Raw genomic sequence first — 133,718 nt, 5'->3', positions numbered from 1 at the left:
AGGATAACGAGGATAACAGCTGTCAGCGCAGGTAGCTCAACAATTCACCCTTAAGCCATAAATCTACGTTAATATTTAATTATTATTAAATTAATCAATTCGCAATCACTAAGCTGACGACAGCCAATTCATTTAAAGCAATTTATCGACATATGCAACAAATAATTCAAATATATATACATTGCAGTGTTGTTCAGCTGAAAAGATATATATACAGCTACTTCACTTCAGGACAACAATAACAATGCAATCTTGAAATGGTCACACCCACAAGAGACATACAATTAGACAGAAAATAAAAAGACCCAACATCTACAAATTCCCTAGGGGAAAATAGTTGAGCAACTCACTTGGAGCTTACATACTTATTATAGTGTGTACCTATTTAATATGGAGAGCAGACCTGCTTGCAAAGGCTCGCTGTGTTTACATACTTTTTTTTATATTTATCTGTATCTAGCTCCTAGTTGCCTTGATCCAAGCTGCTTGCTACTTAAAGCTAACAGTATTAGAACTAACAAATAACAGTTTGTGACCTTGGATCAGGAAAAGAGTTAGCCTTACTTCATCGGAAGGTTATTTATGAACTTTGACACACAGAGCTTCTGAAATAAACTTTAGTTTGAGTTGCAAAGAAGTTAAGTTATTTGAAAATCCCTGAAGAATAAGTTTGTGTTTTAAAAGACAGTCAGTTTAAATAGCAGCCGTTGGCATTTTGTGTTGAAAACCCAACAAAAGATGTGAATTCCAATGAGCTTAAGGACTTTACTTTCGTTTAAATATCGATAGATCAAAGGAAGGACATATCCTGTTTTTAATTTCAATTTGCGTTCCCTTGACTGAATTTCTCTTATCGCTGGATGCAGACTGTCAAAGACGGCGAAGAAAAAGCACTCCATATGTTTATGTCTATGTACACAGAGTGACTTGAGTACTTTGGTTGTCCTGGCAAGGCTTGGGTGATTAAAACGCAAAATTGATTAAATATAACACAAGCTCTATTTGTTGATAAGCAAACAAATTAAACACTTAAGCAAACATATTTTGTATGGGTCGCGAGTCGTACGTTCGCAATGCGAATATGCTAATCAGTACGTGAATGTGACTGTGAATGTGACTGTGACTGTGAATGTGAATGTGAATAAAAAACACTCAGTCGTGCGTTTTGCCTTTTCCTTTTTCTTCGTTTTTTTTTTTTTTTGATATTGTTGTTGTTGTTTGTTTTTTGTGTGCTCATCAAATTTGAATGAAATCATTTGAAGCCTGGCAAAAGTCAATACGCAAGGCTAAAGCCAACGGTACTTTCGTTGAATGTATGCGCATTCCGCACGCCTCATTTGGAATATAAAGAGGCACGGGGCACGGGGCACGATGAGGGAAAGGGGTGCGAGGGGTGCGAGTCGCGAAGAGCTTTCCCACTGCATAAGAGCAGCAGGCGCACAAAGCGAGTGACTGATTGACTGACTGACTGACTGATTGAGGCGCTGGCTGCCTGGCATAATTATTTAGCATTTCACATCAATCATCAAGTGTGTGCACGTGCGTGCGTGTGTGTGTGTTTGTGTGTGCGAGTGTAAAGTGTTGGCTAATTAGCTGAAATATTTAATTGAGGCAAATAAAATCTGACAGCGACGCCTGAAAGTATGCAGCCCAGCATTTGTCTACACAAGCTGCGGCTACTTCAACTGTGTCACGCAACATGTGTGTGTGTGTGTGTGCGTATTCCATTCATACCCTCCATCCATTAAAGTGTGGGCATCATGAAGTTGTGCCAAAGTTTGGTATATATATATATTTATATATATTCTGTCTGTCTGCCCGAAGAAAGACTATAAAATTTAAAGAAATTTGGAAGTAAAGCTATCGCATACCAAGCAAATATCGATAATCGATCATTTATATTACCTGATAAATATCGCTAAGAATCGATTTTAAATATTGATATATTTTCTTATCGATTATCGACAATCACTTAATATTAAGCGAATATTATAAACAAATTAAATGTTTTCCATTTGTTAGTCCTAAAACTTAGATTAAGCTTGAATTGTTTTCAGTTGAACTTAAGAGACACGTTCAAACTTCAATCAACTATTCCATTTTACTACATAAATAAAAAATAAAAATATTTATATGATATCAAATACATAATATTAATTAAAAAATAAATCCAACACGACCGTGGCAATCGGCTCATAAAATTTGAAGTAGCATAATACTTGCCACACAGTGAGGCAATATCTTTTATTTTCGTGCTGCAAAGCTGTCATCTATCTGTCTGTCTGTCTGTCCGTCAGAGTATTCGACGTGCTGCTTTTTCTTTTTTGTGAGCCGCACATTTACGGGCAATTTGTGTGGCAAGCATATAATTGGCAGCAGCATCACCGTGCGGCAGTTGCTTAACTGCTCAATATGTCAGCGGGCTCAATGCCTCAATGCCTCATGTTGCAAGTGCCAACAGTCAGTCAGACGCTGCCTGTCAATTCCCATTCAAACAGCTCAGCGTGCACAGTTGCTGCTGCTGCTGCTGCTGCTTCTGCTGCTGCTGCACGCTGGGCGAGCCGGCGGGAGGGCAAGGTCCCCGCACACTCAAGCACCCTTAACATACCTCTACACACTCCCCGCTCTACCTCCCCCCGCCGTCTCCTCCCCCCGCCGTCTCCTCATCCCCAGTGCTGCCCCTGCCCCTATTCGCGTGTGCATCAAATTACTTCCGCTGGATTTGAATTTGTTGTTAAGGCTGCCGACACAAAATGGTAACGCGCTTCACAATCTGAGCTGCTTGAAATGCCACACACACACACACACACACACACGCACAGACACACGCACACTCATACAATTACGCGAATGACAGGAAAAGCGCTCACAATGCGCATGAAAGCATAAAAAGTGGCAAAGAAAATGGAAATGGAAATGTATGCAATGCGAGGCGCAAAGAAATGGCAAAATTATAAAAATATATATACAAGTTCACACACACACACACAACCATATATACATCTATATATATATACACTCGCAAAAATAATGAGTGCACAACTTGGTCCTTAAGTTCATGCTGTTATTTGTTAAAATAAAATATAATAATAATATATAAAATCTAAAAATTCTTGAAATGAGTATTGCGAACATGTTTCATGCACTTTTGTTCTTGTTACATTAAAAATATGACTGTATTTAAAAAATTAATTATAAAAAATAACAAAAACAACCACTGAAATGTGATTTTATGCAGATGTGTTGTAAAAATGTTAATATTGTGTTTATTCAGATTCAAACTTCACAGCTGACTGAACGGACACTGCGAATATTTCCGTGAAGATGAGTTCGATATATTCATCTGATGACGGCAAAAAAATAATATTTTAAAAAGTTAAAGAGCAGCATTTCCTTTTGGCCACAATAAGCTTTAAAGTGACATCGTCTCTGATATGCTTTTGGGCTTGTTATCTTGTTGAAATAGCCACAATATAGACATTTCATTAAATATAAATATATATCTACTCTAGGGGATAGACTCTCCCTCCCACCCAGCCATCCAGGTTTCTTAAAAAGAAGCTTCATCATTTAAAATTGAAACAAAGTATATTTTTCAATAGCGATAGAGTCGAATGCCTTTGTAGCTACTAATCTGGCTCTTAAGTATTGTATTGTAATAAATAAAAAAATGCTGATCTCTAACTGCTTAGTGAATTATTGTATATGGTTTTATTTAATACTACAAAATTAAGCTTTCTCTTTGTCTTTGTCTTTGTCTTGGTTAGCTACTTGGGCTGGCTGCCAGTTAGAGGCTTGGCTTGAAGTTGCATTACGAACAAGGAACATTCTCAGAGTGTACAAACATACACACACACACACACACACACTAGCTGAATGCCAATTAAGCCTATGCTTGAACTTATGCGGCATGTGTGTGCATGCTGAGAACGCCAAGGACGACAGGGACGAGAGGGAGCCCAACGCCTGCCTGGCAATCAACAAAAGACGCGCAACCAAATAATAAATTTAAAAAAAAAAAAAACTAAGGAGACCAAGAAACAAGCAGATGGCATACAACATTTTTAAAAAAGAAGGTGTGGTGGGGGCAGGGAGGCGAAGGGGGAAAAGTGGGGACAAGGAGGGGATGGGAAATGGGTGGTGCTGCCTGAATGTGCGTTGGGCGTGACTGTAAAAAGACGCCCCGACGGCACACAAAGAGGAAAATTGTAATAAAAATAATTGACAACTATTTGACATGCCTCATGTCCGACAGAGACACGCAAAAGGCCATGCAACATACAAGACACAGCGATTGAGAGAGATAGAGAGAGTGAGAGAGAGGGAGACAAAGAGGGACACAGACTGCGAGAGAAAGAGAGAGAGAGAGAAAGAGAAAAGAAGAGGGAGCTGTGTGCCGCTGTAGAGTCCCCAGCGTGCATTTACCAACAATTTAATAGCCCCAGCTGTGTGTGCGTGTGTGTGTGTATAGACAAGTCTACAATTTGACGCTTTTATGCCTTTCATTTTGGGTCCACATGATAACCGGTTAGCGAGCCCATGCCCCAAATATAAAAATACACATATATATATATATATATATATATATATATAGTGTATTGAATATATATATATACATATATGTGTTGCCGTTGCCGCCTCCACCAACCCCCCTCAACTGGGCCGAAAAATCAACGTGATTGATTGTAGAGAAGCGAACACGAACACACATACACACATACACACACACGCACACACACACACACACACACACACACACACACACACACACACACATACACACACACACACACACACACACACACACACACACACACACACACACACACACACACACACATACACACACACACACACACACACAAAACACAACAACCAAATATAGTCTACTACATATAATCAATTTGCTGTTGCAACAAGGCTCAATGCTCATAATTAAATGAAAATTCAACGAAAATTGTTGCCCAGCAAGAAATAAAATAAAAATAAAAAAAAAAAATGAAAAGGGGCAACAAAATTGAATTGATTGATTCCTTGCAACCCATTTGATTCACTTCGGCACAAAATAATAGTAATAAAAAAAGGACTTCAAATTGAATTGCAAAATTTGAAGAAAGAAAGCAACACAAAATTAGACTTCAGCAACAAGAACAACAAAGAGACAAACCGAGTGAATGACTTCAACAATATATATATTGAATAGACATTAGTCAGATCATTTATTATCGTTGTACCCAAGTCAATCTTTATTCTTAGCCCATAGCTGTACAAAAGCAATTTTATTAAACTTTAGTTGTCAAAAGAGACAAAGTTCAACTTCAACAAATTTGGGCAAAATAAAAATATTAAAATTGTAGTTAAATTAAATTAATATAAATTAAGATTAAGTTGCCAAATTGTGGCTTAAGATTTCACTACGAAGCTTAAATTATCAGTTTTTAATGCAAATTACAAATTTAGTTACATTTTGTGAACAGTCAAATTACCAGTTTGAAATTGCAGCTTTTATTGCTATCGGAAATAAATTTTTATCGAGATGCCCATTTATCGATCAAAGTAAGTTAACTTGATATATGCATTTCATGCGACATTTAGATCATGCCCGAGAGTATAAAAAGTTATATATTCCTAATCATAGTTCACATAGCAGGAAATTCATTCAGGCATATGAATATACTTTTGAGCTGACAATACTGGCTTCGAAAATACAAATTTGGAAAAAAAATCGTTTTACAAAATAAATATAACTTCGAAAACAAAGATGCAACTGCGATCAGGACGCATTGTTTATTATGTGGAAACAAGAAAAAAACGCGCATATCGAAAGCAACCAAAGATGCAATTGCGCTCAGGGAGCTTCCTTAACCAAATTCAAAGGTATTTAAAGATTTACTGTTTAACTTATCAGTCAGAGCTTAACAACATTCTATTTCCAGGAAGGCTTGGTTCACGATCGGGCTAATAATATTTTTCATTATATTTACTATACTATATATTTATTTTGGAGAGTGATGTCTCTCTTTAGACATCGCTTTCAGTTGGTTGGATTGTTAGAATAGGTGTATGTAGCTTTCAATTTCTGATAATTATAATTGTTCCACAAATAAACCACTCCGAACCAGCCGAAATTGTAAACGGTCATAGCTTATTATTATCTACATATGTACAAACATGTAACCCAGATACAAATATACAGACATATGTGCAGTCAAACTTAGAAATGTTTTGCTTACATTGCAACTAACATTTTTCTTCGTCCAGGTTGCATCGTGATTCCTTGTGGTTTCATCACACTAACGCCTACTCCTTGGCTTCTGTTACTATCTCTTTCTTTTCCTTCTACTCTTCATCGGGCACTTTTACTGTCCTCTTCCACTGCATTTTTGCATGTGTCATCTTTATCGGCCAATGCTGAATTGACATCAAAAGAGATTTGATCATCTAATGATGGATCAGTAATATATATATATATAGATATACTAAGCTTCTAATTTTGCCATATGTAATTAAGTATGTATGTTTTGTCATCGAAAAATGCTCGTGTTGATTAAAATGTATTTGAGCCAGGTGTGTAATCTGTATCAGGTGGAGAATTACAAACCCATTTGGGGCATACTCAGCATTGCCTGCAGACAGTTGGCAAGTCAAATGAAGTACAGCACGTATCGGCTAATAGGCACGTACAAACTCCAACGATGTCAGGAATGAGGATTGGGTATGAAGCTGGGAACGATGACAGCCCCAAATAAAGATGGCAATAAAGCAACGTGGCAAATGAGCAAATGCAGATACAACAACAAGAGTAATACAAATAGAAACAACATCAAGCAGCAGGAAACGGGCCGAACGTGCAAATAACCCTCGCACTTGGACAAGGAGCCAGCCACGCGGTGGCAAGCAGCCAAGAGGCAAGCAGCGCGCAACTCATCCACACGATATAATGGATTAGACATTATAGCCCGCCTGGATGATGTTGATGAGCATGATGCTCTCTCACAATCGCTGTATAACAAATACAACACAACAAGTGCTGTCCCACTATCCACTACACTCAGTCGGAAAAACACGGTAGAGTGCTCAATGTACCATTCAAGGTATAAAGGCTTGCACTCTCAATGTAGGCTTTTTATGGAAATATCCATCAATAAGAGTGGTTTATACGTTTCGAAATCCAACTTGGTTGTTTGGAAATCGATTATCGATTAAAGGGAAAAGAAAAAATACTTAATCTGTGCGGAGTACACGAAAACTTATATTCAAAATTTGAAGTTTCTGCTCCTCTAATCTCAGATTCACAAATTTATATCGACTCGGCTTTTGATACGAGTCAGGAATATATATATATATATACCTTATGGGATCGGTGTTACTTAGTGTAGCCATTTTCAATTTGGTAATGACAAACAATTGTTACTTTTGATTGATTTGATATGTGTATTGAAAGAAATGAACTAAAAATGAATGGATACCGCAAAAGGGAAAAATATGAGCTTATTAAGATTTGTAATAGTTAACACGCAAAGCTTTTCAGTTTTTAATTTAACTTGTGCACAAATTGTTAATGAAGGTAGTTTTCCACTTGAGGAAATAAAACGGTAAATGGCATGTTGCATGTGCTATTTGTGTGTAATTTAGCTTGTAGTCTCTGAAGGATTTGTGAAAAGGACGAAGCACCAAGTAATTCCTAATGTGCGTCTGTGTGTGTGTATGGGTGTGTGTGTGTGTGTCTGTGGGTGAAAGAAACCACCAACTGGGTCAAATTGCGCACAAAACTAACTCCACGATTGCATTACAAAATACTCTCGTCTTACTTAGTATACTTGTCTGAGGCTGTGTGTGTGTATTACAATGTGTGTAGCTGTGTGTGTGTGTGTGTGTGTGTGTGTGTGTGTGTGTGTGTGTGTATATAGCCTTGGCATCGCAGCTCACTGGCACAGCCATCAAATGAAATCAAATCAACTAAAAGTGTCAAAAAACTTGAAAGCAATTTATGAAAATGCACCCGACAAAAATCCAAGGAAATCGAGTGAATATCATGAAAATACTTCCAATGTACAATGTACGAGTGCAAGTACAAGTACAAGTACAGTGATAACTCCATAAGTGCGATATGAATTCTAACTTGCCAATTATTCAACATTTCTTTCATTCAAATCGATGGCATGACTGAGTGTCAATCAATCAGTCAGTCAATCAACTAACAGAAACATCATGAGATTTCCAAATGCGAGAACAATTTTTGGAAAACTTTTGATGTGGCACTCAGTAGCTAAAACCTTTATGAAACTAGCAAATTGAAAAGACAGAAAAATTAAAACAGAAAATATCTATTGTGTGTTACGTATTCATTCAAAGATCTATATAAAAATTCATGGAGAAATAGGGGAGTTAATTGCTAGTTGTCTGTATTTTATTCAGAATTGGAATCGCATTTTGCAAGATTAAAATTCAGATCGGAATCGGAATATATATATACATATATTTTTATTTTTTTTCCTATGCGGTTGGAGATGCTTCCTTCTGCCCTTTACTAACTTCTGCACCACCTCAATATATCCTTTTTTAGAAATATCCTTTTTATATCATAGCGATTTTTGTCTGAGTGTATCACCGGCTGGTTGTAGAATATTTGTTCAATTGCATAATTCACTCAAATGATCTAAAGACAGAGTTTTCAAGAGCTTCAAGCAAAAATATGTTTTTGAAAAACTCACGAAAGCGACGAACACTGTACTGCATATAAGTACACATATGCATATATGTGTGTGTGTGTGTGCGTGTGGTTGTGGTTGTGTTGACAAAACTACAATAAAGTGCGATGTTCTTCTGCACATGATGTCCCCGCCACACACACACACACACACCCCAAATACTATAATACATATATGTAAATATGTATGTGTGTGGAGTGGCTGTGTGCCACAGCATAAACTACTATAGAGTGGTGCATTTTGTGTGCGCTTTGGTAACCGTTGTGTCGCGCATATAATTTCATTAGGGCAATAGGACAAACACACACACATAAACATACACACACACAGGCCGACATGTGGGAGCATCAAAACTGCATTTGAGTTAACTCTCTCTCACACACACACTCTCACTCTCTCTCTCTCTCTTCTCTTTCTCTCACACACACACACAGAACGCTTTGAGGGCCTTTCACTTTCGCAGCTGCCGGCTGCTTTAATCAATATGAAAGAAGAAGAAATATAATAAGAAGAAAAAAAGAAATTGAGAAACAAGTAAGAAAAGTCGCTAGCTAAATGCCCTGTACACAGCTTATATATACTTATCTACACTATATAGATATATAAATATAAATAGCGAATCTGAGCTGCTGTCTGATATCGACTCGACTTTAAATGCTGATCAATATATATATACAATATATATGCACAACATTAAATTGGCAGGCAGCTTGGAAAGTAACAACACTATATATATTTATACATATTGTTTTTACTCCCCATGGTGCCTGCCAATTTAATGTTACAGGGTATAAGCGCAGAGCAAAATAGACAAAAATTTGCTGTGTTGATTTGTTCAAAAAAAAAAAAAAACTTAAACAATTCTCTTTGCGTCTTAAGCTATGCGCCGCGCATATTATGTAATTGTAGGGCACACATATGTACACACATATATATATATATATATATGTGTGTGTGTGTGTCAGCAGCAGCAAGAAGGCAGGCAAAGGCAAAAAGGACGACACACACACACAAACAGAAACAGAAACAGAGCGCCAGAGAGACACTTTATTTCTTGGCATTTTCTTTTGATTGGACTATGCAAACGTACACACACACACACACACACACACACGCACGCACACACACACAGGCTGAAAGCACACAAACATACTTATGCATGAGCATGTATTTTGCCTGCTGCTGCTGCTGACGCTGCTATGTTTTTATTATTATAGCGCGCACACACACACACACTAACACGAAGGCAGCGCAGAAGAGAGTGCCACAGCAGCCGCAATCACACACACACACACACACACACAAAGAGCAAACATGTCGCCGCCTTTGTCCTACTCATCGCTGCTGCTTGCTGGCGTCTTCAGCTGCTGCTGCTGCTGCTGCTGCTACGTTTTCATCGCCAGCGTCGACGCCTTTGCCGTCGCCTTCGTCGTCGTCGTCGTCGTCGCCTGTTTTGCCATTTTTCTTTTACGCCTGTGTCTGCGCCTGTGTGCGTGTCTAATTTTTGCCGCTTGTGCTTTGGCCAGTGTTGGCAATTTAGCTTTTTCTGCGACAATTACTTGGTATTTATTTCAAATTGCATATGTATATGATGTATCTTTAATTCTATATAGCATATATATGTATTTCGCATCATATGAAATGAAGAAGAAGCTCGAATTTAAGCATTTTCATATTGTGACTAGACTCTTTTTTTCCGTTCGGTGTTTGTGATTTTGTGCACAATTCTCAATCAGACCTAATACTAATATGCCTTGTTATTTATTATATTTTTACAATCAAAACTGGCAGAATATGAACAATAGCTTCAACATAAACACATTGCAAATCTTTGCATTTATGCAGCTGGAAAGTTAACAGCACTGGCGGCGTTTATTGTTTGTTTTGTCGTCATTTCGGATGTGACTGCGAGTGTCATTTTGGTTTTTTTGTTGTGTCATACACACATCGATAAATGTACGTACATATATATAGCTGTGTGTGTGTGTGTGTGTGTCATTGGCATTAATTAAGCAAATTTATGGAGTGGATTGACCAAAGCAGCCACAGCCACAGCAGCAGCCGCTGCTAAAAGAGATGGCCAGCCATTTGGCCACATTTTCAGCATTCAATTATCGATTATGACATTCATTCACAGCTCTCTTGGCTACGACGAAGGACGAAAATAGCTGAGCGAATCTTTCTTTCTTTCTTTCGCGTTCGTCCCTTTTGGCCAGCGTCCATGCCAGCAAACAAATAAACAAACGGAAATGGGGATGGGGGAAACGGTACGGTGCGTCAAGCATTAACTGTGCCACCCGAGCACACGGGGCGTATGTGCAACATTTCTGTGACTGGTGTCACTTGTCACTCAGCCAGCCAACAGCCAACCAGTCAATTGACTCTCTCTCTCTCTCTCTCTCTCTCTCCATTCCTCCTCCTTACCTATCCCTCTCTTTCTCTCTCTGTCTCTTTGTGTGTGTTGGTGCTGCTTCAAATCATCGAGAATGGCGAGCGCTTCCTCAATTTATTTATCATTGATTTTCGATTTATATTGCCTATCGATCAGTTGCAGCTTGCGATAATTATCGCTTATCGATCAGCGACGATCTGTGTTGATAATTGATATTCTTTAATATTACTTTATTTATTTATTACTATACTTTTAATGTGGACCACAGTAAACAGTAAAAAGTATTTGAAGAGGTAAAATTAAAGTAACGAATGAAATTAATACGGAGAAATTCAATTAGAAATTTAATATTAAAAGAAAATAAATAAATAAAAAAGTAGGTAGTAAATAAATTGTGAGCTGAAAACTCAGAAATTTGCACTATGACGGAACCGAATAACGAAAAAAAAAGAGTGGAATCAATTCATAATTTTACACTTTCGTTGTCTTTGTTAATTTAATAAATATATTAATAATATTAATATTATTAAATTATATATGCATTGATATAAAAGATAAAAAGTGGTTGTAAATTTGTAAATATTTTTACCACTTTTAATGACGTTTTCTCCTGAAGAACAGTTCTGTTCCATATATCCCTAAATATTTCTAGTAATTCGATTACCGATCGTACGCAAACCAATAATAATGAATATGATAATAAAAAAGAAAGTGATTCAAAAAGTGACCAATCAGCTGCTTAAGAGTGATTTCAACTTTATGCAAAAGTAAAGCCAGTTTTAAGGCGCAACGACGATTCACATCGATATGCTTTGCCTATCGGTAAATCGATAACAGCCAACTATAATAATACCAATCAAATAGGCGCTAAATACATATTTCTCTGTCTCTGTCGAGATTTATTCGGCATCTTCGTCTTCTTCAAGAACAACAAATTGAAATTCAGTGATGCAACGCAAGAAATCAAAATGCGAAAAGCCAATCAAATACATGCCGATAATCGTATTCTGGTCAGCAACAAAAAAATAAATAAATAAATAAAATTCGAAAAAAAAAGAACGAATAAAAGCAACGAAAAGTAGGGAAACACCGCTAGCTATCTATTGCCGCTCCCCCTTCTCAAATAGCGAACTTATGGCGTGCCCGCAAGGCTACCGCAGCACAAAAAAAATAACAAGGCGCAGACGAGAGGCGGCCACACTAACAACAACAACAACAACAATCAAAAGAAGACATAGAAGAAGAGGTGGAAGAAGAAGACGAAGCAGCAGCAGCAGCATTCACAGCTCCAAAGGCCTAGCCCGAGGGTGGCGCACACTAACACACACACACTCACACACGCACACATAGCCAAAAATGATTGAGTAATTTTTTTTTGTTTGTGTGTGTAAAAGTTGTGCTGGTGCTGCTGCTTCTTCTTCTTCTTTGGCTGCTGCTGCTTTGGCCACACACAACTTCATTAAAAGCGAGAATAGGTTTTGGGTTCCTTTTCTTTTTTGTGACAATTTGTTGTTACTGCTTTGTGTTACATAAATACATATACACACATCCTCATATATAGAACCCAAAAAAAAACCATAAAAAATGAAATTTAACTGTTAAAATGCGGTATTTGTTTTGTCTTGTTTTTGTTTGGCATTAGTTTTGCGCAATTTGACAACTAATTGGTCACACTTACACACACACAGACGAGCCTTGACTTGATTTGTATTCATATATATATATATATATATATGCATTCATGTGTGTGTGTGTGTCTGTGTCACATACAAATTGGATTAACGGTACAAAATACAAAGGCAGCTTTAGAACGAGCACGTTGACATTTCAGCAAAACCCCTCAAAACTCGCTTCCCCTTCTCCCCACTCTCCACCCCCCCCCCTCACCACTCCTTAAAGCCAGCTAGCTAGAAGCTTTGCATAATTCGCGCAATTTCATCTTTGTTTTGCACCTTTCACACACACACATACACACGCAAAATAAACACATATATTCAAAAAGTATATAATATAATTTTAATTTGACAACAGTTTTTCTTCTGTATATATTTTTTTTGCTCACACATTTGACACGCACATTTTGCGGCAGTTCAACATCATCATCATCAGCAGCTTCCTTTGGCAAGGGATCCTTGTGTGCTCGTTCGCTCCCTTTCTTGCTTTCTCTCTCTCTCTCTCTCTTTCTCTCTCTCGCTCTCTCTGGTATTTGGCTCACTTGGTTTTTCAAAACAACAACAAACAACAAAAAAAAAAGAAATTAAGCAACACTTTCCACATGAACAATTAACAAAACACAGACACAGAAGCACTCACAATTCGATTGGAATTCAAAAAAACACAACTGTTCATTTCTGTTACATTTTCTTCTTTTTTTATTTACCTATTTATTTATTTATTTTTATAACTATTTTTATTTATTTTTTTCTATTTTTTGTGAGTGAGTTGGGATTTGAGTTCAGCTCGAGTTTCGCTAGTTGTTTTTGTTTTGTTGCAAGCACACAAACAAAAAATAATAGTTGGACTTTTGTTTCTGCTACGATTCGCCGTCTTCTTCTTCTTCGGCTGCTGCGCTGCTGGTGCTGCTGCTGCTGCTGCGGCTGCTGATTTCAACTTTTAAGAAACTACTACTCAAAAAAAAAAACAATGGGAGAGGCGCACGAGAAGCGCTCCACATGACCGCTCTACACGATTGACAGTTTGGCACTGAAGGAGCTTCGCGAGCTTATCACTCAGCGGCGACCAAAATTGAACGAAGCATGCAGCCTCGTGTTGTAGCCGAAAGGAGACGAGAGCCAGCCCAACTCAACGATGCTGACTATTACTGTGTGTCTGTACACATGTGTGTGCTTGTCTGTGTGTGTATGTGTATGTGTGTGTCAGACGAAAGATGTGCTCGACTGTTACAAAAGTTGTAGCCAAACGGTCCAAGTAAAGCAGCAGGCACTATAGACATGTTTCTCATGTTCATTGAAGAAAGTACAAGAAGTAGCCACCGACAACCCATTGGGAAATGGCGCGCATGTGTTGATAGCCAAAGTAACGGCAGAGAAACACAGAGAGAGAGAGATTAAGAAAGAGATAGCGAGAGCGAGAGCGAGAGGGAGAGAGCGAGCGCATCGTTGCAATTCGAGATTTGTAGTGCGCTCAGATGCAATATTTAACGATTGCATTTAGTTGAAAGCTTTCGACGGCTGAAGTCCTTGAGTTCTGATCGTTGCAGCTTTTAACTATATAAAATATCATCTAATCTTTAAATAAAAAAATGCATATATATATAATGATTGTAACGCATTAAATACATAAATGAAAAATATTACTATTTAATTCATCATGGGAAGAAAATATTTGAAAAAAAATGGTAGCATACAAAAGTGCGAGGTTTGCTCGTACAAAATATGAATAGAAATTTATTTAAATTAAATAAAAATAAATATACTTGCTTTTAAATTTAAGGACTTCTGGAAAGATTAAATCTTGATTGAAAATTGCGATTGGAATTTCCAAGCACTCACTTTCACTAATTTACATTTTAAAACATTTATTATGGATATGCAATATTTTAGCAAATGGCATACATACATACATATTCATAATGTATACACTTACACACAAACATACACCTGGCTATAAATCAAACAAAATCACCAAGTTTGCCGAACAAAAACTCTCGAGAAATTGCAAAAGACAACAGAAATTAAATATTATTTGCCAACTGCGGGCGCTGCGCATTTCCCACTGGGGACCAAAAGCGGCAAAAGCAAGAAGCACAAAAAATATAGAAAAGAAAAGAAGCAGAGACAGCAGCCAATGCCCCAAAGGAAACGCCAAGTGCCATGTGCGCCGTTTTAATCTGAAGCTCAATCTGACTGCGAGTGTAATTGTATAGAGTGTGAGTTCGAGAATTGAGTGTATGTGTGTTTGTGTTTGTGTGTGTGTGTGTTTGTGTCCAGCATTGTGCGGCCTTGCGGCCACGCTGTCTGTCGGTCTCTCTCGCTCAAGCTCTCTCAGTTGTGTGTGAGCTTTGGAAAGCTGCGAGTGCGATGCTGTGCTGAGCAGAGCAAACAGCAGTAAGCAGCATTAAACAACACAAACACAAATAGAAACAGAAACAGAGCAGAAGCAGAAAAAAACAACAAAGGGAGAATAGTTATCTTAGGCCCACCGAATATTCGATACCCTTGCCGGCCGAAGAGTTAGCTTTTATACTTCTGACAGTCCTTTCGATTTATATGTCTGTGAACTGAATATTCCATATTTTCCAAGTTACATATTATCATAATATATGAAGCCATAACTATTACATCGATTGTTGACATGTTACAATGATGATTATTATGCTGCTGCCGATCAAAACTATATATGCATATCTGTAGCTTGTGCGTTCTTCAATGAGTTACAAACGTGATGACACAATTACAATACCCTCTACAAGGCTAAAAAATACACACACACAAACACAACTAAAAAATTGAAGAAGAAGAAGAAATCCAAACTGAGACAGAAACGCCACAAAACGGTAAATGCGATGCGCGCATGTGTTTTATCTTCAATCTCAGTTAAAATCATCTGGCCGCTGACGAAATGAACGAAACATTTCTTCATTTCCCCTCTCCCGCTCCCGCTTTCACCACCCCCATCCCCCCGTCTCGCTCCTTAATCCCTCTGGAGCACCTCAACTCAACTACTCAGCTACCTTGGCATTATGAAGGGCAATAGGTTGTGCGGTCGTGTGGCGCCAGTGTTGCCCCAAAAGCTTAATAAAATTGAACAAAAAAAGCTACATTTGAATTGAATACTCGTTGGAACGTCGGAAAGGTTTACTTTTAACAATTAGGCGTGATCTAGTGGAGAGTGCTCGTCTAGGAGATACCCTAAACCCAAATCTTTTCCCATCAATTAAATTAACTAAGCTTGATTTGCGTTTTTTTAATAACTTCACTCGAAATTCATGTACTAAGCCAATCAATTTTTGTAGGGACGGGTCAAAACTTTGCCAAAATGTACTGCTACTTTCTGAATTTTATTTATTACTTCTTAAAATAAGTGTTTTCAATTCTACTCTTGGGAAATTTATTTTTCAATCATAGAAAGAATATTTTGATTTAGAAATTATTTGTAAAATAAAACCATTTTCTAGATAATATGGATATTTCCTTTTAAGGCCGGTATTCTAAATTACAGGACTATTTTCTCTCCAACACATCACTTTCCAAGAAAATAGAAAGACTATTAAAAATATAAAAGACTAGAAAAAAATACTTTTCTATTGCAAAGAATTATTTTTTTTTTGGAAATTTTTAGATATTTAAAAAAAACATTTGAAAAAGCTTTTCTGATATAAACAAGTTTTGTTTTCTTTTTGAATATTTAGAAATTATTTACAAATAAAATAAACAACATATTTTCTAGTTTTGGGTCAGTTTTCTAAACATTTTCAGAGCAGAAAAGAAGCCGATTTGGCACCACTGATTAACTTGCGCTCTCGACTGCGCCTTGGCAACACTTAAAGTCACTAAGTCGGGCACTGTGTGCGTTTGTGTGTGTGAGAGACAGAGAGAGTGGGAGAGGAAGAGGGAGAGGGAGTGTAGTAGAGGGGCACTGAGTAGGGTATTTCTGTGAGTTTTGTAACTGCTGGAAATTTGTACTTCCGCCCGAGGACGTTGGCCGAAGAAGATTTTAATTAAAATCAGCAGGAAATGTGACCCAAATAATACTTCCGTATAGTGTGAAAAATTGGACCGACTTGACGCCACGCCCCCTTTTGCTCATTTGCCCACTTGCTCAGTTGGTGCCTAATTGGAAGCGCAACGAGACAAGGCAGCAGCAGCAGCAGCAGCAACAGGATCTGCAGAGCTCCTGCATCGACAGCTTACAGAGTCAAGGGAATGTGGTGGGGGAAACGAAGGGCTTTAGTATTGGTATTAATCAATGTACATCAATCAAACTTGATTACAATTAAACTCTGCACTTGAATTGAGTTCATTTAAGTATTGCGAAGCACTTCAAATTGCAATAAAGGTTTTTAACAGGTTGTCGAACCGGTATCGAAATTGGAATTGAAACTGAATTGAAACTCAAAATCAGAATCGAAATCGAAATCAGAACATAAATTCAAAATACCGTAAAAGAGTGTGGATATATACCGAAATCGCAAAAATAAACTCTTTTGTTTTCAATTTGCTTTCGAATTTGAAACTGATTGAAAAAACATTCAAAAACTGACTGCAGCTTTCATCAATCTTTTCTCCTACTATCCCTAAACATTCTGCAAATCGCCATATATACTTTTGGCACCCGAATAACCTAACATATTGTTCAGAAAGTATATATCCAAAAAACTCAAATTTGTTTTAAGGATTTTTCTTTTCTTTATTCCTTTCTGAACTGTACGAATTCTGTTCTTGCATATCTACAAATGAATATATATTTATTTATATGTGTAAATATATATTTAGAAATTTCTGCAAAAACCATCTAGATTCCAGTTGGCCATATTTTTTCTGAGTGTACGGTGGCACTCTCATTCAGCTCAGTTGAGTTGAATTTGTCTTGGGTCAGGTCAGCTATTCTTGGCATTTGGGGCGGTATTCGAAGGGGGCAGGAACATTAAATCGATATGTTGTGTATTGGAGGGGGCGGGGCAGGGGGTGACTTGATGGACACACACTCGTTAAGTGACGGTTGATTTAAAGGCTCTGTTCGATTGTCTGTCTGTCGGTCCGTCTGTCGGTCCGTCTGTCTGTCTGTCCATCTGTCTGTCGTCCTTCTGCGGCGCAATGCAATCAACCGCAATTTGTTGTCAAGCAGCAATTAGCGACGCCAAGCAACCAAACTAACGCTTAAATGCCAAGCTGCCACTTTGCCACCTGCTTGCAATACGTCAGCTTCTCTTCTTCCTCTGCTGCTGCTGCTGCTGCTTCTTCTCCTTGCCAAGCGTGTGCCAAAAAAGGATTTTCCGCCAGCGAAAGAGAGGGGGCGGGGGGTACAAGCCACACTTGAGCATATTTGGTCAAGAATTATAACGCGTATAAATATTTAAGTTCAAATTAAATGAAAGCTCTTCAAAGTGGTATAATGAAATATATATGAGCAGCGAGAAGCATCTAAACGGAAATTATCAAGTGCATATATACTTCTGTATATGACATTATCCGACTGCAACAAAGGATAAGCGCCAAAGAGACCAATGTACCATTGTACAGCATTTGATACTAGCTTTATTTACGATTATAATATGTACTAAAATATATTTTGAAAGAACAATTTTCACGCTTTATATTTGACTTTTAATGTTCCTTGTCGATCCAGGATAGAAAATGTAATCTGTATAGAAAGAATTTCGGCCTAACTGGAATACTAATATTAACTTACCTACTAAGACATCCATCTTCCTACTCTTGCTGGTCGTAGAACGATGCTTGGCTTAAGCTTAGTACACTGATTCTTCCCAATTAAACAGTCAAGTTAGTTTTGCAGTTCCGATCAGGACGAAAGAGGAAGCTGCCAGAAAGAATCAGAATCAGAATCAGAATACGAATCCCAAAATCAAGGCGAGAGGCACAATCCAAAGACTCTATCAATATGCATATTGGAGTTATATTCTTGAACGCTTGTACTTGTACAATATGAACAGCTTTTTTCTCTAAGTGTAGGAATGCGGCAGCCTCTCAACCAACAAACAACCCTCATATCCCACTTTTTGCGCAAAATTTGCCCGCATAAAAAGCTGATGCTGATGCTGTCTCCACTGCTGCAGTCGTGACAAGTGCAGGCATTTAGAGGATTCCTCTAAAAATAAACACACACACACACACAAACACACACACACACACACACACACACACACACAAAAATGTTTTTGGCAATATTTCAAAAAATGATGTGAAGCTTGTTTTTATACAGTTTTTATACCCATTAACAATAGGGTAGAGAGGATATTCTATGATTGTGGGAATCTATCTTGGAAACGAAAGGAGCTTTCTTCAATCTTGAAAAGTTGTATATATATATATTATAATGTTGCCTAAAACAAAGTTACCAATAACAATATATAATATCAAGTTAAAATAAATAAATTAAATGATGATATTTCAAATAAAATGATTGAAAATGAATTCAAATCAAATCAAGTCTTTTTAATGCTTATTTTTAGAGTATAGAGAAATTAGCAACATCGTCCGTGTATTAGGGCTGGGTACTGGGTATCTGCTAGTCGGCCACTATTGACTCGAGCACTTTAAATTGCTTTTCTTTTCTTTATTACAATTGCGGGAATCCACATCTCTCATCCCATAAAGTACAACTCTTATTTTGAAGAACAAAACCCTATAAATAGTAAACTATTGAAATTAAATATAAAACAAATAATGTAGCATTGAATATATACATATATAATATATACAAAATGTATAAAATCATATTCATTTTAAACATTTAAAAAAAACTCTTAAATATAAAATTGTTACGTCTGAGGCGCTAGGAAATCGATAACAACGATAATTGCAATCGATAAAACCACACAAATATAGATCTATAGATCTATGGGTCTATTGGTTTATGGGTCTACTGGCAATGAATTTATTCGTTGTGAAAGAATCACTAATATTGTTGAGTAACATATACAATTGCTGTATATAGCTTGAGTCACTGAAGTGGAATCGATCTGGTTCATGTTCATTTTAATAATAAAATTTGCTGATTATCCTCTGAATATAGTTATACAATAATTATATATCAGCCCAATCCAAACCAGCCTGAGAACAGATTGTTGTTAAGCTCACATTGACCGATAAGTTGACCATTAAATCTTGACATACCTTTGGCTTTGATGATTGATTGATTACGATCCTCTATATAAAATTTGGAATATTTAGTTCGTCCAGAAACAGAGAACAAATATATAAATAAAAGAATAACTTAAATCATGATATCTGGTAATCCGGACCAACATCGGCGAGTTAACTTGCCATTAAAAAGGGTAAGTAATCTTTGGATACAAAGCCGATCATTCCTGTTTGAGCCATATCCACCAAATTGAAAGGTATCTGCCTACTGGTAACAACTTGACTGCCTTCACGAGAATTTTTTGGGTATAACAGAGTGTTCGAAACAGTCGGTTATGCTCTCTTTGAATGTAAATCAAAAAGTATTCTTTTTGCCAGTTGCCATTCATAAAAAAAGAGAATAATCCATACCAAATGCCAAAAATTTGAACAAAATTACGTCTATAAATATTATTTTTTATTTGAATTTGTTGTAATGCGTTTTTTTTGCGTTTTTTTGTTTTTTTGTTGTCTTTTTTCGATTTGTTTTCTAGGCAGAAGCAAATAATCAATGTGCACAACAAAAAGGTAGGTTTAAAAAAACACACACACCATTTACTCGTTAATATTTATATGCTGTATTCATATATATATAAATATATATATATATGTTTAACAATTACAATTACAAAATACGCGACAGGAAGAGGAGGAGTTGGGGAAACAACAGCAATAATTATAATTATAATAATCATAATAATAATAATAATAATAATAACTCATTGTTGCAAGAGGAGATACAATGCGCAATTTTTCAGCTAGATAAAGATCAAAAACTTGTTTTGTATAATTTATGCCTTGTGTTTAAACTTTAAATACATTTATATGTAGAGATGGTATGTATTTATGTATGTATGTATATATGTATGTGGTACGCTAAGTATGTATGATGTCTGATGCACATATGTGTGTGTATAGAGATATATATACCGGACTTAAACAACTAGAAAACATAATTATTATCAGCAGAACTTTTTTTTTCATAATCCTTATCGCATCATCATCATCATTATCGTTATCGTTATACATACACATAGCGCTCGAGCAGTTATCGAAATGGTTATCGATTTTGGCTGTGCAAGCATTTTGATGTTGTTGTTATTGTTGTTGTTGTTTTATAACTTAGTAATTTCATTAGGACACTTTTTGTTGGTGTTAAATCTTTAAGCATTCCCATCTCAATGCGTACTACTAAAGTAAGTACCTATTATATTTATATATTAGATATAGTAGATATATATATGTATATGTATATATATATATCTGTTTTTCTTTGTTGTTGTTGTTTGTTGTGTAGGTGCTTTCGCTTTCCTTTTTTACGCCAGAATGTTCACGAAGGCAACGTGCGCCATTTGAAGATTTGGTTAACTCTTCTTCCTCTTATCCAGATACACTTAGAAATCGTCTATAGGTATATATATATATATATATATTGTGTGTGTGTGTGTGAGTGTGTATTTAGATTATTACAGTGGCTAAATTGTAATAAGGACGACGGCATTTTAGGAATTGTGTGTTTTATGCACAAAGCAATTAGTTATTAGTTATGCTTTCAAGCCTTTTTCTATATATATATATAGATATATATATATATATATAAGTTAAGATTATTATCGATTTATCGCTTGACTGTGTGTGTGTGAGTGTGTGTGGATTCACTGTGCTTTTGCTTGCGTTTGGTTCATTGATTGATTGATTGATTGTTGGTTTGTTTGAATGTGTGGATGATTGATCGCATTCGATCCCCGTTTAGTATCTGCTATTGTTGAACTGTGAATTAACCGCCGAGCTAACAGCCGATGTGGCCGCCTCCTGCACATGCTGATTACGCAAAAATTCCGTGGTGAACTCCGCCTTGGCCTTATCCATGCTGGCCCCAGTGCTGCGATAGATGCTATGGATCTTCATTATCATCAGCACATTGGCGCCGGCGGTGGTCGCAAAACAGAACGCAACGATCAACAGCAACAGGCCAACAACGATGCCAGCGGCGGTGTTATCAAACTGAACGATCGCCGTTATAAAGCCACAATAGCCCAATTGCTGGAATCCGACGGCCTGGACAATCGTGTACACCGTTTGGAAGAAGTACACGAAAAAGAAGACCATAAAATTGAAACTCGAATCGTTGCGGAATGCCTTGTAAGCGGGCCGGAACCTAAACACATCAAACAGACAAAGACAGAGACAGTGAATGAGTAAGAGAGAGAGAGAGAGAGAGAGAGAGAGAGATAGTTGTTACTCACCAACAGACGTAGGAGGCGGGCGTGAAGAGGATCATATAGAAAATGGCTAGAAAAAAATTGGCCACGTGGCCCTCGTGAAACAGCAAAATCAAACACCCAATTATATTGGCGGCCAGCGTCAGAGTGTAAACTGCAATTACAAAGGACAGCGATCAAGATTAGCAAAACAGGATGTCAAATTAAATTCTACAGCTTTCTGTCTGTAACAGAGCAATAGCAATCTGCCTAGCTCCGTCAGAAGCAAGAGCAACAAGTTGCCTAATGTGCTCTCTTCTGCAGTTGTAGCAATAAGCAGAGCGAGAGCAGTGTGTGCAGCTTATGCCAACTGCTAAAGCAATCCCATATTTTACTCTGCGTAGCTGCTATTGCTACTGCTACTACTATTGCTACTACTATTGCTACTACTATTGCTACTACTATTGCTACTACTATTGCTATTGCTACTACTATTGCTATTGCTACTATTGCTACTAAAATTGGTACAAATATTGCTACTATTATTGCTACTACTATTGCTATTGCTACTCCAATTTCTACTACTATTGCTACTGCTATTCCTACTACTACTACTGCTACTACTACTGCTACTACTATTGCTACTACTATTGCTACTGCTATTGCTACATCTATTGCTACTACTATTGCTACTGCACTTGCAATTGCTTCTGCTCTGGCAAATAACGGAGTAGAGCAAAAAAGCATTGATTGATATCACTTTTCTGCTATTTGCTCTGTTCAAATTGGTGGCTGCAGCAATAGCAATACAATATTTCAATATTGCTCTTGCTGTTACAGAATATAAAATTCCAAGAAGAAAAACTAAACTCTCACACAAATATAAACTAAAAAATATGAGTAATCTTTTATCAAGTCTCAATTGTAAATTCACATTTCGATTGCTTGGCTAAGCTAAAGTTAAATCGTATGGTGGCTGCTCTATCTACAACTACCCACCCACACACACACACACACACACACTCACACACACACACACACTCACACACACACACTCACACACACACACTCACACACACCCACATAATCGAGTCATTATGACTAATACCAAATGTGCTGTTTGCTTATCAGCCTTTTGGGGCGTCTCAATATAACCATAATCATAATCATAATAATAATGTGTTTATATTGACACACACACACACACACACACACACACACGCACACACACACACACGCACACACACACACACCGGCAGGCAGGCGATAATACAAATTGAAAATGAATAGAAAAGAAAGAAAGAAAGCTGCTTACACATCCAGATGTAGTACAAGTGCTTGACAAGCTTTTGAAACTCGGGCGGAATCTCGACCTCGAAGTCCTGATAGAAGCACGACTTCACACAGAAGTTATCCGGCAGCGGTGGCCAGTTATTTAACTGGGGCACATTGCCACCCTGCAGCTGCTGCTCGCGTCTATCCAGTTCGGCGGCCTTGCGATCCAACTCCTCCTGGCGGCGCTGTAATATGACACAAAACCAAACAAAAACAGAAAAAAGACAATGATAAATCAATCACTCAACTATGACAAAGTTAGTAATATATATTTGTATCTATGGGAGTATCTATTTTGTAACTGCAACTGCAGCCGCAGCAGTGCAACCGCAACAATGCACAACATCAAGCAAGAATAGTCGAACAATAGCTACCCTAACTTCTCAACTGGTTGATCATCTTCAAATACAACTCAATTGTGATATAAACTATGAATAAGTAATTATCATAAAATCAATAAGTTAATAAGATTATCATTACTTATGAGTTGAATGAACTTAACATCCAAAAATAAATCATTGATTGCTTATATTAAGCTGTAGTTAACTTAAGATATACTTAATCGATATACACTCCGAAGCGAAGCGAATCGAATCGAATTTTGAATGTTGATTATTTGTTAACTGGAGCAGTTGCAATTTGAGTTCGATATCATTCATATAAGAATATATATATATATATATATATATATGTATCCAACTCAAAATACTATATGTGGCATGTATAGAAACAATGGGCTAAAACAGAACAGGCATTCAACATAATCAAATTAGTATATCAAGGGAAGGGAAGGATGGTTATAATTTTAAGTAGTCCTTCTTTGGTTTGCATTTTCGTTGATGTTGATTGTTGGGTGTTGTTACCTGAAGCTCCTCCGAGGTGATTTGTATGCTGGTGCTGGGCCCCTCAGCGAATAGTGCACCCCTCTGTGGCTGTGGTGTGGCAACGTTCTGTGATAGGGGCTGGACGACGGCAGCGGTGTTCGTTGAGTTAATTTGCAGTTGGGGCTTTGACTGCTCCTCGAATGGATTGTAGTCCTCCAACGAGACATTTGTCGACATTCGTGTCGCCTGCTGTATGGCGGGATCCTGAACACCAAGCGACAAGCGACAGGCGACAAACGACACAAATGAAAAACAATACAGAAAAAAATAAAGGGAAAATGTTGTAAAGCACACGTTAATCAAATCGTAGGCGGCACACATACACAAACACACAACACACACACACAGAGACACACGCACACATATGTGCATACGTGATGTCGTCGTTGCACCTACGCACACACACTCACACAAATGCATATATATATATGACTGGTAGTGTGTGTGTGTGTGTGTGTGCGTGTGTGTGGGGTTTTCATCAGCAGCAGCAGAAATTTTTTGTTGTCAGCCTTACCGCAAATGGATTATCCAGATTGGGCTCGCCAAATGGATTTTCATCGAAACCGTTGCTGGACATTTTATATTATTGTTGTTGTTGTCGCTGTTGTTGTTGCTGTTGCTGCTGTTGTTGTTGCGCTTTTGTGCGAAAAAATTTGCACTTCTTTTATCTGCTTGTGGCTCTTTTTTTCTCGCTTTTGCTTTTGAGTGACGATTTTTTTGGAATTCAATGTGACCAGTTGCGCGACTTACGGTGTGACCGCATTCGCCAACTGTTGAAATGTAAATGCAGTATTCTTTCATTAAAATAAAATACCAAATGCCAATTGTTTATATCGATATGGTATCGATACGTATGTGCAAAGTTGTGCAAAAGCACTCGGCTAAAATTTGTTATCGATACCGGCGCAATTGAAAATCGAAATTCAAATACATATTTGTATAACGTAAGAAACTTTTATTAATTTAAAAATACAGCTTAACACATGCACACGCACTTTTCAGTTTTATATATATATGCATATATATATATATATACTTGGAAGACAAAATGACGCTTAATGCGCATTTGTAAAGTTATACGCATTACGTATTCATATACATATACAAAAAAATTATACTTAGATAGATACATACATTATTATTATAAGATTCATTAAAATTATAATATTATAAGCTACATGTGTACGTTACATGCTACAATAAATTATATCTTTATTGTTCTGTCTGCTGTAAGTACATACATATATATTTATTTTTTTAAACATTTTTCGTTTTTTTTTGTTTGTTTTTGTTTTTCCTCTTAATTTTTGCAACATTTGCGCACCAAATAATTCTTAGACGCATTTTGACTCAACACCCACGATTTCTATACATCAAAATATGTATGTGTATAGGATGCTACAAACTAAATTCTTTTAAAAAAAAATTGATATATATATATATATATAAATATACATATGTATATATATATATAAATATTTGTCTGTTTTTGTATGTATATTATATTATGTGTGTATGCATGTATGTTTTCATGTTTAGCAAAATTGCAAACAACTTTTCGCCATTTGCAGTTAAGGTTTAGACAGGTTGAGAAACTGGGAGACTTTCGACCCAACCCGATATTTTTCGAAAATAGCTCTTTACACATTTTGTGATCTCATCAAACGATTTCAAAATGCTATTTGTTCATTATTTGTTCTTCGCCTTCTTTGCTCATTCATTCGTTGTTGATGTTGTTGTTGTTGTTGCTGTTGTTGTTGCTGTTGTTGTTGCATATTCGTTGTTATTAATAATTATAGGGTCCGTATTGCGAGCCATGATAGTAGGGACCCGGATAGATCTGCGGCTGTGCGTAGTTGGCATAGGGCGGATACGGTGGCTGCTTCTGCGAGTACACTGTAAATCGATGAAGAAATAGGTGTATTAGTGCATGCATTGAATGTAACTTGGTAACAATTCAAGCATTCATACCGGGCATCAGATATTGCAGATTGAGTTGCTCCTCCTTTTCGCGCTCGTTGCGCAGACAGACGGCGGCGCCGGACAATAGAATGGCAGCCAGGAGGCAGGTGCCGATGCCTGTCCAGGCCACAATATACGACCAATCATACACAATCTTTGTATTATCTCGCAGCACCTGTGTGTGTGTGTGTGTGTGTGTGTGTGAGAGAGAGAGAGGGAGATTAGTTAGAAATGTTATTGAAGAGTTTAAGCCACTATTGGAGTCACTCTCATTTGGAGTCACGCACCGTATTCCATTGCTGGAAGTAATCCTCGCCGACAACTTTCTCCTTCTCGAAGAACTCAACGGTATGCCAGAGTCCCATGGCGCCGGCGGCAAGCAGACAGGTCACTAGCAGCAGTATCGATGTGGCAGTTATGGCGCCCGACGATCGCTTCCAGCAGCCAGATAGACCCGTCCAGAACGCGCAGAAGATTGTCACAAAGCTGATGATGAACAGCGCAATGCAGGAGCGTGCCAAATGCAGGCGCGATGTGGCATCCTCATTCGATATCTTGTCGTCATCCACCTGGGGGAAGTAGTCAATGTTCGAGCAGTGTGTCTCAATCGGTGACAAATACGTCGGCACTAGAACGCAAACCAAAAAATAAGCATAGTTCATAGTTTGGGCAGAGGCGGGAGGGGACTTACCTGCTGTTACCGGCGGTCGCTCCTTGGGATAGCATATCCTGAACAGTCCACGGGTTCTCGTATAATAATAATACTTGGCATTCAAATTATGCAGCAGCGACTCCGCATCCGAGTGCTTGGCGGCAAAGGCCTACAATGATGGAGAATACAGGGATTAGCAGGAGTTCATTTAAAAACCAATACTTTAAAATTAACTAATTAACTCACAATTAATATTAAAAAACAAATTCCATAAAGGATCAATACACGTTTCAAAATTAAATCAGATGTTCATTTAAATAATATAATATAATCAAGTTAAATACGAGTATAAAACAAATCTATGAAAAATCAATACTTGTTTAAGATTCAAATTTAAAATATGGTTTTATGGGTATTACTATATTATTATACTTGATGAAGTGTACCAATAAATATATATATATATATGTATATAATTCAGTAATACAAATTTCTGAAATGTCCCTTGAATTATTGAATAACTTTTCATCTAATATATGTTTAGCATTTTATTATATTCAACTCAGTTTATTTTTCAATCAAACACATAAATAGCAGTCTAAGTGACACTTTAGGCACGTTGTTGGTCTTACTCAACTCTCTAGGATCGAAATCTATTAGCACTTACAAAATAAAAAACAGAAGAAAAAACACCATTCTTATTAAATTTTATTCAAAATATGTTTTTTTTTTTTTAAATTATACATTGTAAGAAATTGTGAACTTTGAGCAAACTATTTTGATATTTTTGAAACCATCAGCAGCATTTATTCAGTTTCGTTTTTTTTTGTCGATTTTTAGGTGTTTTTCGCAGTGCATTTTGTTTGTTGCTTTACGCAACGTTTTTATTGACAACGGTCGACCTTCAATTGTAAGACTTGAAATTGCTCAATCCGCAATGTATCTGAAGCTCTCATGTAATGACGTATGCCAATTGCGAACTGCGAACGGCGAACGGCGAACGAGGGAACGTGATCAACGGCAACACTTAATCTGATAAGTACACTATATATATACATATATCTTAAATGTATACAACACAAGCAGACAGCCAGACAGACACCTACGATAATGGCACATGACGCCCATTGTCAGATCTATATTTATGTGCATCCGCGTCTCATTGAGATTCAGATACATATACAACAATAGTAAAACGAAAGATGACCGGATGGTGATCGAGAAGCAACAAACAACAACAACTGGAATAATTGTGATTGAACTACACTTAGACAAAAATTCAAAAGCGAACCAGCGCATTTGTTCCAAAAGGAAAGGCGTCTTTTCCATCATTTTCTATTTGATATTTGCAATTATTTTTTAAGTTTCTAAAAAATTTTGTTACTTGTCAAGAATATATATATACTCTATGGAATTCAGAGTTGCTTCCTTCTGCCTGGTACATACTCATATTCATGCTGAATAAAATTGTTGGCGATTTTATGTAAATTTAAGGGCGTTTCTTTTTTCTCTAAGTGTAGTTGAAATCATAGGCCGAATCATTTTTGTTAAAAGACGCCCACATGAAAAACTTGTTCTCAGTATTGGTTTGTTGTCGTTAAGGTTTTTGTTTGTTGTTGCTTGAGCCAATATACATATATTGATATATATATATATATATATATATATATATATATACATATATAATCCATAATCTGTCGAGAAGGTTATGTTTTGGCTTAATTCAATCAATTGTTATTAAATTTGTGAAGCACTATGGGATTTATAAGCATTTTAAATGCTACAAAAATAAGAACAACTCTATAAAGAGACATCAATTGATGCTGATCAAGAATATATATATATAAATAATTTGATGTTTCGAACGGGATTAGAAATTAATCAACAACAATCAACCTTCGACTTGGACGCTTTTCACGCCGCTCTTTACTCCTCTATTCGACTTGCCCATTTGGGCGTAACTGAGCAATTAGCTCGGCTAGTTATACCCTGTACCAATTAAAAATGTCCAAGTTGATGTCTGTCCTGTTTGGTACTGTATAATAACTCAGAGACTATAAGAGCTACAAAAAAAACACATAAAATCGTCAAATCAAATTTGTTTCATTTGATCGATAACTGCATGCGATGTGTGAATATCGATACAAATCGATATACTCTATTGTCTTGAGCAGCTGGGCTTCAAGGGTATCTTCGCAACGAGCTCTCTCGAGTCGAGCATTCTAACTTGTTATAGTTATAGCCATGGCTATGACCAATTGATGCTCTCATTTATAACAGGAGCTCTCTGCGGCCTGGTGCACACGACTGATTTCTCGAGCCGCTTTATAGCTGAATGGTTTCTCAAGCCAACGGACAACATACAACGGGCAACACACAACGAACAACAAACAACAAACAAAGAAAACACCGCCCCACCTTAGCAAAAGCAGCAAACTTAGAGCCCTTAATTGCCCCCGAAACACCCAAGACACTTTCATAAGAAAGTTACAAAATTAATCCGTTAGGCGGAGAAAGAGACAGGTACACAGAAAGCGAGAGAGAGAGAGAGTTGGGCTAGGGTGGGGTGGGGTTGCGGCTGGGGCAGTGTGTAATGCGCTAATACATTAAACCTAACCAAAAAAAAAAGAAAGAAAAATAAACCCAAATAACGAGGAGGTCCGAGCGCAAGCCAAGCGAAAACCAACCTATTTCATAAGCGATATCACTGGGGGCGGACTGATGGAGGGGAAGGTGTGGTAGAGAGAGATAGATAGAAAGAGAAAGAGAGAGGGAGAGAGAGAGAGATCGGAGGTAAGGGCCAATAACTTCCCACTTCCCAGTTTACATTTGTTGATGCCCTAACCAAAAGCAAAGAGTTTTGTGGTATTGCGTAAGCAATGAAAATAACAACAACAACAACAACACACACATGGACACACATACATTTAACACAAACATCCCGAAATTTACATAATAAGTCCAGTTCTGCAGTTTCAATATGCGCCAAAAGAGAGATACACTCTTTCCCTTCCCTCACCTCGCTAACCACCCTCCAATCCCTACAGACCACCTCTTAGCCCAAGCTCAACGTTTATCGACTTCTCCTCGTCTTTTTCTTGTTCACTTTGTTAGCTTTTTGAGTTTTCTTTTGGGCTATCACATTGTTATTTAAGTACCGGACATCGAGTTAAACACGTTTCGTGTTTTTTTTTGTATTTTTTTTTTTATTTTTTTTGGTGACTGACAGCAAAAAAAGCTTTTCTCTTTTTACAGCGAGTACCCATTAAAAATGCTTAAAAAGGGGGTATGATGATGAAACTGTGCAACAAAGACAGAGAATGTTGTCTTCACTTCATTGATAACTTGGCCACAGGGTAGCATCGAGTCGTGCAAGCTATCTCTCTCTCCCTATCATTCCCTGTCCATCGACTAGAGCTGCTGGGAAAGAGGCAACTTCACCTCTGAATTGTGGTCATATTTTTTTTTAGCTGATTAACAATTTCCCCATAAAGAAATAGAATTTCACGGGGCGAACGTGTGAAACGTGAGGCCATTTCAAAATTTCGGATACAAAACAGACTACGTGTTCCCAAATGCCCAGCTCGAGATTAGCATGAGAGAGCTAATATTGACAATGTATAGAGACAGAGATAGAAAGACAGACACATATAGATAGAAAGAGATATATATAGAGATAAATATAAATATAGATACTGAGATAGATGTAGATATAGTTAGAGATATACAAATCGATGTAGATATAGATATATAGAAAAATATATAAAGAGATACATAGAAAGACAGATAAACCGATCTTTTGTCATCAACAAAACCTGAGCAAAGCATAAACTTGATAACTTTTGGTACGAGTGTATTTTACTATCCTTCTAGAGGGTATTTTAAATTAGTACTGATCGATCAGCAGAACACTAATCGAGTCGTTATAGTCGTATCCGCCTGTCTGTCTGTCTGATTTTCGTAGACTTCCTCATATTGTTCTTGGTATTTGGTAGGTTGGTAGGTAAAACCCTAACCAGCTCGACTACCGTTTTTTCCAGTTTCTCCAGAGTCTAGACTCTAGAGCGTAGTCTGGCGCCATATGCAGCTGCGACTGTTTGTCCACAGATATGTATTAATAAGGCGCAACTATTTTTATGACAGAGACCACAAACGGGTTTCGCTCGAGCATGTGCTGTGACCCCCCCCAACCAATCCACCTACCAACCACCGAGTACATCTACCTACCCCACTAAACATCAACTACATAAGTACACACATATATATATATATATATATATCCAACTCAAGAACTGGCTAAAAAAAACTACATCGATGCAGGATGCCAGCGAGCTTAAAGTTGTACAACTTTACAGACCCAAGGCCGCCGTCGTGTTTTCAACGCTTTTATAAATATATATATATATATATTACATATACAGACGTTATATATATATATATATATCTGCAATATCTGTATCTGTAACATTAATCAACGTAAACTAAACTCAACTGTAAATCAAAAATGCAAAACAAGAAAATAGGATAAATAAAACAAAGAAGCGGAATAACGCAACGAGAAGCTGTCAAAAAATGCAGGTGATGGAAACATACACACGTGTGTGTGTGTGTGTGTGTGTGCGTACATACGAATATGTGTATATGTATACATATGTACACATCTGTGTATATATACATTTGTACATTTGTCAATGTGTATTTTGTTAGGTGCGGCAAATTTAGAAATCTTAAAAAAATAACAAAACTGGAATGCTGTAATCGAAAGTGCTCGACTTGGGGATACCCTGTAAACAGCTACGTAAGTCGAGCGCCTCCTTGGCTGGAACAGCCAAGAGTGCATTTAGTGAAGAGAGCTGGACAAGGAGAATCTCTGAACTTATGTGTGTTGATCAATTTGAAGTGAATATCTTTATAATTGTGGCTTTTATTGCTATTAGTAATCGAGTTGTTATCGATCATTTATCGAAACAACTAAATACAATTGAATTGCGCATGACATACGATAACAAATATGCCAAATTTGAGGTCACTAGTCACCTAGTTTAGCTAGATCGATTCGACTCTATGTTGCTGATCAAGAATATATATATATATATTTGCTTCATTCTGTCCGTTACAAAATTTGGCTCAATGGCAATATACCCCGACATCTTTTAAGCTATAGCATAAATCTCAACAAGCAATATTTGATCAAGTTGTCTTAATAAATTTTTAAAGTGTATGCAAAAAAAAAATAGATGTAGACAAACAAATAACTTGTGATAATTGGCATTTGTTATTTGTTGTACATAAGTATTTCAGCTGGTTTCTGGTTCGACCGTATTTTATTTCGTATTTTTGCACTTTTCATTATTTCGAATGTTATTTCCCAAATAAATGAGCGTGGGAGCACGACATTGACAACAGATCTTCAGGTCTTCAATCTTTGGCGCCAAGTTCAACATTCAACTTAAATCAAAATAGTAATAGCTATAATTATGACAAGTTAAGAAGCACATGCGTAAATGCACTGGAAAAAAAGTACGCGGAAGCCAACTCTACAAAACAAATACAAGCGTGGAGCACAAAAAATTCAACCAACGCGAGTCCAACGTAAATGATTCAAATTTCAACAATTTGTTGATTCAACGAAGAAGCAAAAAAAAAAATGCTTATCGAGTTCGTTAGGAAGCGAAAGCGTTCAAAATCGCACGCTCAAGTGGCCAAAATAATTGAGATTTAAGTAGACTACAACAGAGTCGTGTGAGAAACATTTAGAAAGAGACTCATATCTCGAGAACATCATCACTGCACATCATCTCTTAATAATCAGTGTGGCGAAAGCGCACAAATCATATCCAAGAAAACAAAAAAAAAATTAATTTTTTTTGATTAAGGATGCATTAAATTAAACAAATTACTAAGAAAATCTCTGACTAGAATCATACTTTCTGAGCTGTTACGTAAGAGATCGATAAAAACAGCTCTTGATATTAATTTCATGGGAACCAGAAACAAGTAGAAGGCACAGTTGTTTTGGGCACTTCGACAATTAAATGCCCTTTCCCCTCATAAATCTGCGTTGCTTAATCAATCTTATTGAAGTTCTCACAGTTATCGGATATCAATTTATATCGATATGGGCGAATCGAACAAAGTTATCGATATGAAATGAAACAAACTTGATCTCGCGATGGTGTTCGAGAACTTATATACCAAATTGAGAATACCTCTCTCTCTCTCTGTTCCCTTTTAAAGACGGACAAACGAATATGGGCAAATGGACTCGGCTGATCAAGAATATTAATATACATTATGGGTACGCAGTTGCTGCCTTCTGTTCCTGAACAACTCTATTATACCCTGTTGCTAATTGGGTTCAGGGTTATAACAAGTGTTGAATTATTAATTAGTGTTGTTTAAATGATTTGAATCACTCAGCTGTTTTTAGTAAACAGTTACGACATGCTGAAGGAACTCAAGACGTATTTCCCGCTTCCCCTATGCTATGCTGATGAAGACAGTTGACGCACACAGACACACACACACACACACATTTGTATGAAACCCAACGCCAAATGCAATTCACTTTATGCAAATTGATTTTTTTTATTCTTGACTGGGATATTTTGAAGCAACAACAATAACAAGAAGAAGACGAAAAAGAAGAAGACGACGAAGAAGAGAACGGTTGTTTTGGATAGGTGAGACAACAGTTCGGAATTTCACATGATGTCAGCAAATAAAATACAACATTAGCCAAACTAATGATGGCTAAAAGACAAAGAGACAAACAGACAGTCAGACAGACAGTCTGCCACTCGCAATTTTCAAAGATGATTTACGATTTAATAATAAGCAAACAGTTGTTCAGGTTACATTTGTCCACATATAATAAGTAATACAGTAATACAGTGAACACTCGATATATCGATTATATTCAGTTTGCACCAATGAGCCAAGAAACTTTAGAAACTATAGCTAGAAAATCCACATGTTATATGTTCTATATATACTCCAGAGCTTCGTTCTGCATTTGAAACTTGGGTTGCTATCGATAACAAATCGATAATAAAATATATTTTCAACAATTTTGCAACTAGAGTCAACAAATTCGGAGGGAAGATTGCTGGTGACGACCTTTAGAGATTAATTGTGTTGCTCTCGATACCAGCGATAAATGCAAATCGATAATAAAACATATCTTAAGATTCGCTATCACACAATAAAAACGTTCTTGGTATCAGTATTATATCCAGGCTCTTGTCCCAGAATTGCTGATCGACAACGTTTCAACTTGTTTGAAAATATGAAAATTTCTCTAATTATTTTTCAAGTGTGTGCAAAGAAAAAGAGAAGAAAATAAATATACGTAATGCTGCTTGAAAGAAATCTGATGCGTTCGCTGCTTGGCCGCACATGGCGTATGAGTAATTTGGCAAAAGCTTAATTAATTTTTATATATTTGTTACTTCGTCTCTCAAATTAACATGTGTGTTTGTTTTTGATTTGTATGACAAATCAAAGCGCTTACTAAGCGTAAAAAAACAACATGAAATTCATTCATTGAACACAAAAAAAAAAAAAAAACAAATCCAAAACTTTAAAAACCTCAAGTGGTAAATGGGCAACAGAAAAGCAACAACAGCAAGTTTTCAGCTTTTCCATTTATTGTTGCTTTTCATCTCTTTTTTTCGAAAAGTTGACGTCTACCATTGCATTTGGAGGTAAAAAGTAACGCCAGACGGCTACCAAATGCAGCAAAACAAAACGCAGAAAAGAAAACATGAAAGCAAGTCAACAAAAAAAAAATCAACAACAACAACAACGGCAGACAAATGCAATATGCCTGATAAGGGTTTCTCTTTTTCTGTATGTGTATACCCATTGAAAATGACAAAAAAATGTCAGGGTATATTGCAGTTATGTAAAGGTATGACTCAATTTTGTTTCTCCATTTACACTATATCGATAACAAAAATCGATTATCGATACTATGTAACACTCTGAGGGCAGGAGTATATACATGTATATACTCTATGATCAGTTGAGTCGATCTTGTCGACTAGACCTGAGACTTAAAGAGCTGGAGATTAAAGTTAGTCGTCATCAAGATTATTTCACAACGTCAACTTTCGCCATTTCCACAATATCGATAAGAATCGATTATCTTCTAGTCGGGCACTAACTTTTGACCACGGCCTGTTGGCCCAGTTGGCAAAAAAAAAAGTGCAACAGTTTAATCAATTGAATTTGCAATATGTTTCGCATCTGGCAACATGGCTTTGACAATAATGAATACACAACAATGGCGACTTAGGGCTTTCGGCGATCTGGCAACCAGAATGTGTACGGCATAGGGGAATGGGAGGGTAGCGCGGCCTGGGCTTCAAGCGGGTATCTCGCATACCAATTTTTGAGCGAGCTGAAAACGTGAAACGAGAGAAAACTCAAAACAGGTTTGCCACACACTCAAACAGCAAAATAAAACAATTTTTTGCTTTGGCACGCAGACAGGTACTGGAAACCAGAAGAAGAAGAAGACGAAACCGAGGCAGAGTTGCCATCTAGAAAGAGAGGCACTGTAGTTAAAATAGAAGTAGAAGGAAACGAAACAGAAACAGCAGCAGAAGCAGAATGGGCAAACAGCAAGCACAAAATAGTAGCAGCAATTGTTGTTCTTGTTCTTGTTGTTGTTGTAGTTCTTGTTTTCCTATAAAGCGCTTGAACTTTGTTTAGCCTGAACTGAACAAAGAATTGAGAAAGAGCGCAGAGAGAGAGAACTATTGTACGCATAATTGTATTGTGCTGATAACAGTAATCCGCCCAGAGCGAGTTCTACGAAAGCATCGAAGCCAAGCACAATGGATACAATGCAGCCAGTGCTGCAAATGGCCCTTCTAAAATTCGAGTTTTAAATACTATTACTACTGTAGAAGTCGCTTGGTAATTGGAGGCAAGCTCACTATTTCAAATATTAGTCGTAGAACAAACCACAGAATGCCGCAAGTCGAAAATGCCTGACTAGTGCATACCCAGTTCAACCCAGTTAAAAGCAAGATTTATATATATATTTATATATATATATATGTATTAAACGGTTTAGTAACAATTGGTAAAATATCAATTATGGCGTGAAGGCTGTGTGCTTTTGCTTGTTAAATATGTATATATGAATATACCTCATCTATCCATTAAGATGAGCAAGAGGGTATAGAAGAAAAGTAGCTTGTATTTCGTCCATTTATAGCCCTATAAACTCGGGGCGTATCAATTGATTTGCCATGGGTTAAGCTGAGACGAAAGTGCGCAGCGAACATTTGAATTACGTTTATTCTACATATTGTACCTGCTGAGCGCAGATCAACAAAATTCACCACTCTTGCTATCTCCCTCTCGCCCACAGCGCTGCCAAGATTAACCTTTAGGCGAGCGCAAAGCAAGGCGATCGTTAAGCGACGATGCCAAAAACGTGTAAATATTTTCAGCATTTTGGTGTCGCTGTTAGTTTGTTTTGGTATGCGAGCTATGCGCGCACACACACATGTTTTTATATGATACTCACTCTCTCTCTCTCTCTCTCACTGCCTTGGGCTGCACCCACAAAAACCCCCACTTGTTGTTATTGTTGTTTTGTGTATATTACATGCAAAATGAGAAATTGTTACTTCTTCTTCTTCGCCGTCTCCTTTGTCGTTTTCTTCAGCTGCGTTCGCTTGGCCTGGCTAAGCACTCGCGTAGAAAGTTTTAGCGTTAACGGCCCGCCCAGCCGCCTGCCCGCCCAAGCGCCTCCCTCCCTCCCTCTTTGATCGTCAACTCGCTGTTTGCTTTCGACCTTTCTTCTTTTCGTATGCCTCACACTCTGCACCGCCATGCCCTTATTTAATCTTCTTCTTCTTCAACATTTGTATGTCTGTATGTATGTATGTGTGTGTGTGTATGTAGCTCGCTAGGCAGCAACACGCGCGTCTGTTACTGTTACTCTGTTAATGCTGTCGCTCTGCCCGCTGCCGCTGCCGACGCTGACCGTTGCAGCCAAGCAGCATGCATGCACAGGCACAGTGGGACAAATTTTCTATTTTAATAAAGTTCTACAAGACTTAAGATTTATTTTAAATCATTGTGATGTACACATTTAGTATATTTGAAGCTGCTCAAAATATTCTGCAATTATAAAAGTTGCCAAAAAAAAGAATAATATAGATTGCCATTTTGAATCTTTCACTATACAATTATAATTTTCCGAAATTTTTCCCCATTGGTTTCTAGATTTTCCGTCATCTGGTGCACACTGTGCACATGTGTGTGTTGGTTTTTCTCAAGTGTGTACTCAGTGTGCCTTAGTTTCATTTCGACATCCATTTCGACTTTGGCTCTTAACATCGTCTTCGGCTGCTGTTTTCATTCTTGCCTGCTGCAGTTTGTCTTGTTTTTTTTTTCTATGTGACAAGGCCTTGGCTTGATTTGAACCCATTGTTTATGTGTTGGTTTGACAAGGGTGTCAGATAAATGCACCCACACACACAAGCGGATAATGTGTGTATCTGAGCTGGCATAATTTTTGTTGACACTTAAATATTAAATACTAAATACCAACCTGTATCTGATTGCGTCTGACGTCATAGTGCAGCCAATTGTCTGTGGAGAAGGCGATCGCGAGCAGCGCTGTCGCGATTATCGCACAGATTGTCGCTATTGACAGAGTTACGGCCGAGCAGGGCATAGTTGTTGTTGTTCTTGTGTTTTTTTGTTATCCTTTTCTGTGTGTTTCTTGCAATTGAATTCGAATTGACCGAAAATTGTTGCATGCACTGGCAACAGCTACTGTAATTGCTCTGTTAATGCTACTGGTGCTGTTACTGTTTAGTGTGCTCCTTTTGCTGCTGCTACCGCTAAACGGTTTTTTTTGTGGTTGCGACGATTTTCCAAACAAAAAATAAATACGGTTGTTGTTGCTGTTATTATTATTATTATTATTGTTATTGTTTTTCACAGATAGCTGCTTTTGCTAACTTCTGCTGCTACGGCTGCTTCTGATGCCAGCAACCAGTTTGCTGTTGCTGCGGCAACACAGGAAAAAAAACTAAAAAAAAACGACGACAACGACGACGACGTGTATAATTTAGCAAGCGCAAGGCGAACGGGCGAACGGGAACGGGACCAGTCAAGAAGTAAGACAGGCACAGTAACCGACACACCAATACCAATGCACATACACAGACACACACACACGCACACACAGACACGCGCGCGCAACACGTTGCTGCTGCTGTTGTTATTAATGCGTGTTACGACAACGACAAACTGTGCTCAAGACAACGTTCGCCAACGGACTGAACGCCAAAACTCTTGAGCTAAGTTTCAACAGCTTAGCTCAGCTCAGACAACGAAACGGGCGACGACGACGCTGGCTGAAGCAGCGACATCGCTGCGCAGTGCAATGAAACCCGGCTCGTCTACCTGCTGGATAACAACAACATCAACTGGCAAACAAGAAGAAAATCACTTGAAACTATCGTTGTTCTCTTTGTTGTAGCAGCCTGTTGATATTTTTGCTTTGGTATGTTAAAGAAGCTGGCAGGAGCAAGACGCGGACAGCAGGGCAACCAACGGAAAAAAGACAATACACTGACAAAAAATAACACACACGCACAAAACCACCAAGATAAACAACAAAAATCAATTTTGCAGACGATTTATTAGTATGGCAAAGAGTGTAGTCAGTTTTTGTCAAAGTTATATTGACTTTGCTAAAAAAGTTACGTACTTTTTGTTTGCAGTGTACTGCCAAATAATGCAATAGCATTGTAGCTGTGTGTAGTAAAAGATGCTGCGGCTGCGCTGTCAACGTGAACGTCTGCGTCGGCGCAGGTAAGCAGCAACACATAAGCCCAGCAAGTGGTAGTGTGTGTGTGTGTGTTTGGCATTGGCATGCCATTTGGTTGTTGTTGTATTCATCAGTTTTTATAGTTGTCTTCTATTTTGGGTTTTCGTTATTGCGTGGGTTTTTTTTCTTCATTTTTTCTCCTCTCGATTGCATTTTTGGGCGCGCTCAAAAATGCAACCGTGTGCGTGTGTGTGTGTGTGAGTGGTTTGGTGTGTATGCATGGCAAAATACCAGAGTTGCCTAGATAGATAAGCAACAATAAAAGCAGACACATGCAGGATAGGCAATTGTCAATGGTTGTTGTCGTTGTTGTTGTTGGCTGGTAAAAAACAAGTCTGCGCCTGCCTGTCATTCACTCAGTCAGTCACTCAGTCAATTTGTCCAATACTTTATTTTCTATTCGCATACCGTTTGCATTCCACAGCGTCGAGTTTTGCGTTGCTGTTGTTGTTGTCGCCAGTATTATTATTATTATTATGTATGCGAATGGGGGGCACTTAATTCACAAATTTAGCACAAATCGTTAAATATTTGGCGGTAGTTGATATGCATGTACATATGTACGTACATACACACACATCCATGTATGTATGTATGTGTGTGTGTGTGTGTGCATGTGCGTGTGTGTATGAGTAACAGCGACAACGAAAGTGAGAGCGGCAAGTGAAAAGACTTCCGTTTGGCTGTTGCACAAAGAATCGCTAATTTATGCATATATTTCTTCAAATTGTTAAGGCCATCCACTCCAAAAAAAAAGATATGAGTGCAGCAGGATGACCGATTAGCAAATGCCCTGTACGCATACATAGACAAAAAACACAAACACATACATACATACATGTATGTACATATTATGTATTTATTTATTAATTATTTATTTTATTATTATTATGTATTTATTTAGCTTTGAAAATTATTCAACTTCCACCTTGGCAACAATAAAACTTAACGAAGGAAGTTCCTATGAATGTACACACATACACGCAAATATAAATACATACATATGTACATATATATGTACTTCAAATATACAAACATATGATTTCATTGTTTTTTTATGAAGACGACTTTATTTTTGGAAAGTTTTTATTTATGTTAAGCATTTTTTATAAATATCTATGATATTTGCATTTCACAAGCTGACAACAATACTTAAAACTTAACGAAGGAACCAAGTTTCTATGTATGTATGTATGTATACACACACACACACACATACATGCATACATTGTACGTAAATGATTCGCTTATTTTTATTTAATTTCAGATTAATTCTGTTGGAGACAGAGAGCAGATTAAAACAGCACTTTTACACATTTGCAAATTAGTGCAGGGTATAAAATAAATAAAATGTTGCCGGCGGCTGCCCCTGTCGCCGAAGACACGTTTTTGTAATTTTGATAACTTTGCATTGTTTGGCCAAATGGGCAAATGGACAAAACGGACAAAACGTGTTCGCTGTTCGGTGTTCACCGTTGCGCTGCTGCCGCAGTGAAAGTAACAGGTGACCAGGTGGCAACGGTCAATTCCAAAAACGTCGCGTCGCTGTCAACGCCTCCAACAGCAACGCATCCATCGTGTGTGTGTATATGTGTACATTAAGTATGTGTATGTGTGTGTGTGTGTGCGTGTTGTTTGACCCACAGTAGGAGACCCTTGCGTATGAAAGTCGCTAAGAAGTCGTGTGAAAGAGAGAATGTCTACAAGTCAATTTCTACATGCTTCTTCCAAATACATGCGTATATATGCTTGCACACACATACATACAGACTTAATGGCATGATATGAAGTCGAAAACCTACATTCCAAGTGCTCTCGTCATCCACATTGCCCATTGATTGCATTTTATATAACAGATAATAATAAACGTAAATGTTTCGTTATTATTGCAATCAAACAGGACATCGGTTATCTTGGTGTAAAATTCAAATTGAAATGCAAAAATATGCGCGGGTTGTGCAGTGCTGCATAGCGGACAAATGTTTCAATCGCTTGTGGAAGCCAACTATCGGTTACCAAAACGAAAATATTAAAACAAATAATACTATTATTCATGCCACTCAATTACAAACATTTTCAATAAACAATGCGCATTTCAAAATAAGCAACTGAATCTGACTATGGCAAAGAATCAATTGCCAGTTTGGCTAAAAAGAAACAGCCGCAAAATAGGCAGCATAATTTTGTACAGCAAAACATCGATAAGTGCTTTGCGCTACAGCTATCGATATCGAATTGAATGGCCAGATTCGCCTGTTGCTTTAATTTTGTGTTTTTTTTTAAGTAAAAATACAAGATAATTCAGAGATGACGTCTGCACACTTGTGTGGCGAGGAGGCAATGCCAACTGCAGCTGCAGCGATTGCAGACTTACAACAACTGGCAAAGGATGAAGTGTGAGCAGCAACGCCGAAATCTCCAAAATTGCTGGTGGCAGAAAGCTGTTCAGCTTCTCCGGGAGAGTGCCATCTCCAGTGTGCGACACAAGCTGAAAAGCGAGAAGTATAAGATGTGATCCAGTCGGAGCACTAGCACTAAATTTGTGCGGAGAGATGCGCTCATCCAGTTGGTCAAATGATTTCTCTGCCTGCTCAGAAAACCAAAGCCGACAACAATCAGTGAACTCAACTCGGAACTCATTTCGATTAAGTGCAGCAGGTAATCACTTTGAGTTCTGTCTTCAACTTCAATGGGTTCAATTCACTCAACTCAATCCTTTCATTATATATTTGTTTCTAATTAATTGCAGCTCGAAACCGGATGGAAGACGACTCCAAACATTCTACACACACAAAAAAAAAAAACAAAAACAAAAACATCAGGTAAGCGAAACGAAATGGATTTGGTAACTTCAAATCTAAATCTGTGACCCAAAGACTTGGCAGTTATTTGGAAACCCAAATCACATCACTGTATCATACAGTAGTCACCATAAGAAATATTGGGCTAAACTTCATTTTTATTTTGTTATTATGCACTTTGTGCGACTTTTTAGATCTCTTGTGTACCCTTCTGAGCCCATACCTCTTCCAAATTGTTGGAGATGTGTTGCTCTGATATGTTTGTGCAGAAGGGAGATCTGAGCTGAACAGTGAAAGAGGAAAAATCATCATACCCTTTTTATCAATTTTTAATGGGTTCAGGGTATACAACGGTTCGTGACCCGTTGCCAAAACACAACCAGAATTTGGAACTCTTATCGCGATTAACTGAATGAGGGCGCCACAGTTTATTTGGTGTGTGGTAGCAAGTGTAAACACCGAGTGATATTGCCGGTATTGGCTAATACCAATAATACCAAGTAGTGCTCAATTAAGGGGAAATGCCAGAGAGAGAAAAAGTGCACGAGAGAGCTCTCTCTCTCGAGAAATAAAATGAGGAGAACTTCGAGTGCAATCAAAAATAATTCATTACTGAATGTGCTTCCTCAAGAATAAATCGTTCTTGATTCTGATAATTGATCATTATTTCTTATTCCATAAATAAACAGGGAAATTCTTGGATTGAATACAAAATAAATACTCTGCAAGCATTTTATGTTATCATAAACTGAACTCTTTAGCTATGAGGCAGAGGACAGCATATTTTACCACATATAAAGAAAATAATATATATATATATCTAAAGTCGAGTTGATTTTTAGTTATGTTGGTCTATATTAACAAGCAAAGAAACAAGGGACTTTTAATTTTTGGACTATAAGTTGCCCTGCATGAAGTTGATTTAATTTTATCGATAGCTGCCCCCGATTAAAATCGATTTCCGTTAATTAAATAAAATACACACTTATAACTAATGCACTCCAATTGCATATATAAATATTTCTGGTTTTCTTAAAGCAAACTTAAAATTCTTAAAGAAAACTTGACCAAAAAGATAACTTGATTGTTTAAACTCTTTTGGCTGTTCGTTAGTTACTTGTGTGCAGCTGTGCAGTGTATTAAGCAGTCGGCTACACTTGCTCCGACACTTGTGCAAGGCATTCTCACTGGTTTTTATCTTATCATGGACTGAAATTGTGCTGCTCCAAGCTGAGAGTTGTGAGGGCCGTTGCCGATTAAAAACTGAACCATTGTTAATGATAACACACACACACACACACACACACGCACACACATGTATACATATAGAATTATTTATTTATTTCCTTCATTTGGTTTACTGTTCGAATAGTTTGATTCACAGAGTCGAGCAGCGTGTGGAAATCGAAATCCGAGCTGCATGTGAAGGCAATTTTTTATAGATCCCACTGCGTCATTGCTGGGAAGGGACTATTTCTGGACTGTGCATCGGACGGACACAGAGCGAACTGAAGCATAACCAACAGCAACAACAACAGCAAAGAGAAGGCGAACAACAGCAACAACCAGAAGTTGACAATGTTTTAGCACAGTGGTGCAAGTTACATAAAACATCTGAAGTGCAAGTGGTAAAATTCACACACTCACTGCTTACAGTGAAACCATCCATCAAGTGGCAGGCAGGCAGTGAAAGTGAAAACTAATCCACATTTTTTAATTGGTTTGTGACAAGATTTCTATAACCAATTAGAAGTTGTTGAAATGTGTGTGTGTAACAGGCAAAAACAAGTATTTCCTATGACCACATAAAGTATAGTCGATCTTGCCCGATCTCAGAGACCATAAGCCTAGGGAATTTATAAGCTCCTTATGCAGCATAGGCAGATGAGGTTCGATTCATTTGATCGATATAAATCGATTTTTCGATAGCAATAAACTAACTAAACAAACTAACTATTGGCAAATGTAATTTACCTTGCTCAACAGTACAGGTTTCATCAAGATCGGTCCACTTGATGCCAGTCTTCACTGTGGCAAGCAAGCAATAAATACTTGTTAAAATTGAAACACGATATGCATTTAATTGACTTGCTTCTTTCGCCACAGTTTTGCACCACGGCGCACTGACGTCAGACTCGCAAAGTGGAAGAAAGAGTGAACAGAATAGAAAGTGCGAGAGAGGGAGAGAGAGATAGAGAGAGAGAGAGAGAGAGAGTGTGTGTGGCAAAGGAGAAGTAGAAGAAGGAGGAGGAGCTGCTGCTGCCGCCGCTTTGCGCGCTTTGCAAAACAATTGATAAGCTGAGCAGCTGAGTCAAGCCAAACTCCAAGTCGAGTTCGAATTCGAGTTCGAGTTTGCCGTCTGCAGTCTAAAGTCGAACGGAATGCAGCGCGCACGATCATCGAGGGATTTACGCCCAGTTACGCCCGGCACACCAGACTCGGCGCACATCTTACTGGGAGCGGCTGGTTACGTTGCCCACGAGCGTCGCCAGCAAACAACGACGCAGCAGCAGCAACCGAAGCGACTGATGAACTGTTTTCGTGATCGCACCGTGACGTCATCGACGAGTGCATCCGGTGGCCAATACAATCGTACGCATAGCTCGACAAGCACAGCACAGCTGTTGCGCATAGAAAGCTTAGCCAGCTCCAGCAATCATGTGGATCAGTGTGGTCGACCCGAGGCTGTTGTGCTGCTGCGGGAGCTGCGCACCAAGCCAAATAAACTGACGCTGTTGAAGAGCAGCAGCAGCAAAGATTTGACACGACTGCTGCTGGAGGAGAGCACGGTGCTGGTCTCGAATACGAGTCTGGATCAATGCTCATCCTCCTCGAACAATTCGACCAATGCCAGCGCAAGCGCCAATGCCAAATGTTGTCCAACTTGTGCCAAGCGCTGGCAAAATCTCAAGCAGCGCATGTATACGCTGGAACAGGATCTGCAGGCGCAGACCATACACAGCCAGGAGCTCGAGCAGAAGGTCAACGAGCTGACACGTCAGTTGACGGAGCTACGCGCGCAGCCACCACCACCACAACCTATCCAAACGCAAGGGAAGCGTCCGGCTGTTGGTGGGCCAGTGCGTCCCTCACGGCTGGTTGCCTGGATGAATTTATCGAACTGGTGGAAGAGTCGTCCCAGCGTTGAAACGTTGCGGGAGCAGCGCATCTTCTTCGATGAGAACTGTTTCAATACGGAATTGGAGCTGGTGCTGAAGCACGAACAGCATCGGACTGTGCCACGAATTATAATCGATTGTTGTGATTTAATAGAAACGAAATATAGGCAATCCACACAGCCCGTAGAGGGTATTTATCGGCAGTGTGGCGACTATAATCGGATACAAACGTTGCGCTTCAATATCGATGCGAATGACTATGACGCACTGCGTCAGCCGGACGTCGATATACACACACTAACTGGCGTCCTCAAGCTATTTCTGCGCGAGATCAAGAGTCCACTGGTTAGCGTCAATGAGGCCAAAACGTTTATCGGTCCGCCTAATCAATGGCGTAAGTTTCCATCCACAAATCACACATCCCCACCTAATTTTAATTTGGTTTTTTGGATTGCCCCAACAGTGCTCACCGAGCTGCACCAGAAGCTGGACACACTCAAGAGACTGATACGATCACTGCCCGAGATCAATCGCGACACCATGGACTATCTGTTCGCCCATTTCAATCGGTGAGCTATCGATTAATCGATTATATATATATTATCATTATTAAAAATACTTTGCATAAGGCAGAAGCGCGAAGAATGCAAGATTTAGCTATCGAAGAATATCCAGAAAGTATATGTATATATCAAAAGCAAAGTCGATCTCAGAGACAATAAAAGTTTGTGACTGCAAATTTGGAATATAAGTTCTCGAAAATAGATTAAATATAGAATATGAGTTGATAGGTTCAGCGTATCTAAGAGTCGAGCTCTCTCAACTAAGATTACTCCTGTTCAAAATATATACCTATACCTATAAATATAAAAGCTTAACATGTTCATAAATAAAGTATGGATTTTTCAATATTACAAAATGCGAAGAAATCAGCTTAATTTGCATTGTTGATTATACCAAACAATATTTGAAAATATATTATTATTAGCCGATAATATATGAATCGAATGCATTTGAACAGTTTTATATATTTTTAATTTCAGAAAAAAATCAAAATAAACTGTTGAAAATTGACTCGATATGAAATTCCTTCAGTCAGACTTAAGTTAAATATATTTATAAATAATATATAATTTCTCTCTATCTCTGTCTTTCGCTCAGGCTAACAAAGGTGCCATTGCAGCAGATTAGTGCCGAGACGTTATCGTTATCGATAACACCAACCATATTCCACACCGTGCCACAGGGCGTTCACATGAATGACATACAGGCCCTGCTGCTCGAGGGCGAAATGTTGGCCGATTGCGTGAAGCTAATGATCGAGTATCAGGGTCGCATATTCGAGTAAGTGCACCCGCCATCGTCATTGTCCTCCCTACCCCACCTCCTATTCTCCCCCCACGCAAAAAAATAAAAAGAAAGAGGAAAAAGGGAAGCTTTTGTGCCTGTGGTATGTTTTGGTGTTGGTATTCCGTATATTCAGCTATATATTCAGCTAGTATGTCTCATGCTCCTCAGTAATGGCCGATAAACTCATTGCTAATGTTAACCAAAATTCAAACCAAATCGGTACCTGGTCTCCTGTCTCCTCTACACCCCCACCCCCCTCCCTCTACACACACAGATGTACGGCCGACCGTGGATTGAAGCGACTCAGTGTCCGCAATCTGAAGAAGACGCTCTCGCAACCGGATTTACTATTTCATAACATATTCTGAGACAACTGACGCAGCTGACCAGATCGATGACCACCAAGAAGTCCTTCAGATTTAAATGTACATAGTTGCATTTAGGACAAAAATAAATTCAATTAATCAAATGAAAAGAAAACATTCAACATTATTTAGCTAGTGGAGAAGTAGGGAGGTCCTTCCAGCAAGCAAGAACTGGCGATTTGTATGCACATTATTATCCTGCGATAATCGGTCATGATTTGGTTATTTATTTTTTAAGGGACAACTCTGCCATAAAAAGTCCTGTGTAACTGGATCATTCCAAAGACTATTCAGATGTCCTTTGGATCGGAGATAGTCAGTGGCCAGCCAATTTGTGCTAAGCAATAAAAACGACGATAGTCCTTCAAGCAGCTACAGTAAAAGGACCTTTGTTTAACACACAAAATTGCTCACAACTCGGTCATATTCTTGAAAGTCCCAATTCAGCAGTTATCTATTGATAAGCTCTATCAGCTGGCCAAAGGACATCCGAATCATCCTTGTGGTTTCTGAGAAAACAAGGATTTACTGATGTCATCTCATTTCCCTTCGACTTCAAGTGTTTGGGTTCTTCGATGACCTCTGAATCCTTGAATGCAGTACGAGAGAACTGATCCTTGTAATTGCAAACGCACTATGAAATTTTCTGAAATAAAAAAACCATAATGCAAGTCCTTTGGACCATCCGAAAAGTATGCTCTCAAAATTTGAATTTGCTAAAACTGGTTTTCACTGTAGATTTTATTGTTCACCCTAAAAATTTGCTTAAAATTATACACAATATGAGTATATTTAATATTTTATATAGAACAGCTGAATAACATTCCATGATTTTCTTATATGTCAAGGAGGAGGGGGAATGGGGGAGTGGGAGTGTGGGGTTTGGGGAAGAGTCTATAATTTGTTTGACATATATTTATTCGTACAGTCTACGCGTCTATGGAGATAAGTACCATATAATATATTTAAAATACCAACTGGCTATAATATATATAGTTGGAATATATATATATATATATGTAGATTACATGTATATGTGTTTGCTTTGTATTTGAATACTTAAGCTGGCTTTTGTTTTGACTTGTTCGGTTTTAACATTAGACTAAGTTAATAATAAATATGTGTCTCAGTTGTGTATATATATTAGACTATATATATGTATATAGATATTATTGACATTTAATTTAATCATTTGTTTTTGTGAGGGGTATATTGGGGCTATAGATATCAGCATAATCCATCGATTGGTGATGATATTCAAATTTACAAATAATAATGGGAAACATACGTTTCACGATCACAATGCTGGGGATAATGTATATATATATAAACTATATGTATGTATATAGGCATGCACGAGTCAGATAACAAACTGAATGATTAATGTACATACATCAAATTATATGTATATATATAAATATATATATATATATATATATGTACTAAAGGCACAGGAATCTATACACACACAAATGGGTCTGAGGTCATTATAAGAACATATCTATGTATATATGTATACCGTAATCGAACTGAATTGAATTTAAATATACAAGTTTGAGTGTTTCGTGCACTCGTTGTTATTCATTCACAAACGATTAAGTACATTTTGTATGCTTATTTAAACATTTAGCATTGTTTTCGAATTTAGATTAGTTTGTTAATTGTTTAATACGTCCAATTTAATTAAGTTGCTAACTAACTATTTGAAGAATGGATTCTTGGAGGCCGACGATTTCATGGTGCACAGAATCTGGCGCTCCAGTTGAAAGTCATAATCCAGCGTTTTCAGCAACGTTGAGATGTCGGGCAGTGTAGGCAACTAAAAAAAAAAAACAAAACATAAAATATAATATACATTAGATATAATATATATATATATATTAATGGTATATATAGAGTTCGTTCAAAGCAAACACTCACTTCAGTAATGGGCTGGCTGCGCTGCAGCAACGGATTCAAGATGAATGGCACACCTTCGAGTTCAGTGTAGGTGCCCAGGGTGCCAGTGCCGCCATAGCCAGAGCGACCTGAGGTTGCTGGACGTGGCGGCGCAGGTCGCTGTGGCGAATTGATTTGATAGTGCGCCTGTATCTCCTCATAGTCATGATGTTCCCCACCTGCGGGCAACTGCGGCAACTGCAATTTCAATAATAATTCGTATCATTATCATTTCAATACTACATTTTACAACAACAGAAACTGAACATTACAAACTGCACTCGTATCTATATATCTTGAAGGGAATCGAAACTCGAAACAACATTAACCACATATATTGGACATAATTAAATGATGATAATTAAATATTCAGACAGAAGTATTTCTACCCAATCATCCCACACTAATAACTTTATACAAACGCAATAAATATGTTCGAAAATAAAACTGGAGTCTAATCGCATCGTTCGTATTACACGAAGATGAAAAATTCCTTGTACTTCCCGAACCGAACTGCAAAACTGCAAGCTCGGTTTCATTTATTTGTTTGTTTGTTTAAGAAGAGCAAGAACCAAGCATGGTTCTACGATCAGGGAAGAGAAGCAGATTAGTCAAAGTCTACTAAGGGTATTTTTAAGATCTGTTTGCACACGCTGGCAACATGCTGCTATATATTCTATTATTGCGTATTTCATTTCTATGAGCAACGTTGCAGCCATGGAACTAATCTGGCAAAATTCATTCAATTTAGTATGCCAGCAAATAGCAGAAGTTCTTTTTGCACAGATTCAATTTTAAGCAGATGAACCTTGTGTAATCTTGGGCCCCACATATACAAGAATAAAAATGGATACAACAACAATCCAACAACAGGATTAAACAAAACTTACTGGACCACGTGCTCCGCCAGCACGCTGCTGCTGTTGTCCATGCAAATTGAGACGATTTAGTGCCTGTTCCACCTCACAGCTGGAATTGGAATTAGCATTGGCATTGGCATTGGAGTTGGAGCTGGGGATGCCGGGTATTGGTGGCGGCAGTCGTGTGGCGATGGCACTGGTTTTATAGCAGATGAGGACACCGTTTATATCGCCGGCGAGCTTAAAGCCATCGGGCGCTATCTTCAGTTTGGAGCAGAGTATGACGTCTGTGACCGCTTGGGTGACGGTGCCACGTTTGGACAACTTGTAGGCGATTTGCCGTTTGCGCCACGCCTTCTGATCGCTGTCGGCGGTGCGAGAGAGCAGCGAGAATTCCTTTGGCGGTGGCACCTTCTCCGCAATAACTCTGCACAGGTGCAAAGTGCAAGGATCAATTAATTGTAATCGAATGGAAGCAATGGAGTATATAATATAGGTATATAGTTACTTGAGTGTCTCAACAACATATTCGGGCAGACCCTCGGATTTGGAGAGGCAGAGATAGCGTGTCGTCTGGCGTCCAAAGAGTAGATTATTTTCACGCCACAGATCTGCGTCCGCATCCTGATCGTATGTCCGATGTATAGCACTAAAGTTCTTTGGGCAGCTGCAACACAATTATTTATTAAAAATCATTTACTACTACTACTACTTCATCTTCTTCCTGTCCAGCTTACCGCTCAAAGTCTTCGACAATGTGGAGCGAGGTAATGGGACGATTGTCCGGCAGGAAGCTCATTATCGAATTGAACACATTCATGGGGCTGGTGGCGCTGCCATTTGCCGTTATTATTCCACCAGCGGGCGCACCTGATCCTAATCCACCTCCTCCACCACCGACTCCCGTAGAGCCGAGCAGCGGTGAGCTAAGCAGAGCGGTGCCTCCTCCACTCTGGATGTGCTTCCCCGCCTTGTTCATATCCAACAACAACGACAATAACAACAACAATAGTAATAAGTGCCACCAGTGAAATCGCTCAAAACTTCACTTATCGTTTCTTCTCTGCTGGCAAATACACAAAAAATATATATATATAGGAATATATTGATTAATCTGTATTTTTTGACATAATTACAATAATGAAAAAGACAATGCTCTAGTCGAGAGAGCCCGACTAGTGTTACTGATTGATCAATATGCCCGGGTATATAATATATAAGAAATGGAAGGCTCTACATTTACAAAATATATATATTTAAGTTGATTGCTGACTTAAAAGCATTTCATGAAAATATTTCAAATTTTAGGCTTAATTTTTACATATTATTATTTATCCCATAGCTACGAAAGCTTCACAACATTTCCACATAAATGTTAAGAATTTAATGTCTGTTTTTTTCAGTTGATAGCTAACACAATATTTTAATGTAAGTAAAGAATTTTGCAGATTCTTAATTCAAGTTTAAAAACAAAAATTAAAAGACAATAATAAAGTACATCATTTATGCAAAAGGAATGGAAATATATGAATTTGTTACATTGTCAAAATACTTTCTTGATATAGTGTAGACACACACACACACACACAGTCATGCGTCACTCACGTCAATAACGGATTTTCAATAACAACAACTTCAACGCAGTCAACTTAATTTATGCAATAAATGTTTTCTTGCTGGGCATTTCCCCCAACTCTGATTCACATTCATAATAGAATAAGAAGAAGAACTAGACAATAGCAAGAAAAAGAGCAAAAGTTGCACATTGATTCTTTATTGGGTTTCTCTTTTCGCATATACATATACATAAATACCCATGTACATATGCGTGTGTGTGTATCAGAGTTTCTCTTTTACACCCAGAGAGAGAGAGAGAGAGAGAGAGAGGGGCACCATTGATCATCAGAATCGGAAAGTAAACAAACTCACTGCGAGTACTACAAATATTTATACCCCACCTCACTCCACACCACCACCATCCCCCACCTACATACACATATGAATACATATATATATATAAATAACACCATCGGTAAAAGTGCCTTGTCAACTTTCTTATCAACCTTGGTCCGGGAATCACATAAGTTTGTAGCTTCAGTTTTTAAGTTAAGCCAGCAGCAGTAATTTAAATAATAACAAGTCTTTCAGGTGTGGCTAATCAAATCGCATCGAATTTAGTATCAGTTATTATGCAATCTCCGTCTGGATTCTGGGCTCGGAGTTTCCAGCGGTTATTTTTGACTGCCTGCTTATAATTGACCGACTTTTTAATTTTTAAAAATTTTCTGCTTTCAGTACACATTAAATAAATAACATAAAAAAAATATATTTTTACTTTTGCGACAAATAATAATTATAAAAAATATATAATCGCGATAAGAGTCAATAAATAAAAACAAATTCAAAAAGTCGCCAATTCGTATTTAAAGAACAGCCCCGCTGAGAATACAGTTAGTTAATTTTGTTAAAGAGCAGTAAACACTATGCAATTAAATGTAAATTGAAGTGGTCCTAAGTCTATTTCTTGGCATTATCATTATCAACTTCTCTCAGAGCACTCACGCTAAGAAAAAGCAAATAACAAAAGACATTAGGCAAAATAGTTATGATTACGTCAGAGTTGTGAGCCTTTAACACGTATACGAAAGATAATCTAGATTGGATGTTGATGAACGCTGCTGACCCTATTAGTTACACACTTTTTTTGGCATGGGAAAACCAAAAACAAAAGAAAAATTAGGCAACTCGGCAAATAAAATGAACCATTTAAAAGCTGAAATTTATACGTAGAATTATGTTGGAGCAGATTATTAAAAAAGTCTGTTTAATTTCCACATTTTCCCAAACAAGATTAGCAATTGATATCAATATTGATTTTGTGTTTTCGAAGAGGAATTTTTTAAGCAGTTAGCATGACAATATTACTATATCTAATCTACAACTAAATCGATATCAATTTGTAAGACAATCGAAAGATAGGGTAAATAAAACACGATGAGTAAAGTTTATTTTTGAGTTGTTCTAGCATTTATCTCGCAATCATTAACAAATTTAATATGCATTAGCAATGGTTTGATAAGATATGACATAGTCCAGTTGAGGCGGGGAAGGGAAGGAAATAATAATATCGAAGCTTCGATAAATATCGATTTGTAAGCGCACTCAGCAAAGAGAGGCACAAGTAAATTGAAGAGGAAGAGAAAGTCAAGGAGCAGGCATCTTTTGTTTAATTTATAGCATACGGTGATAACTCAAGAGTCAAGGTGTTAATCAAATATCAGATAATGCAAGCAAAAAGAGAGAGACAGAGACAATCATACTCCGCTCACACACACACACACTAATACACACATAGAGAAGCTTTGAGAGTTTTGAGTCATGGAAATCAAATACCAAAGTTATGAAAAAACCTGCAGATGGACGACGCACACAGAAGCAAAGACGCTGACAAATATGAGTGATGCCTGGGGAAGGGGAGAGGAGGAGTGGGAGGGAATGGGAATAGCAATGGCAAGTGCCAAACAAAGAAACATAAACTGCAGTTCGTGACAAGGGCCAAAATAATGAGAGCAAGACAAACAGAGAAAAAGCGAACGAGTGTGTGAACGGGAGAGAGAGAGAGCGGGCGAGCAGCAGCAGCCAATAAACGTATAACAAATTCTCGCTCGCACCCACACACACAAGCAGAAGCATATGCATGCATTCACACACACACACACACACAGCAATCATATTTCGAGTTTTTTTTGGGTGCATTTCGCAATTGGAAATCACACCGAAATAGAAACAGTTTGCATATACGTGCAGCGCACACGTACATATTTATGGGCTTTTATAATTCTTGGCGCACACAAACCAAATTAGATGCGTAAATTGCATGGCTTTTAATTGAAAATGAAAGGAAACGCAGCATCACAGTCGGTGTCAGAGTCTGCGCCGGCAGCATCACAATGCGGCTGCAAACATGCATAGATAGATAGACATATACACGCACACACACATACACATACATATGCATACATGTAATTAACATTCACTGCTGCTGCTTATTTTCATTCTTCAGAATTGAAATTAAAACTTGAAAGCTATATGGACAACAACAGCAACAGCAGCAGCAGAACCAATACCAATTAATAAATGAATATTTATTTGTGTTGCACATTATTATCACAAACCTCCTTTTGCTGCAGTTGCGTCAGGTTTACAAATTTGCATTTGAAAAAGCAATTGTTGTCAAGTTTGTTGCTATTTTTAATACACAACTGCACTTTTTGTCAGAAACCACACGAAAAATAATTGAAAAAAATGAACACCGTAATTTTCTAGCGCCCGCCGCCCGCTCACTCCGTCCGTCAGCTGTAGGTAGTTTAAATCAACTAAGGGTCAGTGTGACCGCATTCGATACGAATTCGTTTCGCATTTAGCATTCCGATTCGATGACTCCATTTCGTTTAGCTCCAACCCGATCTTGTGGAAAAGTAAAAAAGTAAAACTTATGTAAAAACGCATTAAATGAAGTTTAGTTTGCTTTAAGTTTTTTTTTCCTTTTTTAATTGTGATTCATACATTTATTAATTTAACCAGCACTTCTGATGCATGCAATGAACCGATATTTAAAATGCTGCTTTCGCTATATTATCGATAGAAGGTGTACTATCGATTGAATGCAACTATCGTTGTATTGCTAAAATATCAACAAACTACGATCGAACTGAATAAAACAAAATAAAATAAAATGGATAAAGTGGAAGCGATTTCGATGCCCAACAGCGATGCATATCGGCGTGTGCTCAACAAGACTATCTCCCAGATGCTGCTCGACAAGGGCGCCGTCCTCGCTAGTAATCAATGCCTGGAAACTCTCACCCAAATGATGCAGTCGCGTAAGAAAAAACCAAACAATTTTGCAACTCTCATTGATAATATATATTTTTGTGTTGTTAGTGCTAGTTGAGATTGGCAACTCGTCTCACAACTATTGCGAGCTTGGCGGACGAACAATGCCAACGGTGGGCGACGTCAACCTGGCACTGATCAACATGGGCATCAACGTTGGCAGCCTGGAAGCGTTCAGTCGTCGCGCCAATGTGGCAACAATTCCACTGCCCGCCCAACAAACACAACAGCGTCAATTGAATCTGCTGCAGGCAGGCACCAAGGCATCGCATCCACACTATGTGCCCAGCTACTTCCCGCCGATGCCCGATCCACATACGTACATAAGGACACCCACCTACAGGCAGCCAGTCACCGAATACGAGGCCATACGCAAGAAGGCAGCCAGCCAGAAGCGGGACGTGGAGAAGGCCCTGACCAAGTTTCTCTGCAAAACGAGCGAAACGAACAATCTGTTCCCCACCGAGGATAACATGTTTCCACGTATATATATATTCTATGCTATTATATTATATATTCCATTTCAATCGCCTCTGCTTTCAGTGATTGCTTGTCAGTCGGTGTTTCCCGCTTATATGGCTGCGTTAAATCCCACGGATCAGGTGTTTGACTTTGAGGAACTTGAGTATCATTACTTGGTGGCCAATCGCACTGAGGATGCGCCCAGCAAGGAGGATGGCGAAGATGGGGATAGCGAGAATGAGGAGCTCGATGGCCACAAGTCTAAGGAGGAGAAGCCCGAACTGGAAATCAAACCAAATTCGACTACGAATAAAGCGATACTCGATAATCCCAATATCGATAATCCGTATTTGCGCGCCGCAACACTGCCAAAGCGATCGAAGCACAGCGATTCGAATGTCTCCTCGCGTATTCTGAGCAATCGGAATGGGAGTGCCTGTAGTACGGCGATTACGCCAACACCTTCCACTTTAGAAATCACCACAAATAGCGTTTAATTCATGCATTATAATACACACGTCTGAACATATATTATAAATATCTATTTTTAAATTGTGTTCTTGGTCGATACATATGTATAAATGTCGAAAGTTGGCAGCACTAATTTAACCTGATGGTGAGTTGGCAGCACTGTACACACGAAATAAACAGCTGTTCACCCGGCCGCAGCATGCAAAACAGTTCACCTCAATATTATTATCATTAAAGTGTATATTTTATTGTATTTCATAAGTGAGAGTTAATTCGATATTATCGTCTTGTGAGTTGAACTGAACTATTGTATAGTAACTGAGCACATTAACTTTGGCAACATGAACTTCTTGCGTCAAACATTCAACGTTACGAAACAATTGACGGCCCAAGGTAAACGAAAAATCCAATTAGAATTTACTTAACTCTAACCGCATGTTGCCGCACGAGTCTAAGATAAACAAATCCTGCTTAGCGTGGACACACACCCACCCACACACACAGTTGCCTTTACTTACCTTAAATATACTTAAAAAAATGTAGCCGAATTTTGTGATCTGTCTGGTCAATCAGTGAAATATATCTGATGACTATGTGGAGTCGGCCAACTATCATACAAAATACAAAAAATAATAATATCTCAAGAAAGCGTATACAAATTTCGGCTTAACTTTCTTGCTGTTGTATTTATCTTGCTGACTCCTGTACTCATACGTAGATAAGTTTGAGTATGTGTATATGTGTGTGTTTGACTTTCGTTTATCGATCGCAACTCTTTTTTCCATTCGCGCGTGGCTGGCGCACTTAAGCCCCTTCCACCTTCCTCCCTACTCCGTTCGCCTTCCCTGCTCAATCATTGTGCGCAGCATCCTGTGAATATTTTCATTGGCCTTTTCTCATGTGTATGTTCTTGTGTGTTTCTGGTTGTTTTTAATTAAAATACACGCACACACACGAATGCACGCATACAAATGCACATAACATGCTGTCAAATATTGACAACAATAAGAATTTTTGCATTTTTGATGCGCACACAAAAGAAAGGGACGAAAAATGGACACACACACAGTTGCACAGGTGTGCTGGTTATTGGGACACTTTTTGTTCGGTTCCATTGTTTGCAATTGTCCAGCGTTATGGTAATTATTTTGGTCTGTATGTGCGTGTGTGGCATTTAATAAATTCATCTGGTAACTCTAAATGCTCTGGTACAGTTATGCTTTGCATTGCACACTGCAAGCTATACCAATTGAAAATGACTACGTGGTGTATGCGCAAAAAAGGCAGATGCAAAAACAGGCTTGGATAGTCTACCAACTAAACCGAAAATTTACATAAATGTTTATATAAATATACGATTCATGACTGAAAATCAGTTATCATAAGAGTCAACACAAATTATATTTGTACTCTTTTAATAAGCGTTCTGTGTCATTTCGATTAATGAGTATCTCTTCCGTCGATCACATATATTTGTGTCTCTGTATAACTGTCATCTGTGTTAATGGTCAAGTAGTCAACGACGCATGGTTTCGTATAGCGTGCAATAAGTACAAACACCATCTGTGGGTTTAGCATGCATTGCTTTTGTTCTGATTGATGCCTGTGAAAGGCTTGAATGGCAATTCTCCTTGCTTGCTGGCTACATAGGCTCTGGCTGTGGCTGACCCACAGCCGCATCATTTGGCTGCAATTATTTGGGGTCACATACATGCTTACATATATATATATACTATGTATATGTGATATGGATGTGCGGCAGCAGAACAATTATTTTGCGATTTTCACAGAGATTAGCCACAACAAAAGGCCAATGGGCATTGTTGTTGCTAAAAGCAAATGGACTCTCGCCCAACTGTTTCTTCTGCTGACCCTTTTGTTGGCCTCTGCGCTTATTTGACTGTCTCTTCCTCTCCTTCTCCTTCTTTTCTATTTATTTATTTTTATTTGTTGCTATTTTCTTTCGTCAAATGTTATACGCCGCTCGCTGCGGTCGCTTTCCATCATGACATGCTCTCTATTACAGTTATACGTACATACTATGTATTTTGTTTGTTATGTTAGAGTTATCTCGTATTCCCATATTGATCTAATGCTTACATTTGGGTGTGCAAAAGTATTGAAAGGGAAATGTATCAATAAAACTAGAATTATATATATCGAGCTCACTCGACTACAGCATTCTAACTTGCTTTTACATTTTTTCTTGTTTATTGTTTATTAACCTCTTTATAATTTAACGGTTTTTTTCTTCCAGCTATTATAATTTCTTAAGAAATCTATTTAAAAAAAGAAATGAAAACACAAATTTTTAGAAACAATGAATTTTGTAAAATGTAGAGAAAAGTGTGTAATAAAATGTACTTTCTCGACTGCTAGTTGGAGTTTAGTTAGAGACCTATTCTGGTTTGTAGATGTGTACAAAGTGGCTTCACTAATTATAGAAAACTTTCTTTAAGTAACAAATGTTTCGTTGCCCAATTTTAGGCATTCAAATTGCTGTAAAACATTTTTGCATATTTAACGGCTGTTAAGGAAGCTTCTCTTATGCAAGCCGTCTTAAATTTCCACTGCTTCTCCACAACTGATACATATAGCCCGATGTACAGACCCGACTAAGAAAAATCGATGATTGTTTTTGAAATGCACTGAAATATATAATTTTATTCAAATCATTTGAATAGATTTCGTTGCTTAGCTTTGCTTAACCTCTCCTTCTATTCTAACCCCTATTCCTGTTAGCAGCACGATTGGCGCTGCGCCTGTTGCGATTCCCGTTAACAGCACGATTGGCTCCGCTCCTGTTTTGATTTCTGTTAACAGCACGATTGGCTCCGCTCCTGTCTTGATTTCTGTTAACAGCACGATTGGCTCCGCTCCTGTTTTGATTTCTGTTAACGGCAGGATTGGCTCTGTTTCCATTGTTATTGCTGTTCGTTCGCCTATTGTTGAACACTGCGGCACGTCTTCTAGCAGCAGCAGCAGCTCTGGCAGCATTCCTCCTTCTGCGAGCAGCCCTCCTCTGGCGTCTCCGCATACGTTGCATCCTGCGCCTCATGCGATTTACAGTAGCTTGAGCGCTACTGGTTGTTGCATCCGTATTAGTGGTGGGCGCCGCTGTTGTACCTCTTAAAGGAACGGCCACTGTTGTATCGTCGGAGGAGGGATCAGAGTCGTCAGGAGGGGGTGTATCGCTTGTAGACGGTTCCTCTGTTGTACTGGAGTCATCGTCAACATCTTCTTGGCAATTGCTCTTAATAATGCAAATGGCCAAAATGGACACGCCAAGAATCACCGTTTGAATTCTCATCTCGATGCCAACAAATGGTTTGGATTGAATGTCTTACTGTCGCTTCGACAGCCCCTTTTATAGCAATTTTGTAGCGCTGTTGTTTAATTTTTTTTATAAATATTTATAAAGCTGTGACAACAAATAATAAGAAACAACTAACGCCTCTAAGGTTTGCGTCCACGCAACAGATGAAGTTAATATAACCAAATACGCAAATGTCAGTCGCATTCAAGGAGACAGATAACACATAAAGTTCAGTGTTTGTATTAGAATCGATTTAAGATTGGTATTTTTGATCTATGGATATGTTCATGATTTCGCTCAATCATTTAAGTGGTGACTTGTGGGTTTTGGCCAACCACAATATAAAAAAATATAAGTTTTAAAATATTCTTATTTAAAATGGAATTTTTCATAGCATTATATATAATAATTATTAATTATTATTATAATGATTATTATTATAGTATTATATAAATCATTTTTATGATTTGTTTATAATACATCATTTATTTATTTGCTATATTTTTAACCGAATTAGACTGAGATCTAAGCAAGAGTATTTAATGTATGCTTTCCCTGCTTTTTCGATTAAATATTTAAACAACTGTTTTGAAATGTATATGGAGGAACGACAACTAAATTTTAAGACAAAACATTAATTGAACAGAATTGCTTAGACATTTCGACATGTTTATGTCAAAAACAATAGAGAATGCTGATAATAGGTAGCAAATAGCAAGTGGGTCTATCCAAGAAATACTGTCCAAGTTTGCTTTTCAAATTGCGAAAGGCTTTTGTGAATTTTCGGGGTGGGAGTGGGTGTGACCGAAAAATGTTGATGAAAGATTTTCTTCCAAGTTTGGTAACTTTAGCTCTTAAATTACGGGAGAAATGGGCTTTCGGAAATTTTGGGGGCGGTAGTGGGCGTAACTAAACAAGTGGGTAAAGGAGTGGGCATGACCAAAAAAATGTTGGGGGACAATCTTAGTAATTTACCTTCCAAGTTTTTAAACTATACTCGTATCTCTTAAATTGAATGAGATATGGGCTTTTATCGTTCTTGAGGAGCGGGAGCGGTCTGAAAATGAAAATGCCAATCTTTGAAGGAGGCTACCAGCAAGTAACGTTCCAAGTTTAGTCACTCTATCTTTAAAATTGTGGGAGATATGCAGATTTATCGATTTACACTTTCCGATATATCGTCTTTGCCGATTATGGGCGGATGTGTGGGCGTGGTCTTATAAATTTGTTATCGGTTCTTAAAAACCAGTAATATACCTACGAAATTGGACGACTGCAACTCAAAAACTGCGGAAGAAATAGCCATTTAAAATTTGTATGGGCTGGGGTAGGCATGGCATATACCGATCCTTGAAGGACAACAACCTACCAACCAAATTTGGTGACTGTAGCTTTAAAATTCCTCTCTGATATCGACTTTATTTGCAATTTGTCCGCATAGATCCACAGACCGCTCAGACCCCAAATTATTATTATTCTATTTGATTTTTAATGAATAGCTCTTTTCTGGGTTTCCACAATCCTTGAAAAGAATGTTGGACCATTTTACATTTTAATAAGAAATTAGTAAATTGCTGCCTTCCATTTAAAATTTGCTTTTCAGCGAATGGCGCATATTTTAGTTAAATTGCTGTTTTAGCTAAAACAATGGATTTAAACACTCGTTCATATTGTGCTAACTAAATCAATATTAAATATCTGATAGATTCTTTAACTTGCTTTTCATGATTTGTTCTCCAGCAATGGAGAGACTAGAAGAGATAGAGACTTAAAATTTGGAATATAAGTTCTCGTATACCACGCGCCAATCAAGTTTATTTATTTTGTGTTATTTCATCGATACACACCGATTTTCGATAGCAATAAAATACACCATTTTAAAGGCAGAGTCTTCCAATTGATATATAACATACCTTGACATATTATTGATCAACTGTGGACTAAGATCGGATAAGAAACACGCGAATCATTTAGTGAATATGAAATTGAATTTTGTTTTGCACTCTTTCGTTTGCAGCGTTGCAGAGCAGTTATGTCAGTGTGAGTGGCGCATTGCGGGGCATGGCGTCGCTGCAGCAGATGCATCGGACGGGGCCACACATTAAGACGCGTCCGCCGCGTCAGCCGCTGGATGGGAAACCGTTTGCCAAGGGCGTTGTGCTCAAGACGCTGATCAAGAAGCCAAAGAAACCGAATTCGGCGAATCGCAAGTGTGCCCTGGTGCGTCTGTCCACTGGCAAGGAGATGGTCGCCTATATACCCGGCATCGGGCACAATCTGCAGGAGCACAACATCGTCCTGTGTCGCGTTGGACGGCTGCAGGATGTGCCCGGCGTCAAGCTGAAGGCAGTGCGCGGTGTCTACGATCTGGCGCATGTCATCAAGAAGACCCAATAATCTGCCAATCGTCATTTTGCACCTACATCCACTCTATAAATAACCAAAACAAAATAAAATAAGTGAAACCCAATCATATTCAACTTCTTATTATTATTTGCCGTTTTATGGAAAATTATGCAGCTCAGCTGGCTTAGTCGTAAGTAAGGACACTCAACAGGTCCTTGTCGTAATCTTAAGTCAACTTGGCCAGCAGGACGCTGCTCTCAGCCTGTTTCGTCACTTACCTGACGAAATAATCTGTGTTAACGGCATTTTTTGCACTCTGGGCCAGCAAATCCATTTTTAGTGAAAACAGCCTGCATTTTTAAATGAATTTGCACACAAATTTTATGCCAAATAATCGTTAGCTGAAATGGGCGTTAGTCCGGCAACGCCACGCCTTTCACCTCTCACCCTTTTCACTGCAAACATTTGTAATTTCAGCAGAAACAAATCAATAGTTGTTCAACATATACATATGTATTATTAGAAAGGAACAGCTGACATAGACACAGCGAAAATGGCGTACATACATATCTAAAATATGCCTATATTTAGTGCATTTAATTTGGCACCAATCTGGCAATAATGAATTCCATCCACAGCGGCTGCGCAACTGTTTACACAAATGAGCAAAGAGTTGCGCAACTGCTGTGGAGCATAAGCATAGTCGATCAGTATGGCAACGACAGCAAAATGGCGGCCGCTTGTGTAATTGATACAATGAGACAATTGTATGTGTGATATAAATGGGAATAACACCGAATATGTAATATAATGATAGAAACGTCTACAAAATGGCTAAGCTTTACTTTAAGCTACATTTATTTGCCAAACAGAATACATAAGAACCCATTTGTCGTCGGCGCCAATCAAAGCAGAATGTTGAGCGGTTAACCGTTTGCTGCAGAGACTGACGGAGAGAGAGAGAGAGAGAAGCGAAAAAACAGTTCAACAAACACACGTCCAACAGATCGTTTTATGTAAGCCGACTGATACGACTGACTTTCCGGTCCCACGTTAGCATTTTCAGCATTGTGGTTAAAATCCTTTCGGGCGGTCAACAATTGCAAGCAAGCCGTAAGCCGTTAGCCGTTAACCGTTAACCCAATGCCTGCCTGATTGAGACATTATGACGAAGACGGCGTCGAAGAAAGCGACAAGTTCTTCTTCTACTGATACTGCCTGTTCTTTTTGTTTTAGCGTCATTTGCTGATTTTATGCTGAGTCAAGTTGACTAACAAATCCTTTGTCCTTAAGCGTGCATAATTTTTATCAATAAAAATGCGATTGTCCACACACACACACACACACACATATATATACACACATATGTATAAGTTTATGTGTAGTATATGCGATAAGCGCTAATCATGCTGCTGGACACGTTGCCACTTCCGTTGAACGAGGCTTTGTTTTTTCGTAATAACTGTAAAATTTGGCAAACATGACAAATGATTAGGTGTCCAACGGCCAGTCACACAGTTGGACAGTTAGACAGTTAGTTTGTCATCGAAATGTTCACACATCCGAACAATAGTTTGAAGTAGCAATTATCCTCACCACATTCCAAATAAAATGCCGTGTGAGGCTGGCTTGACAAATATATATATATATATATATATATTATAAGCCTCGTTCAACGGAAGTGGCAAAGTGTCCAGCAGCATGATTATATATATATATATATATCTTATGGGGTCTGAAACCATATCAGCTATTGTTGATTAAACAACAATAAAAGAAAATATAGAAAAAGTTGTGCTTTCTATTGCTAGCGAGATAGATCAGTTAGTTTGTTTTTGTTATTATATTGTGCGGCTTTTGTTTGATATAATGTGCCACCGACGTAGACTGAGATCTGGTTATGCAAGGCTAATTAATGTATGCTTTCACTATTATTTCGATTAAATATTTAAACAGCTGCTTAGAAATATACAAGTAGCAATGATCTTTCTATATATAAAACCCATTTGAGATTTGAAGCTACTTCATATTCATGTTTAAACAATTGCTTAACAAAAGCTTTGACATTTGGACATTACCTTGCCAAAAATAAAACCAGATATTCCCTCTAATAATTGTCAATAGATCACACCTGGCGGTACTTATTCTCGAGCACTCTTGTAGGCTTCATGTTTGGTAAGTAAGTTTAAGTTTGTGGCAACAATCATAATTGAAGTTTCTGCAGATGAGAACGGATCATGCAAACCAAACCATTATGTATAATGATTACCGTTTAACTTGCCTTGGATAGTGAATAAGTTGACTGAACATAAACCAGCGGCCAAGTCAAATTTGGGACACGTGCTCGACAAACGCTTGGCATGCGATCTGAACAAACTGGCGATCGTGCCGCCTCAAACATGAAGGATTATGGCGATGAGCAAACAAAAATTTGAAAATCAAAACGATTCGCAGTTAACAGATATGTCACCAATTGATCAAGGTGGCGAATCGGAGGGTATTTCAACCCTTAAAATAAGGGGTTGAAATCGAACAGAAGTGCACCAAAGATACCCAAAGATTCTCACCTGGCCATTGGAGTGTGCGCTGCACGTGGCCAAGGTACGACTAAAGAGAATCAATTGAACACAAATACACGCACACACACACACACACACACACACACACACACACACACACACACACACACACACACACACACAAGTGGCTGCTGTAGGGCACACGATCGAACCTTTTGTGTGGTTAACGCCCGCCCGTTGTTTGTTGGCCATCTCTCGTCGAGATCTCTTCACATTTCAGCTGAATGCCAAGTCTTGATCTCTATTTTTTTTGTGTTCAGGTTTTCTTTTTTAGGGAGTACTCTGGCATTCTTTCAAGCAAATTACAAGAAAATTATGTTGTACAGTTTGTTGCGGATTATCTGGGTTGCCGCATCTTTAACACTTGTCTCCCCGGGTTATGCATCATTATTAGACTTGACATCTATTCTTGTAAAAAAAAATAGAGAAACATAGAATACAATGTACAAGGCAATTAGATCGTTCTTCTCTTGTTTGGCTCTATTGTTTTCAGCCTACTTTTCCATTCCAATTAATAAGGCATTCCCCATGGAATGGAGCTTAGTCCATGAAAAGGGAAAAGGCAGAAAAAAATCAAACGCCATTTGTATTTGGAAATCAAATTTCAGTTCGTAACTCCATTTTGTGGTTTTAAACAAGGGTTGCTCTGCAAACGAGGGGGTTGAAATTGCCGCATATGAAAAGGGGTTGCGATTTCATGCCCATCATATTCATGCAACAAATCACCCCAAAAAAAAAGACCCGGGAGCACGTGTCTAAAATTAAACAAAACTGTTTGACAATCTGCCTTTGGTTCCTCCACTATCAGAACAAGCATTTGGCTATACCCACATAGCATTCTATCAATGAGTTTTAACCTGAAGAACATTTCCAGTTTGACTTGAATATCGTAAGTTTAGAAATCAATGTATGCTGCTGGAAACTCTATCAATCTTAAAGATTTGTTAAGGATAATATATAATAAATGAACACTGATATTTTAAGCAATAAAATCAGCTCAGAATTATAACACGGCTTGGTAATAAAAATAATTAAAATGTGTCCGAGATCTTAAGGAAAGTTTTAAAGGTTAAGAAATCACGTAAATTTATATCACTAACAAAAAAATCGACTTGAATTTTAGATAATTGCCATACTGTTGCCAAGGGTGGCTGACCTTATTATTCAATAAGTATATTTCTAAAACATATGGAGTCGTGTCTTTATAGGAACCAGCGTTTTTCTACATTTACATATTTATACAATTTACAAAAAGTATTTCTATGTCCAGTGTATTTTTTTCTAATGTACACACAATATTATTAATAAAGCTTAGAAAAATGTTGTATTTTCATTATATTTCATTAATATTACACAAAATTAATTATAATTAATATAATAATACACAAAAATACTTAAGCTAGTTTAAATAATTTGAATTTATTTTCTCATTACTCCTTTCTAAATTTCAGGGATGATATCTTAAAATTAATGGTTTGCATTTCTACTTTTTGGAAATATTTTTATTATTATCAAGAAATACATTTCAGAAAACTAGAAAAAAATCCATTCAAATTTTAAGATATCTGTTTTTCGTATATTTCAGGGCAATTTTGGTTTTTTTTTTGGTGAGTGTGGTGGTATTTAGCAAATCGTTATTATTACAGTTTTACTAATCTGGTGAACATAACTTTGCGAGGGTTCGTTCATTGGCTTGTCAGCTAATCATCTCGATGGTGCATGGCGATCGTGAGCGAGACCATTTTGTTGATCTGGTAATCCAAATGATCTAATTTGATCTAGTTCGCTTGGAGGCAAAATCGCGCCCGGAGGCTTGATCAGCGATCTAGCGACCTAGTCGTAAAATGTAGAGCTGATAATCTGAAGGGATCATTTGGTTGGTCTCGAATTTTACAAGCTGACAAGCTCAAGTGATTTTTCAATCGACATACAAATTTGCCTCGGACAACGGCTCGGGAATTGGGTATTGGTAATTGAATGTAGAGCCGGTACGGCAAACGGTTACTGTTACGGTTTTCTGGTAATCTACGGATTTACGTGAAACTTTTGAAATTGCAGAATTGTTGGTTGTGTGTCGTGCATAACAATAAATTAAAACTTGCTCTCGCATACTTTGTCCAGTATATTTGGCAATACACGAGCAAAACTGTTGGCCTAATCTTAAGTACGCGCCTGATCCTGCCCGTTCCCCTTCGACGTCTGCTGCATAATCTGAGATTAAATTAAAATGTCGCAGGCGCGCATTCATAATCGGGGCCATGAAAGACGCATAATCCCATCGTTGCTGGCCTACTAATCCTTTCGCCGTGTTGCACCAAACACTACCTGCGCCTGCACCACCCTATGCAACACCGAAGATGACGGGTGCGGGTTGAGGGGTAGCGGAGTGCGCTACAAACGAATTAACCTGATTAAAATTTGTATTTTTCCCAAATTTATGGGATTAAGTTCCGTTCAAGTTCCTTTAACTCGTTTAAGCTACCGGATTTAGTTCAAGTGCGCGACCTGGTTGACCGTACCTCTACACACATCTCGCTCTCTATTTCGCTTACGCCGTGAGCCGATTTTTATTGGGCTGGCTTAATTAGCACAATTGTTTACAAAATTTACCTTTCGTCATGCTGACAAACCTATATGCATGTCTTGATCTCCCGGACCTCGTCGTCGTGTGAAATCCTGGGCACGCACACGCCCACAGCAAACTCCTCTGGGCCAAAATGGGAACGTGTGAACCGACTACCTTGAAATTCTATTTAAAAATTAGTTTAATCCACAGCCAGCTAGAAATGAACTACTGAAACCAGGGCATCAATTTGCTGCTGCTGATCTGATCTGACCTGACCTGACCTGACCTGCTGACTGACCTACAAAGCAATTCCGATCTCTCTCTCTCTCTCTCTCTCTGTCGGTCTTTCTTTTTCTTTCAAATGCAATTAGCTTATGCAAACATCTTGGAACCACAGAACCCGCAGCCAACACAAAAGACATTCGAGCTCTACAAAAGGTGCGCGGTTTCTTTTTTAATGACCCTACGCTGTATTTTTTTATTATTCCCAGTTACATAATACTTCTTCAATTAATTATGCACTTGATATATTTATCTTGTTATTGAATGAATTTAAATGTAGTGTAACTGTAGGCGTTAATCTGTGCTCAAAAAAGGCATTGCGTAGTTTTGATCAACTTATGCCAGTAGAATATTTAAAAACGGAGACTTTTACTTTTGATCAACCTTCAACATTTTTTGATTATATACAGAAGTGTCAAATCTCTAAAGATGCCCACATTATATTTAGATAATAAGTTAGCCTGGAATGGTCAATGAAGGGCAAAGCGTTTCTATTGACAACAGGTTGAGACAGTTCGACGAGGAGAGCCCTGAACCCAGCTTGTAAATACAAAGTGTTATTGCTGATCCTAGTTTATTTTATTTCTAATCCTCATCTTTGAATTTGGAGCTGAAGCGAACTTGGATATATCACATCAAATAGAAGGCTTAAGCAGTTTAGTTCCTCTTGGATCATATATCACATAACTATATGCATATGCATATGCTGTACAACTGACGACGTCAATAATAATAATAATAATAATAATATTATTATTATTATTGAGTCGACCACAAAACACTTCCGTTGTGCAGCTGTAAATGCTTAGGAGGCAAAAGGATTCGACCACAAGTCGATTGGCGCCTGTATTATGTGGTTTCCCAAGAAGAATAAAAATACGATGTGGACAAGGACGAGGACGAGGACGAGGACGAGGACGAGAACATAAACTTTGCGCTTAAGCAAATAATAACACAATACTTATTTTGACAAAAACAAACGGCGCATGCAGCCCGTAAATTTCCAATGATGGACCCTGTCTGCCTCAACATAGAAAAACAAATCGTTTTCATCGTCTGTGTGTCCAGGAGGCCAAGAAACACGTGCCCACTTAATAACTCGTTGCTCGGTACACTCAGAAAAACGAACTGAGCATTTGAATATTTTTACTTTTATTGAAGCTATGAAAACTCAAAACTCAGCTTAACTCATTGAGAACTAAAATGTTTTGACTTTCATGTGATGTACCTTGAATCTGTATTCTTCGATTTGGATGAGGAAACTTGATAACTTGGAGTGAGATATTTATAGTTGTCATATGAAGTGATCAAGTTCTGAAATAGCTTGAGAACAAAAGCAACGAAATCAGCTTGTCTCAATGAGAACTAAAATGTTTTGACTTTTATTTGAAATAATCCAAATCTTTATTCTTCGATTTGGATATGAAGATTGAATTCTACTAATATTCTTGTACTAATGACGTTTTTCTTTGAGTGTAGTTTCGACAAAATCGGAAACTGTTTTCATTCACATTAAAAAAAAATAATAAAACACAATACAATAGTGACCCCAAGTCACATATGCATATTTACTTATGTTTTTCTCAAATCCCTTGCCAACTCGGTTCACATTTTCCCTACATAAAGTTGCAATATGTTGTGTATTAGTGCCGTACAGAGCCATACCCATGCCCAAACCCATTCCCAAACCCATTCCCAATCCCTGAGAGTCTTCATTCAGGCGCGTGCGCGAGGCATCGAATACGCCCCCTCGAGATTAATGAGGATATGTGTGTGTATCTGTGTGTGTGTGTGTGTGGCGTTTGTTTATTCTATGCCCGAATCCGCATCTGAATCCGAATCCGAATCCTTTCACTGAACTGGACACATCGCCACACACACACACACACACACACACACATATGTTGTATGGTTTTCAGCTGCTGAACAGACTGGACACAGCGACCGTGGTTCATTAAGCTGCCTTCCACTTAAGCATGAGTTGGCCTTTTTTGTTCATGCGTCTCGGTGTGATATGGACTCAACTCCATATGAGTAGCACACTATTTATAGATGTATATGTATATAAGAAAATCGGACTGCGATCGTAACGGACTTCATCAGAGTAAACAGTACAAAATTTGTCATTATATAGCTCTCATAGCTGTAGGCAGTACATACATGTATGTCGTAACCGGACGGATCGGATCACTATATCATATAGGTAAACAGTCGGTCGAATAATGAATACTTCGGTTGTTTACCAAAATATCCAAACCAAACTTACGCATGTTATTATGTTCCTTACATTTTGGACAAAAAAGCATTGACATCGGACAACCATATCATATAGCTACCAAAGGAAAGACCTTTTTTCTAGTAAATATGAATTTTTTTGTACTCCTAACCAAGTTTTAGCAACATCGGACTACTATATCAAACAGCTCTCATGAGAACAATCGTTCAGTTTGAAAAAATAATGAAATTTAGTTATTTGACCGTTTCATGGTATACTAATGCTTATAAATCACAGCTATATAAATTGAATAATGTCCATTATGATGCTAAACGATTTTGAAATCGACTTGCACTTAACTACAAAAATGTATTTAAAACCATGCCTCTTTTTTTTGGCTTTGTGGAGTGTAAGGGACTCAACAATTAGTGACAGCCGATAGCGGATAGTGTGTCCGAAAAACAATTCCACAGCAAGTGGTCCTAAAGACCTTAAAACCCTAACCCAAGAACCCAATACCAAATACCCAGTACCAATTTATAGGAGCGTCTTTCTTTCCACTAATTGAGCGCCTCTCGTATGACAGTGAACGCAACATGAAACGAACAGATTTGTTAGTTGGCAAATGCCAAATGCAAATGCAAATGGATATGGAAATGGAAAGTTCATTAATCAATGAAGTAGCTAAGCGCTGCGCCAGACCGGAACCAATGATCATTAGCAAGACGGAGGTACAGTCGCGCTTTTGTGCCTGCCCTGGAGAGATCCCCGTACTAATTATCCTTGTTGACATGCTGACACAATGTACAATGGACATGGTTCGAGATCTGTCCGCCACAGTCCAATTTCTTGAATGACCGAAATGGAAACTCTTTTTTTCTTGTTTTTTTTTTTTTTGTTTTTGTTTTTGTTTTCTCCATCTGCTTCTTCTCTCTTGCTGGTTGAAGCAGCTGATACGCCTCACTGCACTGTTTGGCAAACACAACGAACAAATGCCCATTGCTCTTGATAATGACAACAAGATAAGAAGGGGCAAAAGGATGGGCAGGAAGTGCGGACCCAGGTCCGCCTAAAGAATGCTCCGTCTTATGCCTTATGGCCGTCATCAACCGCATCAATTCCACTTGTTTTGGCACACAACAACGACAACAACAGCAACAAAAAGAAAGAAATCAGCCCCGCAATCGATTATCGTATAATATGTGCCTCAAAACCTCAAAGCGTTCTCGAATTTCTAGCTTATTGACAAATATGTATATTTCAAGATCTTTCTCTCTCTCTCTCTCACCCTCTCTCTCTGTCTCTCTGCCTCTTTGCTGTATTTTGCAAGAGTGTGTGATTAGCTAGAAAGCAGCATGTTCGATCTCGATCTTCTAGCGACTAGCGACTTTTAATTTGGAATATAAGTTTTCATATTCCACGAAGTGTATTTTGATAACTGTCGCCGTTTCACGAATATCGATATTTATCGATTTCTGATAGCAAGATCGTATCAGAATCGCATTGAATAAACTGCAATTGGCTACGATATCTGCTCGTGCAGCTATGTCGACCAGTGCTTTCTATCTTGTTCAATTGTACACTTGCTATCTCTTTTTATGGTTACACTGCCATAACTTTGTCAAAATTGAACCGATTTTCAGTGGGAACAATCACACCTGACTGTGACTATTACCGGCACAGCTTTACTTGGATTCATTTTGAGTTAACAAATATATGTATTTCAAGTAAGACTCTTGAGTATGTGTATCCTTCTGTATTGAAGATTTCTTTGATTTCTTTCTGGAATTGTCTATAAATATATGTATCACAAAGCGGCCCACAGTGCTCTATGCTGTCTATGGGATAGCAGACATGTCTGCACACCAAATCGATTGGCCCAAGTCCTGCTTCCTGTTTCTTTTTGGGGGTTGTGGTTGCTGGTGTGGGTATGTATTTGTGTTTGTGTTTGTGTGTGTGTGTGTGTGAGGTTGTGGTTGTGGGTGTAGGCTTGAGTGTGGGGCAACCTAATTCAATGGATGTCTGCGCTATAAATGTGTCAACGCGTCAAATTGATGAATGCGTTGCACGCAGACAACAAAAGGTCAACCGCAAGAAGAAGACGGAGTTGCCCAAAACCCCAATAACATAACCACAACTACAGCCCCAGCCCCACAGTCACAACCACAACCACAACTCCGCTGCGGGCCTAATGCAAGCGAGTTAAAGAAGGGTGCCAGGGTTGGGAATGGGAATTGACAACAATTGCTTGGGAAATTGCCAAAAGTGACCAAAACAGTGGTCAGCATTGCGCCCCTTCTAATCATGACACGGCCATCCGGTTTGTTATCATTAAGCAACAGCAGCAACCCTTTTTTTCTCCTCCTCCCTTCCTCCCGCCCCCTCCCAACGCTTTGCCGTTTCGGGTTTTTGGATAACTGGGTCGGGGCTGCACTTGGCAAAAAACAACGAACATTTTGATTTGTTGAAGTTATCTGCGTTTCGTATCTGGTTTTAATGAAATTTATACAGTTGGATCTGTTGATGAATAATTGATAATTTACGGATACATTATATAACAATTGGACTGTGTCTTCAATTGGTATGGCAGATCGATGACTATCGATATCGATAACTCTACATAAACTTTATCTGCAAATTTAAAGTCACTAGATCTTGTAATCGAGTCTAGAATGGCTAAGTCGGTTCGGCTATTGATGCTATATATATATCTATAAATACTTTATGGGATGGGCGTTGCTTCCCTCTGACTTTTAGACTTTTATTTCCCATTATTAATGGATCATTTCATACAAAATTCTAGGGCACATATATTTTTCTAAGTGTAAGCTCTCGGACTGGTTCTAATAATAAAGAAAATGCCAGCGTTGTGATGCGTTGTCGCTGTCGCTGCCTATTTATTTATTAAATGCCCCACAACCATACACGCTAACAGAACACAGACAGCGAGAGAGGTAGAGAGAGAGAGAGAGAGAGAGAGAGAGAGACGGAAAGAGAGAGAGAGAGGGACGGCGATACACCCACAAGTGAGGGTCAGCTGGCACAGCTGTCACATTTTCACTAAGCCCCCCCTTCCGCTCCCTCGTTAAAACGCTCGTCGATTCGCATATCTTTAATGAAGTTCCCAGCTGAAACTGGTTTTCGAGTTTTACACAAAATGAAGTTAAAGTGGTGGTTGTTCGGCTGCTTCTTCTTAGCATTCGGATTCTTGTTGTCTGCTGGAACGACGCTGATTGGTTCAGCATTTCATTTGATTGCGACTCGGCCGACTTACGATATTCCATTTACGATCAATTTGACGCAAAATGGCGCAATCATTTGGTTGTGGTTGGTGTTGCTCTGGCAAATGGTGTCGCCTCCAGCAATCTCCAGCAACATGGTGTAGTTTGTAGACAAATGTTTTGGAAAAATTGACGAAATCCGGCCATGGTCGAAACTCTTAGCTCACGGTATGAAAGTAAGACTTCATTAAGGTTATTTTGTAATCCGGAAGATCCTAAATTTAATAATAAACTAAGTATGATTGTTCCCATTCTAAAAGGATTGGCAGTTGAAGTAATTGAAGTAAGATAATTAATTTATATATTTTTTTTAATCTACTCAAGTTAAATCAGTTCTGAGCGCAACTCAAAGTAAAACTTGATTGAATACTTTGCATCTTTATTCATATTTAGCATCAAGAATGATTCAAGAACATTCCCAACAGATTTACTGCTGTTTATCAGTGAGAGTAGTTTCGAAAAAAGTTGTACACTCGAAGTAAGTACAAAAATTGTATTTGATTCAAGCTTTTTGGTGCCTTCTAAAGTAAAATGATCGGTCTACTTTACAATGTGAAAGATCTCTCATGCTTATGGTGAGAAAAGCTTATTCTAAAGTACTAACAACTCGAGGCTCAACTTTGTTGTTTGGCTTTGTGACGCTAATCGTGCAAGGGCCAAAGAAATAGTGAGACGGAAAAATATAGATAGAGAGAGAGAGGAAGAGAAGCTTAAATAAACGCCTAAGTCGGTGGACTAAGCCAGATTTGGATTCTGTGGATCGCCACGCACTTGTGCAGAGATTACTGCGCGGCATCTTCACGTAATATTATGCGAGATTAACTTGTCGCCCAGTCGAAAGTCGTCCCTAGAGCTCCGACCCAAAAACGTTGCATAAATATTTGCATTGGACTTGCTTCCACGAACTTAGTCGCAGAGTAGCAGAGAGCCAACTAGCCGAATATTTATTATCAAATGATATTTCTACTTCTTCTTGGTGTTTTTTTTTTTCGTGCATATTATTTTGCAAAGAATTTTGGTGCGAACAATGCTCAAGAGTTGTTTTGATACCGACGCACACATGGCCACCTACAAAACTCGAGTGACAAAAGGCTTAAACCGCTTTACGATCCTTTAATCCGATGGATTTCAGTTACACGGCTAGAGCACCGTTTTAAGTTTCATGGGAAAAAAGAAGAAAATGGAAGACGATGCGAAAACGGAACGGAACTCGGAACGGAACTCAATTCGACTTGGACAAAAGGCAAGGCGGCTTTAGAGGGTTAAATGCTCATATTACGACCAAATGCTGGCGAAGAGTCAGCCCAAAATAATGTTCAACAAAAAGAGTTATGCGGAACGGTAAACGGTCTACGGTGATGGGTCTGCGGAATCCGGACTTAACATTTTATCCTTATTCCTTATTCACAACTTTGCCGATTCTATCGCTGCTCTTCCGCATAAGATGAAGATCGTGCGAATTGACAATTGACACAATTACCGCAAAAAAAAAAAATAGACTAAAAGGCTAAAAGGACAGCAAAGGGCTCGCAATGTCGCACGGTTAGATGCTTCTCATTTTGACAGCAATTGTTTTGGGCCAACAACAAAAGGCACTCACAAACTGTAAAAGTCTAAAAGTGTCCAAGTGCCACTAGTACACTCTGAGAAAAACTCTGTTTTCAAGTTAAACAAAAACACAAACGAACCAAACGTGTTAAATCAACTTAAATAAAAACTGAACTCAATTTTTTTATTATTTTGTTTTTACTTCGTCTAAAACATGCTGAATTTAAAAATCTGAACTTAAGTTGACTTAATTCGTGTGAAGTTTGATATCAAATTTGACTTTTAAGTAATCAAGTTTTTGATTAAGGAAATACATCTTCTCAAACTAATGCAGCAACAGTCTTAAACAATAAAAAATGAAAAATAAATAAATAAAAATAAGCTTCAAACGCTTCAGTTTTTAATTTTAAAATCGTAATTGAATCCAAGTATATATTGAAGTAAGTTTTTAATTGACATTGGTCGGATTTCGAACACATTTTTGCTGCAAGTACTAACAATGTTATTTTTCTCCGAGTGTAGATGCCGGCTTATACTCCTTTTTGTAACGGGGTTTTGAAGGCGGCTTTGCGTTGACAACAATGTGCTGTGAAAAGGTGTTAAAGGTTTTTGCTGAACCGCTTCTTGATCGATAGATGGACCCAGAAAATATATTCCGTTTCAATATTTCGTACGCTTCATAAAACTACTCAATATAACTCTTTACGTGCCCATGGGCCTTGATTTGATTAACTCACTCTCCCTCCCTCTCTCTCTCTCTCTCTCTCTCTCTCTCTCTCTCTCTCTCGCGCGCGCTCTTTGTATCTCTTAGTTTTCTTTTATATGTGGTGCTGTGTGGCTAACGGTTTATGTCTTTATGACAATGGCTGCTGGCAGCTAATCAACGCCAAAATGCATAAAATTAAGTGAGCTCTATGGAAATAAAAAGGGCTGCCACAACGGGGCATTATGAAAGGGTCTGGGCATCATGTGATGGTGGGAGGGGGAGAGGTAGGGGGAAGATGAGGGGCACAACTGACACTCTTTTTGACATGCGTCTGTCTGTCCTGTATCTGTATCTGTGTCTGTGCCTGTGTGTCGCCTGTGTGTGTTGAGTTATTATTATTATTTGATTTTGAACCGTTACAGTTGCAATTGCAATTGTAATATGTACACACATACGCACATACAATCATACATATACAGCTATAGGCATAGCTGTATAACTGTACCCTCGCAACCCACACATTAATGTCTCTCTCTCTCTCTGTGCATTGCGCTCGAAGGGTTCTCACACATTTGGCCAGCGAGACAATGCCGTTAAACGTTGACAGTTCATCAAAACGAATGATGCATGCAAAATGAACGTTTGCTCTCATCCAAATCCAACCGTAAATGCGCTACAATGTGCGGCTCTTTAGCACTCTCAGGACTACTTAACGGTAGTCCATATATGGTTGAAATTAATTTTACTTATTTGAATTTAGTTTCTTAACCTCAACTCTTCTTTGCCTATATTGTGTATCGTTATTAAGAATATTGTTTATCCCAACTCTCGATTATCTAGTGTTTTATTACTTAACCATAACTGTTATCATAGTTTATGGCAACTAATTGACTGATATCACAGCTCATACTATGCGAGAAACTTGCTTTAAGGACTAAGTAATGGCATTTCTTCATTATTTTTAATCAGCTATACTCTTTAGAGATTTGTGCTTCTTCCTCTTCTTGCTGAGTGTAGCGCAATCGACAGTCGTTTAAGCCGTACCAGGGCTCGTTTTCCACTCGTTTTCCTTCCGCCCGTCTTTGACTTTGTCTTTGATGCACCATGAAATGTTGCATTTGTTGCACTCAGTTGCATTTTTGTACTGTTCATCATTTCCAACAATTTTGTACGAATGGGCGTTGACACACACAAACTGCTACTCCTACGCATAGTATTCCCTGTTCCTTGGTCCTTGGTCCTTGGACGTCGGCCCTTGGTCCTGAGGCGTCGCCGTTGGCAAACAAGTACTACAATGCGACTGGCGTAAGGAAGTAGCTAGTTAGCTGTGCCCATTTAAATAATACTTCACCTATTCATGTCCTTGTCCAACATATTTCGACATCACTTCCACATTTCGGGTGGCCCTTTTACGCATCGATCATCATTATGCTCGTCTCGTTTTAATCAAATGCCGATTCAATTGATAACTTTCATCTTTTTCTGATTATCAATAAAATTGAATTTGAAACAATATTTGCCCAGTTTAATTTTAATTTTCTGAATTGCTTTGTTAAAAAATAATAATTGAATTTATACAGAGTTAACTGGAATGTGCACAAACTTAATTGAGCTAATATTTGTATACTCGTATACATATATTTTATTGTATTGGTGTCTTGAGAAAATAAATATTTATTTGTTTGAGTAATTTTTGTTTAATAAAGATATATCAAGTATAAATATAGACCAAAGTCTTTACGAAATTGTACAACTTTTTCTAGTTTCTCTAGGAGACATTTGATTTCCCCTCTTTTTCTGCAATAGTTTATTTCTTTGTGTCTGTCCTTTGAAAAATATTTTAAAATGTTTAGAAATATAATCTATTCATTGCTTATAAAACAAAATGTGTTCTTTTTAAGTTCCAAGCGTTGAGCCATCAGATTGATGTCTAGAGTCTAGACCCAACCAATTAGCACTGATTTTGTGGCCGAGCCACAAATGACATTTACTAGGGTAATCAAAACCTTGGTAATTTGTCATTGTAATGCAATACTTTAGCTCGTTGACTATTCGGCCAGATCTATAGATCAATAGAGGTCATCCAGCTAACCAGCTATCTATATATGTATCTACAGCGATCCAATGCTCCCTTATGAATGAACCTCTCAATTAATGAAATGCCATAATTGAGCACCATTTGGCTGCTTGTGAGGATTATGCATACTGCATACTGGATATGACTGCTGACTGAGCCATAATTGCTATTGGCGAAGGGCCAAATATTCAAGTATAGGATAACAATTACCTAAAGGATTTACTTGACCAGAGAACGGAAGCTAGAACGCTATTTCTACCGTACTTAACTTGTGTCTTTTTCATCTATCTTTTTTTCTTTTTATTTTTTGGTTTTGTTTTTGTTTTTGTTGCTCATCCCATTCTTATTATGTTGCCATTTTTGAGATACTTCCGTGACGGAAGTGTGTTTGGACCATGTTCTTATATCTGCATCACTCTATCTGCACCTTTCTTGTCCGGTCTGCGATGGGCATTATCCTGCGGCAAGTGTCCTGTCTGTCCATATGCCCGACTGTCAGTTTGTGCATTTTGCATATGAAAACAAACAAGTGAACGGCTGCAAAAATCTCAACAAAATTTGTCTAGCATTTTGGGCCCGGTTAGTCTTTTACCAACAACAATAGCAAACAGCAACAAGAGCGCTTTTGTTGCCTCGTCAAGCGGCACACGTGTAATCCTTGAACACTTCTTAAACACTAGACAGTAGACACAAGACATAATATTAATCGAGGCACCTGTAGCTCTTCCTCTTGATATCTCTATCTCTCTCTCTCGCTCCTGCTCTCTTGAAATTACTTCCTCATTAGCCTGTGGAGGCACCTTCAGCAGATTTGCTTGATAGGCTTATGGAACCAAAGTGCACATATATATGTACATACATGTCTACAACATTGACTAAACAGAATTCATAAGTCCCCACTCTCGAAGAACACGAGAATAACGGCAGCCATAACGTTTTACAACACTCATGTTTTCATCTCTAGATTAAACGCGATTCTCGCTCGATTTTAACGTTAAACTTATGCTCTCAAAAAGTGATTTTAAGATTAATTCCACAGTCAGTTTTATGAAAAGTTAGCTGATTTTCGAAATCCAGGGCTTTTTAATCATTTGTTATATAAGATTCAATATCCATTTGGCAACAACAAAAAATGCTGTTTTGTTCTAGATGTAGATCTAGTTGTTAAGATGAATGTAAAAACTTGATTAAAATGTCTGTAGAAACTGAAGATTATCAGAATATGAAGTTTATGTGTAGCAAAAGTATTTGGCTCCTATTTTCAAGAGGTCCTATTGACAGGACCTTCTATTGTATAACAGTTCCACCAATCGCACAATTTATACTGTTAAGTAAAGTTCTGAAATAGTTTCTAGCACTTTTCAGGTACAACTTTCAGGACAAAATATGATGTGGTTATACAAGATCTGATAGTATAATAAGTCAACCCATTTCCAACGATTGGCCAGGGCACACTACTTACAACATTAAGTACTATAAAAGATTAAACTATAAACGCAAAAAGCCAAGGAGTTGAAGTGGATTCTGCGAAGTATGTAACCGTATGTAGCAGCAGCAATACCAGGACTAGGAATAGCACCAATAACCGAAAACCCCTTTTAGTCAATTAGTCGCTGATTTTCTTTTGTACCTTTTTTTTGTGCTTTTTTTTTGGTGAAATTATAAAAACGCTTTCACAATGAAACTAGGCACAGGGTACCGGGCAAACCCTTTGCTTTATCGCCACTACCAGCGTTTTACGAGGTGCTTACCAACAGAAAAAAAATATATATACATATAAATATATATATTCCATCGATTTCGACCTGAGCGTTTTACTTTTTTTCCACCGAAGAGTCCATTATGCAATAAAAAAAAAAAACCAAATGAGCAATAGAGGCTAATGCTTTACGAAATATGTATAGCAACCCGTTCGGAGCGCTTTACCTGCCTTTACCTTTTGTCTATTGTTAGTTTGTTTTTTTATCAGCAGCTAGCATAAAAAACACGCTCAAGGTCGTGCCGGGTAAAGGATTGCACAAATATTGCATCTTTGTTTGCCGCGGCCAGAAAACGACAACCAACTCATTATATTACGAGTAACAACTTCCATTGCTTTACGGCATATGTATGCTTCTCCGATTCTCTTTTTTACGATACGGTACGGCTGGGTGCAGCCAAGTAAGGTTTCGGTTTTTTACTGCGAATTTGGCAACTCTTTGGCAAGGATCGCGACTTTTTATGGTCAGCAGGTAAATCAACAATTCAATGACTGCTCTCTTCCCTCCCCTTTATGTATGTGTGTATATACATTTTGTGTATGTGGGTGATGTGTTTTAGTTTTATCCACCATTTTTACGGTAGGATTAGAGTTGGCTTAACATAAGTTCGCGGTTTTTTTTTTAGAGATTATTAAAATTGATGTTTTACGAATGATCGATGGTACTTGATATAAATGTGAATGAGCTACGATCTGGGTTAAACACTATTACATATGAATGTCATTAAAAAATGGAAAAAATAAAATATAAATAATTATACCACCGATTGAATTCAGAGATCGAAAGATCGTATTGAGCTATGCAGCAATAAATATTCAAATTTTTTAAAACGTAAATCATTTTTTTAGCAAATTATATAGAAAATATACTTTTCGATTACTGAGTACAAATATTCAGATTCATATATGCCTTAACAGTCCGGATGAACTCTGAGGGCGATTTGTACTTAATCTTAAAAACTGCGATAGCAAATTTGGTATTTGGTAGTCAGCACTACCCAACAAATTTCACAAAATTCATCATTTTACTGGTTAGATTATATATGCATATATATACAATCTTTTTTCTATTTACACACTTGAGGCTGGTTGGTCACTTCCGCTTTGTCGCGACATTGTATATTTTTTTTTGTGCCAGGCATATTCTTAATCCCAAAATCAACCTTCACGGCAAAGAGCACCGTTACGGGGCAAACAGTTAAGTAAAGTTAAACAAAGGTTTAGACCGTATATTTTCGCTATCCCACGCTCTGGCGCAGCCAGAGTACACTAAAAAAAATAAATGAAAGAAAATAATCTATTTATTTCTAGCTTTAAAATTCTGTCTCTCTCTCTCTCTCTCTCTCTCTCTCTCTGTCTGTCTCTCTCTCTCTCTCTTTCTCTCTCTGGCAAATTGAAGTGTAAGCCCATCAGAAACTTTCTTTGCATTAGTCAAAAAATTGTCGTTGAAAAAGCAGAATATATGTTTGCTCTGATTTCTGGAAAACTCCAGGACATGTATGTCGTTGTTTTGTTAAGTGTAGAGCTCTCAGCTCTCAGACGTTGAAAGTATAGTAAACATGAGTGCCTAAAATATAAATATGCGGACACTTGCTTGGCAGCATGAATTAAAACCCACCAAAAACGAGGCAGAAACTCTTGGACTTGGACTTGGCCTTGTCAGGAAGTTGAATGCTTCCAGGAATGCATTTTGGACCGCAGCAGGATCACAGAATCACAGAATCAGAGAATCAGCTTCCCGGCAGCCTGGTTAAAAGGATGCGCTAACTCGCGAACTGGCGAGAAAAGGCTCGCCAACCTAATTTTCATAATTTGTCACGCACAATCACTTTGTGTAAGATGTGCATAAAATTCGCAAAACGCAAACACACACACACACACACACACACAACGAAGTCTGGGCTGGTCAGAAAAGGATTTTGCAAAAGACAAAAGCGCAAACAAACGGATTTAACTATTCGTAACCCTTGGCCTTAGTACCCTATCTCTAGCCAGCTCTGTCCGCTCTCCCTCTCTCTCTGTCTCTGTCTCTCTTTCTCTCGCACTCTTTCTGCACCTATATTTATCGCTGCTGATGCTCTAAGTCAATTGTTTCTAGAACTAAGTTCATAAAATAAATATCTCATTTGTTGTATTCTATCCTCATTTGAATCTCTAAAATCCACAGCTTCAAAGAAGAGCACATAAAATGATTTCTAACATTTTTGATATTTTTTTACTGTTTTTAAAATATTTGACTTGTTTTCTGATATTTTTTTATTCATAAGCCAAACCCCGTTCAACTTATGCTTAAAATTATTTTGAAATAACTATCTTTAGTTTGAATCGTATTTAAGCAGAAGTTAACCTATATTTACCAAATAAAATGTTAAGCCTTAAAATTAATTCAATAAAGAAATGCATAGGTTTCATGTATTATATATTATATAACAAGATTTTGAAGTTTGTGAGTGGAAATCAGCACTGAAATTCAACAAATCTAAACTCTAAATCTATATACATAGAGTATTATTATCAGACCAGTGAGAACTGGACCTAATACTGAATACCGTATATTAATATTTAAAAGCAAACCATTCTTATATAAAAAGAAAACCCAATTTTCGCTCAGTTTCTTTGCACAAATTGCTAGGAACAACTTCGGACCCAAGAACTTTAAGCCTATTTTCCAAAAAATAGAGGGAAAAACGAAAAGTTACTTGTAGAAATTTGTAAAAAAAAAACAATGTAAGAAATAAACCCAAAAATTTACGCGAAAAATGGCATAAAACTAATGCAAAAAAAATAAGGAAAAGGAAATGAGAAGAAAAATGAAAATGAGAAAAGGGTCAATGTGACTAAAGCAAGCGAAACACCCTCGTAAAACCCTTTGATGTACATACATACACTGAGTGAAACAGCGAAACAGTAAGAGAGAGAGAGGGAGAGAGAAGGTGAGAGAGAGAGAAGGTGTGAGAGAGAGAGACAGGGAGAGAGAGAGAGGGAGGAAGAGTGCGTGTGTGCAACTAACCCCTTTGCCGTTAGAACTGCTACCTGTGCCCGCACCCGCACCCGCACCCGTACCCGTACCAGTACCCTCTCTTTTGTTGCTGTTGCCGCCATTGCATTGTCCATTGTTGCGAGGGGTGCGGGAATGGAATGAATGAAGCATGCGTCGGCGTATAAAAGGCCGTCGAACTGTGCTGTTGAAATCAGTCAACGTTCGACAACGTTAGCGGCAAGACAACACTTTGCGTTGATTTTTGGGTAACGCTCTTTGGATTAAACATCAAATAAGAATAACAGCAACAACGTCAGCAACATGTTGATGCACGAGAAACTCATAAGTGGACAGTTCTTTGATTTGAAGACGGGTAAGTTGAGTCACGCCCCCAATGCAAAGTAAACGCCTCTTTTTAACACACACTCTCTCTGCTCTCATTGATTGTCTCTGTAGATCGCAAGCCGCTGCTGCATCATCATCATCATCATCACCATCATCAGCAGCAGCAGCAGCAGCAGCAACAACAGCAATATCAGCTCCAGCAGCAGCAACATCATTTACACCAACATCAGCAACAGCAGCAGCAACAGCATTTATCGCTGCCCAAAATGGATTTGTATGCCGCCTATGCCTATCAGCAACAGTTGCTATCGCTCAGTCAACAACAACAACAACAGCAGCAGCAGCAATCCGTTGCTGCCGTCGCTGAGGTGCTGGACTTATCGCGTCGCTGTGACAGCGTGGAAACGCCAAGGAAGACGCCCTCGCCCTATCAGACCAATTACAGTTACGGCAGCGGCTCACCCGCCGCCTCCCCAACAGCAACCATACCCAGCAATCTGCTCTACTCTGCACAAGCAGCAGTAGCTGCACAGCATCAGCAACATCAACAGCAACAACAGCAGCAGCAACTGGCAACGCTTTATCCAGCGCTATACTACGGCGCCAATATTAAACAGGAGCACACAGTGGCAGCAGCAGCAATCAAGTCCAACAATTGCCACAGCAGCAGCAACAGTACTGCCAGCTTGCTGCAATCGTTTGCCGCTGCCTCGGCAGCAGCTGCTGCCGCTGCTGCAATCCAATCGCGACCCGCCAGCAATGCCAGCACCATGCAAATTGATGTGCTTGAGGCGCCACAATCGCCACCACCAACAGCAGGAACAGCAGCAACAGCATCAGTAGGAACGACAGTCGCTGCAACAGCGGCAACAACAACAGTCGGCAATAAGAGCAACAACAATTGCCACAACACCACGCCCACCAGCAGTACAGCAGCAACAGCAGTTGGAACACAGCCCAGCACATCCGATGCGATGAAGCAAACGCGTCCGTTTAAAGCCTTTCCACGTGATCCGCTTGTGATTGCAGCGAATTTCGCCGCAACCGATGTTCTGCTGGATAATCCGCGCGTGGAACGCTATACGGAATACCGGAAGCGTGTACTCGAGCAAATACGCAGCTCGAATGGCGGTGCACGCACTGTAACGAATCCGAAAATGCGACGCACTAACTCGAGGAGCGGCAGCGTTAACGAAGGCAGCTCCTCGACAAACAACAGCGAGAGCGAGGATCGGGCCGATCGCGCCGAGGAGTCCAGCGATTGCGATTCACAGGCGGGTAACTACGACAAGTTGACAGGAGCGGTACAAGGTGGCGTTGGAGGTGCCATTGCTGCTGCTGCTGCAGTTGCTGGCCAAGTCAAGGATGCCGCCTACTATGAGCGACGGCGCAAGAATAATGCTGCCGCGAAAAAATCGCGCGATCGTCGTCGCATCAAGGAGGATGAGATCGCTATAAGGGCCGCATATCTGGAGCGTCAGAATATTGAGTTGTTGTGCCAAATTGATGCGCTAAAGGCGCAGCTGGCTGCCTTCACAGCAAAAGTAACCGTTTAGGCAACGATAAAAGTGCTCGAGTATATCGATAACCGATTAGCATCGATTGTTGCGTTGAACGCCTGCAAATTTCTTTCAGACTTTTCAATTCTTTCTTTTTGATGAGGAGGGGCAGCTTATCTGTGAATACTTTCGATCTGTTTCTCTTAAACACACGCACTCATACACACACACACATACACCTACACTATATTTTAAGAGTATTATTTTTTTTTTTTTACAAGTATTTTAAGTACTTTGAAGTTAAGATGTACAACGCCGCGTATACGTAATATACGTTATTTGTAGTAAAATGTAGTCTTAAACGCGATTCTCGCACAAATCTCACCAGTTAATTAATATGTATACCTATATAATTATTTGCATGTAAGCGACATATTCTTTTCATATCTATAAGTGTAATAATAAAACAAAATTACAACTAAGCGCCGCTTTTCGCTTGTATCACATATATCCTAGATGCCGTCATTAAAAAAGGATTTTCAGTGTACCCCTAAAAGTAGTCCCCATTTTTTTGCACGAGCATAATGATACCGATACCGTTTTTATGCCATAGCTCTACCATATCCTTAATCACACGTGAATGGACTATTGATTCGCATTACAGGATTTCGCGTGTTCAAAAACAAATTGCCATTTAATAACACAGCGGGTCAAGTCAACATTTATGAGTAAAATAAAAAATCCGTGGTAATTAAGATTATCGGTTTACCGCGGATAGTCCTACGTCGGCCGATTCTTATTTTGAAACTCAAAATTGCTCATAAATTGCTCATATCCTTGCGGACAATTATAACAGGTTATTGCGATTCTAAAGCATCATGTCCTTTGGAAATCTATAAGAATATGTACCTCAAAAAGTATGTGTGCGAGTGAGTGCGTGTGTGTCTGTGTGTGCTACATCTTATGCATAATACGTCACACATGCATATCTGTCCACTCTCTAATTGGATGTACGTACATATGTATTCCTATGTATGTAGTAGAGTCAATGTAGTTACTAATTGTAATCGTAATTGTCATCGTAATTACTTAGAACATTGCTTATGTTTAACAATTGTTGTCGTTGTTTTGTTGTTGATGTTGGTTGTTGATTGTTGTTGGTTGTTGTTGTTATATTGCTAGCTTTGCCATGCTGTTTTGTCAACGCTCATCATATTTTCCTTGTAGTTTATAACACGTCCAGTGTTTCACAGTGGGCAACCTCGGCTAGCTCAGCATTCCCAGAGGTGGGTAGTTACAAAATACGCCGCTAGGTAGCGTTGTGTGCTGCAACGGCTATTCAATTTTGAATTTAAATCGGGAATCTTGCCAAATCCGATGAAACCAAAACAAAATTCGAACCAATATGATTATTACTTTAGACGGCCCTCAATCCCTATCCTACCCTATTAGAGCTCCAATATAAGTATTCCGTGTATTTTGACGCAAAAATTGTTTCCCCAATTTGGCAAAAATCCGGACGCCGGATTTTGTTGAAGAACAATGGTACTTAAATATTTAACTTATTAATAAATATGTGGATAAATAAATATATGAACATGAATAACGAATAGATATACAAATTACTTAACATAACATTCAAATACATACAACATTTACTTAAATATTCTGAATGAGGAATGGATGCGCTAGAGCACTGCGACCTGCGCGCTGAATTCGGGTTCGACACAATGTATGATTGTTTGGCTCTGATCACATACGCGCAGTCGTCTTGCACTCGACAGGGCATGGTTTTGATTTTTACATGTGTTCTTCCCTTTCCTTCCCTTCCCTTTCAACTTCAGACGAGTTTTTGGTCGCCAAGCAAATTATATATAACATAAATTATAAACTTGCGGCGTGACCTGCCGTCGGCCATCTGAACATAAACCACAAAATTAAAACAGCACAACAATTATTTAAACAGACACACTTACGCCGAATTGGACTCCACAAAGCCTAAAGTATAACGGAGGGTTAAAGCACTCCTAAAGACACTCCAACCTTTGTTTGCACGGCACAAACAAATCTACGCGCCACGGAACATGACCTAACCCACAACACGCCACCTCGCGGAAAATGCCACCACAAGCAACGCTGATCTCGCTGACCCTGCCAGCTTGCTTCCCTTTTTCAGCAATGTCTCCCTTTTTTCCCTTTTGGTGGTGGTATACGATACTTGCCTATCGATACGCTTGCAAATGCAACAAGTTTTTGATTTTGCTGTCGGTTTTTGTTGCTGGTGCTTTTCTCCATGCTGTGGTTCCCCGCGATGCTTTTCTTGATTTTGTTGTTGTTGTTGTGATTTCTTCGGTATCAAAGTATAACAACAGATTAGTCATAAAAATCGTTTATTCAGGTATAAGTATTTTTTAAACTGCGAAATTACATTAAAATCAGTGCTATTATGAAAAAAAACAGCACTATTCTAAAAGCGACGTCTATCTCTGTCTAATTCGTAAATATCGCTTGCTTGTTATTCGTTTCTTTTCCGTGTATTTTTTATTTAAAAATATTTCGTTTCACATTTAGATATATATATATATATATATATATATATACGTAAGAAAGAAATATGGAAACAAATACAACGGCGTCCTAAGCTGTTTCAGTGTCACTCTAGCTGCTATCACTCGAACTTGACGACGATGAATCGCTGGGACTTGAACTGGACGAAACAGGATTCGCTGGCTGCACAGCCTGCTGCATAGACTGCCCAGGCTGCTGCACAGGCTGCATAGCCTTCACTTTGCTCGATGTTTTCCGATCTGCAAGAGAAGCAAGAGTATGACATTATTACATTATTGTTATTATTATTAATTCAAACATAAAGTTCATAATAGAAAATTCACTTGTATCACAACCCTCGTCCCAACCAGATTGTTTATTTGCATACCGAAACAAATGGAGTTGCTGATGTGGTCTCAAGGTTTAGTTACAAACTTACAACAAACTTACGTGTTTTTTTGGCCAAAGACGACGTCACATAGTGTCTTATCAGCGTCTCCGGATTTAGCGTGACATTGTCAAGCTGCGGCTCATCCTCAACCGAGTGGCTCTGAGTTGGGCCTCGATTCTGAGCGATGAACCCCAAATATCGCTTTTGCTGAACTGTGTGTCACACGACGTAAACGACATCGATTGCGGAGCAGGATGAAGCGGAGCAGAGAAAGAGAAGGAGGAGTTAATATATTTACCTGGCAGAAATTCAACATTGTCTTCTGCTAAACATGACCACATCTGGACATAGCCAAAGCCTCATTGATTGATCGTCGATGAGGAAGGAGATGGCATTGGATGGATTGTGTGCACTTAAACCCAACGGAACATGAGTTAAAGGGCAAAGGGAAGCGACTTCGACCCCTTCATTCTTGGTCAGCAGTTACAGTGCATCATTTGGAAAAGCAGTTCGCGCCTACCACACGCAGATCAAGATTCGCGATCGATTCCCAGTAGTAAAAACAGACACAATTTGAATATATCCTGATATATAGCATTGATCATGTTGTCTTCTATTTATGCTTCCAGATAACCATCTGGGTCTGAGTAGACGCAAGTAATCGGACACATTCTAGAGTTGTCCCCTTGGGTTTGAGTGCATACAATAAGCCACCATCATCTCCCTCTCTCTATGCTCAAATAAGACAATTGAATTTCTATCATTTCATATCACATTTGTGGACATTTTCAACAGTGCAACTCTAAAATCACTTCCAAATGATAGTAAGTGCATGCGTGTGGGTGTGTAGATTAGAAGCTGCGTACGCGTCTCACCTGACATCATATTAACAACATTCTCGGAGCCACCAACTCCAGCACCGGCGTTGCTGGCATTATTGCCGTTGTTCTCGGTGCGTCTGGCATTTGTGGTGCCTCCACCAGTTGTGGCAGACGCTGTTGCATTGGCAGCCGCTGGGCGTGCTCCACTGCCGCCGGCATTGACATTCGCATTGCCCTTACCTCCACGCTGTCCCTGGCTATTAGTACCTTTGCTAGTGCCACCAGAGCCGCCAGCTCTGGCCGCAACACCAGGGAGCCCAAGGGAGCTCGCCAGTGCATTAGCGGGCGCTTTACCACCGCCAGCTGAAATACCCACGCCCGGATAAACGCCTGCATAACCGCCGGCACCCGCTCTTCCGGCAAGAGGAGGTACATGCTTGTGTAAAGGCCAGGCGTTGCCGCGCGCAAACTCTACCGAGCCCTGCAAAGTAAAAATAATAATAAGCAAAATATTATTATGCTTATATAATGCGGAGTTCACCTGCTGACAGAAAATATTTAATTATTAAGTTAAGCGACCGACCGATAACTATGGTAGTTATATAAATGATGTAGTAGTCAGATCGTACTAACGGATAATTCAACAGGAAACAAATATGGATATTTAAAGAACAATAGAGGCGGACATGGCCATATGGACTTGACTATTAACGCCGATGGGAAAAGTAAGCACGAAAACCACGTGGTGCGATAAAGGAGAAACTTTTGCATCATTCCTGGTAATTACCTGACGACTCGATTCCTGCCTCATTGCTGTGTTGGCCACCTTGGCCATGGACGATTCAAATGCATTCACGTCCGCAATTCGTTTGACGGCCTTCTGCTGGACGGGCTGGATGGCATTTGGACCCATACTATTCAGAGTCGGCTGGATGACCATGATGGGATCACCATCCAATGCTGCCACAGCCGCTGCCAGCATTTTTGCAGCTGCTACTGATGCTGATGCTGCTGCCTTGACTTGGGCTGTCGCTGCTGCTAGCGCCTCCAGCTTTTGTGCCCTGGAGGATTCGGATGATCTTCCTGTCGTTGTTGCTGTCGCTGTCATCGCTGCCGCCGCAGATGCTGCTCTTTTAGGGGCGGTCGGTGCGCATTGATTTTTGTTGCCCCGCTTGACCGCGACGGACTCCAGTTCGAGCTCCTCCTTGGGCATATCTTTGATTGCCTGCAGAAAGACAATCTCGAGCGCTTTGGCCCTACCGATAACATCCTCAGTGGGCTCATGGTACAGGTAACAATTGGTGAATACCATATTTATATCGGCGACAGCCTCCGTGGCGGACCAATAGTAATTCTTCGTCAATCGCTTCTTAATCGTACCCAAGTCCATTGGCTGTTTAATGATATTATGGTAGTCGGGCAGCTTTAGTTTTTTTGCATTGACCGGCTGTTTAAAGGGGTGCGCATAATGATGATTCCACAAGGACTTCATAACCGTTTTTAAGATATAGTCCAGTTTATTTGTACGACGTCCCGGTCGATCCAACCGCGGCACAGTCGATGGCTGGACGACGCTATTTCCTGGTTTGTTGGATGCCATAGTTCTTTTGTTCTATGTTATATGGAGATATATGGATATTTATAATTATATTTATTATTATTTTGAAAAATCAAATAATTTTTTGATGCTTCGGGTGATTATTTTACGCCAAAAACCAAAGCCAACCACAAACATCAAATCACAACTTCAATAATGTCAGACACAAGCCCGGGGCTTTCTCGTCCTCAGCAAATTATTGTCAACTGTGAATTGATAATTGGTTGCTTTTAGTTTCTTCCTTTTCGCAATGTTTGACTTACCATTTATCAGCTGCACCTTTTTCTGCTCTACAATTTAATACACTTATATAATATTAAATGTTTTTGCTCTTGAGACTGCAACACAGAACAGAAGTCAGCAAAATGCGTAAGGAAAAAACTAAATCCGCTCACAAGCAAATGATTTAATCAATTGTCATTTGTGAGAAGCAGATGACAACTAAGGAAAATTTCTATGTTAACATTTACATCAAAATGACATTTTGCAATTTTAAAAAATCTGATGGCTTATTTGACATTACTGTCAATATCCAATATTAGCATGAATGTAAATGTAAACAAGGCTTTTCAGTTTTGCTTATTGATTATCGATAAGTCGAGTCGAAGAAGCTTTTTGGCAAGAATTGAAATTTAACGGTATTTGGAGAAAAGAATAATATTCGCTGATCAATTATTTGATTTCACTCTTGGGATATATAGATTCTGGTTACCCACAAAAATGATCTAATATCTGGTGAACTGGCGAATGAAGGGAACTTCATAATGCATAATAACATTTTCGAGTGTTTAGATTCTAGATGACTTCATAATCCTTGAATGCAGTTCGTTTGTTTTCTCTGAGTTTTGCAGGTATCTGGCCTTGTCCTCTTCACGATATTCCTGCGCCTGCTCAGCGTAAATACAAAAACTCACACATATATAATTTTTTATCAATCTTTATTTCTGTTTTTTTTTTAAGTTTTTGTTTCTTTTTTTTTGTTGTTTGATTTTGTCTGTTGCTTTGTTGTTTGCGCTCGTAGGCCCGTTTCTTGTTTCATGTTTAATTTTATTGTGTTTTTTTGCTGGGTTTGCTTGAAAACATGTACTAATTGTACGCATTAAAGGTAAAATATGTGTAAGTTGTTAATGCATTTTCATTAATAGTAGGCTTACTAAAAATTGTTAAATTGTTATTTTGCATTTCTGAATTTTACACTCGTAAATACGTACTACTACTACTACTACGGGCCTAGCATCGGGGCTAGATTAACAACAGCTTCATTCTCGCTTCTCGATTCTTATGTTCCACTTTGGGTCTGTTTTAGTTCATTTTAGTAAGTTTACATTTTAGTGTTGTGTCGCTTTCAATGTTATCGTTATTAACTATTATGTGTTCTATGCATTTTTATAAGGCTAAATCGTTTACTAAACGCACTTAATGTTATTTGTTTAAATATATATATATATATATGAACTATATATATGAATGTATGTTACATGGGCTTTTGTAATCGCGTCAACTCAGTTTAGTTATAACAGAAAATGTCAGACAATTCTAATGCTAAAATTTCATTTGCCATATCCAGGATAAAGGATCCATATGTGTCCATACGTGGCCTGTTAAAATATATATATACGTAGTCATATTTGTATGCATAACTTGTTTAGATGTAGATTTATGTATGTATTAATCGGTATATATGGATAGTAAGGAAAACTGGTTTTCATTTATTTGTTTTTGTTCTTGTATCTTTATTTTATTTGTTTTTTTTTTTTAATTTTTTCATTGTTATATATACATATATATTTATATATATATATATATATATATTTACTGATATTTTTCTTTCATTTTCAATTAAATGCTAAAATTAATTATAAAAAAAAAGTTATTTATTGATACATACATATATTTATATATATATACACAATATATATATATATATGTAGTTATATATATGGTGTGTATAGTTAAAAAGCTAATTTACACAAATAGAGGTGACATTTGAGAGAGGGGGTTGCGGGGTATAGATAACAACATGAGGATGTGTACTTTTGGGGTTTGCATGTAAAATGGGTTTAGGGGTATTAGTATTTATCGTAGGTGTACACAGTAATAATAGGAATAAAGTAATTACTTAAACACACACCGGCACCCACACACACACACACACACACACACACACGCGCCCACACACACTTGCTTGTATTTACTGACCGCCATTTTATATACATTAAAAAACAAAACTTACACATGCAAAAATAAAAATTAAACAAGCAGCAAAAGTACAGTGCACTCAAAACACTCACAGATATATGTTTTGTGTAATGCTAGACGACCTTGCTCAACACTACAACTAATTTTTATTAACGATGTGTGAATTTGATTCTCCTCTCCCTCTCCCTCTATCTCTCTCTCTCTCTCTCTCTGTCTCTCTCTTTTACATTAACTGAGGATGAAGGAAGAAAAAGTAAGTAACGCTATTATCGTTGGAAGATATACAATCGGTGTTGTTCTTGGCTATGGATTGCGCATAAATAGATCTGTCTGTGTCTGTCCATGTGTGCACATATATATATATATATATATATATATATGTATACATATATATACATATGCCACTCACTCACGTAGAAAATCAGAAGAGCTTAATGGAAGTACATACATATGCTTAATACTTATTACATATATACGCATATATAATATATATGGATTGATTGATATATGTGTATATATAACAAGCAAATCAGAGGCTGTTTTGATTATTGACAATCTACGTTCATTCTGAGCCTAATGTAGAAAAATAAATATATATATATGTATATATACATATATATATATATATATATATATATATGAATATATATGTACATATGTAGATTCGAGTAGTTGTAGTTTTAGTTTATCTATGGAATCAAGGAAACCCTCCGATTTGAGCATCATCCTAATTACTATGGCAGCTATAGGCTATATTATAAGCTATGTATGTATGTACACATATATGTATATGTATGTGTATGTGTGCGTGTGTGTGTGTAAAAGAAAATAAATCAAGTGAAAGATTTGTTTAAGGCTCGCAAATTGCTCTTGAATTTCATATAGAAGACAATAGATCCAGGACAGGCCAGTCCATGCCCATGGGTCTCATGGGTCTCTGTTTAGATACATATTACACGTTAAAAGTTTAGTTTAAAAATCAGTTAATGCTATTATGCGCTATACAATTATTATCGCTTTTGGGTTTTTGTTTGCTTGTCTTGTGATGTTCTGTTTCCCTTCTACAAATTATTAAAACTTAAACACACACACACACACACACCACTAACAGGCACACACCGAAAGACATTGCAACTTTGATTAGATAAATGATCTTGTTTTCTTTTGTCCTTTACCCTTGCAGAAGGTATACGTGAGGAGACTCTCCTCTTAGCTGCAGGCAATGTTGGAGACGGGTGGTTTGAGTCAGGAATTAATATATCATATAGCTGCCATATGAACTATCGGAAGGTTTGGATGTGAGCAGTTGTCGGTGCCATTCTGCAAGGGTATATATATTATTCGGTGTGCCGAAAACGTTGTTTGTAATTGGGCGCGTCACGTGAACAATTTCGTTGCTACTTAAGAACTAAATGTACATTTAATTAAATGTGTGTGTATATTTGTGTGTGCATATATAAATTACAAGTGGTCAGTGAGAGGGGCAGGGGAGCGGGGGAGCAGGGGTTGCAGTCGACTGCAAAATTATTATATAAGTAAAATATAATTGAATTTTTCTGTTCTTGTTGTTGTTGTATGTTAAAGTCATCAACTTTAAATTAGTTAACAAATGTATACAAAAAAAGAAAAAAAAAGATTTTTAATCTAAGCTTATCGGCTACAAATCAATAATCAATGTTAAAATATATTTAAATCAATAATAATAAATTTAAATTTATTTGATTAATTTAAGAGAAAAAAAAGTGTACAATTTATTTTGTATTCAAAGGAAATTTGCCTTTTAATATAATGTGTTGGTTGTCTGTCTGTTGTGTTTTGTGTGTGTGTGTGTGTGCGTGCGTGTGTGTGTGTGCTATACCCTATGCATAATACGTTACATGCATACATATGCAATTTATGTATGCCTTTGTGTGTATATATATTTGTACACTCTCTAATTGCATGTACGTACATATGTATTCCTATGTATGTAGTAAATGTAGTTACTAATTGTAATCGTAATTGTCATCGTAATTACTTAGAACATTGCTTATGTTTAACAATTGTTGTCGTTGTTTTGTTGTTGATGTTGGTTGTTGTTGTTGTTATTGTTGGTTGTTGTTATTGTTGTATTGCCAGCCTTGCCATGCTGTTGTCACCGCTCATCGTCTTTTCCTTGTAGTTGTTGATTTTGCTGCTGCTGTTGTTGTTTCTGTCGGTTTTTGTTGCTGGTGTTGTTTTTCTCTATGTTGTGGTTCATCGCGATGCTTTCGATGCGACTTTTCATCACGCCCTTTTTTATGCAGCTTTTCATCGTTCTGCTTTTCATCACGATGCTTCTTTTGCGGATGTTTTTCGCGATGCTTTTCTTGTTGTTGTTGTTTTTGTTGTTCATCGCTATGCTTTTCTAGTTGTTGTTGTGGTGGTTCTTCGTTATGCTTTTTCTGTTGTTGGTGTTCATCGTGATGCTTTTGTTGTTGCCGGTGTTCATCGCGATGCTTTCTATGCTGATGCTGATGTTGATGCTGATGCTGATGTTGATGTTCATCGCGATGATCTTGGCGATGCTTTCTGTGCGGCTCCTCATCGCGATGTTTTCTGCTATGTGATCGCCGTTTCTGTGAATGCGACTTGCTGGTGGCAACGCTGGTGGATCTAGATTTGGATTTGGATTTGTGTTTGTGGGAGGACGACATTGCCGCCGTGGCCGTTACCTACAGTGTCTCCTCAAAGGCAGCCATAAGATCACTCTGCATGTTCATGTCAATTTGGCCAGCCATCTGCGCAAAGATTTTTGGGTCAAATCAGCAATTAAATAGTAATATTTCAATAGTAAGTTCAACCAAAAGCTAGATGAGCAATCAATGTATTTGACAACTTGCAATTGTTGTCAGCAGTTAGTATGAATAATATTATTCTTGATTAAGCTCGACACTGAATGCTCAACTGTAGCCAATTTGTAATTGTTATTTGTATTGGAGTATTTGTATTTACCGCTTCGCGTCTGCGTCTCTCTTGTTCCGCACGTCGTTGCTCCGCACGCTTGGCAGCCGCACGATCCTGCGGCGATTGCTGTGCCGGCGAATTCTGACCCTGACCCGGCGACGCCTTGATGTCATCCATTCGCGATATTTGCGGCTGTGCATCGTGCACACTTTTCCTGCAATGTAAAATGCCAAAAAATGGCATTATACAATTGGTTAATACAATTTGGATATGCAACTTGTTTCAGTTTTGATTCTCCGATTCTCTGAATCTCCGATTTTTTGATTTTCTGATTTTCTAATTTTCTGATTTTACTCACCGTCCGCTTTCCATGGCGCCCAATGGCGATGCAGTCAGCGCCAGAGCATTTACCGCTGCCGATGCTTGCGCAGCGGCTGCTGCTGCTGCAGCTGCTGCTGCCGCCGATGCTGCTGCTGCCGCTGCTGATGAATGCTGATGCTGTTGTTGCTGTTGCTGCTGCTGCGACTGTCCACTGCCGCTCGACTGATGCCCATTGCCGGAGGCGTTGCTGCCAGCTGTAGCCACACTTGAAATGCCGCCGCAGCTGCTGCTGCCGCCTTGGCTGTTGCTATTACCGCCAACTAGATTACTGGCCGTCGCAGCGCCTAGACTGGCAATGGCAGCGCCCAAGCTGATGTTGCTGCTGTTGCTGCCGCCGCCATTGCCGCCGCCGCTGTTGCTATTGCTGCCGCCGCCGCTGCCGACAAGACCCATTAGTGGATTGTTGCCGCCGCTGTTGCTGCCGCCACTATTGGCGCTGCCGCCAGCAACCGCAGCAACAGTGCCACCGCTGCCAACACTGCCAGCGCTTCCCGGTCCGTTGCTGTTGATAGAATTGCTGCTATTGCCGCTGCCGATGCGTGAGGCATCTGTGGCGCCGCTGCTGCTACTACTACCACCGCCACCGCCACCGCCGCCGCCACCGCCACCGCCACCGCCGCCGCCGCGTTCGCCACTGCTGCTGCCGCCCAACGTTGACGACTGCTGTTGCTGCTGCTGCTGTGCCCCAGCGATGCTGTTGTTGTTGTTGGCGGAGCTTGAGGCATTGGTGGTTGCTGCTGCTGCTGCTGCTGCGGCGGCGGCTGCAGCAGCAGCAGCAGCTGCTTGATTGACAGCAGCATTATTTGCAGCTGTATTTGCTGCAGCAGCCGCAGCAGCAGCAGCAGCAGACGACGACGATGATGAGGAGGAATTGGATTTGTGATGCTTGCGCTGCTGTTGCTGCTCCTTTTCAGCGGCCTCCTTCTGATGCTTCTTCTCCTTCTCGGCCGCCTCGAGCAGCTTGAGGCGATCGCGTTCTTTGGCTTTGTTGCGGAACTGCTGAAAGGAGTCCATGGCCGGCTTGGCCTTGCTCGATGTTGTCGCCGTATTCTGTGGCGAACTGGCCGATGCCAGCGATGACCACGAGCTGGCATTCTTCAGATTCTGCTCGACGGCAGTCTTGAACACCTGATAGCCGGCATGCGCCGTGTGGCCGAGATGCAGCTTCAAATCGGACGGTGACTGTTGCGGCGGCAACACTTTTTGATTATGATGTTGCTGCTGCTGCTGGTGTTGCTGCTGATGTTGATGCTGCTGATGGTGTTGATGCTGCTGCTGATTTTGCTGCAACTGTTGCTTGTCGGGCGGACTGGGCATCATGGACTCGATGGGTTTAGGTATGATTAGCATTTTATTTGCAGCCGCTTGCTGCTGCTGTTGCAGCAGCTGTTGTTGGTGATGTTGTTGCTGCTGTTGTTGCTGCTGTTGCTGCTGCTGCTGCTGTTGTTGGTGATGGTGATGTTGCTGCTGCTGTGGTTGCAATTGTTGTTGCTGCAATTGCTGTTGCAGCTGTTGCTGTTGGTGTTCGGCATCTTTATGCTTGCCGCCGCCACCACCGCCACCGCCGCCTGTATTGCTGCCCATCATCATCACATGATCCTGCAGCGAAGGTAATGTCATATTGAGATTATCAAAGACGGGCATGCCACTGAAATCATTCACATTATAGCCATTATTGTGCGACTGTTGTTGTTGCTGCTGCTGCTGCTGTTGTTGTTGCTGATGCGGCTGCTGCTGCTGTTTCTGTTGATAGGCAGCGTTAGCAATGTCCATATTGAAGATGGTATTATTAAGCAAATGATTGCCATTCATTCCAGACACATTCTCCAGGCTCTTCGACAGCAGCTCCGTCATGTAGTCCACGTGTTGTTGTTGCTGCTGCTGTTGCTGCTGCTGTTGTTGTTGTTGTGGTTGTTGTTGCATGCCAAACTGCTGCTGATTGCCTGGGGTAGGCTGCTGTTGCTGCTGCATCTGCATAAGCTGCTGCTGCCGGTGTGCCATATAAAAGGAATCCTTCAGCGCTGACGATGGTGTTGATGATTTGCCCGTGGAGGAGGCGCTGAACTCCAACGAGGCCAGCGACTGCTCCACGGGATCATCGAATTGTGGAATTTGCTTCAAGCCTGTTGCTAGTGCATCGTTATTGTTATTGTTGCTGCTGTTTGTATTGTTATTGTTGCTGGCAACACCACCACCGCCGCCACTGGATGCGAGCGCAGCTGCCAGCGCCGCATGAGGATCATTCAATCCGATTCCCCCATCCGGCTGCTGGTGCTGCTGCTGCTTGTGCAGATTGCTGGCAACCCGTATGCCACCTGCCGCCGCACCGACATAGCCATGCGTCGTCTTGCCAGCATTACTGCCCAATAGCTGCTGCTGCTCGCTGCTCACACCCGATCCAGCAGCAGCACCCGTACCAATGGCCGCACCCGTTTGCACACCGTTCTTATGGTGTCCAGCAACTTGCAGCATACTGTTGTTTGCGGCGACACCGCCACCAACTCCAACATAACTGCCCCCCGTCTTATTGTTGTTGTTATTCAGCACTGCTGCCGCAGCCATCGGATTCGCATTGCCCAAAAGGTTAGCGAAACACAATAAAACACAACAAACGACACACACACACACATGTGACGGTACAGCAAGACAGGAGCAGGGGGAGCAGGAGGAACATACGATAAATAAAATAAAGATTATTCACATCAATCATTTATACAGATATAAGTATATATATATATATATATATATGCCCCCCTTTGGCATATTCTTGCTTGAACGAGACATCTCCGTAACCGCATAAAGGATGTACTCCTCATTTGAATAGACTGCTGTTTGTCTGCTTCTTTGCAACCTAATTCCTCAGTAATGAACTTATAATAAGCTATAGAAGATAAATCAAATCAAATCAGCAGGAATGGGAACAGGTTTGTTTTGCGCTTGCAACTAAACTTTCAACTCTGCTTCATAATTTGTTTGAACGGAAATTGGACGGGAAGCAGCTCTGACTCCCCCATCAAGTGGTAGGTATCAGGTTATCATAAACAGATCAAGTTTATTTCAAATCGAAATTTCCGATAGCAATTGTATACCCAATTGTTAATATTCATACTCTGAGGCATATTATTGATCCGCTGTATAAATCTCATGTCTCATATCTCAGATCGGAGGAGAAATGATCTAACTGGCGGTTCAGGGGTATCTCGTCAACGATCATTCTAACATATTGCTGCCAGAGGGGTATATACACATGTACAATGTACATATCTGTTCATTGTTGCTGTTGTTACTCACACATTTGCGATGCGACCGTATTCCCCACCGATGAGGAGAGCATCTGATCCACTTGGTCCAGCTGCATTTGCATTTGTTGCTGCACAGAAGGTGTTATGGCGACGCCGGTTGACAGACTGTTGAGCAGCAAGTTGCTAACCAGGCTGGTATTATTATTTACCTGCGATATATCCAACAAATCAACACAAAACACACACACACACAAGCAGAGCACACCCACACACACACAGAGAGTGAGTGGGAGAGAGAGAGAGAGAGAGGGGAAACGCACAAAGGTTAAATGAGAGAAAAAAAAAAAACAAAAGCAAAATGTATTATTATATTATTGTAATGTTGTAATTTATAATCTTATAAAATTCTAGGTAGAAAAAATCATTGACTCGATCGAATATCACTTGAGCAATGCAAACTGTTTATAGAGTTTAATATGTGTGTTTGTCCGCGTTTAAGCCAAATAACATTGCCACAATGAACAGCGCACAACATGCCAGATGCAATACACGACAGCTGCGACACGGCAATATCTGAGCTTACTTCTTTATTATATTTTGTTATTTATATATTTCGCATCTATACAAGCGAAACGATTCGTGGATAACATAAAGTGTACAACTTCGATTCTGAATTTCAATCGGTAAAGATGTTCTTCCGATTTCTATATCAATTCCTGGTTAGAACTTTCAAGTATTCAACGGTTGTGAATGTAACTCGACCAGACCACGATTGATTGATTCGAAATGGATGAAATGTTGAATGATTTAATGGATATATCCGAGACCTATACACACGATTGATATTTGAGCAGTACTACTACTGAGCAAATAAATAGCTGCTAATCGCTGAATTCTTTTAGTAAGCGATTGCTTAGAAGTGTAATCGATTTTGATTGATGCAGCCACGATGATCAATCCTATATCAAGTATCGAAACAATTCACCGAACATTTTGGGTGCTTTTTTTCCCCCTCACAACACACTAACTGACAACTGTGAATATCCTGAATTGAATTAAATTAAACAAATGTGTTTTAAATTGGCTGCACGAAGTTCTGTTCGATTCGTTCAAAAGTGTAATAGTTGCACAAAAGTCTGTTACTATTTATCCTGATTTTTATTTTTATTTTGATTTATTTATTTTTTATTTTTTTTGAAAATTACTCACATTGCTTCCATTTGAATCAATTCGTGATTTTTTCTTGCGTGGTGGCCGATCGTCCCCATCGCCTGTAATTTGTCGGAAATTACAAAATTATACATTAGTAAAGGTTTTTGATTTATCATTTTATTGCTTTTTGAAGTGAGGAGGAATAAAAGACAAAAACTAAAAAAGACAAAGCATAAGAAATAGAACCAAAAAATCATACTAAGGAAGGCGAGGAGTTGAGCGTGAAAACAAAAAAATATGGAACACTAAAGGGCGGGGTGGGAGTAGAATGGATTAATTTGAGTTTGAATTTGATGTGCACTTATATTATGTACATATAGCGGATATAGTTGTTATAAATAAGAGTGTGTGTAGGTTTTACGAATCAAAAATACCTCGATACAATTGTCGAACGCTGAAACCAATGTGAAGCAATTGTGGTACGGGGGCGGGGGCGGAGGAGGGATTCGCGCGGTAGATTTTCCTGATAACATTTTCGATTTTTTTTCACACTTTTCATCTACCATTACCTCTCCCACTCTCTCTCTCTCTCCCTCTCTCTGTCTCTCCCTCTCTCTTTTTCTCTCTCTCTCTCTCTCGCTTTCTGACATTTTCTCCCTTACTCTCTGTTATTGTATTTCTCTTGCCTAAACGCTGGAAATAAGAAAAACTGGAAGTCTGCGAGGTAAAAATCCTTTTTTGTTTTTGGTTTTTTTTTTTTTTTTTTAATTTTACACAAGTGGGGAACCAACCAACTTTTTGTCTGTTATTCGATCGATATATGTGTATCAAACATATATCTTATTTTTTCTTTTTTTTTTCTTTGCTTTATTGATTTATTTTTGAGTTTTTCTTTAGGTATCTTCTGTAAAAACACAAATATGTCAACGGAAAAAAAAGAAATGAGTACACAAACATAAAAAAAAATTATTCATAGAGAAATGGAGAAACACAGTTGTTGTTATTTTTTTTCTTTTTAATAAACGTTTTCTTTGTTGTTGGTGTTGTTGTTGAATTGCCTTTGTTTTCATTTTAGTTGTTGTTGCGCTGCATTTGCTTCTTTTTTTTCTTTTTCTTTTTTTGTCTTAAACTAATTATGTGTTTGTTTTCTGTTATTTTGCAGTTTTTTTTAGCAGCTTCTCTTTAATATTAAATATTATTTTACTATAAATATTTTTAGATATAGGTATAATGGTTATTGTGTCTGTGTTCTGTGTGTGTGTGTTATATCTTCATATGTAATTTATGTATAATGTGTCCTTATGCTAAGTGTGTGTACGCCGTAGTGTATGTCTGTCTCTGCGTGTGTGTGTGTGTGCGTATGTTGGTATTTTTTTTAATATAAATTTCCTGCCATATTCATTGCGGTTGGCTTTAGCTAAGATTTTCACTATTTTATTTGATTTGATTTTATTTTATTTTATATTTATTTTTATAAATTTGCTTTATTTAAGTGTGTGTGTTTATATATATGCGTGTGTATGTGTGTGTGTGTGTGTGTTTTAGAGCGTCAACAAAATGTAGCCATTTCTGCTGCTCTTTTTCTGCTTGAAACCAAAAATGCAATTTTTTTTTTATATTTATTTATTTTTTTTTTTATTTTTACAAGACTTTGAGCGTGTTTACATGTGTATGTGTGTGTGTGTCTGTGTGTGTGTGTGCGTGCGTGTGTGTGTGTGTGCGTGTGTGTGCTTAAGTTGTTGTTTTGGTTTTTGTTCTCACTTTTTTTTTAAGCATATGTATATTTATAAATATATATATACATATATATATATATATATTGTTTTTGTTGTTGTTTTAGTCTTCTTTGTAACTAATTTTCAAACAAAAATGTGGCTAACATAAGGAATAACGAAAAAACAGTTATATACATATGTGTGACGATATATATATTTTTTATGTATATGGTGACGTTATTGGCAAATATCCCAAGAGTGCAGTAAGCCAAAAGAAAATGGTATTCTCCAATTACTCTTAATTTTTTTGTATTGGATATTTTCTCACTCACACACACACACACACACACACATATATATATATATATATATATATACAAATATATATGTATATATGCGTCGAGTAGCGGGAGTGCAGGTGTGGGAGGTTAGACGAAACCAGAAGTTTTGAGAAATAAAAAAATGTTCAATTACAAAATTGTTTGCGCATTTTTTCGGCAATGTTTTTTTTTTGTGACTTTTATTTAATTTGTTTTTTTCTTTTTCTTTAAGTAAATAACAGCAAAAGTGAGTTTTAAAACAATACAAAAAGAATTCTTAAAAAAGCATACAACATTCTTCGACAATTTTCTGAGTGTGTACGAGTGTGTGTGTGTGTGTGTGTGTGTGTGTGTGTGTGGGGGGGGGGGGTGTCTTTATGTCTGTGAGTGTGTGTATGTGTGTGGTTATCTAACAGCAAATTACAAAGCACACGCTCGAAAAAAATCATTAAATGTATTTTTTCTTTTTAACGTTAATTTGTTGTGTTGTGTTAAAAATAATGTTGAAACATGGTGTTGTTCTTGTTGAATGTTTATATAATGTATTTATATTATTATTGTTGTTGTTGTATTTTTGTTTTGTTTTGTTTTCTTCGTCTTCTTGTTTCCTTTTTGCTGTTTATTTAGTTTAATATTAAAAATGTATATATTTAAATTTATTTAATGCAATTTGTTTTTTACGTTTTAATCATTTCTATATTTTTTCTTTTTCATTTTACTCTTTTTTTCTTGCTTTTATTTATTTTTTTTTATTTATTTATTTTTTTTTTTTTTTTGAAAAAACGTGCAAACAATGTGTAAAGGGGAAAACCGACAGCCGAAAAATAAATAAAAAAATGCTTTTCAAAATACATTTAATTATTTGTTTTCAAATATACCTTTTCTATATGCATGTATGTATGCGCATACACACACACACGCGCGCGCACACACACACACACACATATATACACTACTAGATGTGAGCATGTACACATGTGTATCCATGAAGCCAAAAACAAACTTCATGCTAAAACTGGACTTGGGTTGATTTTCATTCCATTCCTTTACAAGTATATATATAGTTGTGTTTCTTTTTCGTATTATTCTTTTTGGTTGCAGTCTGTCTGTGCGGTCTGCATCTGTATATTTGTATATTTTTATAATTTGTGTTCCGTTTTTGTTTTGATTTGTATATATATATATATATATATATACAACGTTGTTGGCGTTACTTCATTACCTCCTATTCTATCTCTATCTTTCGATTTTGTTGTTGTTGGTGTTTGTTGTTTCCTTTTGTTTGTTAAAGTATTATTGCTTGATTAAGTATAAATATATATATTTATACATATATTTGTACACATAATTTGAAGTCTCGTCCTGATAACCTACAAGTTGCATATATGCATATGTAACTAGATAACTAACTTATGAGTTAACTTCTCAAAGTCTTTTAAGTATTTTTACTGCAAGTTGTAGTTGTAGCTGTGTGTGTATATGTCATTGTGTGTGTGTCTGTGTGTGTGTCTGCGTGTGTGTCTGCGTGTGTATCTGTGCTTGTTTCACTAAATATTAGTCCGAAGTCGTCTTCAGACACATATCAAATCGAAAGAGCTTCACATAACTTTTGCTTTGTCAATTGAAAATATAGAAAACATTCAAAGAAAAAAGAGAAATAAACAACAGGAAGACCGAACAAGCACATAAAACATAACATACATGTGTGCGCCTGTGTGTGTGTGTGTGCATGTGTGTGTTTGTGTGTGTGTATGTTATCTTCGTTGCATTCCATAGTGTTCCCCACAACGGACAAGAAAAACTCTGCACTGCTTGCAGCCCAAACAATAAACACGAAACGAAGCAGTGCACAGTGGGCAACAATATACAAAATAGCACACAAAATATGTTCCCAGTACGTATGTGTACGCGGCTGTGGTTCTTGTGTTTCGTTTGTTACCTATCTAGCTACTTATATACCCACCCCCTATGCCACACTCTCCCCCACACACTCCTGTAGTTGCTCCCACTCTCTCCAACACTTTCATCCTTCTAGTTTCTTGCTGCCCTTATTTAATTCAATTCTTTACATATTTATTAATCTAAGTATTCGCTAATCGTTGAATAATTGCTGTTCTGTGTTGTGGTTGCCTTTTTTTGATTTTTTTTATTTATATATATACTTTATTTTTACACATTGTCTGCAAGTGTGCTTTAATATCATTCAATTTCAATTGTTTTTCATTTATTTTTGTATTTATTGTATTTTTGTCTTCTTTTTCTTTTGCATGTAGTCTATTTGTATTTGTTTTTTAATTGCTATTTCTATTGATTTAATAATGCACATATGAATTGTGTTCGTGTGTGTGTGTGTGTTTTTTTTTTTGTTGTTGCAATTGATATCATTTTGTTGCATATTTTTTCTCTATTTGTATTTGGGTTTTATCATTTTGAAATATTTATGAGATGTAAAAAAAACTATGTATGTTTGTGTGTATACAGACATACTTTATTTTGCATTATTTTTTCCTTTCTCATTTAACGCCTGTCCGTTTTTTTTTTTCTTTCTTTTTTTTGCCCGAATATGTGTGTAGATGTGTGTGAGTGTGAGTGTGTGCGCGTGTGTGTGTGTGTGTTTGTGTGTAAGTGTGTGTGTGTGTAGGAGGGGAGCGAATGCAGTAGCTGATTGCTGTAAAGGGTAAGTGTATGTGAATGACAAAAACCTGACTGAAATGAGATGAAAAACTACGTTGCGCTGCTGACGTATGCATTTGAAAGAGCAAGAGAGAGAGAGAGGGAGAGAGATACGTGTTGAAAAACATAAATATTATTCAATGTTGAAAAATAAGTAACGAAACAGAAACCAGTTACAAAATTTAAATATATTGCGAATAATCATTCCGATTGATGCAAATAAAATAATATAGAATATAATTTACATAGTGATTTAAGAAACTATCAATTAAAATAGTACAACAAATATTATTCAAAAGTTTGAGTCGCTGAGTAAACAAGTATGGAGAAGAACTTGGATGGAGATAGACAATTGTAGACACACTTATTAATTATGATTGCCACATGATTGGTGTGGGTCAAAAATATTCTAAAATATTAACAAACAATTTCAGTTAGCATATAAATGTAAATATGTGTGGGTGTTAATGTGCGTGTGTGTGTGTGTGTGTGTGTGTGTGTGGTATGCGAGCATCTTCTTGATTGGCTCTGTTTCAATAGATGGGAGACTAGATTACGTAATTGATTGATTGATTGAACTGCGCGCTGTTGGCAAATCAGACATATATATATATGTATATATATATATATATATATATAATGTATATATATATATATAATATATATATATATTAATTATATATACATATATTAAAAAGGGAAGTTTCAGAAATATGTGATGATTGAGGTCAGTAGTAATAGTGAGTGTCTGTGTGTTTGTGTTTGGGTGTGTGTGTGTGTATGCACTACTTGATGGTTTCATATATATTGCTTATTATTCATGCATTGTTGTAGATCCTTGCTTTTATTCCTCTAACTCTCTCTCCCCCTCCTCCGATTTTGTTATGTTTATACATATATATTTATTGACGCAACTTTCTTAATTTTCAAGTATTTTGACGAGTTGTTTTTTTTCGTTTTGGGTTGTTGTTAGATAAATTTATTGATTGATTGATTGGTTGGTTAGTTGCTGGTTGGTTGGTTGATTGATTGATTTGTTGGTTGGTTGGTTGATTGGTAGAGTGTAGAGTAGTTGGTTCGCATTAGTTTCTTTTTCAGATTGGCTGCCCCCAGTACACAATTGCTTCACGATTTTTTTTCAGCATATTCTCATAATAATCATATAATAATAATAATAATCATATAATAATAATGTTCTTTTTTTTGTTTTGTTTTCGATTTGTTTTGTTTTTTCAATATACTTAAAAATTATTGAAGCTTGCATAACGCAAGCTTTTCTTCTTTCTCTTCTTCGATTCATTTCTTTGTTTTTTTAATATAAACTTCTTTTCAAACTTTAATTTCCTTTTTTGTTTTGTGGTTGCTTGTCGCTATATGTATATACACATACATTAAGTATATACACATACATATTCATATCTACATATATATATATATGCATGTGTATATATACATATATAAACAATGTTTTCTTTCTTTTGTTTTTCATTTAAAAATACAATTCGTTTAATACCTAGAAAATGCTTAAATACAATATCTATATGCATATACATATATAATAAGTGTATATATACGTATTACTAGATCTAAATAGTATTTATGTATATCTATATATATGTATATATATGCATATATATATATATATATATATATATATGTATATATATATTTCACGATAATCATTTTACAGTTGTATGTGTGTGCGTGTGTATCTGTGTGCGTGTGTATATGTATGTGTGTGTTGGTTAGTCTTTTGTCTAGTTGAAATAAATTATAAATTTGGTGTTTGCGAGGAATTTCCTATTATTTATCCTTGCCATATATTTCTGATATAACCTCAAAAACACAATTAGGAAAGTACTCGAAACGAAATTGAAATTGGAAAATGCTCCGAAAGCAGCCACAATTTGTTTAACAAATTCCAAATGCTGCCAAATCAAAGTAAAAATTGCTCTAGAAATTATTTGTATTCTTGCAAATTTAAACTATATTTTAAAGTATGACGAGAAAATCACAAAAAAAAAAAAATACGTTTCGTGTTACCCAAATTTCAATTATGTTTAAAAAGAAAGTAAACGCATATTGCACTTTGTCATGAACTTTGTTCTGGGCATCAGAGAAAAAAAAAATATTTAAATAATTTTTGGGTTATACAAAAATGGCAATCTGAAGGGGGGTTTTGGGGGCGCACGCACACACAAGCGCGCTTTCTGTTGAACTCACGCACACACACGCATACACACACGCATACACACACACATACGCACACGCACACACAGGTGGCAAACAAAATCCGCTCCAAATGTATACAACTTTAATAGGTGTATGTGTGCGTGTCTGGGTATGTATGTATGTAGGCATACATGTGTCCGTGTGTGTGTAAGAAAATTGTTAAATATTAAATATGAAAGGTGTTCACAAACAAAAACAACAAAACAACACTGCTCTAAAAGCGCCATCTACCGCACGGCTCAATTATTTGCTTGCTCTCTCTCTCTCTATCGTATCTCTGTCTAATCCACAACTTGATATTGTATATGTATGTATATATGTACATGTATATGATGCTTGCTTGTTATTCGCTTCTTTTCCGCTATATTTTTTGTTTTTTGTCTAGACCTTAGCAAAAAATTATCAACTAAACTAAACAGATTGTATGCCTGTGTGTATGTGTATTAAAAAATTACTAAGGTTTCAACTCTGTCATATATAAATTTCTAATATATCGGGTAGTGTTGTCGCTCTATACTCCATATTCTTTACAACACTGTCAGCTACTACTACTACTCCCTTACTGCACAACACTCCCTCTTTTCAATCTATTTTCTTTATGCTAGTCTCTGTTCAGTTATTCCCGATGTGGGTGTGTGTGTGTGTATATGGTGCGTGTGTTGTGGGTGTGAGTTTCTTTGCGTTTCGTACTATTTTTTTTTTAGCGAGCTTAACTTTTTACATATAATTTCGGACATACAACTGATTCTTTCCTTTGCAGGACTTTTCGACTAATATTTATATTTATAATCATAGAAATAAAAAATAATAAAAAAAAATTATGAAAATGCTGTTGTTGTTGTTGTTGTTATTATTCTGCCGTATGTGTGTGTGTATGTTTATGTTGGTGTGAGTTGTTGCTTTTCATTTTCTTAAATTTTTTTAATTAAAAACATTTCGTTTCATATTTAGATATATATATATATATATTATATATATACATATACATATATAGTTTTTAGGGTAAGGGGGATTATTGATATATATATACATATACATATACATATACATATATATATATGTATATATATATATATATATATATATATATAAAATACAAACAAACAAACAAACAAAACGGCGTCCTAACCTGCTTCACTGTCACTCGAGTCACTCGAACTGCTATCACTCGAACTCGACGACGATGAATCGCTGGAACTTGAACTGGACGAAACAGGATTCGCTGGCTGCACAGCCTCCACTTTGCTCGATGTGTTCTCATCTGCAAGAGAAGCAAGAGTATGACATTATTACATTATTGTTATTATTATCAATACATATATAAAGTTCATAATAGAAAATAGACTTGTATCACAACCCTCACCCCAACCAGATTGGTTATTTGCAAAGCGGCAATCTACTGAAACCGAAACTTTAAACTGATTTTGATGAACAACAGGATTTTTGTGCAAATAATATCAACGTCTAACGAGTTTAGGACAAAGACTTGCGTTGTCCCATAATCCAAAAGATAAAACTAGGACTGCACAAATCACATCCATCGATGTAAGACTCTCAAGCCATGTGGCTCTCGCGCCGTCTATCCACTGTTGACTACCCAAAAGAAATGTGAACAATGTTTATACGTTTATTCCTGTCTAGGATTAAGCCACGAGTACCTACAGTTAGGCGACCTCATAGCTAATCACTGTTCCTGTGTCAACACAATCTCAATTTCAAACATATTATTGACAGCTGCCCCATATTCAGCATGATCATGCTATCCATAAAACTAACAAGCTATATAAAGCTTACCTTTCTTGGCGGTTTTCTTGCTAGCGCCCAATTGGCCTGTGACGTCTTGTAAACGCTTTTCCAGCTCCTGTTTCTTTTCCGCCATTTGCTCATCCTTTGATTTCCCAGAAGGCTTTTTATCTGTAACAAGAGAAATGCATCATTATTTCAGACAATATATGCAAAAGACATTATATATATATTTATATATATATATATTTAAACAGCTTGAAAGCGATTAGTTAACTGACAAAGCAATAAACAGACAAAAAGACAGAGATGGAGGGAGAGAGGGAGGGAGAGGGAGAGAAGAGAGAAATAGTTGGAGCAACAGCGTGTTGTTTTTTCTTTTTTTTAATTAAACAGTTAGTCGTTGCATGCGGACTGAAGAGGTTTTTGAAAGATGGATTGATCAGCAATCATCAGATGTGTCAATCAGCCAATCAATCAATCAATCGATCACACGCAAAACAATGCAAGAGTTCTAAGCGCATGCAATTGTATCACTATGAATCTCTTTTTTGAGCTACATTACTTGAAAAACAAAAATTCAATCAACTGGATACCCTTGCAGAGCATTTTACTTCGACATTTGTATTTATGTTTATATATTTGAACTGATCTCGGATAGCGGATGCATCTTCAAGTGAAACTTCTTTCAACAACTAAGGTTTCTCTATTCTATACCTGCAAGGGTATTTCAACTTCGGCTGCCCAAAGTTAACTCTGCTTCTTTTTCTTGCCGTTGTCAATTACACATTTTTCAAACTTATTTTCGGGAAAGTAGCGCAAAAAATTGGAAACAGAAAAGAAAAAAATATAAATATATATATGTATAAATACATATACATATGTATATATATATATATTTAAAAAAAAAAACATTGAAGCAGCAAACTTAAGATATATATTATTTTTCTTTTGGTTTTTTCGTTTGGTTTTTTTTTTTGAGAGTTTAGCTAACTAAACATGTGACCACTAAAGTAATTTGCGTTTTGTATTTATATTGAAAATTTGGAAAATTCTTTTTGTTTCGTTGCTGTTGTTGCTTGTTTCAATCGATTATCGATTTATAAAAATTGTGACAAACAAACACAAAAAGAGTCACAAGCAACAAAAATGAATTTGTTGATTGCGCACCAGCTTAAAATATTTTGTAGCATAATTAAAAATGTTTTTTTTTTTTTCAAAAATTTGTATATCATTGCTTCTAGTTGTTGCTGTACTGGTTGCTATTGTTGTTGTTTGTTGTTGTTGGTTGTTGTTGTTGTGGTCTCGTGGTTTAGTTACAAACTTACAATATGGCTTACGTGTTTTTTTGCGCAAACACGACGCCACATAGCTTTCTAGCTCGCGCAGCGTCGACGGCTTCAGCGTCTCGAAGTCAATCTCAATCTCATCCGGATTCGAGTCGCGCAGCGATGGCTCCCGATTCTGTATGATGTGCACCACACGTCCCAGCTTGTCACCTGTTAGCCACACACGACGGGAGATGCGGCATAGATAGTGGAAGGAGGATAGATAATATATGTTTAATTAGTTCATTTGTTCATTTGATTTCAAATGCATAGTCGAGTTAACAATAACTATTATCACATTGAATCTTCTATAGGTTAGGTTAGGTTTGACGGATGCCAACCAAGCTCGACACACATAGGTAATTTTTGGCCCGTTGTGATACCGTGTGGATCTCACTATATTTTTATGGCAATCATGTGAGCATGAACTTTAGACCTCTTTACACAATCAAGTGCTTCGCATAATGCGGATTCTGCCTTATAACCGAGAGTGTTGCCTGTTGTCATTTGGTCAATTGGTGTGGTGCGAAGAGACCCTGATACGCATAATTCAACCTTCTTAAGCTGTTTCTGTATGGTTTGCCTTTCAGGCAAGACCACCACACTATAACACCATATAAGAGGATAGGCCTAATGATTGAGGTACATCCATCGGACAATGCTTGGGGACATACCCATTCTTTAAATGTTGTGTAAAAGACAGAATCCCATAAAGTATATTTAAGTTCTTCTCTTCAAAAGTGATAAGACTAAGGAACTGCTCTTGTTTGATATCCTCTAGTTCAAATGTTCTCACTTAGCAGCAAAGGGAAAGTTGACATCACTCAGAACCAGTGGAAGGTTAAACGGGAACTGGAATCGGAACCTCATTTTTACCGATTGAAATACAGACTGATAGACATGTTTCGGCTTGACAACCTGCTCTAACACTGGTTAATAATAGGAACTCATGCTACTGCATTTCATTTACCACTGCCCGATCAGCTTTTTCTTATAGACATAATCGGGATCTATTCGATATTCAACAGAGACAAGTTCTTCCTGCTTCCTGTATGTGTGTTGTTGTGAGTGTGTAGATTAGAAGATGCGTACGCGTCTCACCTGGCAACTTGTTAATGTCGAGAGATAGCTGTCGCTTCTCATCGTAGGACATGGGCTTGGCTGTGTCCTCCTCCTCGGAGTCGAAGTTGATCACCTGGTTGGGCCTCTTTTTGCTGCTGCCACGCGCACCGACTGCGCTGCCGCTGCCGGCACCAGCCGCATTGGCGCCAGCACCACCGCCACCACCGCCGCCACCAGCTCCAGCGCCTGCGTTGCTGGCATTGTTGCTGTTGTTGTTTTTGGTGCGTTTGGCATTTGTGGTGCCACCACCAGTTATGGCAGCCGCTGTTGCGTTTGCAGCGATAGCCGCTGCATTCGCAGCATTGGCAGCCGCCGAGCCTGCTCCACTGCCGCCGGCATTGACGTTCGCATTGCCCTTGCCTCCACGCTGTCCCTTGCTTTTAGCACCTTTGCTGGTGCCACCAGAGCCGCCAGCTCCGGCCGCAGCACCCGCTGCGAGGGCGCCCGCCAGGGCATTAGCGGGCGCTTTGCCACCGCCAGCTGAAATGCCCACGCCCGGATTAACGCCCGCATAGCCGCCGGCACCAGCTCCTCCTCCGCCACCGGTTCCAGCGCCAGCGCCCGCTCCGCCCGTCATCTGGCTCATGACCAGCGCCATTTCGTGAACTTGCTGCAGTGTTGCCGGACCGGGAACACCGCTTGAAACGCCACCAGCGCCGGCAACGCCACCGGCATTCACCAACGAACCACTGAGCAGGGCGCTCAGATTGGCACTGGCTGCATTTGTGGAATTTAGAGCGGCCACATTTGGTGGCATGGCGACGCCGCCAATGCCGTGCGAGGCATTGCCGGCATTGCCTGACCCACCAAGCGAATGATGATGATGATGATGACTGCCGCCACCGGCGGAGCCACTGCCACCGCCCGACCCACCCATCCCTGTGCCCAGTTGGCTCTTTCTCTTCTCCTTGAGTTTTTTTCGAGCTTTCTTTTTGGCTGATGCCTCCTCGACCAGTTTACGTATCTCCTCTTGCAGGCCTAGCAGCTTGGATTCAAGCGTTTTCAGCTTGGCATTGCGCTCCTCATCCGAATTGGATTCATTTTCCGTTTCACTCGAATCGTCACTGGATGAATCACTAGCATCATGCTTTGATACACTTGAATAGCCATGATGATGATGGCCAGCATTCGCTACTGTCTCATCGGGTATATTTGCGTAGCGCATCTCGAATACATCCTGCAATTTACGTCCCATCGCAACAACATCATGATCTGGCGGATTATACTTATAACAATTTGTGAAAATTAAACGCACATCGGCGGCAAATTCCGGCGCGCTCTTAAATTCACGATTGTCCATTTTCCGCTTAACGGTGCCCAAGTCCATTGGTTTCTTGATGATGTCATGATAGTCGTGCAGGCCCAACAATTCCGCATCCACCGGTTTGTAGAAGGGCCAGGCGCAGCCCGAGTGTTTCTTGGAGAAGAGCTCTTTGAGTATCTCGTTGCATGACTTTAGTGAATCGGATAGTTTCTCCTTTGATTTGGATATGGAGCCGCCAACACTGCTGCCGCCGGCAACGAGACCAGGCATACCGGCGCCACTCAATGGTGACATCGGATACCCTCCCGAGCCCTGGAATGTAAGATCCTGTGTTCGTTTTCATTCAATTCATCGAATTATCGGATATCGGTTATCGATAACGATTCGGTTTTTTTGTTGTTGGCAGTGCGTAGTGTGTGGTGCATTGATTATTAGATGATGGCAATAACGATAACGATGATGATGATAATGATGAAAACGATTAGAAAGAAAATAAAAAGAAAATAAAAAAAAAATTAAGAGGAGGAGAAGAAAACAAAGCGACAATGGATTAGAGAGCATTCAAATTAAATTCAATGTACAATAATATTAGGCGTATACAACGATGCCTGTTTTTTTATTTATTATTTTAAGTTTAAATATTTAGAGCTGAACAACAACAATTAAGCGAATTCTGCATTCCAAATGAGCAAAGATTTAAAGCAATGTTTCTCGTTTTTTAAATTTTAAACTGTTAATTGCAAGAATTGCGATCGATAACTACTTTACTTAAACAAGACAATGCATTTAATCGATAACTACTCTGTGATGGCAATTAAGTTCGCCTCCGACTATCGATTGTTCTCAGCTCTAATATTGTACGCATAGTGGGTGGGTGACATTATCTCAAAGCATAAGTGTAAAAGGCAAAGGCAGCGTTTAAATACATGAGTGAATACGTGTCACTTTTTTTCTTGGTGTTCTTGTGGTTGTGTTGTCTGAATATGTGTATGTTTTGGGGGTGTGTAGGGGCATGTGTGTGTTATTGTGTGTTTTTTTGTGTCAGAGTTGGAACTCATCAAACTATAAATTCAAGCATATAAACCAAATTACTAATATTCAATATCAATTAAGTTTTAATTATTGTTCAATAGTTGAGTTTTCAATCCAATTTTAATCGATTAATTTCGATGGACGATTTCGGCTACGGAATGACAGCTGCCTTTGGCCCAATCTTTCGTAATCCGTAATTTCGTAAACATATATTTTAAATATTTTGAATGATTGATTTGACGGTTGAACTGATGAATATTTACAAGATAAAAGAAAATTCGAACTCAACTAAATTAATTTGCCCACTTTTCAGATTTGCTATAAAAGAAATCGATGTACCTCTTCCGACAAATTTGGGCACCCACAAACTATCAGCTTAATTTGGGAAAGGCTTGTTGAAATTAATTCGTATGCCAAAATGGTAAGGAGAGCGATTATCCTTGAAAATATGTATAAAGTAATCGGAATATATCGAAGAATCAGAGAAGTTGGCCAAGAAGTGGGTCCTTCTCTGAGAAGAAGTGTGCCCGAATCCAAGATGCCGCCGTTAGCAATTAATTATGCCCCCTCAAGATCGTATTTATATAGCCAGAAGTTTTGTGTAAATGGAAAGAAATTTCCGATCTTGAAGGACGGCTGAGATACAAGGGCGAAAATTCTTTTAAACTCTATATGCATATATGCTAACCGGGTCTGCATATATATATCTGGATATATCGTAGCCCGTGAAACAAATAATATTGAAAATTGAGTATCAGCTTGCACACGCAAAGACAAGGAGCTGTCAATCAGCATTTCCCATACGTAAATCAAGGCGGTCTTTCAGACAGTTTGAAACATTGAATAAAGAAGACGAAATAATATCTATATTAGCTTAGAGTTCCGATCCGCCCTCCAACCCAAGAGGTGTATATGTATATACATATATGCGTACACACACATATATATATATATATATATATATATATAATATATATAATTGAGCGTAAAAGAAAAATCACGAATGATAAAATGCAAATACGAACCACTCAAAACTGATTTTTGATTAGATGTTGATTAATGGTTGAAGGATTAAGGTGATTAACGAGCATGGGGAATATGGGGAGCATGGAGGAGAAAGGAGAAACGTCTGCGCTAGATTTGCCTCTTACCTTCTTGCCAATTACCTGACGATTCGATTCCCGCCTCGTCGCTATTTTGGCCACCTTGGCCTCCATGGCGCCGTATGGCGATTCGAATGCATTCGCCGTTGGCGTCGTCGTGTCCGCCTTCCGTTTGACGCCCTTCTTCATCTTGGCTGGCTGCTGGGGCGGCAGTACGGCATCAACGACACCCGTACTATTCACATACGCCTGTACAGCTGCCGCAGCCGCAGCATTTGATGTTGCCATTGTGGCGGCAGCACCACTGCCATCTAATGCTGCTGCTGCCGCTGCCGCCGCTGCTGCCTGAGCTTGGGCTGCCGCCGCTGCTGCTGCGACCGCTGCTGCCGCTGATGCTGCTGAGGAGGAATTGTTGCCATCCAGCAGCGAGTTGCTGCTGTTGCTATTATTGTTGCTGTTGTTGCTATTGGCCAGCGCCGTTTGCTGCTGTTGCATGCTGGCCGCATAATTGGCGCTATGCGCCGGATTCAATAAGCTGGCCATTGCTGCATTTAGGGCGGCCGCATTGTTTGGTCCGCCCGCCGCTGCTGCTGCCGCTGCTGCTGCCGCTGCCATTGCCATTGTCGTTGTGTTCGTGCTGCCGGGCACTTGATGCGGCGGCATTGTGCTAATCGGTGGTATGGACGGTGCACTGCCTCCGCCTCCGCCCGTTGATGAAACCGTGCCGCCCATCGCCGAAACGGGACGCGAGGCATTTCCTCCCGACGACGACGACTGCTGCCCCAGACCGCCCAATGATCCCGATGACGACGCCGCCGCCGCCAACTGCTGTGCGGAGGAAGTGGATTGCGATGCTTTCCCAGTTGTTGTTGTTGTCGTCGTTGTTGCTGTCACCGATTGGGCGCCTGTCGCAGATGTTGCATTATTATTACTGCTGCCGCCGCCGCTGCTGCTGCTGGCTGCCGTCGTTATGCTCGTGCTTTGGTTGGCTGCCGCAGCTGCTGCCGCCGCTGCTGCTGCTGCAGATGCTGCACCTTTTGGGGTGGCCGGAGCGCGTTGTTTCTTTTTGCCACCCTTGGCCGTCACGGGCTCCAGTTCAACCTCCTCCTTGGGCATACCTTCGATCTTCTGCAGATAGACCTTCTCGAGCGCATGGGCCATAACGACAACATCCTCGCCGGGCTTATTGTACACCGAACAATTGGTGAACATTGTGTTTATATCGTTCACAGCCTCCTTGGCGGACCAATAGTAATTGTTCTCCAATCGCTTCTTGATCGTACCCAAGTCCATCGGCTGTTTAATGATCTTGTGGTAGTCGGGCAGGTTTAATTTTTTCGCATCGACCGGCTGTTGGAAGGGCCACGAGAAATGATGCTTCCATAAGAATTTCATGACCGTTTTGATGATATATTGCAATTGATTCGTGTTACGTCCCGGTCGATCAATTGGCGGCACAACCGGTGGCTGGACAATGCCATTGATTGGCTCCACAACGGGCTCATAACGTGGCGGTGGTTCGTTGGATGACATAATTCTGTTGTTGTAGTTTTATATAGTATATATATATATACAACTATTGTTGTATATAATACATATATATATATATATATGTATATGTCAGCTATGTTTTCTTTCTGCTGTTGCTGCTGCTGCTAATGCTGCTCTCCAAAAACAAATTGACTGAGACGGCCGACGCACACACACACACCACACCACCAACACAACAACAACGCCGCACACACGCCCGGGGCCGTCTCGTCCTTCTCACGCGTCCTTGTTTGTTGTATGCCCCGCTACTCAGAGCAGCCACGGATGCCGGCTGCTGTTGCTGCTGCTGCTGCTGATGCAACTGCAACTGCTGCTACTGTTGCTACTGTTGCTGCTGCTGCTGGTGTTGCTGGTGCTGCTGGTGTTGCTGCTACCAACAACGAGTGTTGCTGCTACTTCGTCGACGGCTTCTGTTGGTGGCTTTTGTGTCCGTTGCATGCTCAGTAAATTGTTGTCAACTGTAAATACGAATCGCATTAAAATATGTATATCTACACAAATATTTATGAATCCCTATCCCCTAGACTTACCACCACTTGCCGGTGTCGTGGCGCGGCGGCTTTCTCCAGATGTCCAGCAGATATTGTTAATTGGTTGCCTTTAATTTCAATCGCTTCTTACGTTTTCGTTTCACTTGCAATTAATCAGTTCATTTGGCATTTTTTTGTTTTCATTTATTTTTTCTTTTTTGTTTTTTTGAATGCAGACACTTCTTGCTGCTGTTACTTGTTTGTTGGAAGTGGTAGTGCTACAGCTACTTCGTCTTCCTCCCTTTTGTTAACCGTATTTTGTATTTAATTTGTGTTTGTTGCTTTTGCTGTTGGTGTTGCTCTTCTTATTGACATATTTTGGTCGGGGATCCAAGCAGCGAGGAGACTGCAAAAACACATAAGTAAGCACAATATCAAAATCAGTCTCAATCCAGAAGTAAAAAAAAAAGTGATGCCTTATTTAACATCGATATCGATATACACAATAAACAGAAATGTAAACACAAGCATGTTATTTTATTTTTTTTATTTATTTTCTTTTTTCGACGCCGGCCGGGATTATCGAAAAGCCGAAAGTCGAAGAAACTTCGGCTCTTTTGGATAAAAATGACATCTCGAAATATTTGCATGGACAATTATTTTCTGCACACATACTCTCAGAACAAGAGAACGAGAGAGAGAGAATCACACGTGAATGCTTTTTGAGCAAGAACTTTGTTTTATGTTATATAAACAATAAAATGCTATTCAAATAAACAAAATACAAACAAAACAAATATACATACATACGTGCATACAAAACACGCACACACACACACAGACACTCACACGCATACGATTCATTTCTCGCGCGCGCTCGCAGAAATGCAAAATGCAGCGAAACATACAAAACACAGCAGGCAGCAGACGGACGCAAAAGCTAAAACAGCGCGCAAAGCAAGCATCCAATAAATAAGAAGCAACACAAAAACGCTTAAATTTGCTTCATATTTTCTATGGCAATTTTCTTTTATACACACACAGACACATTGCAGCTGCTGCTGTTGTTTCTTGGGCTTTTATTTTATTTAATTTTTTTTTGTATTACGCTTTCGCGGGTTGGCCTTTATTTTTCGATTTTTGTGTTTTCGTATACACCACATAGTATGTGTTTGAGTATGTTAGTTGTTACTTTGCCGCCGTTTTGACACTCACGGCAACAGCAGCGCTAACATCACCAGCACCAGCGTACAAGTCGAATTGAGCGGCGAGACAACTTTCGAAATTCGAAAATGAGAGAACGGGAGAACGAAAAAAAAAGATTGAGAGCATCACACAACACACACACGCACGCTAGGCGAGAGACACAAAATGCTCACGTAGAGCTGTCCCACTTGCACACATGTGTGGCTTTGAAATAGTTTTGTTTGACAGCACGTAAAATAAAATAAGAAGCAAATTTTTAATCAAAACGAAATTAATGTTCTAGTTATAAATATGTAATATGTTTAAGGTACTCTCATCGACCAGAGTTCTTCAGGTGAAAAATGTCACAAAGTGAAAAGAACACGAGCGCATCTACATATATATATATATATATATATATATATATATATATATTGCGGGCTGAGTGAGGGAGACACACTGCTATGTGTATTGTGGTGTGTTGGTGATTGGTGGAAGAAATTCACCACTCAACCGCCGCCGCCAACTTAGCTTGGTTATGTTCCGTTCGTTCCAACAGAGTAGCAGCAGGCAACATGATTCATGCATATAATAAAGTCTCTTTGTTTGTTGCTGTTGTTGCACATTGCAAGCACACATACACACACACATGGAAAATAAAAAGGCCTACCTAATTTTGTTTTTAACACTCTCACACCCTCAACACAACTCTGGCTGATGAGATATTTATGGTGAGCTGAGCGGCGGCAGCGGAAGAAATGACTCTCGTAAAGCTCTGATGACGACGATGACGGCGGCTGCCACGAACAACAGCACTGACACGAGCAGTTTTCTCTCCCTCTCCCTCTCTCTCGTACACATATGTCCGTTGCTAGGCTGCACAGTGGTTCGGCGCTCGCATAAATTCCCCCAAGCGAATTTGTAAACAATGCGCCCCAAATTTATTGTAACTGTCACACATATCGCACACACACACGCATACTCGCGCATAACTATGCACATATATATGTTTAGGTGACATATTGTATTTAGTTTGTATATTTTGCCGGCCGGCAAAGCACACATTGCTTTCACTTGCTTGCAACTTTTACACACACTTCAATTAATCGAGTAAAACATTCAATTTGAACCACAGTAGGCTATGCAAAAGTTGCCAAGGCGCTAAAGAAAATTATGTGACGCAAAATTCAAATCGGAAAGGAAATTCAGTAAACAAAATAACAGCAGTCAACAAATGTCGTAGTCATTATCAAAAGTGTGGGTATATTCAATATTTCTATAACGCGCAATTATTATTAAAAACAACAAAAATAAAATAATACAAACACGCCAAGATAAAAACAAAAAAACATACGCCAACGTCAAATTGCATGCAAGCACAGAGCGGCAGCAGAGGTCGGAACAGAGACGGATGAGCGGCGCTTCTACTCTTTTTTCACTCTCTCTCTCCCACTCTTTTTTATTTCTCGCGTATTCTCTCACAACAAAACAAAACATTAACTGGCAACACCAACACAAACTGAAACTCACACACACACATACCACAAACGTGCTGATGCTCGCTGCGCTCTGTTGTAATTATGTAGTACAGTAGACGACTTTGAGTTTTCAACAAAAATTTGTACGTATAACAACAACAGCTACGACGTAGAGTAGCGTAACGTAGCGCTCGCTCTGCTCGGCGTTCGGGTTTCGAGCTTCGGATTCGCTCGTCTCACACTTCGTGTTTGCAGTTGTGTATGTAACGGACCGCGCCATGCATACTTGTATGGATGTGTGCATGTGTGAATATTCAAGGCAAACACGATGACGTCGAGATGATGATGAAGAAGAAGAAGCAACAACAGAAGCAACAATGGCATGCATTTAAAACACTTCGAGCATGCCACAAGGGGGTCAGAGGAGGAGGCGGGTGGGAGGAATGAAGAAAAGTGTATATATTATAAAGAGTCAAGTTGAACAATAAAGTGCTAGACATGCATATATTTGAACATAATTCCTAATCCTTCAATCCGAAAACAGGCAAAAGAAAAGCACGTTGAAAAGTTCGTTTTATCAACAAAGGTCAACACACAAAAGAATTCGTCGTCAGTTTTAGCAAAAAAAAAATGTGCGCTCTTAAAATAAATATTTTATTATGAACGGATCCCTTGGGGAAATGTTTCATTCAAATTCAAGCAGAACACAATCATTATTAGGTTTATCTTTTTTCTTCCTTTTTTGCATGCACTTGAACTACGCGCAAAAAAAAATACATATGTATATTTAAATAAATAAAATACAAGTGATCCACACACACATATAGCAGAGTGTCGTGACTGAGCACTTGGGGGCACACTCGGCATGTGTTAGAGTGAGACAACAATTCGCTACGTAATATATATTCCAAATGCAAATATGGCGGCAGCGGCACGAGACACAGCAAGAGACCTAGCAACGACCCAGAGAGACGACGACAGAGAATTTTGCGCTTGCATGTGTATTGGTGCACACGTACACATGTACGTGTCTTTCTCATTTTCGATGCCCAGAGTTCGAAAGTGAAAAAGGCAGGCGGTAAATTGAGTAGTAGTAGCAGCAGCCACCGCCGTCAGCAACTGTTGTTGTTTTGTGTGTGTATGTGTGAATGTATGTTTTTTGTTGTATCTGCAAGTATGTGGCGCTGCTGCTGCTGCCGATGCCGACTAACCATTGTAGTGAAGTGACGACGACGATACGTCACAAGCGAACGAGAGAGAGAAAGAACGAACGAAATGTCAAATCGAATCGAATGTCGAATGCCGAGCGGCGCCCGAAGAGAGCAAAGAGAGTGACGACGCACGCAGCAGAATCTTCGTTTGTTCTTTCGTTCCACTGGCAGCCAGGCTGTTTGCCTCTGGGTTAATAAATCGTGCTAATAGTGGCACGAATTTAAAGCCGGTTTACATGCGGCACAAACACAGCACAGCACAGAAGCAACAACAACAACAGCTTTTGCAATCGCTGTCGCCTTCGCCGACGACGACGTTGACAGCAAAAGCATCAATGAAATTGCTCTGGCTGTCGTCGTCCCCCTCTCTCCACTCCCCCTTCAAACCAACAAGCGTTCTTCGCCCACATAGATAATAAGAACCACAAAACGCATTAGACATTTATAACGGTGCTGTGGAAAATGTGACGTGCAAAGCACACCACAAAGGTAAACAAGAAATTTGAAGCTGCTTTTGATTTTGCGCGCGAAATGCAATTCGCCACACACACATACACGCATAACAGAGAGGGAAAGACAAGAAGCAGATGCAAGCTGAATGAACAGCCGGTATATGACTACGTATATATGTATGTGTGTATTTATGTATAAATGTGCATTTAGCCTGTGTGAGCCGCTAAATGTCACAGTTTTGTTTACACAAATTTCGCGCGTATTCGATCAAAACTTCAACAATTTATTAACACTTTAAACGTTGCTTGGCTTTTTGTGTACACACAATAAGCACTGTTTTTTCTTTTTGTTTCTCTCGATTTGACTTGATTTCCCTACTTTTGCATAAATAAATATACATGCATATATATTTATATGCAGGGGTAGCTAAATGTAGCAAAGCAAATGCAGCTGCCTTTTTTCTTCTCGTTGGGAGACGAAGGGTTGTAAAATACCCAAAAATGTTTATTGTTGTCTGAGCAAATCTAAACGATCGATTTCAATTTGCAGCAAGTTGCAGCAGCCAAAAAAAAAGATCACACAACACTCAACATTCAAGCTCGATCAATAAGTTTGTGCGAGTGATGCGTGGGGCATGCGCCACGTGCGTCGAGTTTCAAGTTTACTTACATTTTCAATATATTTATTTTGTTGTTGTTGTAATCCAGTCAATTGTTGATTGAAGCGGGGAGTTTGTTGTTTGTTATCCGCATTTGTATCTTGTTTACGTTTTTCAGTTGTTGTTGCAGTCGCGATTTCCTTGCTGTTGTTAGTTTTATTTATTTGCTTTGCCTTTTTTTGTTGTTGTATCAATATAAAGATACATTTATATTTTTATATATTTATATATGCGAGGAGATTTTTAACAAATACAACACGCAAATTCTAAATATCTACACAAATGTTTAGTGTAACTGTAAAAAAAATAAATAAATAAATATATTTCATTTCGCGGCACCAACAAATGTTTGTTGTTTTCCCCCGTTTTGCAATTCGATGGACGACGGCGGGAGAGGGGATGAAACAGAAAGAGAGAACGCCAACAAAATGTGCACATGACGTAGCGGGCTACGTAAACGTAAGTGATGACGGACAACGTTGATAGCGGTAGCCATAACGTAAGCTGCGACAACAAACTACGCGGCGTCCTTACGTTACGTGAAAAACAGCGGCGGCAAAACAGCGCGAGACAAAAACACACACACACATGCATACTCACACACACATATACGAGAAGGCACATGCAACGGGCTACATAACGTTTACGTGTGTACGTAATAACATAATAAAAAAAAAAAAAAATTAAATATAGTAATTTTATTTTTATATATTTTTCCTTTATATCAAATCAATTTTTTGTAGCGAAGAGAAACTTTTTGCGCGTTTGCGTTTTTGTTTTTTATTTGTTGCTGTACGTGTGTATTTTTTATTTATTTATTTTTTTTTTATACTTAATATATATATATTCACTGCCTATTGCTGCTGCTAAGCGCACGTACACACACACAGACACACACACACACATTCTCAGCGACATATAGTCAGCGCTGCTGCTTCTTCTTCTACAGTGCTGGCTGGTTGCTCTGTTCGTTGCCACCACCAAAAAAAAAAAAAAGAAAAAAAAAAGTATAATGAAAAAAATTGTCATGTCCATTGAAGTCTCACATTTTCAAATGCATTTTTTGGCGCAAAATTTATTGTATGCATAATAAATTTGAGTCGCAATCGTAGCACATTGCATTTAATAAACACTTTACACACAGTTTATATAATTTTCGCTAATTTTTACCACAATTTTAAAGCAATTTTTACACACCGATATATTCGTAAGCGCTACAATTTTCGACATACGCGCGTTTCTCGTGAGTAAAGCAGCCGTCGTTGTCGCCATCAAATATACAAAAAAAAATTTCGAAATTACTCAAAATGCGAATACACACACACACATACAGAAAAGCAGCGAAAGGCGAGCGCACGCGTACACCGAGTGCTCTATAGCGGCACTGCTCACATCCAAGACTAATGGTCGTGTGTGGAAATGCAACCGACATACCAGCGCTGCATTAGCTGGTTCGGAGCGCGAGAGCGGAGACTGTGTACATGTGCGAGACAAGTCGAAAGCGTTTGTCTCGCTCAGCGTCCGTTGTTTGTGTTGGTGTGGTGGTGGCAATGACAAATGCTGCTGCTCTTTCTGCTGGTGGTGGTGAATTTTCGATGTTGTGTATGTGTGTGTGTGTACAGAAAGCAGCGAGCAGCTCGCATGAAAAAAAAAATGCACGATGAACAAACGTAACGACGAAACAAAATGGCTGTCTCACAATATTTTCCTAGCATCGGAAATGGTGTTGAACGCCTTTTTTGCTCAGTCTAAGCACCCATGCGCCCCAAAATGTCCAAACGAAACAACAAGTTGAACGTCCATTCGGTATTGTTTGCGTGCGCAGCTAAATACAATATTTGATAAGCATTTACATATATTATCTACATTTTAGCATTGACTAGCACATTTTTTCGTGTTCATTTTCAGCACGTAGCGGCGCGAGTACTATTGTTCAGCATTGTGCCAACATATCGATACGTGAGCTATCGATGCCAAATCATCGACCAATAACAGAGTGTGCTCTCTGTCATCGCCAACCAGCTGCTAAGCCAACACAGCAGCTGTGTCGATAAACGAAGCAGTCCGAGACCGATAAATATATCTAAGGCAGTCCAACTTGCGAAAAGGGTGAGCATAGAAAAAAAATATAATACCAGCGACGAAGTGCTGTGAGATTGAAATAAACGCAAATAAATCGAAACGAAGCCTTTTTGCATTTTCATTGAAACAAATTCGAAATTAACAAGGTACGACGCCATTTATTTTTGTGGAAAATCTTGCTAGCGGCAGCAGTGATATACACGCGTGCGCACGCATACACTTGCAATCACACACTCGCACATATACACACACAGACGAGCCATGCATATGTGTTCACACAAGAGAAAAAATAAAAATGCCTTAACACATTGAGTACTAATACAAATACAATTTACAGAGATACGCAATGCCACGAGGAAAATATGTTAACCACAAGGGCCGCAGTCGCCACTTCACATCGCCTGAGGAGCTGCAACAGGAGTCCGAGGAGGAGAGCGATCAGTCTAGCGGTAGCGAGTCGGGCGAAAAGGAGTCTGGCAACGCCGACACCGCCGCCAGCAGCACAAATAAGCCGGCAACGCGCAGCAAATTGGCAAAGCCAGCAAATAGACAAAAACAAACACGCCGCGTTCCCCACGCTGATTCCGATGATGATGACGATGATGATGATGAGGACGATTCGGATGATGATTGGGATGCGGAGGCTCGTGATTCGAAGAAAGGTGTCGCTTCCCTTATCGAAATTGAGAATCCCAATCGTGTGATCAAAAAATCCACACAAAAACTATCGCACATTAAAATCGATGATGGTCCAGGCGGCGGAAGTGGTGCTGGTGGTGGTGGTGCTGGTGGTGGTGGTGGTGGTGCTGGTGCTGGTGCTGGTTCATCCGGCCACAAACCGGAACTGACGCGTCGCGAACGCGAACAGCTTGAGAAGCAGAAGGCGCGTCAACGCTACGAGAAACTGCATGCGGCTGGCAAAACAACCGAGGCGAAGGCCGACCTTGCCCGTCTTGCCCTCATCCGACAGCAGCGCGAGGAGGCTGCAGCCAAGCGCGAGGCAGAGAAGAAGGCAGCTGCCGATCTCTCCAAGAAACCACTGTCCAAGTAGTAGCATCAAAAACAACAACACCAGGAACAGCAGCAACAACTACAACACACAAGAAGGAAAAACAAGCAAAAAAATTAACAGTACAGAACATTAACAGTAACAGTAGCAGTAACGCAGGTCTGGCAACGTCGTCGTCGTCAGGCCAACAGGATGCGGATGTGGATGGAGTAGTAAATCAGCAGCAGCAGTCTGGCAACGGGAATTATGGCAATTCGCATTCAACTAGTTAAGTGTTCGAATTTCGAATATCCGCAAATGGACAGCAGCAACAACAACAACCACAGCAACAGCAGCGAATTTCTTTTGCGTGAATAGAGTAAAGAAATCTATTAACTATGCTAACTATTTATAAAGTGCAATTGCTATATATACAAATTATTTATGTCGATTTCACAACACTAACAACAACAAAATCAAAAACAAGCGCGTTTAGTTAAGATTTGCCAAAACTTTACTAAGCAAAAACATCTTTTCATAATTCTCTTCTTTTTTATATGCATTCTTTTTGTAACTGAGAATTGTATAAATAAATATACATGTAAAACATTCAACTTTGACTTTTGATAACTTTCCCAGTCGGTTATTACATATGCATATACTTATATATATATGAATATAAACTAATCCAAATAATTACAAATAAAATCCTTTGCTAAATGACGCCCCAAACCTCTTCGAAGGCGGTGCACAATTTGGAACAGGCAATCGCCGCCGATAACGGATAGTTGCTTATCGAGAATAGGTCCTCGGTGTAATCGGATTTTAGTACGCCGTGCGCGAAGGCGCCTATTACCATGACAACGGGTTCATTGTAGGTTGTGGTGCCCTCGTCGCCATGCGGCACCAAATCGCGACAATTGCTGATCAGTTTGCCCGAAAAGGACATTGCGTACTTTTTGCAGCCGACTGGCAAATGATCGGTTATCGGATTCTTGATGACGGCCATCAATCGACGCGACGAGTCACTGGCTCGAATCTGGAACTTGTGCAGCAGCTGAACCATCAAGCCCGCAAATCGTTTGAACGTACGCGGAATGCGCGTCTGAGGATTGATCTCGATGAGCACATTGTGCTCGGTGCGGACGAACACCTGCAGTAGCCCGGCCCGATTCAGCGGCGAGTCGAACAGCATCAGCAGGCACTGGTGGGTGATGTCCGGGCGGCAGGAGCCCGGATCTCTTTGATTTTTGCGCATAATGCCCGCATGATCGTCACAATTAAGCAGCTCAAATGTGCCGTGCACCTGTAATAATCAATTGTTCGATTATAGTTTGATATCGTTATCGTTATCATTATCCTGATACGCACCTTGACCGTTTCCAGCTGAGCGCCTTCGAGCACAATGATTAGACGCTTCTCTGTTGCGTTCAGGTGCAACACCTTGAAGTGCTTCTTGTCCAAATCGAATTCGGGATCATCGGATTTGCGGCCAACGAACTTGCGTTTGCGATTTATCATTTTCCCCTGGCCTCCCATAACAATAACTGCAGTTGTTGCTCCTTGCAACAAACAAATGAATGAAATGTGCACGCGGCTGCGGCAATAAAGATGTGCAACACATCGATAACGATACAGATTTATACATATCGCAGCTGATAAGCTCAACGTGCGTTAGCATAGCAATCGATAGTGCGCTGTTGTTGATATCGATATGAGGTATTTGTTTCGCATCTACATGCAATTTCAAATGTTAAGTTGCAAGAAATACGATTTAACTGCAAGGACTGCAAGTTGTTTATTCTTCTTCATTAATAATAAGAAACGTATCATTTATTTTGCCATTAAAAGTCCAAAGTTATGGTCTACCGTGACGTCATACAACCCCAGCCAAAGCTTTAACAGAGCCAACAAATGTTACGTTTTGCAGTCGATAACTGGGATAATGGAATATGCCATCACTAAAGATAATCGGCTGTATTTTGGTTGTTGACAAAGTTGGGACTCGTTTCGAACTTTAAATAAAACAAAACAAACAATTGACAATGGCTGCCGTTAGACGAGATATAGCCCCGTTCCTGCAACGCGTGCGTGCCTTCCTTCTGGGCGTAAGTATCTCCGATATCTTTCGAATTTTTCGCCACCTAATTTCTCCACTACGTTATGTAAGCTTGGATGTATTTTAAAATATTTTTTGTTTGCATATTTTCTTATGTGTATGTATGTGTAGCGGGAACATACCGTTGCGTTGCGCTTCGAGGATGGCCTCGCCGATCGCACGCAGCCCCAGCCGGAACTTCCCGACGGGCCCTCGCACATATATTCGGCCAATTATTATTGCACACGCGACGGCAGACGCGAGGTGCAGCCGCCAATCGATCTGGTGCAGCAGCAGAAAGTTCTTGATGCCAATGCTGGCGATGCCACCGCTGCTGCATCCAAAGCGAGCCAACAGCTGCTCCCCACACCCGGCAAGGTTTATGCCTGGGACTAGGAACTAGTTCGCAGATGGGGAACAAGTCAACAACAGAATTAACTGCACATCAAATGCATGCAGTCTGTGTTTATTAGTTTGTCTCCTTTTTTTTTTGCATAAGAATAAAAATATATAACTTAATACTGTGAGTGTGTGTTTTAGTGTGCGACAATAACTGTAATTGAAATTTTGAATTTCTCGCTCTCTCTCTCACTCTCTCTCTGGCATCTGGCAGCACCGGCAATCATTCCGTTAGCTGGTTGAATGATTGCTGTTTTAATATTATCAATTATTTTTGTTATTCCGTTACGCATCAGCTGATAAGTGATAACATCTGTTCCTGCTGCGCTCTCTCTCTCGTTTTCAGCTGGCTATCTCTGTTATGCCGATACCCTGGCCGCGTTCTTATCAAGCGAGCATTCTGATTCCCATACAACGTATAAACGAGAATCGAAAATAGTTATTAAAGCATATAACAAAACTGGATGCACTTTATTGACGCTGGCAATGCTTATAATAATATATATTGATCTATTATTTATTTAGGATTTATGTACAGGGTATTTAGTGACCGAACACTCGCCTTTTAGTTCATTCCTTCTTCGTGTTGTTATAAAACAGTTTGTAGTTTATGTCGCACTCGGTGTAGCTGTACATTTTATAATGCATTCAGATTCTGTCCCCCATTCGCAGTGGATTTGCTAGCATGGTAAGTAAATTAATTATTTGTTTAAATCATTTGCATTGCAAATAGGCGATGCAGTTGCCGATATCGATATGTTTCTATGTAAGCTGTATTAATGATATATATAATAATTGATTGGCATATTGTATATGAAAATATTATTATTATTATAATAGGTTTAACGCAGAAAATTCAGTCGACTGTTAAAACATTTACAGGATATTTGCCTTAAAAACATATTCATAATTTAAATATAAACGCACATTTAAATTTACACAGAAATCGGGTCGTTTTTCTTTCTTCCAATAAATTGTGTTAACGGAATAAGTATATTTGGAATTAATTTTGAATTATAGATTGAGAAATAATGTTGGTGATAATCGCAGTGATTGGTTTGCTAGTTTCGCTGCTGCGTCTGCTGTTGCAACTGTTGTGGCAGGAGCGAAAACAACGTGAGCAGTTGTCGAATTTGGCGCCCAACGTGTCCCAGTTGCCGCTAATTGGCGCCATCTGGCAGATGCGTGACTTTCAGCCGGACAGTGAGTGCTGAGATTTAATTACTCAATTACTTAATTAAATAACTAAGATTAATAATTTATTGGTAGATTTGCACGAGAAGTTTGCGGCATATGTGCGGCGTTATGGACGCAGCTTTGTGGCCACCACATGTGGACGCATCGTGCTGGTCACCTCGGATCCGGGCCATGTGGACGCGCTGCTGATGAGCAAACATCAGCTGCGCAAGGGCGTGCTGTATGGCGCCCTCACCAGTTGGCTGGGCAACGGACTCCTGCTCAGCCGTGGCGAGAGCTGGCATGCGATGCGGAAAATAATTACGCCCACTTTCCACTTTAGCATATTGGAACAATACATCGAAATCTTTGACAGACAGTCCAATATACTAGTGACCAAATTGAAGCCATTCGCTGCAGCTGCAGCTGCAGCAGATCCACGGGAAGCGATCAATATATATCCGCATGTGTGCCTGGCTGCGCTGGACATCATCAGCGAGGCGGCGATGGGCGTCTGCGTGAATGCCCAGCTCAATGTGGATGCGCCCGTGGTGCAAGCTGTCAAAGAGTATGCAAATTATTGCAAATACTATATATCACTTTATAAATATTCTATGTTTATCTACTAATAGCTGCTGACTGCTTCTCTTTCTCTCGCTCTCTCTCTTTTCAAAGCGTGACGAATATTTTGGCGACGCGTTTTATGCGTCCGCATTTGTTGCCGCCGCTGCTTTTCCGATTGCTTTGGCCCGCTGGCTATCGCAAGCAGATCGCTGGTCTCCAGTGTCTTCATCACTTTACCAACGCCATCATCGAGCGGCGTCGCCAACTCTTGGAGCAGCAACAACAGCTAAAGCAGGAGGCGCAGCAGTTGGGCAAAAGATTTGCCTTATTGGATACATTGTTACAGGCCCGCTTGGCTGGGGCATCTTTAACGGATGACCAGATACGGGACGAGGTGAGCACGTTCATCTTTGCCGGTCACGATACGACCACATCGGCTGTCTCCTTTTGCCTGTATCTGTTGTCGCGACACGCAACCATCCAGCAGCGTCTGTTCGAGGAACTTGCAGGATATTATGGCAAGGATTTGGAGCAACCGGTTTGCTACGGCGACTTTGCAGCACTGCCCTATTTGCATTGTGTCGTGAAGGAGTCGCTGCGTCTCTATCCTCCCATACCGGCAGTGAGTCGTTGCCTGGACAAGGATCTGCTGTTAGGCATGCATATCTATTGTAATATATCATTTTATATATTTATACAAAAATACCGATTTGTGTGTTGCAGGCGAGTCGCGGCTGCCGTCGGGCAGCAATGTGATTGTGCTGCTCTGGCAGCTGTTGCGCGATGAGCAGCTCTACGCGGATCCCCTACGCTTCTGGCCGGAAAGGCATTTGGATGCCGCCGGCAGAGATTACAATATACCGTTCAGTGCTGGGCCACGGAATTGCATTGGGCAGCGTTTCGCACTGCTCGAGCTGAAGACGATCGTCATCCGGATGCTGCGACATTTTGAGCTGTTGCCGCTCGGTCTCGATGTGAAGCCGTCCATTAAAATTGTGTTGCGTTCGGCGACTGGCGTCAACTTGGGCCTGAAACTGCGATCCAAAAACTAAACACACATCGCACTGTTATCGATTAATGGCATCGATCATTTTGTGTTAACACATTGCACACTCCTGTTGCGCTATCGATATAAATATGCATGATCGTCTTCATATCGGTAAGAATTGAGCTGGTACGTTAGTGACATCTAGTGTGGAAGAATGTCAAATAGGCAGCGCCACCTATCGGTCAACATGGAAAGAGAGTTGTAGGAGTAAGAGCGAGGATGAACGAAAACAAGAACAAAAAAAGAGAAAAGAGATAAAGGAAAAGGAAAAGGAGAAGGAGAAAGGCACCGCTACTCGCTCATAACCTATGTGATATCAGTGATGCGCAACAGTGATGCTCATGCTGTGAAGGACATTTTAGCTTACCGAAAATATTACCCATTTATAATTAGATAGTTTAGATAATTGATAATAAATCAAATAAAATATGCATGTGCAGCATGAATACATATGGAAATGAAGGCAGACAATACGATAGATGCGTCAAATCGACAACATCGCGGATAAATGATAAACCCAGCCTTTTATGGGCATGCGCACCTTTTCTAATGGCTCTAACGGGCTCTGAATGTGTGCGAAAGAAGCAGCTAATATTGCTTACGGATCATGCAGACCCATGAATGTGTGCGAATATAGCAGCAACACTCTATCCTCGTCCGTTTGTCTTTAAAAAACAGATTTGAAGTAGGTATTGGATTGGATTCGACCGTCGACTGTCGAATGTATTTTCCGCTTAGTGATAAAGCTATTTCATCTTGGATTTTTATTGCCATCAGAAATGGATTTAAAGATTTAAATTTATAGTATGCGTGACTTATATTCCAAAACTGGAAGCTTTCAACTTTTATAATCTTTGAGACGGAAATGACTAAATAGAGTCTGCTTTCTGCTTTTGTGGCTGATCAGGAATACAAATACTGTCAATTTTTGCACAGAATAAAACATATATAAAATTATCTACGCTGGATATTCTATATACGACAAATGACCGAGAAGAAATAATAAAAAAAAACGTGTCTCGTCACTCATTGATAGATCTAGCTTATTAATGGCTGAAAGAGTTATACAGTTATGTTTCAATCGATTTTCTATTGGATATTGCTGGATATTTGTACGCTCCAAATGCGATTTGCCCGTTTGCCCTTATAAAGTCGTGTTCTTGAAATTTACGCAACATTTGGCGCTTCTTTTGAGGCGCGTGATCTTGACGTTGATGTCGATGTCGATGGCGTCAACCTGCATCATTATCTATATATATATATATATATATATAGATATATATATATATATATATATACGCCACCCACCCATCCACCCCCTGTGCAACCCTCCACGCTGCTGCCCAACGCCCCTTAACGAATCGTTGTAAATGTCGTGTTCCGCCCACGCGACGAGGATCCAATGTGAGCGATTCTTAAGTGCGTCGTTCTACATCTAATTCCAATTCCATTCCAATTGTAAGAACTTCCAATTTGAGCAAAAGCAGAACGACATTCTGCCACACCAAGATCGCATTTTATGTCTATCTATGTGTGTGTATCTGTCTGTGTGTGTGTGTGATTGACTTTCATTTTGCTTATATCCGAGCTACTACAGATGCCAAAAGTGCGACTCAGCCAAGCATATAAAAGCGATGCGAAGACGCTTCGATGTTTCAGTTGCTTCCAAATTTTCGTGCACTCTTCAAGCTATTTTTTTTCTCGTTGTTGTTGTTGTTTCGAATCGACGCTCACAGAAAACAGACAAAAGCAAGCAAAGCTAGCAAAAAATAAAACAAAAAAAAAACGAAAAAAAATCCAAGAAAAAAAGCATAGAAAGATGTCTTACATTGGCAACGCCTCGGATTTGGAATGTGAAAAGAATGAGTTCCCAAGGCCGCGTCCTACGGGCATCGTCACCAAAATGGCCGCCCACAAGCTATCGTCGGAGCCAAAGTGGGCCGATAAGCGCGAGGATGATTCCGATTCGGAGGTCTCCTCGCCTGATAATTTCCTAACCAAAGGTGCTGCCTCAAAAAAAAACCAATCTCAAAATATAAATAAAGCAATTCTATATATATATTTTTTAATTTTTATATTTAGTATTTTTTGTTGTTTTTTTTTTTTAATCGCATGGTTTAAGAGTGATTGGATATTTACAGAGTGAAAGCTTAGAAGAAGCGTAAATTAAAGTAAAATAAATTGGCTTTTTCGTAATATATATATATTTTTTTAATAATAATTGCATGCCTAAGGAGTGAAAGGAGTTTTAAAAGTGAGAGCTAACCTAACATAAAGTTCATAATATCAACGAAGTAAAAAAAAAAGAAGAAGAGCTTTTTCTAACTTTTGATTAAGTATCATGTAGAAGATACACACATTGTTGAAAGCATGTAGTTCATGTCATAACATCGTTTACTAACTGAGGTCAAAATAAAATTCATCCGAACTTGCAGGGGCATTCCTATTGACACCCTCCTATGAACTATCCATGGAACGAGCTGCATTAATTTGCGAAAAAATGAGTTTCAAGGGATGTTTCAGCTTGACGAAAACCGCTACAGGAATTCTATTTAAATTCTCACATCCAGATGATTATCAGGCGGTCTTCAAGAAGGGTTTCCACAAAGTGACCGGTGCGCGTTTCTATCGCAAAGTAAGTCGGATTTTGTCAACTTGAGTCAACTATGGTCAATGGTCTATGGTCTAGTATGTATAGTATATTAACAGCCGTATATAGCAAGTAGAGTTGGGATTGGGATAAAAGCTCAACTCACATTTCTCAATTCCCCCGAAATACAAAAGAGGCATTCCTTATGCATTTTGTAAACTGTTTTCCAAAGTTGAATAGAAAAGTTTTCCTTATTTATCCCGATCCCATTTCTAGTAGCAAGATTTTCCTTCTCTCTCTCTCTCTCTCTCTCTTTGTCTCTTTCTTAATTTATCTGTATTCCCATCACACCCGCATGACTGTATTCTTTGAAATCTTTTGAAATATGAATATTTTAACATTTTTGCAGCAAACATTCTCGCGCAGTGTGAGTATTTGGCGACACATTGGCAGCTCCCACAACATATCATCGCCAATCCCAATAACAATAACAAGCTCATATCTCTCATCAAGTATATACATATGTGTATATATATATATGTTTGTGTACTAACCCAAGATACTCCAGATACATAAAATAATCATCATTCTGCGTGTATCTGTCAATCTTTCGTTACTTGTTGCGTGCGTGTTGCTTGTGTTTCTTCTGTCTGTGTTCCGATTTGTTTTGTTGATGATTCCTTGATAGATTGCCATACCATGTCGGCCACGGAAAACGTTCACGCTGTACGTGCTGGATGTGCCGGAGGATCTGCCCGTGGAGGATATACGTCATGCGATGTACAAGTTTGACTCGGTCGTTGAGGTGGTCCGCCTCCACATCTATTCGAGCCCAGGCCTGGGTGGCAGCAGTGGCGGCACTGGCAGCGGCGGCGGCGGCGGCGACAAGGGCGTTGAAGGTGAGCAGCTGACCCACAGCATCCAATCCCCGAGCATGAGCATGACCATGAGCACGAGCCTGAGCCCGGGCCAGACCCAGATGCAGACACTGCGCCGCGCGGCCATTAGAAGTAATTGTCCCAACCACACATTTCCGCTTCGCCGCATTTTGACGAGACACTCACAAAGTATCCATTGCCACACACATCTTGAATTTTTGCAGGCAGCAGTGCCAAGAGTGTCGTTGGCGGCATTGTGGGCGATGCCATCGAGAAGGCGGAGCGTCCGGAGCGCCGAGAATTGCCGCCAGCTGTAATACGTATCACACTGGCCTCCATGGATGAGTACAACATCTTGCTGCAGAACGGCCTCAACTTTTACGATGCCACATTCTTTCCCACTGATGCGAACATATCCCTAAAAGGCGCCAAAATCGATTACAAGCGTCGGTAAGAACACTCCTACGCCCCAACCCCCAACCCCCACCCACCGCCTCCCTGCCCCACCATCCCCTATATTGTGTTGAATTGTCAGTCAGGTTGCTGACATGTTTTCTACACTCGCAAAAATAATCGGCTTGAATTTTAGAAAATCGTCCTGAAATAATTTCTGAAACTAAGAAAAACATTTCTAAAAAGCTCGACAATTCCAAAAATGAGGTTTTTTTTTTTATATTTTAGAAATATGTTTCGAAAAACTAGAAATGCAAAACTGATCCTTGGAAAAAAAACCTATCTAAAATTCAGAAACAAGCAATGTAATTTAGTAGCTCGTCTTTTATATTAGAGCTTAAAAAACTGCTGAATTTTAGAAATATGCTTTCCGAATAGAAAGCTGAGTTGAGTTACACTTGGCCCCGAAAGACTGGCGAATTTCGAAAAATCAACGTAACATATTTTTTTTGCGAGTGTATAATGTATAATCATGTATAAACACTCTCGATGTCAGCCGCTCTGTTTATATCTATCTGTCTTTGGTAGCATGCTAGATGGGTCGATACCGGGGCGTGTGCGCGAACTGTTGCCCGTATTTGATGCAGCTGGCTTCTGCAAGCTGCCGCCGCCCACCAGCAAGCTAATTAAGCCGCCGAGGTCATAAGCGACAGCGACAGCGCCAACAATGATGACGACGACTAAGACGACCCCACATGTTCCGGCTAGATAAACAGCCAGCGGTCCGGTTCGAGTCGAGTCGAGTCGAGTCGGTCCCGAAACCAGCCTATCCAAACAACCCATGCCCAAACCCATATGACGACAGCAGCAGAAGCAGCAGCAGCAGCAGCGAATTCTCCATTTGATTTTCAACGGATGCTTGGAACGTTTCCGCTGCCAACAACAACCACAACAACAACATCTACATATATAATAATTCCTATTTTGGCTAAAAACAAAAACAAATCAAAAAAAACAAAACATTTTTTTTTTTCATCAGCTCTTTTTTCTTTTATGTGCGTTTATTTTATATTATATATATTTTTTTTTGCCTAGTTTTATTATTAAAGGCCCATAAAAGGCATAGCGTCTAATTTGTTTCGATTGTCTAACAACAAAAAATAAATAAAAATGAAAAACTCTTTTCAATGGCAAACGGAAATGAACTATTTGAATTTCAGTCTTCTACGACTACCAAATATGTATTTACTGGCTTCCTATCGTAACTTGTAAAAATCTATAACACTGACATCACATTTATATCATATATATATATATATATACACATACATACACATATTCAATGCATTTTCTTTGGGGAGCGGGCTAAAAAAGTGTGCTAAAAGCCTGCAATGAAAACAGTTCGATTCTATTTATGTTGGGAATGATATCATTAGTTACAATGATCGCTGGACGAGAGTCAACTCAACTTGTGGCTATACCTTGCCATAAACTGCCCCTGCTGGCATTTATATAGTGAATCTGAAGTCGTTAAACGATGCGTCTTACTCATGACATATCTATGGATTCTCGATGAACCCATTTTCATATTTCAAGTCATACGATTGAAATCGGGTTCATAGCTGACCTCATAAGCCTTGATAGAGTTGGTTCTTTTGAAAATCGATCAGTATTTGCCACAGTTGTAGCTAAAAAAGCACAGCTCTGCCGTATCCTTAAGGATATGGTAATGACACATATTCTTATATTGTATACAAAAATTCGCAAGAAAAATTGAGAAATATCTATAAAACAGAGGATCTAACTTGCCATTTCAAGGACATTCTGGATATCCTAGCGTTTCGAATAAGGTAGTAAAAAGGACGAAGTCTTTCAAACCGTTGAAAAAACGGTCTTATTATCAAACACAAAATGATATATAGCTTGGTCAATTTCTTTCCGAACCATTCGAGTTTGTAATTTTTTGATTTCGAGTGAAATTGGATTCTTCGCGGTCCCCATAATCCCTGAATGCACTTCGATAAAGCAACATGTCCTGTACAAATCTATAAAGATATGTCCGAGCTAAAGGAAATCAACTTGGCGCCCCCAAAACTATGCCACAATTTTTCATGTTTGCAATT

At 39.0% G+C, this 133,718-nt stretch overlaps 15 protein-coding genes and 1 long non-coding RNA gene across 25 annotated transcripts; 8 read left to right on the top strand and 8 right to left on the bottom strand.

The window, feature by feature from the left end:
* Positions 1-20,910: 20,910 nt before the first annotated feature.
* On the bottom strand, positions 20,911-25,047 carry LOC6569372 (secretory carrier-associated membrane protein 1). Its single transcript, XM_001995742.3, has 5 exons — positions 24,860-25,047; positions 24,325-24,549; positions 23,442-23,646; positions 22,172-22,301; positions 20,911-22,083 (listed from the first exon to the last, which is right to left on the bottom strand). Exons 1-5 carry the CDS (start codon positions 24,920-24,922, stop codon positions 21,675-21,677), a joined length of 1,032 nt encoding a protein of 343 aa, XP_001995778.1. The 5' UTR covers positions 24,923-25,047; the 3' UTR covers positions 20,911-21,674.
* Positions 25,048-25,491: 444 nt separating this feature from the next.
* On the bottom strand, positions 25,492-38,258 carry LOC6569371. The gene is made up of 5 exons (XM_001995741.3): positions 37,536-38,258; positions 26,999-27,128; positions 26,595-26,935; positions 26,317-26,482; positions 25,492-26,241 (listed from the first exon to the last, which is right to left on the bottom strand). Exons 1-5 carry the CDS (start codon positions 37,659-37,661, stop codon positions 26,132-26,134), a joined length of 873 nt encoding a protein of 290 aa, XP_001995777.1. The 5' UTR covers positions 37,662-38,258; the 3' UTR covers positions 25,492-26,131.
* A 4,724-nt stretch (positions 38,259-42,982) lies between these two features.
* LOC6569370 (rho GTPase-activating protein 9) lies at positions 42,983-47,404 on the top strand. 2 transcript variants are annotated; one of them, XM_032741303.2, is made up of 4 exons: positions 42,983-43,254; positions 43,733-45,139; positions 45,209-45,314; positions 45,907-47,404. In XM_032741303.2, the coding sequence occupies exons 2-4, from the start codon at positions 44,008-44,010 to the stop codon at positions 46,091-46,093; spliced, it is 1,425 nt and encodes a 474-aa protein (XP_032597194.1). In that variant the 5' UTR covers positions 42,983-43,254; positions 43,733-44,007; the 3' UTR covers positions 46,094-47,404. The 2 variants fall into 2 exon arrangements, with proteins under 2 accessions (XP_032597194.1, XP_001995776.1); XM_001995740.3 differs by lacking the exon at positions 42,983-43,254 and having other exon boundaries at positions 43,845-45,139; positions 45,907-46,089; positions 46,370-47,404.
* Positions 47,405-48,092: 688 nt separating this feature from the next.
* LOC6569369 lies at positions 48,093-53,617 on the bottom strand. Its single transcript, XM_001995739.2, has 6 exons — positions 53,434-53,617; positions 49,996-50,321; positions 49,767-49,925; positions 49,289-49,685; positions 48,381-48,596; positions 48,093-48,279 (listed from the first exon to the last, which is right to left on the bottom strand). The coding sequence occupies exons 2-6, from the start codon at positions 50,235-50,237 to the stop codon at positions 48,160-48,162; spliced, it is 1,134 nt and encodes a 377-aa protein (XP_001995775.1). The 5' UTR covers positions 50,238-50,321; positions 53,434-53,617; the 3' UTR covers positions 48,093-48,159.
* A 351-nt stretch (positions 53,618-53,968) lies between these two features.
* On the top strand, positions 53,969-55,168 carry LOC6569368 (transcription initiation factor TFIID subunit 8). The gene is made up of 3 exons (XM_001995738.2): positions 53,969-54,141; positions 54,203-54,637; positions 54,698-55,168. Exons 1-3 carry the CDS (start codon positions 53,994-53,996, stop codon positions 55,111-55,113), a joined length of 999 nt encoding a protein of 332 aa, XP_001995774.1. The 5' UTR covers positions 53,969-53,993; the 3' UTR covers positions 55,114-55,168.
* An 87-nt stretch (positions 55,169-55,255) lies between these two features.
* LOC6569273 (40S ribosomal protein S12, mitochondrial) lies at positions 55,256-60,873 on the top strand. Its single transcript, XM_001995736.3, has 2 exons — positions 55,256-55,480; positions 60,421-60,873. Exons 1-2 carry the CDS (start codon positions 55,429-55,431, stop codon positions 60,798-60,800), a joined length of 432 nt encoding a protein of 143 aa, XP_001995772.1. The 5' UTR covers positions 55,256-55,428; the 3' UTR covers positions 60,801-60,873.
* Positions 60,874-81,063: 20,190 nt separating this feature from the next.
* On the top strand, positions 81,064-82,643 carry LOC6569272 (protein giant). Its single transcript, XM_001995735.1, has 3 exons — positions 81,064-81,115; positions 81,199-81,920; positions 82,044-82,643. The coding sequence occupies exons 1-3, from the start codon at positions 81,064-81,066 to the stop codon at positions 82,641-82,643; spliced, it is 1,374 nt and encodes a 457-aa protein (XP_001995771.1).
* Positions 82,644-85,198: 2,555 nt separating this feature from the next.
* On the bottom strand, positions 85,199-87,345 carry LOC6569271 (homeotic protein female sterile). Its single transcript, XM_001995734.2, has 4 exons — positions 87,133-87,345; positions 86,400-86,826; positions 85,584-85,736; positions 85,199-85,393 (listed from the first exon to the last, which is right to left on the bottom strand). Exons 1-4 carry the CDS (start codon positions 87,325-87,327, stop codon positions 85,245-85,247), a joined length of 924 nt encoding a protein of 307 aa, XP_001995770.2. The 5' UTR covers positions 87,328-87,345; the 3' UTR covers positions 85,199-85,244.
* Positions 87,346-92,834: 5,489 nt separating this feature from the next.
* Positions 92,835-96,009, bottom strand: LOC6569270 (homeotic protein female sterile). Its single transcript, XM_043215983.1, has 7 exons — positions 95,643-96,009; positions 95,378-95,570; positions 95,041-95,095; positions 94,240-94,866; positions 93,425-93,516; positions 93,115-93,280; positions 92,835-92,900 (listed from the first exon to the last, which is right to left on the bottom strand). The coding sequence occupies exons 1-7, from the start codon at positions 96,007-96,009 to the stop codon at positions 92,835-92,837; spliced, it is 1,566 nt and encodes a 521-aa protein (XP_043071918.1).
* Positions 96,010-96,189: 180 nt separating this feature from the next.
* LOC6569269 (homeotic protein female sterile) lies at positions 96,190-113,960 on the bottom strand. Of its 3 annotated transcripts, XM_032741440.1 has the most exons (7): positions 112,422-113,960; positions 108,954-110,565; positions 107,853-108,023; positions 106,576-106,695; positions 105,911-106,042; positions 97,899-97,960; positions 96,190-96,898 (listed from the first exon to the last, which is right to left on the bottom strand). In XM_032741440.1, the coding sequence occupies exons 1-7, from the start codon at positions 113,904-113,906 to the stop codon at positions 96,731-96,733; spliced, it is 3,750 nt and encodes a 1,249-aa protein (XP_032597331.1). In that variant the 5' UTR covers positions 113,907-113,960; the 3' UTR covers positions 96,190-96,730. The 3 variants fall into 3 exon arrangements, with proteins under 3 accessions (XP_032597331.1, XP_032597332.1, XP_032597333.1); XM_032741441.1 differs by lacking the exons at positions 96,190-96,898; positions 97,899-97,960 and having other exon boundaries at positions 105,906-106,042; XM_032741442.1 differs by lacking the exons at positions 96,190-96,898; positions 97,899-97,960 and having other exon boundaries at positions 105,906-106,042; positions 112,437-113,960.
* A 285-nt stretch (positions 113,961-114,245) lies between these two features.
* On the bottom strand, positions 114,246-121,273 carry LOC116805976. 5 transcript variants are annotated; one of them, XR_006246892.1, is made up of 4 exons: positions 120,577-121,273; positions 119,391-119,674; positions 114,455-114,800; positions 114,246-114,382 (listed from the first exon to the last, which is right to left on the bottom strand). It is a non-coding gene; the product is annotated as an uncharacterized LOC116805976 (long non-coding RNA). The 5 variants fall into 5 exon arrangements; XR_006246894.1 differs by having other exon boundaries at positions 121,233-121,247; XR_004365477.1 differs by having other exon boundaries at positions 121,079-121,214.
* Positions 121,274-121,316: 43 nt separating this feature from the next.
* On the top strand, positions 121,317-123,059 carry LOC6569268 (28 kDa heat- and acid-stable phosphoprotein). 2 transcript variants are annotated; one of them, XM_001995731.2, is made up of 2 exons: positions 121,317-121,488; positions 121,799-123,059. In XM_001995731.2, the coding sequence occupies exon 2, from the start codon at positions 121,808-121,810 to the stop codon at positions 122,510-122,512; it is 705 nt and encodes a 234-aa protein (XP_001995767.1). In that variant the 5' UTR covers positions 121,317-121,488; positions 121,799-121,807; the 3' UTR covers positions 122,513-123,059. The 2 variants fall into 2 exon arrangements, with proteins under 2 accessions (XP_001995767.1, XP_032597351.1); XM_032741460.1 differs by having other exon boundaries at positions 121,452-121,607.
* LOC6569267 (ribosomal RNA small subunit methyltransferase NEP1) lies at positions 123,059-124,059 on the bottom strand. Its single transcript, XM_001995730.2, has 2 exons — positions 123,821-124,059; positions 123,059-123,755 (listed from the first exon to the last, which is right to left on the bottom strand). The coding sequence occupies exons 1-2, from the start codon at positions 123,986-123,988 to the stop codon at positions 123,165-123,167; spliced, it is 759 nt and encodes a 252-aa protein (XP_001995766.1). The 5' UTR covers positions 123,989-124,059; the 3' UTR covers positions 123,059-123,164.
* A 372-nt stretch (positions 124,060-124,431) lies between these two features.
* On the top strand, positions 124,432-125,066 carry LOC6569266 (NADH dehydrogenase [ubiquinone] 1 alpha subcomplex subunit 7). Its single transcript, XM_001995729.3, has 2 exons — positions 124,432-124,557; positions 124,680-125,066. The coding sequence occupies exons 1-2, from the start codon at positions 124,495-124,497 to the stop codon at positions 124,941-124,943; spliced, it is 327 nt and encodes a 108-aa protein (XP_001995765.1). The 5' UTR covers positions 124,432-124,494; the 3' UTR covers positions 124,944-125,066.
* An 893-nt stretch (positions 125,067-125,959) lies between these two features.
* LOC6569480 (cytochrome P450 4ae1) lies at positions 125,960-128,165 on the top strand. Its single transcript, XM_001995728.3, has 4 exons — positions 125,960-126,149; positions 126,216-126,690; positions 126,798-127,342; positions 127,410-128,165. Exons 1-4 carry the CDS (start codon positions 125,978-125,980, stop codon positions 127,736-127,738), a joined length of 1,521 nt encoding a protein of 506 aa, XP_001995764.1. The 5' UTR covers positions 125,960-125,977; the 3' UTR covers positions 127,739-128,165.
* Positions 128,166-129,499: 1,334 nt separating this feature from the next.
* Positions 129,500-132,578, top strand: LOC6569479. 2 transcript variants are annotated; one of them, XM_032741458.2, is made up of 5 exons: positions 129,500-129,737; positions 130,170-130,369; positions 131,013-131,223; positions 131,427-131,652; positions 132,184-132,578. In XM_032741458.2, the coding sequence occupies exons 1-5, from the start codon at positions 129,554-129,556 to the stop codon at positions 132,299-132,301; spliced, it is 939 nt and encodes a 312-aa protein (XP_032597349.1). In that variant the 5' UTR covers positions 129,500-129,553; the 3' UTR covers positions 132,302-132,578. The 2 variants fall into 2 exon arrangements, with proteins under 2 accessions (XP_032597349.1, XP_032597348.1); XM_032741457.2 differs by having other exon boundaries at positions 131,013-131,334.
* The last annotated feature ends 1,140 nt before the right edge of the window (positions 132,579-133,718 follow it).

Source organism: Drosophila grimshawi, unplaced genomic scaffold (genome assembly GCF_018153295.1).
Source record: "Drosophila grimshawi isolate 15287-2541.00 unplaced genomic scaffold, ASM1815329v1 contig_848, whole genome shotgun sequence".
In the NCBI taxonomy this organism is placed as follows: Eukaryota; Metazoa; Arthropoda; class Insecta; order Diptera; family Drosophilidae; genus Drosophila; species Drosophila grimshawi.
This window is presented reverse-complemented; position numbering and strand designations above follow the sequence as displayed.

What these genes read in the sequence shown, in the direction of transcription:
- LOC6569372 (XM_001995742.3), bottom strand. Translation starts at nt 24,922, where the DNA reads ATGTCCAGCAACGGTTTCGATGAAAATCCATTTGGCGAGCCCAATCTG. An exon ending in CTTGTACTACATCTGGATGT is followed by an intron (nt 22,302 to 23,441) that starts GTAAGCAGCTTT and finishes TTGTAATTGCAG; the next exon opens with TTTACACTCTGACGCTGGCC. An exon ending in CCCGCCTCCTACGTCTGTTG is followed by an intron (nt 22,084 to 22,171) that starts GTGAGTAACAAC and finishes TGATGTGTTTAG; the next exon opens with GTTCCGGCCCGCTTACAAGG.
- LOC6569371 (XM_001995741.3), bottom strand. Translation starts at nt 37,661, where the DNA reads ATGCCCTGCTCGGCCGTAACTCTGTCAATAGCGACAATCTGTGCGATA. An exon ending in TCAGACGCAATCAGATACAG is followed by an intron (nt 27,129 to 37,535) that starts GTTGGTATTTAG and finishes CCATCATTGTAG; the next exon opens with GCCTTTGCCGCCAAGCACTC. An exon ending in TCTGCAATATCTGATGCCCG is followed by an intron (nt 26,242 to 26,316) that starts GTATGAATGCTT and finishes ATCGATTTACAG; the next exon opens with TGTACTCGCAGAAGCAGCCA.
- LOC6569370 (XM_001995740.3), top strand. Translation starts at nt 44,008, where the DNA reads ATGCAGCGCGCACGATCATCGAGGGATTTACGCCCAGTTACGCCCGGC. An exon ending in CTGTTCGCCCATTTCAATCG is followed by an intron (nt 45,315 to 45,906) that starts GTGAGCTATCGA and finishes TCTTTCGCTCAG; the next exon opens with GCTAACAAAGGTGCCATTGC. An exon ending in TATCAGGGTCGCATATTCGA is followed by an intron (nt 46,090 to 46,369) that starts GTAAGTGCACCC and finishes CTACACACACAG; the next exon opens with ATGTACGGCCGACCGTGGAT.
- LOC6569369 (XM_001995739.2), bottom strand. Translation starts at nt 50,237, where the DNA reads ATGAACAAGGCGGGGAAGCACATCCAGAGTGGAGGAGGCACCGCTCTG. An exon ending in ATTGTCGAAGACTTTGAGCG is followed by an intron (nt 49,926 to 49,995) that starts GTAAGCTGGACA and finishes ATTGTGTTGCAG; the next exon opens with CTGCCCAAAGAACTTTAGTG. An exon ending in TATGTTGTTGAGACACTCAA is followed by an intron (nt 49,686 to 49,766) that starts GTAACTATATAC and finishes GCACCTGTGCAG; the next exon opens with AGTTATTGCGGAGAAGGTGC.
- LOC6569368 (XM_001995738.2), top strand. Translation starts at nt 53,994, where the DNA reads ATGGATAAAGTGGAAGCGATTTCGATGCCCAACAGCGATGCATATCGG. An exon ending in CACCCAAATGATGCAGTCGC is followed by an intron (nt 54,142 to 54,202) that starts GTAAGAAAAAAC and finishes TTGTGTTGTTAG; the next exon opens with TGCTAGTTGAGATTGGCAAC. An exon ending in CGAGGATAACATGTTTCCAC is followed by an intron (nt 54,638 to 54,697) that starts GTATATATATAT and finishes CTCTGCTTTCAG; the next exon opens with TGATTGCTTGTCAGTCGGTG.
- LOC6569273 (XM_001995736.3), top strand. Translation starts at nt 55,429, where the DNA reads ATGAACTTCTTGCGTCAAACATTCAACGTTACGAAACAATTGACGGCC. An exon ending in GAAACAATTGACGGCCCAAG is followed by an intron (nt 55,481 to 60,420) that starts GTAAACGAAAAA and finishes TTTCGTTTGCAG; the next exon opens with CGTTGCAGAGCAGTTATGTC.
- LOC6569272 (XM_001995735.1), top strand. Translation starts at nt 81,064, where the DNA reads ATGTTGATGCACGAGAAACTCATAAGTGGACAGTTCTTTGATTTGAAG. An exon ending in GTTCTTTGATTTGAAGACGG is followed by an intron (nt 81,116 to 81,198) that starts GTAAGTTGAGTC and finishes TTGTCTCTGTAG; the next exon opens with ATCGCAAGCCGCTGCTGCAT. An exon ending in CAGCAGGAACAGCAGCAACA is followed by an intron (nt 81,921 to 82,043) that starts GCATCAGTAGGA and finishes GTTGGAACACAG; the next exon opens with CCCAGCACATCCGATGCGAT.
- LOC6569271 (XM_001995734.2), bottom strand. Translation starts at nt 87,327, where the DNA reads ATGCTGGCAGCGGCTGTGGCAGCATTGGATGGTGATCCCATCATGGTC. An exon ending in GGCAGGAATCGAGTCGTCAG is followed by an intron (nt 86,827 to 87,132) that starts GTAATTACCAGG and finishes TTTACTTTGCAG; the next exon opens with GGCTCGGTAGAGTTTGCGCG. An exon ending in GTCTTTGGCCAAAAAAACAC is followed by an intron (nt 85,394 to 85,583) that starts GTAAGTTTGTTG and finishes CTTCTCTTGCAG; the next exon opens with ATCGGAAAACATCGAGCAAA.
- LOC6569270 (XM_043215983.1), bottom strand. Translation starts at nt 96,009, where the DNA reads ATGGCTGCGGCAGCAGTGCTGAATAACAACAACAATAAGACGGGGGGC. An exon ending in GCTCGCATCCAGTGGCGGCG is followed by an intron (nt 95,571 to 95,642) that starts GTGGTGGTGTTG and finishes CACTAGCAACAG; the next exon opens with GCTTGAAGCAAATTCCACAA. An exon ending in TACCTTCGCTGCAGGATCAT is followed by an intron (nt 94,867 to 95,040) that starts GTGATGATGATG and finishes CAGCAACAGCAG; the next exon opens with CAACAACAGCAGCAACAACA.
- LOC6569269 (XM_032741440.1), bottom strand. Translation starts at nt 113,906, where the DNA reads ATGTCATCCAACGAACCACCGCCACGTTATGAGCCCGTTGTGGAGCCA. An exon ending in CGACATTAACAAGTTGCCAG is followed by an intron (nt 108,024 to 108,953) that starts GTGAGACGCGTA and finishes TGTGGCTAACAG; the next exon opens with GTGACAAGCTGGGACGTGTG. An exon ending in CAAGAAAACCGCCAAGAAAG is followed by an intron (nt 106,043 to 106,575) that starts GTAAGCTTTATA and finishes CTTCTCTTGCAG; the next exon opens with ATGAGAACACATCGAGCAAA.
- LOC6569268 (XM_001995731.2), top strand. Translation starts at nt 121,808, where the DNA reads ATGCCACGAGGAAAATATGTTAACCACAAGGGCCGCAGTCGCCACTTC.
- LOC6569267 (XM_001995730.2), bottom strand. Translation starts at nt 123,988, where the DNA reads ATGGGAGGCCAGGGGAAAATGATAAATCGCAAACGCAAGTTCGTTGGC. An exon ending in CTCAGCTGGAAACGGTCAAG is followed by an intron (nt 123,756 to 123,820) that starts GTGCGTATCAGG and finishes TGATTATTACAG; the next exon opens with GTGCACGGCACATTTGAGCT.
- LOC6569266 (XM_001995729.3), top strand. Translation starts at nt 124,495, where the DNA reads ATGGCTGCCGTTAGACGAGATATAGCCCCGTTCCTGCAACGCGTGCGT. An exon ending in TGCGTGCCTTCCTTCTGGGC is followed by an intron (nt 124,558 to 124,679) that starts GTAAGTATCTCC and finishes ATGTATGTGTAG; the next exon opens with CGGGAACATACCGTTGCGTT.
- LOC6569480 (XM_001995728.3), top strand. Translation starts at nt 125,978, where the DNA reads ATGTTGGTGATAATCGCAGTGATTGGTTTGCTAGTTTCGCTGCTGCGT. An exon ending in GTGGTGCAAGCTGTCAAAGA is followed by an intron (nt 126,691 to 126,797) that starts GTATGCAAATTA and finishes CTCTTTTCAAAG; the next exon opens with CGTGACGAATATTTTGGCGA. An exon ending in GGACAAGGATCTGCTGTTAG is followed by an intron (nt 127,343 to 127,409) that starts GCATGCATATCT and finishes TGTGTGTTGCAG; the next exon opens with GCGAGTCGCGGCTGCCGTCG.
- LOC6569479 (XM_032741457.2), top strand. Translation starts at nt 129,554, where the DNA reads ATGTCTTACATTGGCAACGCCTCGGATTTGGAATGTGAAAAGAATGAG. An exon ending in TGATAATTTCCTAACCAAAG is followed by an intron (nt 129,738 to 130,169) that starts GTGCTGCCTCAA and finishes CCGAACTTGCAG; the next exon opens with GGGCATTCCTATTGACACCC. An exon ending in AAAATCGATTACAAGCGTCG is followed by an intron (nt 131,653 to 132,183) that starts GTAAGAACACTC and finishes TGTCTTTGGTAG; the next exon opens with CATGCTAGATGGGTCGATAC.